This window comes from Rhamphochromis sp. 'chilingali' (genome assembly GCF_963969265.1).
Source record: "Rhamphochromis sp. 'chilingali' genome assembly, chromosome: 11".
NCBI classification, from domain to species: domain Eukaryota; kingdom Metazoa; phylum Chordata; class Actinopteri; order Cichliformes; family Cichlidae; genus Rhamphochromis; species Rhamphochromis sp. 'chilingali'.
Genome location: NC_137938.1, coordinates 15,715,474 through 15,859,652, shown reverse-complemented (window position 1 = coordinate 15,859,652; position 144,179 = coordinate 15,715,474). Strand labels below are relative to the sequence as shown.

The 144,179-nt window shown below is 40.8% G+C and overlaps 1 protein-coding gene and 1 long non-coding RNA gene across 4 annotated transcripts; one reads left to right on the top strand and one right to left on the bottom strand.

Moving 5' to 3' along the window:
- Positions 1-38,838: 38,838 nt before the first annotated feature.
- On the bottom strand, positions 38,839-54,577 carry sall3a (spalt-like transcription factor 3a). 2 transcript variants are annotated; one of them, XM_080896438.1, is made up of 5 exons: positions 53,631-54,577; positions 53,106-53,299; positions 41,467-44,622; positions 40,818-41,155; positions 38,839-40,488 (listed from the first exon to the last, which is right to left on the bottom strand). In XM_080896438.1, the coding sequence occupies exons 2-5, from the start codon at positions 53,185-53,187 to the stop codon at positions 40,057-40,059; spliced, it is 4,008 nt and encodes a 1,335-aa protein (XP_080752564.1). In that variant the 5' UTR covers positions 53,188-53,299; positions 53,631-54,577; the 3' UTR covers positions 38,839-40,056. The 2 variants fall into 2 exon arrangements, with proteins under 2 accessions (XP_080752564.1, XP_080752563.1); XM_080896437.1 differs by having other exon boundaries at positions 53,106-54,577.
- A 120-nt stretch (positions 54,578-54,697) lies between these two features.
- LOC308405723 lies at positions 54,698-119,163 on the top strand. Of its 2 annotated transcripts, none has more exons than XR_013973387.1 (5): positions 54,698-54,833; positions 56,769-56,843; positions 86,676-86,790; positions 102,830-102,875; positions 117,138-119,163. It is a non-coding gene; the product is annotated as an uncharacterized lncRNA (long non-coding RNA). The 2 variants fall into 2 exon arrangements; XR_013973388.1 differs by lacking the exon at positions 54,698-54,833 and adding an exon at positions 56,577-56,663.
- The last annotated feature ends 25,016 nt before the right edge of the window (positions 119,164-144,179 follow it).

Here is a 144,179-nt window from a genome sequence, read left to right as displayed (position 1 = left end):
TTGTTGATGTTTGAATTTGTCAGTGCATGTCAATGTTTTCATAATCTGGTTTTATTATAAGCAACACTGGCCAATGTTGAAAAATGAAGTCAAAAAGACAACAACGCGGCCACCGTGGCCATCCGCTCGGCAGATCGGACCGAAGTGGACCACACACAGTGCTTCAGTAAAGCTTTGCATAAAAGAGTTATTAGAATGCAAGAAAACTGCAAACAAGTCCCGTCCCACCACTCTGTGCACTCTCTGTGCACGTTTTGATTTTTCTAAACAACGGCGTCATTGCAATAGCATGATTGCAAATGCTTCTTCTGAATTTTTTTTTTTTTTTTTACTTTTTGGTATTGCATGTAGACAAAAACAAACTTTGGCTATTGGAACATCAGAAGATTCACATCCTGTATTTCAAAGTGTGTTTTGTGAGTGCTGTCTGTTTGCTGCGTCTATGTGTATGCATGAGACACAGAGGGAAAGAGACAGTGAAGCAGGGACATAAAGGGGTTCAAATTCATACGATAAATATTTACAGACAGCTATTTAAATTTGTTTGATACCTGGTAAATATTATATCAGTACAGTTAATTCACTCTGATATTTTACTTTTAAATACATGTGAAAATCTGGGATGTTTTTTTGTGTCCATATTTCGAGCAATGCCAAATCACCCCTGAGTCGGTGCGATACTGAAGAATCAACTCACCAGTGACATTTAAGATATCAGCCTGTTTTCTGTTCAAGCGACCAGACATACAGGGTTATTTCAAGTGGGCCCTTCTCTATTTTCACGAGAGAGCGTATGCAGATTATCGTCTCTATCAGCATCCTGATCTCAAATCAGCCCTTTCATTACCCGAGCTTAGCTAAGAAGAGACAGCATCAATATTAGATGTCAATGATGGGAAGAGGTGGCAGGCAACTCATAAGGTTATAGGCACGTTGTTCACGACAGGGCCAAGATCCCCGCAACATGAGAACGTATGAGTCATGGTGGATGACCTGTCATGGCAATACAGGGACCATAGATACTTCAATCACCAACAGTGTTTTATACTCCGGATGTGTGTTCATTTCCCTTAATAATACGTTCAACCATGTCTCCTAACAACATAATGAGGCAACATTTATATTGAAGGTATTTGATAATATTCACTGGCACACAAAACATTTATAATCAAGTTCTTGGCAAAATATCTCCAAGACAGTACACAGAACACAACAGTAACAGTTTGTTTGTATCTCATGTACCTATCATTCATTTAACTAAGTGTAAATCAAGTTATGTTCAGTTTACCTGTGTCTTTTAAAACTTTCTTCAGTAAGAAATCATCGAGGTTTTCCTCATATTTGCAATCATTTACCTTCTTTTATTTCCACTGAGCATCAGAGTGTTTTTTGTTCCTCCTATAGCCATCTACAGAATACATCATACAGGCATGTTTATGACTTTGACATCAATTTGTCCCCCTTCTTACTCTCATTTCATGAGAGTTGTTACGCTTCAGTCCGTGTGCTCGGAATGCAACTGCAAAGTGTTCCAGCTGGGCTCTCCAGAGGCAAAGCAAGGTCACGACAGGAGTTGCAGGGGCAGTGGGACAGGGCTATGTGTGTGTTTGTGTGTGCGCGAGTCGGGGCTGGGGGAGGTAGACGGTGAGAGGGATGCCTCAGGACCCTGACGGCTCCGGTTGCCTGAGCCATGACCGCCGGGGTGGGGGAGGCCAGCCGCAGATCGATTGTCGCGGAGCTGGATTCCTGCAATAGGGGGGCGATTGGATGCAGCGCGCTGGGACTGAATGACATAAACCCAGACGTCTAAGTGTCCCATTAGCAAGACAGCCGCCCATGTCATGGTCCCTCCCGCCCTCATGCTGCTGGCATCATATGGAAAACAGCTCAGGTGTTCCCCTCAATTGCTTGAGGACAACTGCAACACAGAGGACAGCGGTTGACACGGGTCTCTGCATGGGGCACTTCTGATCCTCCATATGTAACCATAGCAATTATATCTTTATGGCTTAAAACGAAAAAAAAAAAAAATCAGCAGAGGAAGCGGCAAACCACAGTGCATGTGTGTGTGTGTGTGTTTACATACATGTGTATCTTTGTATTTGTGTGTTTGCATATGTTCAAATCTAAATGGAGCAGGAGGAACCTGGGTCACAAGTGTACTTTCTCCACATTCAGCTCACAAGATAACACACTGTGGTCAGATTGTTGTGGACAATTCCTAAACACATAAGAAATGATGACAAAACAAGGAGGCCACACACAGAGATGCTGCTGCGACACACCGCCTGCCGGGCCCAAACACAGAGGCACAGCCAAGCTTAATGAGGCTCTGGTGAAGGAACAGCCCGCATGTTTTATTACTCTTTCACTCTCGACAAATGAGCATATTTAGATGTCCTCAAAATGAGCTTCAGCTCTGGGATCGCCTACCCACAGTGTCCATCAAACTCTTTGGCAGACACTGATTATAACATAGTCACCAATATTGCGTCAAGTAAGGGATTTGTAAGTAGTAATATTCTCTGTCATAAACATAAAAAGCTGTGTAGTTTCATGAAAATAGAAGGATTTTAGCTGAGGAGCCCATGAAAAAATAAGTTGCATGAAATGACCCTGGGCAGACCAAGTAGGTGCTAAAATATAATCCTTTCTTGTGTGTAAATTTTCACAGAATTGTTAGAAAATTATTTTGCTACTTTGATCACTTTTACAATTAATTTCATCTAGTTTTAAAACGCTTTACTTACAAGTACACATTATGAGTTCATCCCCCACACACAAACAGACACACACACACACCCTCAAATAGGAGACCACACATTCAAAGTGTGGTCTAAAGTTCAACTTGTGCTGAATATTGAAAAATACTTCCAAACACAGTGAGATTTATAAATGGGTGCTATCTGATTTCACTGTAAACTAAGATAAGCTAAATGACTCAAATCTACATTTTGACGCAGGGCTCTTTTACAAGACGGAGGCCCAGCGTGATTTAGGTGATACTGTTGTTATGGGTATGTGTCACTGCTGCTCTTTGTGTACTGGTTTACAGGTTCATGATGATGCAAAGGTCTGCCTTAAGTTTTTTTTTTTATCATATGAGGGTGAATGTGAGGTTTTATGTAGACCATTCACATGCTTCTGTTTCCTTTGACTACAATAATATTAACTTTGTTGGGAATAATTCCACAGACAAAAATGCTGACAAGCCAAACATTATGCTAGGGATACAGTGCATCTGGAAAGTATACACAGCGCGTCACTTGTTCCCCTTTTTGTCATGTTACTTCTTTGTTCTAAAATGGATTCAATTCATTTTCCACCACAATACCCCAAAAATGGCAAAGTTAAAAAAGGTTGTTTAAAATGTTTTGTAAATGCATGAAAAATTTAAATACAAGAACACAATATTGTATACTGCAGCTCATGTGGAGTTGAGTGTGGACCCAAATGCAAATGACACGGAAACACAGGAACGAGTTAACATAAAATGATTTAGGCTGAACATGAGAGTACAAAAAGAAATACCAAAATGCAACAGTTAACCTAAACTGGGAAACATGGAACTAGCGAGCCATAAGGACAGATGAGAAGAGACTCTGACAAAGGACAAGGAGAGACTGTGACAATATACACTAAGGGGTGATTAGGGAACTGGAAACGCATGGGAACACAGCAGGAACAGACATAATGAGACAAAAACTAAACACAATGCACACGAGACAAGGCCTAACAAAGTAAAACAGGAAGTAGCATGGACACAACATATAGAGGGAAAGAGACAAACGGGGGAACGTTAAGGAACAGAAGACTACAACTGTCATGGTCCTGGGCCATGTGGGCCCAGTATTCTTAGTTTTCATGTATTTTTGTATTTTGTTCTTTATTTAGGCCATGTTTTCTGAGTTGCCCTGTTGTGTTGTTCCCTAAGTGTTTTCCCTTCATGGCTTTTACCCCCTGTGTGCCCCTCTGTGTATCTGTGAGCCCTCGTCTCTCCTTATGTCTTATTCCATGTTTCCCCTGCCCATTATGTCTAAGTTCTCCCCGTGCTCTCTCTCCCCCCTGTGTGCCCTCTATGTATTTATGAGCCCTCGTCTCCCTTTGTGGTTGTTTCATGTTTCCCCAGCCCGTTATGTCTGTGTTTCCCCGTGCTCTCTCTCCTCCTGTCTGAACCTCTGTGCCTGTACATGTCATGTTCAGTTCACCCCGCCCTGTCTCGTTATGATTATCAGTGTCACCTGTGTTCCCCGTGTGTGCCCACTTTCCTCGTTTACCCTCTGTGTATTTCTGTCTGAGTCTCCCTCTGTTCGGCGTCGCGTTCTCCCTCATGCTGTGTGTGATTCCCCCGTGTTTCCTGGTGAGCTTTACGTTAGTTTTTCCCAGTTTAGTTTTGTATCTCCTATTATCTTTTGTCAGCAATAAAGCTGCTTTTTGAGTTCATCCCCGTGTGTGTGAGTTTTGCATTTTGGGTCCTCCTCCTGCCTGCCACACAGCCGAGCCATGACAGAAGAACGCGACCACGATATGGACCCAGCAGTTCACAACCCCTCCGCGGACCTCCAGGACGACGCGACCATGTCGGACTCAGCGGACATTTCAGAGGAGGTAGGGGAGGAGCTGAACCGGCTCTGCCGCATTATGGATCGCATCATCGGATGTGCGGATCCAAGTGTGGTTTCCACAGGATTGGCGGCCGTGGACGCCGTTTTGTTGCGGGAGCCACGGTTGCGACAGCTCCCCCACCTCGTCGAGGCGTTTGACTCCCTGGGCCCCCTTAAGGAGGAGCTTCGTGCCCGTGCGCTGGCCCAGAGGGTCCTGAATGCCGCCTCAGCACCCACACCTCCGTCCCGTGAACGGGTGTCATCGCCGCTGTCTCATGAGCCAGTAGCGGTCAGAGTTGGAACGGTGAGGCTCGCCACTGACACACCTTCCGCCCGCACCCCGCCGGCTTCCGCGTCTTCACCGCGGTCTGGCCGCACGGCGTGGCGCACGGAGACAACGGAAGCCATAGACTTTGGCGAGGAAGAGCGGCAGCAGGTGTTACGGGCTTATCGGGAGGACGAGCTCCGGTGGAAACCCTGGCTCATCCCGGAGGAGGACCTCTCACCTGCTGCACAGCCTACCAGCCGCTCGCCGTCTCCGATCCGCTTAGGCTATTTTTCGCCTGCCTCATTTCTGGCAAGGATGGGGGCGGACGACGGGGAACTCACCACTAAGCCACCCTCAGTTCAGTTAGCTCCCTCGCAGCCACCCTCAGTTCAGTTAGCTCCCTCGCAGCCACCCTCAGTTCAGTTAGCTCCCTCGCAGCCACCCTCAGTTCAGTTAGCTCCCTCGCAGCCACCCTCAGTTCAGTTAGCTCCCTCGCAGCCACCCTCAGTTCAGTTAGCTCCCTCGCAGCCACCCTCAGTTCAGTTAGCTCCCTCGCAGCCACCCTCAGTTCAGTCTCCAGTGTCACCCCCAGTTCAGGCCCTAGTAGCTCCAGTGCCGCCTGTAGCGCAGGCCCCAGTAGCTCCAGTGCCGCCTGTAGCGCAGGCCCCAGTAGCTCCAGTGCCGCCTGTAGCGCAGGCCCCAGTAGCTCCAGTGCCGCCTGTAGCGCAGGCTCCAGTAGCTCCTGTAGCCCAGTCCCCGATAGCAGTACGGTCCGCTGGTCAGCTTAACATTCAGCCAGGGGTCTCAAATCTCTCTGGCTCTGCATCAGCTCCTGCTGGGAGCTCGGATGAGCTCATCCAGGACTCCGCGGCTCCCACGCCGCCATCTACCTCGTCAGCTGGAGGGTCCGAGGGGCCCGTTCAGCCTCCTGTCTCCGCTGGAGGGTCCGAGGGGCCCGTTCAGCCTCCTGTCTCCGCTGGAGGGTCCAAGGGGCCCGTTCAGCAACCTTCCTCGTCAGCTGGGGGTTCAGGAGAACCGCACCAGCCTCATGCCACGTCAGCTGGAGGGTCCGAGGGGCCCGTTCAGCCTCCTGTCTCAGCTGGAGGGCCCGAGGAGCCCGTCCGGCCTCACGCCTCGTCTGCTGGAGGGCCCGAGGAGCCCGTCCGGCCTCACGCCTCGTCTGCTGGAGGGCCCGAGGAGCCCGTCCAGCACCATGCCACATCAGCTGGAGGGCCCGAGGAGCCCATCCAGCCACCTTCTGCTACGCCTGGTCCAGCCTGTGCTTCGTCAGCTGCAGCTCCAGCCTGTGCTTCGTCAGCTGCAGCTCCAGCCTGTGCTTCGTCAGCTGCAGCTCCAGCCTGTGCTTCGTCAGCTGCGGCCTCAGAGTCTTCGTCAGCTGCGGCCTCAGAGCCTTCGTCAGCTGCGGCCTCAGAGCCTTCGTCTGCTGCGGCCTCAGAGTCTTCGTCTGCTGCGGCCTCAGCCTGTGCTTCGCCTGGTCCCGCCTCGACTGGTCCTGTGCCCACCGGGCCTCGGCCAGTACGCCTGACACTGGAGAGCCGCTGCCTTGCGCGCTGCCGGCCCCCTGAACTGCTTCGCCGCCGCCGCTGCCTTGCGCGCTGCCGGCCCCCTGAACTGCTTCGCCGCCGCCGCCGCTGCCTTGCGCGCGGCCGGCCCCCTGAACTGCTTCGCCGCCGCCGCCGCTGCCTTGCGCACTGCCGGCCCCCTGAACTGCTTCGCCGCCGCCGCCGCTGCCTTGCGCGCTGCCGGCCCCCTGAACTGCTTCGCCGCCGCCGCCGCTGCCTTGCGCGCGGCCGGCCCCCTGAACTGCTTCGCCGCCGCCGCCGCTGCCTTGCGCGCGGCCGGCCCCCTGAACTGCTTCGCCGCCGCTGCCGCTGCCTTGCGCGCGGCCGGCCCCCTGAACTGCTTCGCCGCCGCCGCCGCCGCTGCCTTCCGCGCGGCCGGCCCCCTGAACTGCTTCGCCGCCGCCGCTGCCTTCCGCGCGGCCGGCCTCCTGAACTGCTTCGCCGCCGCCGCTGCCTTCCGCGCGGTCGGCCTCCGGATCTGTTCTGTCACCGTGGCCACCTTTCCCGTGGCCGGCCTCCGGAACGGTTGGACTGGACTTTTGTGTTGTCGCCTCTCGGGTTGGCCTTCGGGCCTCTTTGGACATTCGCCTTCCTGTTCTGGACTCTTTGGTGTATTTGTGGACTCAGTTTTGTTCCCGTGCTCCTTGTTTTTGGTTCGTTTTGTTCCCTCCGTCCTGGTCCCCCGCCTCCCGCCCTGGGTGGGGTGTTTTCTGTTTCGCTTGTGTTTTGTTTCTCGGGTTTGGGCTGTCGGGAGCCAGCCCTTTAGGGGGGGGTGGTGTCATGGTCCTGGGCCATGTGGGCCCAGTATTCTTAGTTTTCATGTATTTTTGTATTTTGTTCTTTATTTAGGCCATGTTTTCTGAGTTGCCCTGTTGTGTTGTTCCCTAAGTGTTTTCCCTTCATGGCTTTTACCCCCTGTGTGCCCCTCTGTGTATCTGTGAGCCCTCGTCTCTCCTTATGTCTTATTCCATGTTTCCCCTGCCCATTATGTCTAAGTTCTCCCCGTGCTCTCTCTCCCCCCTGTGTGCCCTCTATGTATTTATGAGCCCTCGTCTCCCTTTGTGGTTGTTTCATGTTTCCCCAGCCCGTTATGTCTGTGTTTCCCCGTGCTCTCTCTCCTCCTGTCTGAACCTCTGTGCCTGTACATGTCATGTTCAGTTCACCCCGCCCTGTCTCGTTATGATTATCAGTGTCACCTGTGTTCCCCGTGTGTGCCCACTTTCCTCGTTTACCCTCTGTGTATTTCTGTCTGAGTCTCCCTCTGTTCGGCGTCGCGTTCTCCCTCATGCTGTGTGTGATTCCCCCGTGTTTCCTGGTGAGCTTTACGTTAGTTTTTCCCAGTTTAGTTTTGTATCTCCTATTATCTTTTGTCAGCAATAAAGCTGCTTTTTGAGTTCATCCCCGTGTGTGTGAGTTTTGCATTTTGGGTCCTCCTCCTGCCTGCCACACAGCCGAGCCATGACTACAACTGGCGGAACATGACAACGAGACTGACTTAGTAAGAAAGATAATAAAACAAAGAAAGGACTGAGGGACAAGAGAAAAACAGAAGAGTAAACTAAACAACCTGAAGTAATCAGAATTACCCAAGAGGCAAATAATAAGAGAAAATTCACAAACACAAGGAAATTATTATCCCAACAGTGATAAGTAAACAAGGATTCAAAAGTCCAAAAACAAAACACTGGGTGAAAGACAAAGAATGATGACAAACATGTACAAACACACAGTCTTTGCTCAATAGTTTGTTGAAGCACCTCTAGCAGCAATTACAGCCTCAAGTCTGTGCTCTGGCACAAGGATATTCACAGAGTGGTCCTGAAGCCACTCTCTTGGCTGTGTGCTTAGGATTGTTGGCTTGTTGGATGACGAACCTCCAGTTTGAAATCCAGAGCACTCAGGAGCAAGTTATCATCCAGAATGTCTCTGGGCATTCATCTTCATTCATTCATTCATTCATTCATCTTTCCCTCTACTCTGACTAGTCTTCCAGTTACTGCGCCCAAAAAACATCCCCAAAGCATGATGATGCCACCACCATTCTTTACTGTAGAGATAGTATTGGCCAGGTGATGAGCGCTTCCTGATTTCTGACCATGGAGTTGAAACTTTGTTCCATCAGATTTTATTTCTCATGCTCTGAAAGATCTTCACGTGACTTTTGGTAAACTCCAGGTGCCCTTTACTGAGGAGTGGCTTTCCTCTGGCCACTCTACCATACATACCTGATTAGTGGAGTGCTGGAGAAATGGTTGTCTTTCTGGAAGATTGTCATCTCTCTACAGAGCAACGCTGGAGCTCTGTCACATTGACCATCCAGTTCTCAGTGAGGTCACCTCCTTGACTGATGCCCTTCTACGCCAATCGCTTAGTGACTAGGTGGCCAGCTCTAGGAAGAGTCCTGGTGGTTCCAAAGTCTTCCATGTATGGGAGCTCACTGAGCTCATTGGGACATTCAGTGCTCTAGAATTTTTTGCTATACCCTTTCCCAGATCTGTACTTTAATACAATCCTGTCTTTGAGGTCTTTGACTTTATGCCTTGCCTTGAAATCTGACATGTATCATCAAATATGGAACCTTATATATATATACAGCTGTCTGCCTTTCTAAATCACATCCAATCAAATTAATTTACCACAAGTGGACTTTAATCAAGTCGTAGAAACAACTGCTTTATGATCAGTGGAAACAGGATATACCTGAGCTCAGTTGTGAGTCTCATTGCAAAAGCTGTGAATACCAATGTACATGTTATATATTAGTTTGTTTTTTATTTAATCAATTTGCAAGAATTTCAGACTTTTTTCACTTTATCATTGTGGAATATTGTGAGTATTTTGATGAGAAAAATTTATCTAGGTAATCCATTTTGGAATACAGCTGTAAAACGTTGAACAAGTGAACCACTCTGTGAATACTTTCCAGATGCACTGTATTTCAAATTTCTATCGATTGCTTGTTTTGAACAATTTCAAGGCACAGCTACTGAACGATAAATAGAGGAATGCGGTGAACTCTTTAAACTTCACTCGACTCCACTTTAAAACCCCTGGGAAAACCAGTGCGTTACCATGGCTACACATTGGTGTTGACTTTAAGCTCTCTAGTGATCGAATTCTCTCCCCCACAGAGGCAGTGTCAGCCTTCAGGTGGAAACAAATTGTAACAGGTTGACAATACCGTCTAATATCAGGATACTTGGGGACAGGACCAGGTTTACTTTTCAGAAAGTGTTCCGTGCTGCTTGGTACTCGTGATTAATACAGTAACTGGTGTGACTACATTAATGTGGGAACATGAGAATGCCAGTAAAAAATAATGGAAGCATGCAGCCACAGGCGTATTTGATTTCTTTTGTTAACAGAGATGTGACTTACACAAATGATGGAGTGGAGAATGAATCAGTACAGGAAATGCTCTCTTGCTAAGCCCTGCGTGTGGCCAAGAGAGACGACCATAAACAAAGTTCCTCTTTGTTTCTCCCCTCCACTCGCTCACTCTCTACTGCTCTATCTCTCTGTCTCTTTCAAACACACGGACACTTACATGCACATCTGACATCTGTCCGGTCTTAGAAGTTCCCCCACGTATCCTAACCATTTTACATCACTAAAATTTATAATAAATTGCATTAAAATAACTTGGGCAAAAAGTCCCCAAAAAGCCACTTATATCAAGCAGTCACATTGAAGGGAACCACGTGCCTGCATAGATATGTGGGACATTTGAGAAAGCAACGTGAAAATAAATACTGTCTGTATCTGAATTATGTAAATAATAAATACACCAAGGAGCATGAACTCCAAAATCTCTGAGCAACTGCAAACACCAAAATAGTCTGAGAGAGCTCTGATCTTGGGAGCAGATGTTCAGGAAGTTACTCTTTTAGCCTTTTGGAAATTACCTATTACTATACAGACAAATCGTTTTTGCAAAGCTGCATACAGTAGGCCCGACTGTATGAAGGCAGATGAGCATCAAATGCATTTTAAAGTAAAATAAGATTCTGAAAGTAAAGCTGCAATAATTTGCTTGAAGAAAAATAATTTTAATAAAAGTGAATGTAATCGTAAGATCACAACGAATAGTACTAAGTATATACTGAGGTTATGCTGTCATCCCATTATGAAACTGGGTTATAGGTAAAGTCATGTTTGAGCATCAGTTTAATTTCAGTCTTGTAAAGGTGGCTGTCAGATAAATGCATCAGAATATATATTAGTTAGTGAGGTGGTTATGATATACAGCTCTACAGTATTTTTAGAAAACTTTAATAGACTGATATTTTGCATATATATTTACTTATTTGAAATTAGGACGTCTTGTTTGGCCCTACCATTTGCTTTCTTTCTAGTTTAATTTTGCATCTCAAGGAACTGCAGTGATCTTATCATTTTTTCTGCCCTTAATTGACTGATAAAAGGCTATGGAGCGTTGAGTCAGTGCAGGTATTCCTAAAAATCAAGGGCACAAGGAGAGAAAAAACAGTAAGTTGAGAGCCAAATAGATAATATTGACTTGATCCTCTTCCTCTAACACTGGCATAATGCATTCTCCCCCTCACTCACTGTAATTGCAATACAATGATGTCAGCATGACAGGTGAGACTGAACGCGAGACAGCGTTGAATAAGCTGCCACCACAGTATCAAGAGCACAAAACGTATCTGAGACACTCTATGGGGTGTCAATTTAATCATGCTTAAACCAGGTATCACCTTCCTCCATGAATCTGCCATTGACAAAGAATCCAGCATACTGCGTTGCACTGAGCAGAACTAGGGCCTCAAGCTTGATAAGGTATCTGTGACTGACACTCCCACGTACACACAACACTTCCCAGCAAGCAATTGACAGATTGTGACATGGTGGATGCAGCCAAGCTCTATGTCAGCAAAATCATCCCATGAAAATACCAGAATAATTCTTCCCAAAAAGTTGATTCTGTTACGTCCAGGTCAAGAGTATCAAGTTTTTGGATTTTCCTTACTTAGATGGTTGAGCATGCATAATTACAAGAATAATTCATGTTAAAACCGCTCTAAATTGTTAATCAGATGCAACTAAACAAATGAATTAATTAATAAAAACAACCAATACAGCTTTTAAATAATTCAGTGATGAGTGTAAAGTCACCAATGTGACTCATAAAAGTAATCTTAGCTATGCTTTGCGCTCCGCTGGCTCTATAATACCTGTAAAGTCACCTGAGTCATAGTCATAGCACCACCAAGTTACCTTCGACCCATCCCTAGCCCCCATAGACAGTAGTCCAGGCAAACAAGAAATAATTCATACAGCTTCCCACACAAGAGTGGGTGTCCTGTATCTGCCTGTTCGCTCCACTGCCTGTCTGTTATCACCTGCAATTGAAGTAATCCACAGGACTATTATACTCCAGCTTATTGTACAGGGGAATATAGCTGCTGCACTACCTCCAGTGTCACCACCTCCCAAGTCACAGCTGAATCATACCTGTGGAAAGCTGACACCTACATGACCAATACACTGTTGGCATGCATTGGCTCCAGGCTATTGCACATGTATTGTGTGCTTTATGCATATACAGATATATTTATAAGTATTAAAGTACCCATCGCATAGCAGTGTGATTATTATTATTATTTCAGAGTCAGTCCTCTATTATTTCACATGTGCAAATAGGCACATGAAAAAGCAATATACTATTAATAATTATAATTGTGATTAATTATGACATAAATATTATATGTATTATTATTATTTATTATATTTACAATTATTATCAAACCTGGAAGTATTTTGGTATAAGGTGTCAAAAAACAACAACATACAGAACTTTTGTCCTCGCAAAACTTTGGTGTTGTAGAGAGCCGTAAAAATGGTGAAAAATGACAAACTAAAGTCTTCCCATGAGTTATGCTTCGTGAACCACAGTTTTAACATTTGAGATTCAATACAGCACAAATTTACACCGTTTTTATTGCACTAGTACTTTTGCCCATCCTACAGTATTATTTTGTCTGTGATTTTAGTCCATCCTTAGGTGGTTGCTAGGCAACACGATGTTAGATTATATTATGCATGACAAAAGTTTGGTGGATATAATTTACATGTTATTGCTGGGACGTTAAAATATTTTTTTTATAACGTGTTACAGGTGAATAAACACAACAAATGGGTCATTTGCTAGGCAACATGATAACGTCACAATATCTGATATAGATAGGAAACTTCAGGTGATGTATCAGAGTAAAAACAAACAAACATTTATAAGATATTATATAGCCCATAAACTACAGACCTGACTGTAAAAAATATATTGTTTTCTTATGATCTCGATAAGTTTTGTAGCTTTATGTAAAGTGTTAAAAATCACAAGGTTTTCATTTGAAATATAACCAGTATAGACAACAAGGTCCTAGAATATGTAGCACAGCTACATGTGACTTTGATTGACTATTTAAAGTATGAAAATGTACAGATGTTTCAATTCTATGTGTAAACAGTAGTCTAGTTAGGATGCATTTCTCTGTTAGATGAACTAGAACTAGATAACTATTTTCCCAATAGTTTCCTATATCTTTAAAAATCCCTTTAGCCTGGACGCACAAAAAAATGACATGTTCTCACTCTCCAATAAAACAGCATTTAAGGGGTTTAATTATTCAACACACTAAGTTGCAAACTCACACATATCCATGCTCACACTGCCTCTCATGTTGCCACAGGGCCAGAAATGCATTGTACTGGGAATTGTCAACATTCCCATGATGAGCCTGTAGGCCCTGTGGTCCGGGGAGGTGTCGAGATGAGGTGGGGCCAGAATTGATTGTAAATGCTGAATTATTCAACCGAGCCCTTCGCCATTTGAGGGAGTTTCTTCGGTTACGTTCAGAAGAGCTTTCATAGCAAAACAGGAGAATATTATCTTCCCCAGGCCTCCGTGGAGGCCCTGAACGCCGCTCATTAATGAGACAAAGCATCTAGAGCCCAGACACTGACACAAATTTACAAACGCACACAGGGAGAAATTCTGACACACGCATGCTAACATGCATGCCGAAAGTGCTGCTGACACTGATATCTCACGGCTGTACTTCTATATTGGCCAACTTCCAAAGTATGCAAACCCACTGCATAGGATTATAAAGAAGAGGGGGAAATAAATGAGCGTGAAACTGCTAAATTATCCAATTTTTTGAGCTGTTTATGAGCATTACAAGTCTCTCTACACTAATCCCTTGAAATACATAAAAAGCTCATCAAAGTGTCGCTACTTTGATATGCTCCATTCATTCAAGTGTAACTGAGAAGCCTCTTGCTCACTTGAACAGCAGATAAATTTTCAAAGAACAAAAAAAAAAGAAGAAAAAAAAGGAAAAGCAGAGATGCCAGCTAATCCTTGGCCTTAAGCTGTTAAAATATCCTCAAAAGCATTGCTGTAATGTCTGTATTTACATATTTACAAGACTCCCGCCATCTCTTTTAATACAAAGACGTGAAACAGAGATATCACAAACCCAATCTGTCGGTTCAAGGACAGCTTTTGTGGTTTTTATTTGAATACCATTATAATCTGCACTCAGTGACAGGAGTGTTTTATTACAAGTAAAATGAAGAGGGGCTCAATAAAAGTAATTAAATGTAAATGTTTCTGCTTTACACTGTTGTAGGACCTGACTCCAGTTACAGAAAATCCCGATGACCTCATGGCCCATAATAAATCTATCTGATCACATTCAATAGTGAAACTTGCGAAGCATTCACGGGCGCTGTAATGTACTCGGCGAACAAAATGAGAGGGCTTTGGGTGCCAGAGATATGACTGCAGAACAGGAAACTCTAGCTTGGCTTTGCTTGCCTTTGGCCTGGGCTGTCATTAAACGACTCGCTGAAATTTTAATTCTCTGATCACATTAAGTGCTTGGGGAAGACAACAAACTCTGCGACACAGATCTTGGTGGTGTCATCTGTTCGCAAAGTGGAATATAAAGGTCCTTTGGTATAAGGGCAGTCATTCTGGGTTTTTTTCTTTTCTTTTTTTAGTGCTGGTGTACTATGAAGGTTTTGGTTACACCTTTGCATAAGATGACAGCTTATTTCACCACCCAGACATCCTCACTGTCCTTGCCATCTTTCAGCAGCATGAAATCAAACAGACGACAGGTTGCACACACACACACACACACACACACACACACACACACACACACACACACACACACACACACACACACACACACACACCCTTTTAGACACACGTTATATATAATAAATGTAAGTAATCTGTAGACTAATTCAAAGACATCTTCATGTTTGCATTGTAATTATAGGCTCTATTGTGCCACGTCATAAAACTTTGATGCTAACTCAGCTCTCAAGATGCAGCAATTTGTGATTGTAATAAACATATAAGCACAAAAAATATGAAGATCTTTCCCAAATGTAAGATTTATGAAGCACTTCAGTGATTTCTTTTTTGTTTGTTTGTTTGTTTTTGCTTAGTGTTTTAGTTTTACAACCCTCAACCGTCTCACCTTTCCCATCAAATCAGCTTGCAGCTGCTTCAGGTACCAACAAGTGCTTTTAAACCCACTTCAGTGAACTAGAAAAAACTGGATCCACACTCACCAGGTGGCTAGAAACCAGAAGCTGTTAGTGAGCGGCAGTGTTGTTGTAACTGGCTTTTATTTGCTTACATATTTGGCATACAACTTTAGGAAATTATGTTAAGAGGTGTTGTTTTTTTTAATAGCTTGTCCGAGTGTCCCCAAAAAGTCAAACACATTAGTTCACATTGTTGTTATTCTTTGCGATACACTGAATTACTGGTCAGGCCACACTTTCCTTTTGCCATCTGCACTGACCTCATCAGTAATTACAGGTCAAGCATTATTGAAACTGGCTTTGTGTGTTTTAAAAAAGGTCAATTTATCTGTCCATATTTTCTACGTTTTATCATTCAAGGTCTTTCAGTAGCTCTCCATCCTCATTCCAGCAAACTAGTTTAATAAATAGGGAAGATAACTTGTCATTGTCCCCATATTCTCCTCACAACAAATGATGCTTGGCAACTGCTGCCAATTCAAACATAAACAAAGCAGAGACCTCTGCACCCTCTGGCAACCTGATGAAAGCGAGACCCACTGAGGTCTCAAGGTTTTTGGATACATCGCTTGTAGGGGGAGTTTTTTTTTCTTGACCTAATTGATACTAGTTTTATCCTGTTTCAACCCACTGGGAAGCCAAAGGTGATGTTTCCATAAGAAGATCATGTAAATAAAGCCTACACAAGGAGAGGACCCCTACCAGCAGAGCATCATGGGAAGGGGCTACAAGCAGAGCCCACACAAGATGCTGATCGTGCCACTAAAAGGTTAAATATGGACATTGTGTTTCTGCTTGACTTCCCCCTGACCATCTTACTATTTGTTAATTATGGAAAGCATGGTGCTCTAATCTCTTCTGACAAGCAATCAAATGAGTTTGATATTACAGTATAAATGTTCTATATGCAATATTTTTGAATTTTCTTTGGTTACTCTTGTATAGTGAGATAAAGATGATTACGTATCTTCAAAGCAGATGGAGAAAGGCAGTCAGATGCAGGAATGGCATCGAGAATCCAATCAGTTTCCAATAAAAGACCTATTTCTGAAATAATCCAATTGTGATCTGAAGCTGTGTAATGGACAAAACAAAACTGCATCAGAGACACATGTGCAGTATTCCTGGGGTTACACACAACAGTGATTTAGGCTATAGGTTGTGTTCACCAAATTGAGTTTGCCAGTAGGTAACGTATTACAAATTAATAGATAAATAAATAAAAACAGGCTGATGGGAGTGTGAAATCGGTGAAATACAAATGATATCCATTCATCCTTTCCAGCTGTCGTGATTCCTTAGAGAAGTCAACATCACGAGCAAACTAACTGAGAAAAACAGCCTTTCTGTCCAATCATCAATGCTTGTATTTAGAAGAAGAGATAATAATAAGAAAAAGCATCTTCCAAGATTATAACACTCTATAAATATGTGACTATGCGCAATTTAAAACAAACGTTCTATTTTCAAAGTTGGAAAAGAAAATTTCAAAGTACACTTATGACTCTTGTGGTTGTTTTTTTGTAAAAGGTGACAGAAATCTGAAGCTAAAGCTTGCAGTGCTTTTGACCTCTCAGTGGTATTATCTGATTACATTGCTGGCAGCCGAACAATACTACACCACAGAGGAGCCAGGACAGAAGCTAGACATACTGTACACACATTCACTAAGTTCAGCTGGCGAATGCCTCTCAGCTCAGTGGAAAACAGTATGGGTGGTAGAATACAAACTGGAAAACCCTGTGTGCAGAAACTGGTATAGAAGTACTGTATGAAGAAACAATATGTGCTCTTAATTTATAATTACTTTCAAGGAGTGCAGTACATGACACTCTAAATACATTTGCATGTTTACTTTGCTAGTTATTTCATCAGTTCTTGGCAAGTCTGGCAGGTCTCATTGATTTGGAATGCAATGGCCCTCAGCACCTGGCTTCTGTTGTTTGAACTGTGACAAAATAGATTTGTTCATATATGAGGACATAATTAGCTTTTTTTTTTTTTACAATTAATTTATTTCCTTCCAGGTCAAGTTTACTTTCAAGTTTATTCATTTATGTAGCACTTTTAAAAACAACAGTTGTTGACCAAAGTACTTTACAATAACACAGTCAAAGCAGAGGACATACCAATTCAAATAGAATATAGATTAAGAGAAAATAGAATCATGGAAAGAACAATCGAAACAGACTCATCTCGATTTAAAAGCTGAGTCAGAGCTGAGTCATCTTCAAATGGGACTCGGTTAATGAGCAACATAGAAAACTGAGCTTTAAGGCTGTAGTCGTTTGACTTCTACCACATTATTGCCTCCTGATGTAGACCGTGTTGGTCTTTCAAAGTGAAAGCATTACAATTTGTGTCCATATAACTAAGCAAAAATATAAAGTTTTGTAACCGTTTCATGACCTGCTGTCAGATGCTTACTGCTTCTTTTGTATGGCTGTACTAACCAATAGTACAAAAATGAATGTCCATGAACTGAGACATGGACATTCAACTACATAAAAGCGGTGGCTTTGGTTAACTTGACAAATATATAAACTACTATCAGATGTTTTCTGAAATAACAAATTTCTGATGACTAAACGATGCACTCATAAATTTGATATGTGGGATTAGCTCAGCTTTTTTTCTAATTTATTTGCACACTGGACTGTACACACACGTAACTTTGTAGAAACAACTGAGTAATAGTTTTGAACTTTTTAACATGCAGTTACATTTGTGCAGTCACATGACTGATTCTCTTTTCAGTCATTAATAATTTAAATATACCTTATAGGACAAAAAAAAATGTATTTCCCTCCATGTATTTCACTTTTTTTCCCAAATCCCCCTTCATTCAAACATATAGTTTGGCTGGAATATTTGGTCACTTGAAAATAAGTAAATTTACATGCAAAACGCATATTCTTCTTCAGTCTTAACAACTCTGTATTACATTATTCTTAGAGATTTTAGCACAGTCCCTGAACTGTGCTTGTTCAGTATTACCAAAGCAACATATGATATTTAATGAACAATAAAAAACTGTTTTTGGAAATATAATTACTCATGTCTCCTAGATTATTTTTGATTTATAGTTGTTGTTGAGCGTCAACCTCAGTATGATATGTGCCTGCATCACCTGTCATAACTGTAATAATGACATGCCCCTGAAAAGAATACTGCTTTTGTCTCTCCTTTTCATCTTGCGAATAAGCTAATTATCTCTGTTGGCAGCAGAATAACATTGCTGAGTTCAATCGGACCACAGCGAGATGTTAGATTTGTCAGAACTCCGCTGGGTGGGGGATAGCCTTCTCTTGTGGCATTGGAGAACAAACATAAATCTTCTTCAACAATCTATTTTCCATCATACTTATTCACAGGGGACATCTCAAAGTGGTCTTTACCCTTTCTGTCAATTGCTGCCCTCATCCATCAATTTCATAGAGAATTATACCTCAGATCGATGTAGTTCATGACCGCTGAGCATTTGTCGAGGGGTAGTGGGGGCGGCTGGGGCGGGGGGTGGCCGTGTGCAGAGGGCCGGGCGTTTGCGCTGCAGCTTGCTCTCAGAGCTCTGATGGCTACTTCATGTCGGACGCACGCTCATGCCCAGATAATTCACACGGCGGAGTGCGAACAAAACAGTGTTTAAGCGCCTATTTTTCTCACAATTGAGAATTAGAAGTGATGCAAAGAGACTAAGCAAACGCAGAAACACTCTCAAATAAATGGAAATGACTGACTGAATGAATAGAGCCATTCTAGCAAAAATGTTTTAATTTTCGTCACAAGGAATTATGTGCAGGAGTTTATTTTTAATTAGATTAAAAACACTTTGGCTGCCATTATTCCATTATGTGCAAATTAAAACTCTATGTGAAATGGATGCATTCGCACTACAGCTCATACACCAGCAAACAGAAGCCACATCAAACAAGGCTTTTAGTTTGGCAAATGGCTTTTTTTTTCTTAATATGAAACAACAGATCAGAAAAAAATACAAATTCAAGCTTTAAAAAAAAAACACCCCAGCTTTGGAGTGGAGACTAACCCCTGAAACTTTAGTCGTGTCCATGTTATCTGCTATTGTCACAAGCTATTATTCAAAAAAGCAGTTAAATTTAGGGAGAAGGACACACTAATAATAGGTGTGAGGGACAAGGCCCCGTCTAGCCATTATGGAATATTTAGCAATACCATTACACACCCTCTGACAAAGATATTGAGGCTGGATAATGGAGCTATGAAGAGCTGTAGCACAATGCATAATTGCTCCTTCTGAAACATTGATGAATGAAATTAGAGGGTGGGTGGGATCAAATTCATAAATCAAATTACAGTACCTTTGCTTCTGCATGCTTAAACAGTTGAGGACTCTTCAGAACTCACTTTCAAATTTCAGGGGGGGGGGGGGGGGCTAAAGTAAATCAAGTAGATGTAATTATGTCCATCTTCTCACTCCGGCATTGTCTTCAATTAATTTTTTACAAAGGCAACCATTAGCTACAAACTAATACCAGTTAAGCCTGAACAAAGCTGAATTATTAAATCTGTCAGCCTATATCCTGTTACGGCCTACTTATGAATAGTTGATTTAATTGACAAGGCTTATCGTACAGTGAGGCCTTCTGTGGCAGCTTGGGTTTTGAGATGCAGCGATATGTATAGTCCTGCGGTACAAAAGACCTGCTCACATCAGGTTCATTTAATGCGGGTCGCTGATTTGCTTAAATGAGGGATCTTATGACTGTCATAACTGCTTTATGGAACAGTAGAATATCAGCCATCATGGGGGCATACTCTGCTGCTGACCACGATTGAATGCCCAAAAGAAGAAATTAATCAAAATTCTTATGTGGAAAATATAAAATCAAAGAGAACACAAATGTAGCAGAGCTGGAATATCAAAAACATTTAACTTCAGTTGTTTATGCAGTTTTGGCAGATACAAACTACAAGCTTAGCTAAACGCAATAAAGTAAATAAGTTCACACAAATATGTAGCTCTATTTTAATTCCTTACATTCCTTTCCATTATGCAAATTCCTCTCTCTCTTACACACACACGCACACACACACGCACACACACACTTAAGACATTAAGTCCTCAACCTGGACCAGGCTTGTGAAGGATATTGGCATGTACACGAGATTGATGAAAATTACTTCCAGAGCATTTATTTCTTCTAATACCACTGAAAGAAGAGTGTGCACTCAGGAGATATTTGATCTGAATTAGGGAAACTGATGAAGCAATTGATTAATTGGAATTTAAGCCATCAGTCACTGGAGCCATCAGCAGCATCATTTACATTCCAAACAATCAGCTGATGGCCCAATAGGACACTAAGTATTAATACACAGCAGTCAATGTGATACTGCCACGCTGCCACCGGCCCTTATTGACAAGCACAATGACACTTTTAATCCCCACTTGATCAAGTTGCATACATTTTGGGATTTTCGCTCCAATTCAATATATTGTATAAATTTTTAATCTGGTAGGAGGAGAAGGGGTTTTAGGCAATCTTATCCATTCTCTGTGGCCAAAACCACTGAGACAGGGGAAGAGAGGAAGCATCTGTCTTCCTTTTACTTGATGTCAGATATTTTGCATCATTAACTGTTTTGACTTGCTTATGAAATGCAGCCAGGCCACATGAAGCACAAGTACAGCTTCAGACATTCTGACTTGAACTGAGCTGAAATGCACTAAAGCGACAATATTTAGTCAGTTTGTACATGGCAGTTAAATTCTTTTTCACTACAATACATACAATATATCTGTAATGGCAGAAACTGGACATTTGAACCACATACTGTGTCTTTAGCTACGTGAAATCACTACCATTTTCCATCACCTCTCTAACGGTTCACCTAAACAATTTTACTGTTTTGTGTGTTTCTATTTCAAATATTATCTGTTACTTTTGGTCACAACTCCAACTGGTTAGTATGGCTGGCTATTTATGCTATTGCTAATCTCAAGAGTTTCACTTCCTGGTTAAATAAATGCTGTACCCCTGAGAGGTCAAACGCACTGCAAAACACCAGCAAATAGGAAAATACTCCAAAAGCAGGTGAAACAATAAGGTGACGGAGCAGCTGCAAAAGTGACAAGCTAACAGTAAACAGCTATAACAAGCATGTATCTACAGTATTATGTGGACCATGTGATTTAAAGCGCACACCTGCATCTTTCTCTGCCTTATAACACTGATGAATCCTCCGCTTCCTTTAAGCGTGCAATCCTTTGCATGTTTTTGTTTCTGTCACTTCCGCAGCTGTTCTGTCAGATTAGCATCTCATTAAAATGCTTCCGTTGTGTTTTGTGATATTTGTGTTTTATTCAGTTTCCCTTGTGTTTTGCATTCCTTTGCAGCATTTTCCTATTTGCTGGCGTTTTCTTAAGTTGCATTGCAATTGACCTCTCAGGGCGACCATAAAGAAAGGATTAAAAGAAATAAATAAATCAATAAACACCTACAATCTACCAACAGCTGAAGCAGTTTTGTTGTTTATTTCCAAAATATGAACTTTTACCACAGAAAGAGTAAGATTAACACTTCTATTGTTAGATCAGCACTGACCTATCATTATTTCCAGGCAAGCCTACAGGTAGTGGTTATTTTTAATAGCCACCAGGACAGGCTCATAATGTTCCCAATATAATATATTACATTACTGTAAATACACATGAAGTGCTTCCCAGGGTGGGCCTGCAACAACATATTTGACAGTAAAACAACAAAGTCATGTAACAGGAAATTCTTTGCATAAAAATAGAGAGTCTGAAAGGAAGCCAAAAAAAATGAAACATTAGTACCACAATACATGGAGATCTGCCGTGAGTCATGCTATGAGCCACGATGCTGCGGCTCATAAAAGGACGTGCATAACCTTTAGCTTAGTTTCCTCAGACTACAAATAGTTTTTGTTCTCATGCTTTGGCACAAATTCACAGACGCAAACATGAATTACATGCTGGGCTATATGATTCACAGAAGGCACTGATTGTTCTTTCAAAGTGCCCATTACAGAGGCCTATCATTGCAACATCAAGCCCTCCTTCCCATTGACAGTGCTGACGTTTTCCCACTTGGCCTGAGCCCCCTACTGACAGCAACACCAGCAATGCTCCCTCCCTCCCTCCCTCCCTCACTTCTTTCTCCTTCCCTCTCTCCTTCCCTCTCTCTGCTGCTTCCACATCGTTAGATTTTGCTGAAGAAGTTAGTCATTAGTTGAAACAGCAGAGTGTTGTAATGAAATCTGCCGGCCACATCAATAGTGTTTACTGTTGCCAGTTTGCTTTGCTCCATGCTTTTTTTTTAAATTAATGTATTTGTTTGCTGTGCAGCAGTACAGCATCACTGTAATGACATCTACCCCTGTGGACGTGTGGAGCTGAGCGCGCTGCAATATCTGGCTGCACGTGGATCACATGTAGGTAATATTTAATAAGGTACTTATCATCTACCCTTTTGGTTAATCATTTATCATCACTTCATCAGATCTCACTGATAGATTGTTTTCAATAAAAGCACCTCTCTGTGGTTGGTTAGCCACATGGCTGACTGACTAGCTGAAACACTCTTCTCTGACTGGATACTCTTTTTTTTTTCTCCCCCTAACCTAAAGCGCTAATTAAGTAGCCAGGGTGCTAAGTTACAGGGAAACAGCCAGCGGGAACCACAGTAGACAGACTGCACTGCTACAGCAGCGGCAGCAGCAGGCCCACTCACTGCAATCGTTTCCTCAGACGGGTGTCAAAACACCCCCAGTCTGCCTCCCGTCAAGTCCCCTGCGCAGAAATAGGAAGTGAGCTTCTGAAAGGAGAGATCAAAGTTTTCTGGAAGCACTGCTGGCAGCTGCACATGCCCTAAAGATAAACTTTATCCGACCACATGTGCAAAACTTTGCCGGAGCCATTTGTCATCTTCCAAAGTAATACATTTCCAAGTGGCTTGGATTTTAGACAAGAACATGAGACTGGCCACCGCAAAGTGGTCTGCTAGTGGTCCACTGTTTTGATGCGGAGGGGAGAAATCTAAATTCTACCACATGTTTTCAAGAAATGAAATTGCCCTTGTGCACCTTGTTATGCTTTTCTGATTTTTAAGCTTTCTATCCCATCATTTCATTTTTAAATCGTAAACACATCTTTTAATAAGAATCTTGTCAATAAGAGTGCTCCACGATGGATTTATGAAACACGTTTTCACTCAGTAAACACCACAGGCACATAAGTTGGTGTGTGTTATAGCAAGTAGCTATTTAATGTTTCTCAATGTAAAAAAAAAAAAGAGTAAAAAGACTTTAACTGCCATTTTGGTCAGTGTATGTAGTTGTATTAGTGAAACTGAAATAACTGCCTTAATAAATATTAAGGCAATGAAAATAATGACTGTAAGAGAGCATCAGTATTCAGCATGTCCATAACAACTTTAATGAAAATGTAAAAAAAATATACTGATGACATTTTTTTAATTTTTTTAAGTAAATAAAAAGTAAACTTTACATAACAATCTATCTAGAACTGATAGCTTGATTTGAGAACATAAATTGGGCCTGTTGTACCACTGCATAGCAGAGATCTATGGTTGTTCTCCGAAATGACAACTGCCATCTGAAAATGCTTAGGAGACAGAGAAATAAAAAACTCACAAAAGTTCACTAATTCACTAATGAAATGCAGACTTACAGTTTGAAGTTTGCAAAAGAAATAGCTTATTTTATTGAACTATAATAAAGTTTTATTTTCAAGTATTTTCTGTACACGAATGACAGATGCTGGTCCTGATTTTGGTTCCAGTAAATCTGCATTAGCAGAGAAATAAGCCTTGTTGATCCACCAGCTGTGGAAATCTGTCCAGTTTTAAAAGAGTGGCAGTGCCTACATTAGAGGCTGGATGGGTGACACTAGCATCACTCACAAGTTTTCAGCCAGGACATCGTGACAGTGTCCTCTTTAGAAGCTTTGTGTTTGTATATTCACTTGATTCTTTTTTTCATTTCAATTATTTTCCTTTTTCGCTCCCTTTTTATTTTTACTTGCCAGATGGGCTTGGGCACCAAAAACTACTTGGTTAAGAGAAAGAAAAATTGTGGCTTGGGATAAAATGTACTGCTGCAAACATTAAACCCGCATGTTAAAAAATGATGCCTACAGCACCCTACTGTGTTTACTTATACACCAAGAGGTCCTTAAGAAGTGCCCATATGTGTTGAGTTGGAGGTTTTACTAATTTCATAAACTGGTACTCTACAGCATTAATGCCAAAGGACAGTCTGTCAGATTTCTTGCGTCAAATACTGACAGCGTGGCAGCTTTTGACGCAAAAACAGGCCGGTTCAGACTGAAAACTAAATTCTAGCTCAGAAAAACTGATGTAGTCGCCAGAAACTAAGAATCTGTTTGTAGGTGTTGCTTAAAAAAAAATAATAAAATCTTCATCCGACCTACTCTTGTGAGGCCTTGTGTGTGTGGCTTTATATAAGTAAAATTTAAAGATATGTATCAAAATGAGCAAATGCAATGATTTGCTGTTTTCACCCACTAAACCTTCCCTGGCACACACACACAAATGAACGTACATATACACATCCTTCCAGTCTAAGCCCTTGTGCCAGCTAGCCATCTGGTCAGAACATGATCATCATATGCAATCTGCCCACCCAGGCTGGCACTGATTCACCAGACCAACACTCCAATTACCCTCATCATGCCAACAGTACAGCAGAAAACCAAACAGCACACACATGCCACAATGGGACCCACCTGTGCAGGGGTGGAGCGGTTGCCAGATAGACTTGTAAAGGAAGGTCAGTGTCAGAGAAATCGAAACGCTAAACTCTACAATTATATAGTGTAATATATTATATGGTACATGGCGCAATTAGCATTTGTATTGTGAAACTGAAAACTCAAATTATACTGTATGTCTTAAAGATGGATTCACCTTGCTTTAAATCATTTGTCTGTATCATCACAATGAATTAGGGCTGTAAGGTCATGACCTTTGAGCGATCAATAGCAAAACATAGCCTGTGCCCACCCATGATGCATATGTGGTTGCTGATGCAAACATAAATGAAGAGAAAGCTCATTCATGCATCCAAGCATAAGAAGCTGAGGAAGCTTTTAGTGCGAAATTGAGAGCAGAAGTTTCTAAACGATGGATTTTGCCTCATCGGTGAAGCCTGACCATTACCTCTGTGGCCGACATCAGCTGATAAGCCCAGTGGCTCAACAGTGATCCATCTCTCGGAGCGTCTCCCTTTTCTTAATTTTAATTTTCCCATTTCTAACCAATGCTAATTCACCCCCTCTGCTGTATGATCCATAGACCAGGGGCCTCAGCAGTGCAGAGTGCCAGGAAGGGTCACTGTCAATTATATCCATTTAATACCCACTTATGTCTCCAACGACGTCTTCTTCCCGAGGTCATGCAGACTTCGCCCTGCACTTTATCCAATAATCTCACAGAATATAGGCTTGGATATTCCAAAAGATCAATGTCATTAACAAGGAGCCACAGCACGCATTTGATTATGGATGTAATTAGTACAGGCTTGAGGGGGCTTGCTCCCATGCACAAAGAGGCAAAATCCATTTAGTATCAAAATTGCCTTAAAAATGGACACCACTCTGAGATCATTTTTGCAACTGATGACCACTATGATGCAATTAGTATCACTAATGACAGGGAATTAGGGCTCATATACATAATACTGAAATCTAACTTTGACAGATAGAAAAGAGTATTAAGAGTGGCTGGGCGCAAGTCGTGTTCCTAGTTGCAGTGAGAGGCTTCAGTTTACAATCACTAGTCTCTGCCGGTAATGCTGAATTGGGTGCTTGTTTATTCAGTGCCATTTTACATGTGGGGAAAAAAAGGGCAGTCCTGTTGTGCAAGTGTCTCAGACCTGTGAAAGGTGACACTGTGGATGCTGCATTAAGAGGATGAGCTTTTAATAATTCTGTCACAGGGCCGGGAAATATCAGACCTGGATCACTTTACAGCCCTGCTGAAGAGAACATGTAGCCTTTTCTCCATTGAGAGGCAGGCTTCATTAAAACTCTGTGCCCTGCTGACTTTATCTCTGCACATCAGATCACTCTCCACTCCTTTTCTTTTTTTCTTTCTTTTTTTTGGCTCCAGCACGATCTCAGTCAGCTTTTTGACATCACAGACACACCTAGAGGTGTTGCTGTCCATCGGTAATGCACTGGTGTCAAGCAACTAGGTCAGCTGCAAACAAACCATCACTTATTGGTACCATGTCATTTATAAAACATCCTTATTCTGTTTTTGAATTAACTGCAATACACGGGTTTCCCTTTAAAATACATGTCAAGTTTACTATTTGAGTTCCTTTCAGTAACAATAATGGCTGCAGCTTTCTGCTAATGTAGGTAAAGCAGCAACACATACCTCTTTACTGAGAGCAATCTTGGCCTTCGGTGGAAACCTGTTGCAAGGGATGTGAAAGGGAACAGACAAAATGACAGCACTGAGGAGAGTTACCGTGGCATGTATAGGATTGCATTGCCCTGAAACTCAAGCCTGTGTGGTAACAGGGTCAGCCACTTAAGATGGCAAGATAACCATGATGATGGACAGTTTAATTTTTTATATAATATCATCAACGGGTCATACTTCTCAGAGGCAGAGAGGGGAGCGAGAGGAGAGACAGAGTTTGCGCTCTTATGTGTCAAACAGTCTATAAAATGGAAAATAAATATACTCGCGGAACGATGTATTTTCTTTTTCTAGTTGAATTTAATGTCAGTCGCTAGGTAACTAACGATCTCTCCAGCACGCCGGGTATAAATGATGTAGTAACACACTGTAAAATGTTAATTATAGGCATTAACAACCGATAACATGTGTAAATGCCATGCACACGTGTGCTTTGTATGTTAACAAAACCTCCCATACTTCATCAAACATTTCATGATGCTCAATTATAGGTCTGTATATTTCTTTCTGGATTAGAGGACCTCTTCAAACAATGGTAAAAGCAGGAGGAAGACAGCTGTATAATGTCTAGCTGAATTTTCTTTATAGCCGACTACCGAACCACCGTAAACGCACACATGCTAAAACCCTTCTCTGTTTTCCATCAAGTTACTGTGTAGTGGTTATGTTAAATGTAGGTGGTAAGCTCATATATCTAATTATACAATAGCCAAACATTTTTTGTTAATGAAATGGAAGGAGTGTAATTGAAAACTTCAGCATAATTATTGCTTGGCAAGTGGCTGGCTTCGGAAAATTGCACGTGTAGGAAGAGGTCTCAGCAGGGGTACTTATGAATCAAGCCATTTCAAAAATCCTTACAGAGGGCCACATGCACACTCGCATGCACACAGCCTCACACTTTATTATCATTATTATAACTGTAAAAATTGCAGCCAAAAACAGCAACGTTACTTACAGAGTACAAGAAAGAAAGAGACTATACAAACATTCATGCTTTCTGTTCTTTATAATATGTTAGTTGCACCTTACTTCCTTAAAAAGACAAAGCAAATTCTCACAATTATATTTAAATGGTCCTTAAAACTGTAACTATTGCGGGTTAAAGAGTGTAAGGATGTGAGCAGCTCAGGACATCACCTCATAGGTCCAGAGGAGCCAAGACATATATAGCCAGGTCTGGATGGTTTGGCAGTCATGCTAACAATGTTTGTCACAACTGCCCTCTTTCCAGCTCAACCTCAAATGAGAGAAGTCAGAGAAATATGGGATTACCATGAGTTATTTATGATGCTGAAACCCAAGAGCCCTCTTTATGAAATCATCTCCGTTGATTGGGCTGCTCTGTCAGAGGGCAGCATCTGATATGATTTCAAATGGTTTAACATCAAAGTGGCTTGTGTAAAGTATGAGTAGTTTTGCACACGTTCAATCAAAATACAGATCTTTATCGGCATCACGCTGATTGACACGAGCGGACTGTTGTGAAACAGATACCGCGGCTGTCATAGTCATTATGGATTTTTCTGTCTAAAGATACAGTTAGTGGGGAAAAAAAGCATGCGGCCTCCAAACTAAAACGCTCGTCAGCCAGCCAACATGCGCTGGACTCAGAAACCTCAAACTTTTGTGAAGTCGTATCCTAGATCAAGGTCTAACTGCTGCAGTTTAATTTCAAGAAGGTATTTTAAATTTACATGTTATAGTAAAGTTAAAATTTGACATTATATATATATATATATATATATATATATATATATATATATATATATATATATATATATATATGTGTGTGTGTGTGTGTGTGTGTGTGTGTGTGTGTGTGTGTGTGTGTGTGTGTGTGTGTGTTAGAAGTAACCCATATGGAAAAGAAATAGTAAAAACTTATATGTGATTACTCATGAAAGTGGCCACTTTCTCATTACTTTCATACATTGTTTTAGTAAGTATCCAAAACATACAAGTTTCATTATATAATTTTTCAAGGGATCTTATATCTGTTTTCACTCTTATATGCTTTTCATACAAGTTTCACACAAGACAGATACAAACTTTATAAGATTTATATTTATCTTTTCCATATGGGAACAGGCTATAGATGAGGAGAGTGGAAGTCTGTCCTTAAGTTGTGCCTACTCAATGAAGGGGATAGAAAACCAAGAAGAGAAACACACAATGATACAATCAATGGCAGTCCATAGTTAATGAACTTTGTGACCTTTAGGAAAATGTACACTGCTCAACCAGATTCTGAGTATTTAATAATTCAGTTAGAGAGTAAGAGAGCCAAACAGAGGAGCATCTCTCACCCCATATAGTCAAGAATATCACTTTGTCCTGAGACAAAGCTTGACGTTTTATTGCTCTGACCAAGAAAACAAAAAGAAAAAAAAATCATTATGGAGACATTTGTGGTGGTTTTAATAAAAAGGCAGAATGAATGGACTAATGGGATAATCTATGCTAAAAACTAAACCCCCAAATGAGAGTCTATGACATTTGAAGCCATTAGTGTGGAGATTGTGGTCAGCGGCATGAATTTACATGTATGGGCATTAAAGAAAGTATGTGCTAGAAGTGGAGAGTGAGGAGGAGGAGATACAAGAGTAGCTTGATCTGCCATTGAGATCTTCTGAATGGGAGATCATAGGTGCATTATTGATGAGTCTCAGTTTGAGTTTCAGCTCCAGAGGAAATGATAAGATGTAATGCAATGGTCTACTGTGATCATGGACGCCATTGTCCTGCAGACTCCATTGCAGGCTGCTAAGTTTCCAACCTGCTGCCAAAGCATATCTCGTTTTACTCAACACAGCCTAGCTTTATTTATATAGCTTTTATCATGCACATGCGCTGCTCAAAGTGCTCCACGGGGGAAAAAAAGAAGATATTCATGCATGTAATTTTGCAAAACATACCTCTTTTAAATTACTTTTAAAGTACTTGCTTAGGCCGCTATATCTTTTACTACCTGGGTCTCGGCTGTGTGGATCTTTCACAAAAAGAGAAGAGTTGTCTCTTCACTTAATTTGAGATACAGTAAACTAAAGGGGAACGTAAAGGATTAAAATTGCTATTTAGTCTACTAATCCTCTTCTCCAGGAGTTAAAAGTTTCTAAATAACTCTGGTCAATGGTTTACATTCAACACATAGGCTAACTTTTAGAATTAAATTGTCAGAACTACATGATTTTTGGAGACAATGAACTCATGTTAATTTGACATCAAATTTTCATTTAGTTTTAGTCACAGTCTTTTGACTAAAAAGTCATTTAGTTATCATTTAGGCATCTAAATTCTTTTATTTTAAGTTGACTAACTATCAAAAGGTTTTACTAGACTAAATCTATAGGTTGACTAAAATATAAAGTGTATAAGTTTGATGTGATTTTATTGATGAGAGTTGCTCCACATGGTTTACTAAGAGTCTTATTTTTGTTGACATCAAATGTGAAATGTGTCCATATGTCTGCTCCACTCTTCCTCCCAAGCGTTGACATTTTGTTGTGTTTTCATGAGTAACACGGAGCTAGTTGTACCGTTTCCTGGTGCAGATCAAAAGTGTGTGTCTAATGTTACAGCACAAGGAGATTACTTCTAATTGGATAATCTGTTGGAAAATCAAGTTTCATCATACTTTTTGTCCGTGGGTGTTAGTTTTTATTTAGTTATTGTCATGTTTTTGTCAGAAAAAAATGTTGTTGACAAAAACTATGATAAAAAAATTATTGGTCAACTAATTTAACACTGCATTGAACACCATCTGTAAACATGACCACGGTAACATATAAGTACTTATTTAAAATAATCTTGGATGCAAGCAAAAAGCTATGAAAATATTATAGCCTGAACCTGATTTATTGAAAACATGAAGGGCATCTATGTAACACAGATTTTTTTTTTAATGATAACACATGGTTAGCACTGTCACCTCACACCAAGTATGTCCTGAGTTCGTATCCACTGGCCACCTGGGGTCTTTCTGTGTGGTGTTTGCAAGTTTTCCCATGCATGCATGGAAAAACATGCAACCTATGCATGCAAGGGCTTTCACCAAGTGTTTCGGCTTCCTCCCACAATCCAAAGACAGGTATGCTGGCCACTTGCAGATTGCTACAGTTTGCATAGTAAACACTGACTTGCCTGCAAACACCCTCCAACTACTCTGGTTTTTCACTTACAAGTTTTGCATCTTCCATTAAAGAGTACAACCTGCTAGCAACCAAAATAATCTCACCAATGTTACCGAGCCACTGTCAGCAATCTCCTGGAATACTACCAATAATAATACCAACTGGTTGCCGCACACATTTTTTCCTTCAACACCTGTGGCTGTGTGACGGAGAACTAAAATAGTGTGAATGTGAGGGTGAATAGGTATCTGTTTCTATTCTTTAGCCCTTTGATAGACCTACAACCTGTGAGAGCTGAGACTGTGTTCAACCTCCCATTGACCTTGAAATGGATAAGTGTGAGAAAAGTGTGAGAAAATAGATGGACGGATTGCTATAAAAATAGAAAATGAACTATGTTTTTGAGCAGAGCTTAGGTTTTTCTTATACTTCTTAGTGCACCATCGATTTCTTTTGCAACTGTCCTTACAATAACGCTAGATTACATTTTTTTCAAATTCCACTACAACTTACTGCTATGGTTTCATAAGGTTGGAAAGTTCTTCAAATTTAAAAGCATTCTGGATTCTAAAGTGGTACCAATTTGGTCAAGTGACTAACTAACTATGGAGTGTAAATGCAATGGAAATTTAAAACAAATACCAAAGACAAAAACAAGGGGAAGAAATCTGACCCCTCAGCTAACTTGATTATTATTGCAGTGCTTACAGTGTTTTCTGTGCCTGCACATATAATCAATACCACTAGGCAATTTTAAGCGTGATCAGTTTGGATGGATTATTGCTTGGCAGGAAGGCTTTAACATTGATCCTCTCATCATGTCAATCACCAACAGAGACAACTCTGAAATCTTCAAGTTCCATACATCAGCAAGAACTGTTCACGATCAGGACACATCAAAAACATTCTGAGTCATGACAGTTTTAAAGGATCTGCTGAGGCCGGGGTTTTTATTACCCATATTGTAAGGTTTTTTTAGGGACTTGTGCAGTTTCTATGCTCTGCATCTATTTGTTTTCAGTATAGATCCGCTATCACTCTTTTAGGAGACAATTTCCAGCAACGGTGTGAAAAGACAGACTATGCAGCAATGTACTACCAAGAGAAAATACAGTTAAATTGTAATAATAATAATAATAATAAATTTTATTTATGAGCGCCTTTCAAGTCACCCAAGGACACTTTACAATAGGATAAAACACTTAGTAAAACAATGGCAGAATAAGAACAATAAAATAAAGCACAAGATAAAATGAACAAACAGTGGATTCACAGTGAATATGCAGATTTGAACAGATGAGTTTTGAGTTGGGATTTAAACTGGGGGAGAGAACCAATATTTCTTATTTCAGGGGGCAGAAAGTTCCACAGCCTGGGAGCAGAGCAGCTGAAAGCTCTGCTTCCCATGGTGGTGAGGCGGAAGGAAGGTACAGTAAGCTGGACAGAAGAAGAAGAACGAAGTGAACGGGCAGAACAAGTGGTGGTTAACAGGTCAGAAAGGTAAGAAGGAGCGAGGTTATGAATGGCCTTGAAGGTGAGCAGAAGAAGTTTGAAAATTATCCGGAATTTCACATATGTAAATGGTCGAGAAACCTGTAAAGAGAATGTTCTGTAATTCTGTGAAGTCAGAATTTGTTTATTGTATTCTTAAAGGGTTAGCAGTGTCATGAGCTGTTAAACTAACATGCATGTCCCCCTTTTGGTAGTGAGAGTAATTACACAAAGGATGTTGACTGGTACTTAGTATAGCCTTGCAATGAAAACAAGTGCTATCATTTATTTATTTTTATCTCTATTCTCAATATGTCCCAGAAACATGTTTTGGCTACATTGTTGTTGCTGTTGCTTCCTTAGTCTGAGCAGATTTAGCTTTCGGTTGCTCTCTTTAGCTCTAGCCAACCAATTGAGCCTGGTTGACCTAGAACACATCACTACAGGTGGGCCGGCCTGGAAATGTTGGAACAGACATCAGATTTATAACAGAGATTTACCCAGCGCTGATAGTTGTAAGGGCTAGAATGTGATTGTTGTTTGATTTCAGTTGGAATCAAACAAGTGCCCTCTCTGCTATATTTGTCCAACTGCTGGAGCTAGTTCCTTCATTCATTCCTGCTGCTACGGGGGCTGAAATCCCATCTAATGAACAGCAGATAGCAGAGACTGGCTCAAATCAGTGTTGGGAAACTGGGACTGGCTGGTGAAACGCAGAGTGAGTTGTAATATCCTACTTTTCTCCCAGCTGGAGCAGGCTTGAAGCATGTAACTGATCGTGTCCGCATGCATATTTTACACTACAGCTCAGGTGTAGTGTTTCAGCACTTGCAAAGAACTGAACAGATTTGATAAATATAGACTACAAGACCCATAAGAAAATAAACATATATGTACCAAGCTTGCTACTGTTTTTGCTTCATCATTTAAGGAAACAGTATGATCGCATTACACTGTACTTGCTAGTTATTCTTTCAATGGATCATACTTTTACCATTCATAACCCTAATGCTACATGTCCTGCAGGTATCACAGGTCGCCCTATAAAAGCCCTTATTTCCACAAATTTACTTTTTCTTACTTTCTGTTTGATTCCCTTTTACATCTTTAGTGGGTTTTTTGCAGGTAAAACGCTGAAACACTCAGTACTACACTTTTGCAAGTGGGATTGTCAGCTGTGTATATACTGCATAACAGGCAATAAACATAAGATGTCAACTCTATATACACACTACATCAAAATCTTACCCAACATTTTCTGTCTTAAAAAGCAATAATTCATAAGTCAGAGTATGTGTATGCCTCATTTGGCTTCACAAAAGAATGAGAGATTAGGTCGGAGGAGTGGATCACGATGCACTTACTAACAACACTACTGTGGCGGGGTGTGGCTTGTGGCTCAGCTGCGGGGGAGGTGAGAAGCAGTGGGTTCAGGATGTGGTGTCAGGGGAGGCTGACCCACTCAGCTGTTCTCCATCACCTGGTCATGCCTTCCCTGTTTCAGCAGGATGAGCGGGAGAGCGGTGTTCTGTAAGGGGACAAGGCAACTGGAAAGCTGCACAAGAAAAGAAAATATTGTAAATGGAAGCATCCACATGCCTACAGCGCTGTGGGTCCTTCATACCACAACTACAATTACTGGCAACTCTACAGGCCCCATACACCAATAACACAGTTAAACCAGCCGATTAAAACCGAAATAAGTCAATATTTATCATTGCATAACTCAATTGCAAAACTCCATTTTCTCATAATGGCCTCTGATAATGAGGAAGCTCTTCTTTGTCATGTGACTGAAATGGAGCCGAATCATTGGATTGTTACAGTAAGTCATGACAGTTTATTGGCATGGAATTCCATAATGGCACAAATCAATAGGAACCCTGGAGGCTTTCCCCTCAGCCGGATTTGACACATTTGAATAAGTGCCGCTGAGGGGGCGCAGGCTTGTATTGAGAGGATTCAATCGCTCAGCAAACAGTGTCATGTTAACCAGAGTGATCTTCATCTTCCAAGGAATAATCCCCAGATGAGGCAAACTGCGGCAGAAGGTACAAAAACAAAAACCATCAAAACTTTCCTGCTGGAGGACAAAGCTGGTCATCAAAAGCCATGAAAATCGTTTGAACAAATAATGCTTATGCGTTCTGAGAATAAAAGATACAATCAGGCCCGTGCCCTTCTCACCCCTCCTCCTCCTTTGAGATCTCTGTGTTGGGAATAATATAAGGCTTGAGGGAGCGGGTTGTGAGATAAAAGGCCACATCACGATGATGATCTCTATCGATCGGCAACCTTGGGCACACAGAGGAGGTCCGGCATTTGTCACGTCGAAGCTGAACCCAATAGCTGATCCACACCGCTCTCTGATGAATTGGCCCTGTTCACCAAGTTTGTTTAATTGATGACGTGTTCACTTTCAGGTGCACCACCACTATGTTCCACGCACTCATTGATTTTCCAAAAAACACCCCCACCGTTCCTCGTACTTCTTTTCCTTGTTTTCTGTAGGCACCTTACTGCACACTATAATCGCACCTTGGCTAGCCCTCAGTAGCATTACAAGGGGGATATCCTTTAGCCTGCATTTCACCGCTCACGTAGTTTTTAAGAAATGGATATGTAAAAGTGAAGGCAAGTTTGCCCACTCTGGAGGCGTTTTGCAAAATTACACCCACACAAAAATCCACAAAACCGTTTTTTTTTTGTTTGTTTTTTTTTGTTTGTTTTTTTTTTGTTAACACACTTGACCGTGAATGTCGAGCCTATTAGTGCAATAATTCCCATTAAAAGTCATTTTTTAAAACTGAAATTAATTGTGATGTTTCTCACTTTTCTGAAACTTTCTGTTGCACTCTGTGGTAGGTGGTGCTAAATGGAGGGTATAATAACCACTGACTACAGTCAGTAGAGTGCATTAAAAATAATTCTGATGTTAATTTAGGACTACAAGCATCTATGTTGGTGAAATAGCCAATTCCTCATTGCAGCAAACTGTTAATGCCCACCAGGCTAAAGTGTACCATGCTTCATCAGCTCTTAACAATCCATACAGGAAAGAATTTGAGGTAACCACACAGTCCTATTCCAGGGGATCTGGGCTGCGTAACTTTGTCATCTTGAGAGCCTGCATGAAAACTAACACTTGCTGGAGCAGCCAAGCAACCAGTCAAGCGCTAGGTAGGCAGCTTTTGGCCATCACAGGGAAATTCCAGCCTAATGGGGGTTTCTGAGTTTCCAGTGTGTCCCTCTGCCATCCACAGAAAACACTGATTACCTGAGGTGTGCTATCACACACACACACACTCACACAGGCGCGCACACACACACACATACAGCTTTCACACTCTCTTAACTTTGGAGTTTTTACTTCAGGTGGATGCACATGCTTTAGACGAGCAAAAACAGGAGAAGTGTGGGCGTGAATTTGACACTGAAATGAGCACAAAGCTAAATTTGTGGCATCATTATAGGACTTGGAATTTAAGCAAATATAAAGGATAGGAGATGAAGCACCTCAGCAGGCCACCGACCGACTCTCGAGCTGAGATATGGAAGTTTTAAAAAAAACCCACAAAAGACACAGCATCAACACAGGCAGAGAAATTGTGCAAAAAGGCACACTTTTGGATTTAAAGCACCTATCTCAGATCCCAGAGCCTTGAGAATGGGATTGGATTACTGTCGGCTAGATTTACTCCTGTGGCTCTTCGCCACTACATCATCGTAGGGCCCCCTGCCTCTGGATCAATGGGGATATTTACTGCGCCTGTTTCAGGGAGACTTTCACAGTAGGCAGGGCATTAAACAAACAGCCGACAGCCCCGTCCCAATGATGGCCTGTCTGTTCACACTGTGCCATGCCCAAATGTCACACATTTTCACTTCAAACAGGTAGCACACAAACATGAGTCAAGTGTAGATGAAACAAAAGGGGGCAGGCAATTTGCTCTGTGTGCTGAACAAAGAGGGGAAAGTGCCACATTTCACAAAAAGAAAACAAACTAAAGAAACAGAAAGGCAAGTCATGTTTACTTAGATAATTAGCCTTGTAACCCGCTCTAAAATTATACTTGTTAAAAATCTCTTAAATGGACACACCTCAAATAATGCCTTGTCTGCATTCCCCTGGTTTCTCATAAATGTTCTCTTTTTAACAGTAAAATAAAATTGCACTTCACATGTTGAGCATTCCATTGTATTGTATTGCTTAATGGAAAAAAAAAAAGGACAGAACTGCAACAAAATATCTAATTCTCAGAGGGGGTGGGAAAGCAACCCTACAGTGTGGTAATTTATAACCTCATATAACCCTCTAACTGCCCTCCTTTACAGCGCATCACTGTGAGCAGCAGCAGCCTGTTGAGCTATACACTTGAGAAGAAGAATCCCCGTTCAGGGCCTGAAACAAGCGTCTTTACATGCATCTATTCTGGTTCTTTGCAAAACGCGAGCGCATGATTGCAGGCACGAGCGGAATGTCATTCGTTTTCCTTCAAATATGGGCGAAATGAGCGCGTTCACAGAGGGAAACAGTCAGTATGAAATTTCTTCATTACTCCACAATTCCACTGACTAAGCCTGTGCGATCAGCTGACAGTGAAATGTCAAACAATGGGCTCGCAAACGGCAGCACGCATTACTGAAACGGAGAGAGAGAGCCCCCGAGGTCAGCCTCGGCTCACGTCCGTCAACGTGAAAAGTAATATGCGTGTAAAAGTCAAGGAGGAAAAAATAACAGAAAAATAAACATCTATGGCTCAGCGGTGAAAGCTCACCAGATGAGTTGTCACTTAGATGCATTGGATAACGTGTTGGCTCCCTTACTGATTTCGCTAAAGAACCAAAATAATACATTTCTCCGCATATCTATTATTAAATATTAACTGTTTTGAGTTTCCAGGCATAATAATTATATCTATGAGATCTATGGTTGTAACTTAAATGTATTTGCTGCTCATTTGGTAGAAACTTTTCATGTAGCCTTTTAGTCTAAATGAATGTGTCCACACAGCAAATTGTAAAGTTACATCTTTAGATTTGCTGATTTTGAGTGACTTCATTTGTTTTTTGTTTTGTTTTTTTCCCTTAGAGAATGATTTATTGTCCAGCTCTCCAAACCGATATGAGAGTGCCTTTAAAGCTATGGTTATCTTACTTTATATAGGGAGGAATTCAAGATCAAGGTTATAGTCACATCTGCCAGCCAAGTTGCCAAAGATAAGCATTAAGAAAAAAGTCTTTTGTTCCAAGTGATTAAAGTTAGCCTTAACTTTCATCTTGCACCTGATGCGGCTTAATGTTGTTCACAGCAGGAATATTTTCTTTTCTCCCCCATCGCTAAGAATATTTGGTGTAATTCAGTCTTGTCTTTTTTATGTTGGAGAAAGTGAGAACACAGGTTTTTATGTGGGAGTGTGAAGCTGTGTGAAGCGTATGTGTGTGTGTGTTCGCACACATGTGGACCATGTGTCAAATGTCCTGCAGCAAGAAGGCTGCCATCGTTTTACGGCTCTCACACAAACACACACGCACGCACACACACACATAATAAGTTCGCTGATTCCCTCTCAGATGCAGCGCTGTCTCCTGGCAGACTGCAGCAGGAAGAGAAGAGGCTTTTAGGTATAAAGTGAACATTGTTTTACACATTAACACGTGATTCTTTCATTTAAATTACACAACAGTTATGGTTTGTTTATTTCTGTTATGTTATTATGTTATGGTTCATCATGGGTTTTGCATGTGCTTAGCTAAAGTCTTGACCCGCAGTCACAAATTATTTGTAGTGTTCTGATATAACAATTCAAACTGAGATGATCTAAAATATACAAATACAAGGACATTTGCTTAACTGTGTGTGCGTGTGTGTGCGTGTGTGTGTGTGTGTGTGTGTGTGTGCGTGTGTGTGTGTGTGTGTGTACGTGTGCATGTTTACCTTCAAATGACAAAGGAAAACAAGGATTGCAGCTTTAACAACCTTCTCTTTGCATTACAGACAATGAGATCATTTTAAAATTGTGTGCATTATTACAAATTGCTGCATCTTTTTTCCTTTTTTTATTTATAAATAATTATAAATGTGCCTTTTTCTGCACGTGCAGAATAGTGGATCTCCAGCAGCCGCATGCGTGTGTGTGGACAGAAGAGCACACACATACACACACATAAGTAAAATAAGTAAAAATATGCAGACAATTCAGTAATATTTTTTCTTGTAAATTGAAAAGCTCATTGCTAAGTAAAAACATAAACAAAATATTAATGAATGAATTTTTTTCTTGAAGAGCCTCTTTGAAGAAAACGCTTCCCAGACCATTATAAAGCATCTGGAAATGATTCCTTGTTTCCACCCATTTTTTATGACCCAAAAGAGGAAACATATCTTTGCTGAAAATCATTTTAGGCTCATCCAAAAAGCACCAGTTTGTTTTGGCAGATAAGATAATAAGCAATTTCTTACTAACATATCTGCTATATGTGTGGTGGAATTTCAAAAGCAAAGTTGTTGTTTTTGCAGATGTTTAAATAGCAATGGATTTAAAAGCTGTTTTCCACACTCACATGGTGGCTCACACTGCAAGACCAAATTTCAATGGTAATAATTAGGATGACTAAAAAACAAAAAAAAAAAAACAAAGAGAAGGAGAAAGCGTATTAAAGATAAGGAGACCACTGCAACACACACACCTGTTTTCGTTTTATTTTATTTAAGAAGGTTGATTGAGTGATGAGTTTGTACTCTGACGAGTAGCACAGATGCAATGACAGAGAACTGACTCTACCAATTGTAGGAGTGGTATGCTGAAAACAATGAAAACAGCACGTGATAGATAGCTCAGTCAAAAGGTTAACGGTAACTCACAGACAAAACGTCTTGTTTTTAAAAAGTGCATTCACAAACATGACAAATACTCTCAACTCATGATGTCTATTTTTTTAAGTGATACAAAATATGCATACCTGTTTCAGATTTGTCTTTATTTCTATACATAGATATTTATTCAAAAGGGTCACTTTTTTTTCTTTTTTACAAAGGTTAAAAGCAGGGTTGTGGTCATAGCAGCTTCGGATATCTCTAGCTTCTTCACTGTGTAATGAGATAATCATAGTCTCAACCGATATCCAAATAAAACCTACTGTTTTTCTCTGTTGTTCAACTCAAATGACATATTGTCTTCATTGAAAGAGATTTTCATGAGTGAAGCCTGCAGTTTAGAAAAAAAGATCAATAAAATGCTTGGGCCATTAAATATATTTTTGTATACCCGCTTTTTTTTGTCAATATCATAAATACTAAAGACACACGACAATAATATAAGACAATGCTGGGAGACTAAATGTAAAGATTAAAATAGTTCAAACATTATTTTTTTCAAGTTTTCTAGATCATGAAAAAAAAAATCAGGCGAACACAGAACGTTATACTTCAGTCTTTTCTTCAGTCTATCCATGGCCCTTTATATTTAAAATAGCAACCATAAACGAGGTTGGCAGACATTGTTCAGACTGACTTTGAGCTAAAACTCTGTCCTTTTTGTGTTTTAGTCCTGTCCAGATAAGATGCTTGCTAATCATAACTGAGGCAGGATCCTGGTTTTCAAAGGAATTCATAAAAGCAGTCAAACGTACTGATAAAAACCAATAAGTACCATGCAAATCTTGCAAGACGACATATTCTCAAACAAGAGACAAAGTATTCTTCGTATAGGCGAAATATCAAGTGAGCAGGGAATGGGTGAAAGGCAAAAACCTCTAATCAATACTAAATACTATGTTTCCAAAAACAAACAAAAAATATTTAATCTGTACATAATATAGTACGCATGAGTTCAGACTGGATCAGCAGTTTCTTTCCTCATAAACAGCCTTGTAGTCTTTGCCTACCTGGAATTATACAGAAAAGTCTCTTTAATTGATCCCAATTTCTTTGTTCTCCTCCATAAATCTGGAGAAGGGACGGTTAGCTGTGACATCCAGACCAGTCTTTTCCATACCCGTCATGGGAGGGCTGCTGCCTGTGTGAACGCGGTCCATCCCTCCAGGCATTGCTCCCAATGAAGTGATTCCTGCGCCACCAAGGCTGACGGGCAGCTGGGGGATGCCTCCATTCTGGATCACAGAGATTTCATTGTTCTTCATGGCCAGGCCATTGGTGATGGCGGCTGCGTACTGGTTCCAAAAGCCCGGGTCAACGTTCATGGCCCGAGCAGCAAGATCTTTCTGAAACATCTCGCTGAACTTCATGGCGTCCCCACCCAGCAGGGCCATGGGATTCTCCACAGACAGTCGTCGACCCCTTCGGGCTGGGGCATTGTTCCACATGTGCGTTCCCATGTGAACCTAAAATTATCGACAAAATGACAAACAAATGAAAAAAATAATGACTCTGTAATTGTAAATGGAAAATACTTGAAATAGAAATTGTGTGGGATGTGCTGGAAAGGAAAACTAAATGTAAAAACATATAAGGCCACATTTTTGGAAGGCTCTCTGTTTTGTGCTTCTTTTTTCTTTTTTTTAATTGATACATAATTTTAAGCAAATAAAATGTATTAATGTAGTACTTTTCAAGAGCAAAAAACTGTTTGTTGGCAAAATCTGTAAATATTACAGAGCTTTGAACCTATGTAAAACTCAACTGATGCAATGTACTTTAAGCTGGGTCATACCTTGAGATTGCCCTTTGTGGTGAAAGCCCTTCCACAAATAGAGCAGGCGAAAGGTTTCTCCCCAGTGTGTGTACGCTCATGGATTTGCAGAGCACTGGCTGAGGAAAAATTTTTCCCACACGACTGGCAGTTGTGCTGCTTAGGAGTGCGTCGTGGAGGCGGGGGAGCCAACATGGGGTTGATGCTAGGGCTCATGGTGGTTGGGGGCGCTGCAGCTGGAACCTGAATGCCCACGGGCAGGTGAGGGTTGTCGCTCAGAGACATTGACTTCCCATGGCCGTTCATTTCCATTTTAATCATGTTTGATGCAGTGCTGGCCAAATTGGGAGTGCTCAGCCCTGAACAAACAAAAGTAAAAAAACAGAACAATTCGATTTATATTCTATTAGTAAAACACCAAAAGCTTTTGAACAGTCAGAATTTGATTTGAAAATCTAAAAAGTCCCTGCTGAAATCTTATAGTTATTTGGTCAAGGTCCTTATTATTCATAAACAACTCTTTTCTATTTTTTCATTCTCTTACTGTCAACAATTTTTCATCTTTAAATTATTATGCTATTGAGATGTTGTTATTAATTCATTATTATGAACTCCCAAATGTGCCCAGATAATGAATTCACTTTAGATTTGTGTTTTTGCACATACACACCTCGATCTCTGTTTAGAAACAGCACGTTGAAGTGGCTCTCCTCTTTGATAAAGTGCCTGCCTGGCTGAGTGGCAGTCAGGTCAAGGGCCCCAGTGCCTTCAGTTGCAGGAAGCGGAGATGGCGTCTCGGATTTTTCCGACTTTACTGTTGCCAGGCCAGCTGTATTGTTGTCTTGGACCTCCTCTGCTGTCATGGCACTGCTGATGTTATTATTGTTGAGTGCAGCAGGGGATTTGGATCGCTGGCTCTCAGAATGACTGTGGGCTGGGGACAAATGCTGGATAGAGCCAGAGGACTCAGACAAAGCGGGGCTCCCCAAGCTTTGACCCTCAGCATCCCCAACTGCAGACAGAGAATCAGTGGTAAAGCAGTCAGTCTCCCCTCCAAAGCTACTGCCATTCTGCAAAGGCTTCAGACCAAATGTACGAGTCATGTTGACGGTAGAGTCAATCATCTTCATCTGGTTCTCCATTGCAGCAATGCTGGAGATTACAGAAGTTGGTGGAGAGCTCCCAGGTGAAAAAGGTTTGGATGAGTCCATATCTCCCTCTTTTAAATCAGCTTCATCATCTATGGCCTGCTCCATTTCATCCAGAAGGTCATCATCATAATTGCTCATGGCATCTAAGCTCTTCTCATCAAAGGAGGGGTCAGTATCCATTTCTTGCAGGCTTTCGGGGATGGGTGTGTTGGGAATTTGCCCGCCCATGTGCATACGGATGTGCTGCTGTAGTACAACTGCATTGGTGAATTTCTTTTGACATATAGGACAAGAGTGCTGAACCCGAAGTGGAGGTTTGGACCTGTGGACACCAAAGTGTGTTTTCAGATTTCCCTTGGTTGTAAATGCCCGCCCACATATCTTACATTTAAAAGGCCTTTCACCAGTGTGGATGCGATAGTGCATCTTCAGAGCACTCTGGCAACTCAGAACACGGTGACAGATAACACACTGGTTGGGGTCAGTCATCTTCTTGTCAATATTCTCAACAAGCTGCTGCAACTTGGATGTCTCTGATGTTTGCATAGAGTCTAAGAGGCCTCCAAAGGGAAACTTGGCCTTAAAATGGTCTGAGAGCATGGGAAGGACAGGATGGGAGACAGAATTAGAGGCCGAGTTGGGGCTACTGATGGGTTCAGAGACCTGTCCACTGCTGGACGATGATGTGGAGGTGACAGTAGTGGAAAGAAGCACTTGAGTTATGGTCGTTGTGCTAGTCGTGTTCTCTCCCGGTCTAGTAGAGCAGCTTGCGGGCAAAAGAATGCCTTCGGGTTTCAGTAAAGGAGGTGCCTCACACCCTAGGCTTGGTTTTGGGGATGGTGAAGTAGTGGTCATGCATGAGTCAGTGATGATATTTGGGGACAAAGATGCACAGTCACTTGAGGGTGGGGATGGCCTCTGAGGAGACCTGTTGAGCGGAGTGAGGCTTGGAGACTCACCAAATCCTCCCATCATACTCGGTAATGTTGGAGGCAGCTGGAGTCCGACAGAGGTGGGAACTGTGGGAAGAACTGGCTTACTGTCTAGCCATGTGGTAACAGGTTTTTCTGGGGGCAATGACATGCCATATGGGATGCCTGAGCTTGTGGGAACATTGTCCAGGTACTCTGGCACAGGGTAGGGGTTCATCTGTATATGTGGGTATTTCTCTTTGTGCCTCTGGAAGTGGACTTTCAGATTCCCCTTGGTGGAGAAGCGGTTGCCACATATGTTGCATTTGTAGGGCCTTTCTCCAGTGTGGGAACGCAGGTGGATCTGTAGGGCACTGTCACTGCCAAACACCTTGGCACAGAACCGACACTTATGCTTGAAGAAGGGGTCCTCAGAGCTGGGCTTAGTGTCAAATACAGACACATTTGGGGGCTTCCCCTTGCGGTGCTTCATTAGAGCAGAGAGAGGATCGAGTGCATTGGCTGTGGCTGCTATACTGGCCAGTGGATTAGGGAAGATAACACTGCTCGAAGAGCTGTGAGGTATCAGCGGTAGACTGGAAGAAGAGCTCAGGAGGGTGCTGTGAGTGAGGGAAGGAGGGGTGCTAGAGTTCCTGGAAAGAGTTGAGCTGCTGCTAATGCCACTGCCTCCTGTTATACTACTACTAGTGCTAATGCTGTTGTTTGTGACAGAGGATGAGCAGGGGGGAAGTAGAGATGACAATCCAGTACCACTTGGTGGAGGAAAAGCTGAGTTAGTTGAGGATGTGATCGGAGCTGAAGAGTTAGATTGCTGACTGCTGCTTTGTGGTGTTTGAGAGAGAGGCCCTTCTATTGTTGAGGTCAGAGGTGAAGGTCCTTGACCATTGAGAGTGGCCGGCAGTCTAACAGGCAGCTGATGGACTGGGGGAGTGATAAAATTATGTAGCTGAAGCTGACTTGCAACAGGAGGGACACAGGAGGAGACGGGCCCCTGGCTTCCAGTAGCGTTGCTGTGATGGTGGTTAAGAGCAGGCTGTGGGGCAGACTGTCTGTTCATGAGAGCCACTTGACTGCGAATTTGTTCTATTAGCTGCAGCTGATGAATTTGCTGCTGTTGGAGGGCCATCAGCTGGTCCAAGATCATGGGAATAGCCATGGTGGAAACCCCACTGCCCGCTGCTGCCCTTACACTCTGTGAAAACTGGGCAACTGCAACACGGGTGCCATGAAGAGTCTCTAAGGTAACATTGGTGCTTGGCATGGCGTAACTGGTAACAGCAGAGGGAACGACATCATTGAGCTGAGGTAGGGAGCCATCTGGCTCAGGGGATGTCACATCTCTTTCTTCAGGATCCACATTTTTTTCGGGAGAAAGCTCCAGCTCCATCTGCTCGTCCTCCTTTTCCAGGACACTGACCCCATTTAAGGTTGCTGTCTCTGGGATGTCATCCCCCTCACCAGCAGGGCTGTGGCTCCCCTCCCTGGGGTCCTCACTGTCAGCCTGCTCACTAGGGCAGCTGGGTACAGGGGAGGGCTCTGTAGGGTACTCCTGTGAGGGGTTAGGTGTGTCCTCATTGTCATTCACTATAAGCACCAGGGGGTTCTTAGTGCAGCTCTTTAAATGTTCACAGAAGTCTGACCATTTGAAGAACTCAGCACAACACTTCTCACATACATGGGTCTCCTCACTGCCACTGCGGCTCTCATTCCCGCTGTCGGCATCATCCAGCACATCACCTCGGGCTACAAAAAGCAATGGGAGGGGGGTCAGAGGAGTGAAAAGGGACAAAAAGAAACCAAAGGGAGGAGGGAGGGAAGAAAGAAGAATTAATGAATAAATAATCAATAAAGAATCCACACATATTTTCCAGTGCAGTGCTGCAAAGATTTAACCTTTGATTTTTTTTTCTCTCTTTTAACATAACCAAAATCAATATTCTTTTTTTTCACTCTGAACAAATTGCCCTAGTTCACCAATTCTCAAGACCCAGATTTGTGCATTCACACACTCTCCATAGGGCCAGGTAATAATTTTCTTTGTGCAATCCATCAAATTATGAGGGCCTATCAGTTGTGGATACTGCCACTTAATGAAATTCCATAGAACATATTGATTTCCAATATTTCATACAATTCACAGCTGCCTCATCTGTTGGGTACAAATCAGGACCTTTGATGGCCCTATTAGGATTCCCCTCTGCTATCAAGCTCAGTCATTTCCACTTGAATTTCAAATGCCTGGCTTTCCATTTAGCATCGCAAAGGTAATGCTAGAGCCCTGAATCTAAGCAAATAACTATACTGAACTTTTGCCACATTGTCACAAAAATGCATTATCATATGTAAGTAATGATATCTGTTGACTTTCAACTTTTTTTTGTACACTATCTACAAATAGAAAAAACCCATAAATCTTGACCTTTTAAAATGTGCGCTTTAAATCACTATAATTTAAAAGTTTTCACAATTTCATTCTTTTTCAAAATGTTCCCAATAGAAAACATTCCCTTTAAGTTAGGCAACACTCAGTGTGTTACTCCTCTCTCTCCACTGGCCATGCTCTCTGACATAAGACTCAACAAATTACATGCTAGTGCCATGGCAGCAAAGTCACTGATTAGTTACACATGTTTAATCACAGTTGTAGGAAGCCACTTCCTCTTTGACATGCAACCATCAAGAGTCAAACAGACCCGTGCGAGCTCCGAGCGTGGACCAAATTCACACCTGATATAAACCATGTAAAAATGGCCTCCTCTTATTAACCCCCCCCCCCCCCCCCCCCCCCCCCCCCTTAGTTATAGCGTGCGGGTCTCTCTGTCGGGGATGTCTGCATAAATAAAAATGTCTGAGTAGGAAGCACACTCAGTCACCACAAGACATCTAGCACGTACTTTATTTCGTAGTCGTCTCCTGTTCAGTTTACATTTGACGACCAGCGAATACCTGGTAAACTATTTATCCACAAATTAAACCACTGTGTATACACATTTAAAATGTTAAGACAATTTCATGGGCAATTGCTGGAAATAGAAAAAGATTTACTTCATGCAAAGGCTGCTATAAAACAAGGTTATGTTCTTCAGTGATCCTATATTGTTTAAAAGTAGTTAATAACTAAGAAAAAAGTTAAATTCGGGTTAATTATTACTGTATGTGTATGACAAAAAAATCCCAAAGCATAAAAGTTGCATGTCTGAATTTAGCTGCTTTCACTTGTGTATATTTTCCTTTTTCCTCTAAGCAGCTCACCCAGTGGGCTAAACCAGCTTGTTCACTAAATTTTAAAAAAAGAAATCAGAATCAGAAAATTCCTTGGAACATATAGTGCACATTTCCTTATCATTAAAAGACCCGTTATGCTTTTCAAGTGAGCAATCGAGATTCATACATTGCTTGTGCTAACTTCAAAGGTTAAAGTGGAGTAAACCATAGCAAAGCAGAAATGAAGCATTTTTGCCAATTACAGTGACTCATTAGGAAAGAAATTCATCACTCCTCCTGTAATTTGTGGCCAAAGGGGCCATGCGCCATCGTGGTCTGGTGTCTGTGACTTAATTAATTATCAGCAGAACAGTTTTGGACAGACTCCGTGCTCTCATCCTCATTGGGGTTAGAGCTGACAAAGTAAGATATTATTTTACTAAATCGTGGGTGCTGCCAGTTAAAAAGAAAATCAATTAAGGAATTAAAGGAAAAGAAAATGTAAAATTCTTATGGTTTTATCCCAAGACATACATTGTACGTTGAGACCTCGGTATTAAAAAAAAATCCATTGAAAAACAAATTAGTCATTTAAGCTCAAATACAAAACAGAAATTGACAAGTGAAAAGGAGCAAGTGACTGGAAACGTCAGCGACACGTGACGGCAGGCTAAAAAGCTCCTTAGCCCAGCAGCGGACAGCAGAACTCATTTCCATAATTGAGGGTTGAAAGGTCAACACAAATGAGTAGGCATTGTGTTGAGCTGATTAGTTATTAGAATGGTATTACTGTCAATCTCTTTTATTCATTCATACAATTACAAGTGGGGGTCTTTGTATGCCTCTGACCTCTCGCTCTCGCGCACACACACAAACACACACACACACACACACACACACACACTGACACGTTTCCTAAGACGGACAAAGAGAATTCACAGATTATGTGCATATGTACGAGGACAAACACCTAAAAAATTACGACACGTAGACCTGCAAAAGCATGCTTTTTTGCCGTTAGTAGAGTGTACCAGTCACCTCTACACATACACAGGCCTCTGCTCCTAAATTGACTTATTTTCAAAAAAACAAAAACAAAAAAGGAAAGAAAAGACTCTTATAAATTACATTTTGTCCATTTAAAAAAATCCTTCCTGTCTGATAACTTTAGTAACTTTAGAGCGCTAATTATTATTATAAAATAAAAAAAATCTTATGTCCGATGCTTTTTTTAAAATTCAAATCTGAACGCTGTGTAGTTGTATAAAATACACTGCCTCTTTAAAAATGTGCACGCCGCTAAAAAACAAGGAAAACACACGAAATTGCCGTTTTCAGGTTTACTTTGACTAATGCTACAGTTAGTCAGCATTAATCATAGAAACACAAATTACAGCTGCGTGCATTGCAGATTATTGTCATACTTCCCGAGGAAAAAACAAACAAACAAACAAACAAACGAGCATTAGGAAAGCTCATAATCTTAAAACAACTGTGTTGCTTTAACCTGTACAGTGCTTTTGTGCTGTGGAGCTAAGAGGCGACATTTTGTGGTTGCTTTGGGTTTGCAATGCAACACAGTGGAAAGGGATGCATGCATACGTGTGTGTGTTTCTATATGATTTTATATGTGTTTGTGTTGGGGAAGGGGCTAATATTGATTTTCCTATAGTATGAAAAAGAAGGGGACGGAAAAAAAATCCCATCCATTTTTCATTGCTTTAAGAGTCTTCATTTACGAATATTAAGTTGAAGGTAGTCAATAGGGGGATTGTAGACATTGAATCTGTGTGTCCGCTATCTTGCTCAGCAATCTCTGGCATGCCAACTGAAACTGCTAATCTGACATATTATATCAGATGAGGTATTCATGCTTACCACAGATTCTGTGAAAGTCACAGAGCCGGGCATTGAGAGAAGCACCGAAGCCTTGGCCAATTACAAATTTTCCCATTCTTAACAATTTCCAGATTCACATAATGAAAACAAACAGCAATGACAGTGGGAGCATTTACCCTACGTCGAGGTATTTCAATCTCAGTAAGTGCAGGGTATTGTAATTTAAATGCGCAATTAAAAAGTCTTCATCATACCCCGAGAACTTACATGTCATTTACACCAACAGCAGTCTGTGAGAGCAGTATATCGTGACCAGCCTCTGTGATTGCGCTCTTCCTAAAAAAAGGCCCCTCCTTCTGCCCCCTTAAAATGCATTCTTCTCAAGAATGTGAGGATAGCTTAGGACCCTTAAAGAGAGATGCATCCCTGTTGGTCCTGCTCAAGCTGGAAGTTGAGGGGGGAAAAAAAGAAAAAAAAGAGGCCTGCTGCGTCCAACAATGTTGGAATTTGTGGCCTGATTAAATTTTTCCATTACACTTTTTGACACACTTCCGCAACTCTAATCGTGAGTACAAAAAAATAAATAAATAAATAAAAAATAAAGACGTTTCAAGTTATTTTAAGTTGTTTGATGAGACATTTTAACTGAGACACAGCGTGCACTCTGCTTCGTTCTAACTGGGACATAATCTGCACCGGAAGAAGACAAATGTCACTTAAATTCTGAACATTTGTAGTTAGTTCATTTTTGTTTAAAAGAATGACTCTTTAGCATACTGGTTAAGCGTCCTAGCAAAGTTAAGATTAACTGCATGTTTGCATGATTTAAAAAATAATAATAATCAAGATTCAATAAAAAAAGGAAATCTAAATAATTATGCTGTCCTGCTGTACCCATGAAGCATATCCACGAATGACCCAGTGCATCCTCGGACTTGCAGAGGCTCAGTCGTCCTCAGCACAGCGCTGTGAGTGTGTGTCATCGGCCTGGTCAGCCCTACTGCAGAGTGGTACAGTCATATCTGCCCCAACAGAGAGGCCTTTGTCATGGCCTGCAGATGTGGAGCAGCCAAAACATTAACGATTTGTTTGTGTAAGCATTTGCAATACAGTATTCAATGACGACACTCTGTCCAGATGACACTCGCCAAGATGCCTCTCTGCCTCCGGATTTACAAAAAGAGTCCGAGACGAGGCGCTCTCGTTCTCTAACGTCAAAGGAGATTTTTTATTAATCTTTGCTTGGGGTTTGTTTAAATCAAATTGAACTCAAAGCTATATGTTTCCTGTTTTACACAGAAGGCAGAGCTGCACATCTTCGCTCACACGTTGCTCCTCCGCGTCCCCACTTTCTGGACAAACTGGTGTTTAAAATCATCTGAATAAGCCAAAACCAAACCATCGAAACCAAACCATTTAAAGGAGAAATTTACCCCTTCTGCTGACTACATGTTAGCTTTTTACCTAAATCCTCCAAATCTGCTGTCTTGTCTAACATTAAATAGTTCTTCCCTTCCCTGTCTAGTCCTTCCTCTCAATCAGGATCTCACTTGTTCGTGTGCTGAGTGGTAATTAAGACACAGCCATATTTGAGTGCCTTCTTGAAGACATCTTTGGCACAACTATGTGGGTGGTCCACAGGCCTGCACCCAATGGTGAGAGTGGATTAAAACAAAAGGCAAACAAAGCCCCGCTGCAGGGGAAGTGGTAACAACCATGTTGTCACTACCAGCAGGGATTTTCTCACTTTATTACATTTTTTTGGATTCATAACCATACACGCCCGTGCCTCTGCTGCTATGACGAAAAGAAAGGAAAAGGGCTCAGCCCAGAATGAACTCTGAGAAGATTTTGACTTCAAACAATTGCGACTGTGACCTGAGCCTTGTTGTTACCTGTTCCTCAAGTGTCTCATGTTTTTCCAGAGTAATAATTTTAGAAAAAGAAATCTGCCTTTCTTGCTTGAACGATGCTGTGCATGTCCACTGACAACTGAGGAAATTTACCTTTGAAAATTCTTCTAAATCTTCGTGTGACAGCGCAGAGTTTGGCCACCATTGCTCCCCTGCACATTCACACCTTGAACGACACTGGATGCCGAGAAAGCGGTGGCGTGGTGAAAAGCCTGCTGCTGCTAACGCTTTCTAGGACACGAGGAAACTGCGCTGCCAAGGTCAACGGCACACATGTTCTAATTGTACAAGGAGCTTGACATCTAGCGGCAGGATCTGGCTGCCCGGGGCTACACAAAGGTTAAGACAGCAAGCTTTATAAAAGCACTTCCAAGCAGACCACCCCCTCCTCTTCCCTTTCCCCATCCTAGCACACACACACACACAAACACACACACACTCACGCACACACACAAAAACCCTCCCATGCCCCCAGGAGGAAAGTGTCCGGAAAGCCTGAGGGGACATGATATGCCAGACAAGGGCTTGTTGGCACTTGATTTTAGTTTTTCATGTTTTCATGGATGCGGCACATTAAAGAGTACTCAGTAAGCTGCAGAGGGACAGCAGTCATAAATGCCACATACAAAGGAGACAAAATAATATTGGGAATATTTAGGGAAAATGAAGGTGTAAGCTGAAGCTTTGCAGGCACAGGGTTCGATTTGGCTGATTCTTTCCTTGTTTTCTTATTTGTAAGAAATGGTGAAGATCCCTGAGCACAATTTGAACACCACATTCTTCTTGACGTTCTCTTCAGCACTAAACTGAGCAAAAATGGATTTTAAGTCTCAGTCGAGCAGCGGCTGACGACTGGAACTTTTGAATCCCATCGACGTTAATACGCGGTGGTTATGTCAAGGCCAACAATCGATAGTGTTCGTCGCAAGCTGCACCACACAGCAACAGAGAGCGGAGAATCCGATCATGCTGCAACGACACACTGACAGGGTGACATTCGTAGCTCATCATGTAAGGTAGTGTTGGTTGAAGCATGGTATTATTAGGTTTATTTAAGTATGTATGGGCTCACTGTGCTCTGCCAAAGGCTTGAGATTGTTTCACTGCTACGTCTTTCCTGAAAACAAGCGAGCCAGTATAGTTGCTTCAGCAAGGAAAGAACATTCCACGGACACTTCCAGTCTCGAGCACAATGGCACTGACAGCATACAGTATGTTACCGATAACGCTGTCTGAGTCTGTGTGTATTTTAATTATGCCAGGAGGTGTGTGTTAATCTGTGGAATAAAATTCAGAATAAGTGTGTAGAGATTTTTTTCTTTTTAAATTCCTCTCTTCTTTTTTCCCTCTCTCTGTGGATCTGACTGTTTTCTGTTTTATAAATTGCAATCAACATTTCAAATCAAATATTTGTAACCTAAACTCGAAATCATCCAAACGTGAGATTGGACAGGAGCAAAAACAAGTTTGATTTTCAATCCACAATCCTACAGGAGTGCAACCTGATGGATGATTATCTCTGTACAGAATCTGAGCAGGGTCATCTGAAACACCGAATCAGGAAAAGTGTCTGTGTTTGTCAATTAGTCAGAAATTATATTTAAAAAAAAGGAGAGATCCAAAGAGTAAACTGAACAAAAGAGTCGGGAATCATCAGTGTGATCCCCCACCCACCCACCCCTCACACCAGCATTTCCCCATGCAAAGAGAGCTTCTCCCCAGAGATTACATCACACATTTCTATTCTAAAGAAACCCTGGAAAATGTGTGTGTGCGTGTTCGCGTGTAAGTGTGTGTGTGCATGTGTGGGTGTCTGCGTCTGGGTGTGAGTGTTGACCAACATGGGCCAAGATAGAAAGGTATAAATAATAGCAGTGATTTGTTGAGAGCTCTGAGCTTCACTGATACCCAAAACACACACAAACATAAACACGCACACACACAGCTTTCTAAGTTTAAATAAGAGAAATGAAATTGACAAATTGTGATTTTTTTTTTAAGTTTTCAAGTAAATTACAGTATTGTTGTTAAGATATGCTGCAGTAAATTGACATATTTTGTCTTATCCTCATATTTCCAATACATAAAATGATTTTTTTAAATGTTAGATTTGCCACAATTTCAATAATAATCTGCCAAATAATGTGGGACTTGTGCTCTGTACGTTTTTTTGTTTTATAGAAATCCAGTCATATTATTCCTGCAGCACTTCATCTGCCTTCGGACCTGACTTTAGCCCTATAATGATAGTGTTGCTGCGCAAAAGCGCAGTATAAAGGACAAATAATCCTTTTTTCCCCCCACATGGCGAAGACGAGCTTTGTCAACCGATCTTGTCGATACTGTGCGCAAAAAGGAACAAATCAAGTGTGCTAAATTTATGTGGGGTGGGGAGGTGGGGGTAAACAAAAAGCATTTCCATAACAAAACAAGTCTTCGACCTGCAACAGATTCCGCAGGCGCTCAGGGACAAGAGACACACATGCAAAAAAAAAAAAAAAAACTAAACAAAAAAAAAAAAAAAACAAGATAAAAAATAAAAAATAGAAACGTATAAATTAAACGGCTTTTTAAATGAAGTGTTTTTAAAAAAAAAAAAAACTATTACGACCCATTGCTTTCACATCTGCGGAATAAATAATTCTAAACCTCTGGGAGAAAAAAAAGCCAAATAATTTTCCAACTTCTTTCGTGTGTTTGTTACAGTTGTGCTTGCATTTCGGCGCGTGCGCGTGCACGTCCGAAACCAACTGCAAAAGTGTTGAAATACACTATTTTGCAGTGTACAGAGCTCCGAGATTTTTGTTTTTTAGACAGGCCTTTAAAATGGGCCTCCGGCACCTAATGTAGACGCTGTAACCAAAATGTAAACTCTTAACTATTATTAAAATTAACCTGCCTGACAAAAGACGATCATATGATGCAGGTTTAACAGTTTTTTGGGGGAGGGAGGGAGGGGGGACAAAACAGACACAAAACTTCTAAATCGTCAGACTTCTTCTTCGACTAAGGTGACACTTTTGACTTAATATTCGCATCGTTTTTTGATTTATTGCAAATGATTCCGCCTATGCCTATGAAATAAATCCAGTATCCCCACTACAAAAAAACAAAATAATAATAATAATGATGATAATAATCCAAATGAATGTGTTAAAACGTTTGTCAAACAAAGTAAAGAAACAAACGTAAATTGAAGAGCAGAGCTGCGAGGGGAAGCTCTGAAAGCAGATCAGGCTAAAGGAACTTCAGCTGATCAAATCCACTCACCGTGCTCGGAAATCACCCCGGCTAGTGCGGGATCCTCGTCCGACTTGAGGTGCTGCGGTTTGGCTTGCTTGCGTCGGGACATGCTGCTGGCTTTAGTGGTGGCGATGCTGCTGCGTTTGCGCTCCGAGATGTGTCTGCGTTTTGCAGATACATCAGCGAAGAGCGAATCAACACACAAAAAGTTCGCAAACAGTCTGGTGGCGGAGAGAGAGAGGAGGAGAGAAAAAATATAAATCTGAAATTAGCCGGTGTTGCTGCTGCCGCTGCTGTTGCTGTGCGTTGGATTGCGCATGTCGGTATAATAATTATGATAGTGAATAATGCCTCGCGATTAATGGCAGTGTGTGAAGGTGGGGAGGATTGGCTGGAGGCCAATGGACGCGCATTGGATATGGTAATGAGGGACGGACTAAGCAATTAGCCGCTTCACTCTCAGACTTTATCCGTCTCTTTTGTCTTTACTATCCAACCTCCACCTCCCCAACAACACAAAACAACACAACACACCAAAATCTCTTGTTATACCCAGTTCACATGGGGTCTCCAACGAGGGGAACGCCGGGCTCCTTTGCCCCCTACTCCTTTGAGTAAGCGCACTGACTCACAAGTGCTAAGGATTCACCAGCGCTTTCTTCTTTTTTCTTTCTTTTTTTTGACGAAGTGTCTCTCCCTGGCCTCAACGATCCATCGTTTACCGCAAAACTTCAGAAAACGTTTTCTCGTTAAGTCTGTCCCGAGATACTGGCTCAGTTCTCGCAGCGCCTCTCTCTCTAACTTCTTTTATTTATTTATTTTTCTTGTTCTGTGCGTGTGGCGAGGTGAACACGCAACTCCTTGAATCGGACTCAAAGGAAGCGACGTCTAAAGTCGAGATGTGTCAGATTTCTGTCGGTGGACATCTTCCCAGTGAAGCAGCCGCTGTTTGAGTTGCTACACGGGCACCGGCAGCAAGGAGAAGTGGACGGGACGAGTTAAGTTCTTTGCAATAGAGCGATAAACTGCCACCAGCTTTTGCTTTTCTAAAGGCGCAGCTCCGCTCTCCAAACTTTGACGCGCGTCTTCCGAGAGAGCGGCGCCAAGATTAGCAACAGTGCTCCTCTCAGTAACAACAAGAACGTCTGTGTGATCAAACACTCGTGTGTCCGACAAAGAGAAGTCGCTTCGGTGCGTGTCTGACCGCGACGAAGTTCCTCCCGTGTACCTCCTCTCGCCGTGTATGCGCCCTCGGCTCGGTGCGCTCTCCAAAAGCGTCTTTTCTGGATATTTGCTGATCAAAAAAGCCCTAAGCACCACTTGATTTCCGAAAAAATCCAAACCAAAACAAACAAACAAAAAGAAAAAAAACTAAAGCTTTACTCGATGTCTTTCCTTCGCTCGGCTCTCGGGCTCATATCGAAACCAACTTTGAAGTTATCTTCTGGCAGCCCTCTAGCAGCGTCGGTCGGTCTGTCGCTGTTGGGCATGGCTCTGTGTGTGGGGGACTGCGCTGTGTGTGAGAGTCAACCCCCAAGCAGGGGTTCAGCCCATTGCTTTCAGCCACCACTAGGATGTACCACCACGTTACTGTTCAATGGATCGTCCTCAGACTTCTGTGTGAACACCCAGATTTGACCTCCCATCATATAATATCTCACCCGTCACCGCCCGTATCCGCCAGAAGGCTGGGTCATCATATTAATGCGGCAGAGTATTTTTATTTCGTGACATCGGCGATTTTCTGATTACACGGTAGGCTTTCAATCACAACACCCCGGCTTTATTCTAACTTTGATTCTGGAATGTGGACATTTTACGCACGGTGGCGGTTTTTGAACATGTGGGCTGCTTTTTGATTTATGTACCGACACTAATATTGGGGAATTATTGCAAAACAACACAATAATAATAATAATAATATGAATAAGTAAAGTGTGTCAGAGTACACATCATACAGCATATAATTAAAACCTCTTTCCCTCAACACACAGTTAAAATAAATACAGAAATTAATTATAATTTTGCACTAAAATGTACGCATGCACGGTGGGGAGAAAGGAACCAAATAAGCTCGTGCTTGAGTGCCATGCGAACACTGCGTTTTATTTATTTAACAGAAGTAACGGTTTCATGTTTATTTCCGTATTGCTAACTTAAGGAAAATGCATTTTCATATTGCATCGTTAAAAGTGGATGTGGAAAATGGGCACATCATAATCGCGCTTGTTTCCGACTTCAGGCGCACAAATGCTGCCAATTCCTGACTAAATTAGAAACCTTTTTACTGTAATGATAGATCTTCAGCTTTTTTCAGTTCATGGGTGAGCTCAGTTAGAGCTTCCCCGCTCTCCCCCCTCCCTCGCCCTCCCTCTTGTCTGTTTGACTTGTCTATTCCCCCGCGTCCACCTCATATGAGAGACAAATCTGTTGACAACAAGGTCGTCCTGTGAGCAAACTTTCGGTGCCCCCCCCCCCCCCCCTTTTCTTCTTCCTCTCCATCTCTTTCCATCATCCCCTTTGAAGTTATGTCCAAAAGGCTGTTATTATCTGGTATTAATAGATGCAGCCCCAGGAAGACAAAATCAGCTATTGATAATTGCAAGGAGTATACGGCAGCTACTGTATCGATCGGCGTGTCCTCCACTCCCCTGGTACTGAGAGATAAGGAGACACACTCTTTAGAGCAATATAATTTCTTTTGACCTATCTGCTTGCTACAGACTTATGATGAATAGCCAGAGTGGCTGAAGTCCTTTATCACCAAAGTTACCCCCTTGATATAATATTGATTCTTTATAACTAGCTCGCCACACAAAAATCAAACTGTCCACTTGGCCATCATCATCATCAATATCATCACAAAGGCGGAGGAATGAAGATCCCCCGCGCGTCTAAAGGGGAGCCGTTACAATCTCCTCTGTAGGCCTAATCTTTATTTTGCTGATGATGAAAGGAGAGGGGAAACGAGGCAAGGTGCCATTTAAGACGCGGTGCCATTTAATCCGGTATAGACTACACATACACACACCGCACACACTTATAGAGAGAGAGGGAAAGAGAGGGGGTGTCCAGACCGGGCTGCCGAACAGCTTTGGAATTCACGTCGCTTGAAAAGTTTGATTTCCACTAAGCTTTACGTAACCCTAAGAGCCCCTGTGATTTTATATAGTTTGATCTGACTTCAAAAATAAATAAATTACCAAGTCAAATATTACTGTTCTCCAATTTACTGCGTTGGACGAGCAAATAAATACATAAATACGTTTGTTTTTTTTTAAAAAAGCACTTTTTTGTTTCATGGCACTGCGGATGCCGGATGCGCCTCAGAGGTATCCTTTAACCTTAGAGGCTGCTTCGCTGCAGAGCTGGAGCCCCACCGAGGCTATTACAACGGGGGCCACTCTCTCTATTCTCCGAGAGAGGAGTGAGAGTGCTGCTGGTGCTGCTGGTGGAAGAGGAGGAGGGGGAGGAGGAGGGGGGCATGGTGGCGGAGGAGGGTGGGAGAGGAGGGAGAGCAGAAACGTGTAATCACCCAAACAACCGTTTTTACCCGTTTCACCCCCTCTGGATCTGTGTCGCAAGGTGAGAAAAGGGCTGCTTGGGCTTCCACGCTGGCCCTCGCTGCATCACAAAGTGCACAGGCAGACTTCGGTAACAACTCCTCTCCTCTATTCTTACACCCCGCAGTCCGCTGTGAGCCTGTCTGCCTTTCACTACGGATATCGTGGAGGGAGGCCGGAGCGTGAAGAAGACACCAGAGAGGTAAAAAAAAAAAAAAAAAAAAAAAGACTCCCAGAGTTTGAATTTACTGCTTCGCTTTGGCCGCTGTGCATCACTGTATAATAATAGCTTTACAGTTATCCGTTACATATCTTTAAATAGAAGGATCTAAGAAATTGAATTTTTATATGTGTGGCTCAGGTTGTAAAGCATGTGATTAGACCGCTAAAGTGGCGCAGTATGAAAAAAAAAATATGCGTGCGTTGCGTCGGTGTCCAATCAGACGTCTTTGCGCCGCCGCAACTGGTGCCAAGACGCATTTACACACACCGCAGGCTACTGTAGCAGCCTATAGCAGCCTATGGCATAATCCCAGGGCTTCATCTGCACCAATCAGAGATGAGATGGAACTTTTTCTGCCACTGAATGAGCCCAATTACAGCGTCTCTGAAGGCAAACCCAAACAATATTTATGTTGTTTCATTGTCTGCGTACGCTTTTGAAGCAATCTATACTTACATTCTGTCTGTTGCTAAACTTGTACTTTATTCCTTGTAATTAGTCCACGAATAATTTACAATTTAGCAATGATTTTTTTCCCAGTCTTAGAGCTAATAAATACAATTATTACGTTTTGGCAAATGCATTATTAATAGTAGAATTTAGCGTATTTGAAGTATAATAATACTACACATATACAGAATCATTATGATGATTGTAATTATTGGAGCATGGTCACTATAGAGGTTTTAATAATCTTGTGTCCTAGAGCTAATTTCTGCATATATACTTGTAAATGTATAAAGTAAACACATTGTTATCCCCCACCAGCCTTTATCCTTATACTACTGTATGTCTTAATACTTCGAAATTTGCATTTAAAATTTAATTATTTTAAAATGAAAAAAATAGGAGCACAAGTTGTGTTCTAAAGTTTATTGCGGCATGCAGAACTGTTTGTATGTTCTTTTTTAATTAAGTTTTGTTGAGGGGGGGTTCAGAGAAAGTCACTTCATGTGCAGCTTTAGCAGACACTGCATAGTTTTTGCTATGTGCTACACATCTTTTAGTTGGATATCTAAACGCACACATACTTGCACACGATTTGATACATAATTGTGGACATCATGCATAAGTAATGGCTGTTGTAGCTGGGACTCTAACTAAGTGGTAACTGTCTGTGATCCTGCTCTGAAAATTGAGTGTTGTGCTCTCACACTGATCGCACAATCAGAGATCAGGCGGCACATGAGTCTGCTTGATAGAACCCAACCATATATTTCCAGTTATCATCAGGACCTGCTCATCGTGCTTCATTTGAGCCAAGCTGAGATAAAATGTGACAGGCAGCTTGTACCTGAGATGAGTAAAATTTGATTTGACTGGTCCCATCAGGTTTAATTGAAATGAATTGAATCAGCCCATTTCTTCTGCTACTGTAATTAAATTAGTAGCTGGGCCGCAATTGGACGTCGAGTTGGCACTTGAGAGGAGATGACAAAATGCTCATTGCTGCCGCCAAAGGACTATGTGTCAAATTTGATGTGAAAATGCTGTTTGACACACTGGCATAAGCTGTCGCTTTGCTCGAAGTGTGTACAAACAAACACGCTGGGATTATCTCCTGGACTGAGCCACTTCCTCATGTGAATGAAAAAGTGTGGAGATATGCATGCAAGTCATCAGAACAAATTAAGTGTGAAAGCACATTTGCTGCATATAGAGTGCAGCAACATTTCTGTTATTGCTTTATAGCCCCCAAAACACCTAAATGAATGCCAAAAACACTGACGCTGGCTTGCCACTGCAGCTCTTACAAGGTCTGAAATAAAAAGGAGTCACAGACTCAGAGTCTGTAACCTATGGATCTTTTGAAAATTCAAAATTAAGAATTAACATGAGAAAAAGTTGAATAAAATTCTGCAGCATGCAGAAATAATAACACTGTCGACGTGTGATAAAACTGCAGTGCTCGTAGATTGGTTTATATTGGTGTAAGCTTCCTCGATAAAGATACACGTGAGAACATTATTGCACTTTGATGTTTGAATTGGAGGCCTTGTGTCAAATATCTCCTGTATCAACCAGGCCCACCACTCAGGAAGGGAAGAGGTTTTACTGCTCCAAGGCCTTGGTCATCTGTGGCTCTAATGCCATTTCCAAGAACGATGAGCAGAAAAGGGCTAAAGCCGCACTGATGACACTTAATCTCATTGGAATTCCTTGTCAGGTTTGACCTTGGAAAGATATTAGCCACTCGACAAGTGACTGTGGGCGAGGGGAGGGGCTGTGTGTCTGTCTGCAGTTACTGTGCAATTGTAAGTTTCTATTTAAGTATACAAATATGCTTCCCTGTGCTTTATCGCATATCATAGTGGCAAAATGATTTTCACTGAACTTGAAAGCCATTTCAGGTTTACAAGTGCAGCGTGAGCTTTTCTACCGAGCGTGTCTGCGCAGCGGTGTAGCAGTCGTGATGCGACTGTGGGGTTGTTTAGAAAGAGATTATCCATATGCATGTGAGCAGCCAGAAACCAGACCATTGGGCTGCAGGGATCTGTGGTCCAGTGATGTGTGTGCCACATTGTCTGTTCAATACAGGCATCTAAATTTTTAAACAGCATCAGTTACTTCATACTGCCATTGTTTTGGCACCATTTGCCTTGCTTAATCCTGTCACATATCTGTGCTATCTTACAGTGCAGAGGTATGTGTCTGTGAGTGTGTGTGTGTCGGTGTGGGACGCTGAGAGATTTTGTGTCATTATGAGTAGTTTGCGATTAGAAGTTTGTGTGTGTGTGTGTCAATATCTTTACAAATTTGTGGAGAGAGATAAAACTTAAACGCACTCATTTTTACACTGTGCCTCTGATTTTCGACATTCTCACAAGTGTGTTTCTGTATTTTACTCCCAAAGTGACTGCCTTCATTCAGTCCACAGTGTTGCATCAGTTTGTTTCAGCTGTTCCCACTACAAAAATGCATACAAGGTGACATTGCTTGCAAACAGCCTGCAAGCATTAAAAGCAGCATTTAGAATCAAAACGATATCCATCCAAGTAAAGCTGAAGAGATCCCGTGTTGCCACTTTTTGCAAAAAAACCCAACAATTCCTGACTTTTTCCTTTTAAGTACTGGTATCTAAATAGATGCGCATTTGTGCACGAATGTGTTTCACAGACTGTTTTCAACTTAAGAAGTAGAATAAATTGGAAGTAAATATGACGCAGCGTTTGTCTCAGTGATATCAGACTTCAACACCCGCACGTCCCAGAGACATAAAAAAAAAGCAAAGTGCTGTTAGAACATTACTGCTGTAAAGGAGTTGCATCTTGTGGGGAAGATTCCTCAGTTTACCATTCTGGATGCACCGTTATGTCAACAAACCCTCAGTCTTTCTCTTTCTGTCTCCAGGGAGAAATATTTGCACAGGGAACCCTTCTCTGTATAGTTTCTATAGTATTCACTTATTTGTCCCCAACGCTGACTTATTTATGGCAACCCGCTAATGAGCTATACGGTCTTTTGTAGTGACAGACAGCATGTGTAAACATTTAGATTTTTTTTCTCCCTCTTCAAGTACAAGGCGAGATCCACCAAATTAAAAGGCACAAAGTGAAATGAAATCGCGCAGCAACCTAACACCTGATCAAATACAAGGTTACCCATGCAGTGTTTTGTGTTTTGCCGTGTTAATGCCCTATGTTGCTATCAGTCTGGCGTGTGTTTTGGAGGACTGCCAGCCAGAGGAGGAAGAGCACCTATTTTGTGGAGAGGTAATTGCTACACAGTAGCCTCTGATTGCCAGGAACTTTCACTGGGAACGGCCCCGGCTCCCTTTTCACTTGCACCGACAGCCTGATTACAAATCATCTTATTGATTTGATGAGTGCAAGATGTTTGCTAATAACTGTTCTCATACCATCTGTTAATCTTTGTTGTGATTAAAGAGGTAATTCCAATACCCATTATTCCCAATGACAAGAGCGGGGGGATCGTTCTCTTACACAAGCTTTAGTCTCTCGCAGGCCAGGCTGGGCTGAAAGGGAAGCTCGGGAGAGGGGGATGGGGGTGCAGTACCTAGGATATCAGCGATCTCCGAATGCAACTGAGAAGTCTGCGCCACCTTCCACATAACAAACGCGATACGAAAATAAAAGGGGGGGAGAATTACATCCTTGCTAAAAATCCATTACCTCGTGTAATCACGCAAAATGATTTTTCTTAAATATGATAATAAATCACAGGCTGGATCAATAGCCTGCGGACCAACTGCTATGCCCTGATAACGTATCAATCAATATTTAGTATTTAGTATTTAGATTTTAATTAATACCTTGGCGGGGCTCGGAGCCCGTTAGCACACGAAAGAAATATAATCTGTGATAAAAATAGACCAGAATAAATACATTTTTAAAAGCAAATGAGCTCCTGTTAGCATTTGCACAGTAGCCCCTCGTATCTGTCATTGATCAGTCAGTTTCTCGGTTGTGATTAAGGACCCTTCAAAATCAAGCTTTGTGTGTGTGGAGGTGTGCGTGTGTGCATGCATTGCATAGAGGAGGGATGGACGTGTGCGTCGGTTCACGTGGAAACATTTTCATCGATCATTCTCGGTAAGGCTGAGCTTCTGAAGCACCTGATCCAAACTGTTCATACACAGAAGATCAAGTGTGAAGGATGTGTTGTATTTCAAGTGAAAACATAAGCAAAAATATGAATATGAATATGCTACCAGAAGATTTCTGGTTTATCAGTAGTCTGAGATATATTATATATTGACAAATCATGTTTCTGTATGCTATGTTTACATTGTTTGGATTTGCTAACATGCATATCTCAAAGAGTTTGGTATTGCTTGATGATTCAAAAATATATATATTTGTTTGCTTTCTCCTCTTTTAAAAAAAAATCACAAAAAATGACTAGCAGACAGAGAAGTAGGTATACAGCTAATTGGTTAAGGCCAAATACTTGCGTTAAAAAAAAAGTTATCGTTGTTGGAAAAGACTCTAAAGATAATTGCAATTTCATTGGGAGCCTGAGCTGTTAAAACGTGTCTGTGTGGGAACGAAGTCTGCAAAGTTCCTCAAAAACTTCTGCTAGAAAAACAGCGGTTAGTATGTGTAACTCACAATCTATTAGTATGTGTGAAGTTCCCGTTAGAGTTCACGAGTGTTGTTGTGGGGTGCAGTGATGAACAAACTTTCGTTTGTGATGGCTATGGGTTTGCTTTCCCATACCCTGGCTCTGTCCATTCCCAAACTGTGATCTTTTCCTGAACTCTACAAAGGAATTTTGTTGCATAAAGCTAACACAACAGCCAATGATTAGGAAAGAAGTTAACAATAAGAAAGAAACACTGATTTAAAACAAAGCAGCGCTAAGAGAGACAGAAAAAAACTCACATTTCCCACAGAACATGAGACACAAACTAATTTATTCTACTTCCACTCATCCGGCCTCCTTGTGTGGCCTTTGGCACTCTTTAGGGAGATCTTTGTTTCTCTTTTAGCAGAGTTTGCACTGGATGTTTAGTGTCGCCATGCTAGTGAATCACAGCACCTAAAGACACTTTGGTGTGTACAGCACTGACACACCAGCAGCTTCAGCAGAATGGCAGAATTTAAATAGGAATAAGAACAGGTGGAAATACCATGCAGACTATTTGTTTTCCCAGCACTAAAACTAGTAATCCTAATCTTAATACTCCTGCATGCTTACAGATATCCTGCATGCAGTAGCTTTAAACAATTTAAGTGATGCTTCCTTGAATTACTCTGGAGCATACAGTAAGGAAGTGCAATTAATCAAACGATGTCCTGTTCTTACAGAAACACTTAAGCAAATAGTTTCAAACTGATGCATTTAAGTCATTGCTTCTTGAATTTACACGCAGGGGCCCTTTTATAATCTTTCCTTAAGGTTTTAAGTGTTGAACACAGGACTGCCAACCGCTTTTCAATTGGATTGAGTCCTGTGGCATTTGTAATTGGAATCCTTTTGCTTTATAAAGAGATTAAAATAGTTAAATATAGAAGCAGAAGGGCAGAGTTTGACCATCAGGATGTGCATGGCTAACACAAGATTAATAAGACATAGTTAAACAGGATTCAGCGCTAATCCTCCTTCGAACTAGTGCATCTGACTTGACTGGTTTGACTTGTAATCTGATGACACGTGTCTTTCCTTACTATGTATTTTCTTAGTTAAAAATGCACGAATTATGATTCATGTATCAGGTATGTATTTACAACTAACTAACTATATGATGTCAAGTTGAGTTTATCAACACGACATTTTGTCTTATTCTGTTTGAAGATCAGCATTTAGTTGTACCTTACAGAGCATATGAAGAGGAGACTGAAGGGCTCTACAGATTTTTGGCTGGAGGCTGTGGTAGTTCTAAGGTTCCTGGAAAGTCAGTCGGTGAGCTAACAGGACATGTGCATGTTGCTCTGGGCTACGGCTGGATTTAAGTGTCTCACGGCTGTCTGATGTCTAACCCAGGTTAACAGGATATTAGGCCACAGCAAGTGGCTGGTCTCTCATTTAAGCTGATCCCTGACACACACGTCCAGTGTCACTTTGGCACATACTGTAGGACACGCGCATAAGTCAAGGTCACACCTTTGCCTGAATCTTTTTCATGTTTTAATATCTATTCAATGATCATTTCTTATCAAAGTGATGAACCCTCAGACACAGACAAGTTCCTCTGACGTGATAAGTCTGATTCAATATTTTCCCACATCCACAGCCATCAAACTGCAGTTATCACTGTTGAGCTTGAATATCAGATTAGCTCCGTGTTAAAGCTCACACACCATGAGACTGGACTGCATGGGCCAATCCCCATTAATCCCGTCTTACTGTTAGGTGGACAAGGTGCCAAGGAGGCCCTGTGTGGGCTGGCAGTGGGTGTATGTTAGCAGAGTGAGTCAGCTGCTGCCGGAATTACTGTAATTGAATTAGTGTATGTGTGGTAGTACACAGCAGTTAAAGTGATATCATGTAAAAACAATGTAAAATTCACAAGTTACACACTGTGTATCATCAAACTATATATTTAACACTTTCTCAGCATCACCAGCATGAGGATTTACACGGACCAATCATTAGTAATACTGTGAGAGTTTGTTGACTCATTATGACGACTGTAAGGATATAGTTTCCCTTCTTTACATGCAGCCTGATTAAAGATGAGGTTATTAATGTTTACTTAAAAATAAATGAAGAAGTATTAGTATAAATATTTTTACCCTTATACATAAAAAATCGTAGGTTTACCATAAACTCTGCATAGTGATATTATTTTTTTTTTCTTTTTGAATTTTAAGCTGGCTGTGACTTTACAGTTTACTGAAGGGTCACTGCTATCATCAGCCCCATTTTCAACCATTTAAACAAATAAATATATGCTTAATCACCCAGTAAAGTAAGTTAGAGTCTAGTCCTAAAAAATAAGATTTAGCTGTTCACGAACTTCATATCCGTGTTGTTGCAGACCAAAGAAAAATATACTGAATTTATACAAAGTGGAAAATAAAATGTGTCGTAACTTTTTGTTTGTGTGGAAACCTGTATATCATTAGGATGTATTTGTGCGAATGTAAATACACAGATTCACTGCTACACAAATGAAAGTTTAGAGTCCTGGTCTGCAGGATTTGTCTTGATCAGGTGCCTCTGGCATCACATTTCGGCACTGGATATGCTTATGGGTTTGCTTTTTCAGCATGCAGGATTAATGTTGGGAAAAAAAAATATTTCAACTCAAACCCAAAAGGAAAAGCGACTCCCAGAGTAGCTTTGTTTAAGTCTTGTGTATGGGAATCTAGGATAGCATTAGCACACGTTAGCAGATGCCTTCAGCTGATGGGAAAAAAAATTGTTTAAGGAGAGTTTTGCTTGAGCTTAGTACTTTTGCAAAGACATCATGGCAATAGAAAATATATACAGAAAATTGCGAGAACAGTATTTTGCTTCTGATTGTTGAGTCGGTGTTTTGTTCGAGAATAGCTCACAAGCCTAAGCAGAAAGGTCCTAGTTTAATTCAAACTCATTTCTCTCTTCCCCATTTGCTTTTTTTTTTTTTTTTTACATATTTATTAGAAAACAAGAATAAAAAATTATGTTTCATTGATTCACATGTGGAATTTCTGAAAAAAAAAAAGGTCTACAGCTGAAAACTAAATTAAGAGAAAAGAAAAGCAGAGCAAACCAGAGAAACTGAAAAATTGAAATAATGCTGAAGCAGAGGATGAAGATGGTGGAGGGGGATGACGGACAGTTGTGGAGACAGGGTTGTTAGTTTATGTAGGCTGCGGGCTGACTCGACTGGAAAATTTTGATCACTTTAATTTACTATATCCAGGGTTGCCTCTCTCCCTGTCCAGCACTTTTATCAAGCCCTGTGAGCCCGTATTGATTTTTTTATTTTCTGCCCAGGATAAGAAGACAGAGAGTTAGGGAGCTCTGGTGAATGGAGAACTTTCCTCAGATTGCTGCTATTCTCCAGCTTATTGCATCCTGTCGTTTGTAGTTTCAGATGATGTCCAGTACGCCACGGCTGCTCCAGCCAATAAACAAGGTGACTAACAATGGAAGAGGGCCAGGAATGAAGAGAGGGAGACAAGCTAACCACCACACCACACACAGCTAGAATGCAAGGGCGGAAGAGGACATTTTATAGCTAGAATTTGCCTTTTTTTTCTTTGTTTTTACGGCTATGTTGAGAGGCTGTTTTTAAAACGTATCATTATGACTATACTGCAGTATAGAAAGCTCATGTCATGTGTTTTATTTTTATTTCAGTCTTTTTAAAATCATTTTTTTTGGCATAAAATTTTGTCATCATATTAAGTGAAGCTCTGTGAGGCAGGGGCATGATTTCTTAGGGATTTCTTAGCTAGGACTACAGCTGTAAAACATTCAGCTTAAATGTAGTTTCTCTAAATCATGGTCATTTAGGATCTAAAATAGCAAACCTTTTTTTCCTTGGACAGCAGAGTATTATAATCCTCCCCGACCCCTGAAGACAAGATACAATTTAACATTTTTTAATATATTTGTATATATCTGTATTCTTGTTACTGTGTTTCTCCCAGAGCCAAATTAATTATCACCTTTGCCCCAAAGAAAAGGCAATTAAACAGGAGAGCTAATGGTTTTTCCTCTAAAAATGAAACGGGACAAAGGTTTTGTTCCCATTTTATTTTTTTAATAACGTGTGTATCAGACAAATTGTTGCATAAAATCTTCTGATTTTCTTTTACATTTTTTTGCTTCTTTCTTTCTAGTGGCTCTATTTTTGCATTTTCATATGTTAGCCTGTGTGTGTGTGTGTGTGTGTGTGTGTGTGTGTGTGTGTGTGTGTGTGTGTGTGTGTGTGTGTGTGTGTGTGTGTGTGTGTGTGTCTGAGAGAAGAGAAAGTGGGTGGGAGAGAGAGTAAGAGAGAGAGAGAGATTAGTGACAGTCTGATAAAAGATGTCTCCAAAACCCTAATTAAAATTGAATACCCCTGCGAATGCAAAGCAACATGCAATCTGCAGGTATTTCATTTAGAGCAACTATCTCAGCGTAAAGCTGCTTTTTTATGTCTTTCTTCATTGCACACAAATAGCTATACCCAGTTCATTTTATTTTTCACACTTCCACATCTGCCGCCGTCTTTGTCAGACCACACAAGCTTGCCCTTCTGTCCCTCTCTTGATGTAAGACAACACTGATAAAACAAAATCAAGCTGAGGAACCTGCAGTTTGTCCCCCCCCCCCCCCCCCCGAAAAGGCTTTCAAGGTTCAGCTCATTAAGATACTTAAAAAACAGAGAGCTCTCTAATGAAACTGTGAGCAGTGATATTTTGATAACGCAGGCAGCCCTTATAAAAAGGATCTTCCTTGCCTTTATTTCTTAACAAATAGCTACGCTGATAATACTTTGATAGCTATGGCGCATCTATTTGTCAGCAGCAGTTTTTAGAAACGGATTGGAAAGAAAGTCAAAGCAGTAACTCATTAAACTTTGATCCGACTCGTTTTGGAAATAAAAAATATGTAGACAGTTACAGTGAGTTTGATTGGTTGGTGGAGATGTGCACTTATGGTAACCGTGTGAAATAACGAGCGAGACTGATTTAATTTACAGATCATATCTGGTCATTTCTCCTGTTCTGTCTTCAATAAAAAGTGCGTGTTCACAGTTCCTAAATCTTCACATTGCCTGCTTGTTGCATCATTTAAACTGAGCCTCTTCCTCTGTCTTTTTTGTGTAAGTTTTGTGTGTAAAACGAGAAGACCTATTGCACTGTACAACTGAAAACCGTCTTTGAGATATGACCTGTGTTGTGGCTGCAGTAGCACTTTCACTTCCTACTGTCTGGACTCAGACTGCCGGCCATGTGATCTCAGTTTAGAGGAATCCACACACACTTGCCAGTGTCATCAGCAACTGGTGGCATATGGTTTACCCAGCGGTCAGACTCTTCAACTAGTTATTAGCTAGTTATTCATATTATTATTATTATTATCCGTTAGCTATTTCATTTGTTTGTTTTGGTTTTTTGACAGGACATTTTTTATTTTGGGGTTTATTTGTATGTTTTCTCCAGGTTCTTGGGAAACCACCTTCACATATGAAATAATTCTAATGTTATAGTAGCAAAAAAGAAAGAACTAATCAAAAAGAGAGTTCAGTCTCAATAACTAGAAGCAACGCAAATATAGGTTATAAAAAAGTAAATATTTGCCTGAAAATAGGGGAAAACGTTGAATGGGAAATGAAAAATGATCTTTAAAGAGTAAAGGAGAGGCTGACTGAATATTAACCAGGCCACATTTTGTATGTTTTGTCGTGAAAAAGCATGAGCTGCACAAACAAACTAGGCTGCAACAGCCTTAGTGCAAAAATATACCAGTATCCAGGACCTCTGGTTTTGAAAAACCAGGAGTGCTTAAACATTGCTCAAAGCTCGCACCTATAATCATTTTTACTTGGCCGTCTGCCCATAATGCAGAGGAAATTGCTCTGGCTTGAGCCGCCGTTTAGTCACAAGGATATGGTCAATTTGGTACTCTGCCAAAGCCATACCCCTGAGTCATTTTACTGTATGTATTTTTTGTTATCCATTCCCAGAACAGCAGTTGAATCATACAGCACATAAATAATCCCCAGCACAGAGCTGAAAGTGGTGAACAATAAATGTGTCTTCAACAAGTGCTTGTTTTCCCCTAACCCCACAGAGCAGGCTTTTTTAACCTCCTCATTTTCCATGTAGACAGTTATTAACTTCTCAGATGATATCTTGTCATTGTTAACTATCGATTCCCGTCATCATTAGAGCGTCTAATAACGAGGCTCTTGCCTTGACAATTTTTGTATATCTGCCAGGAGTGACAGTCCCGCGTGTTAAAGACATGTTTACTTCACTCCGGGATCAATAAATGCTGTGAGCCAGCATGAGACAGTATAGGCCCTTACCAGTGTTATCGATGCACAGTGTATCACATTATGAAATATACGTAGGTGGAAGCTGCCCACAAGATTAAGGAGTCCTCATAGATCAATGAAGAGTATGAGCATTAATATGTGCTGCTACTTCCATCCCCTGGACACCATAGGTTATTTTTGCTCTCAGGCTGAACACCGATGCACGTGCTTTTGCGTGAACTGGGAGAATTAGATTTGCTTACCGGTGTTACAATCCAATATCTATCATTGAAAGGATTCTTTTCACACACGGCCAAAGGTCTCTCATTTTAGGCCCGGGCAGCGGCGCTGCAACTGAGTTCTTATGTAAGATTTTAAACTTATTAAGATGGGAGAAAATCTACTTTTGCAATGTGTTTGCATGACCGTGTGTGCGTGTCTGTGTGCGTGTGAGACAGCAGTGCTGAACTTGAGAATGAGGGTGGGAAAGCTTCACGATGTCAGGAAATGCTCTTTCTTCAAGCGATTTCACGGTTTAATTCCATGCTGAAATTTCGTCACCTTATATTAACCCTTTCATGATCTCGCTTTATTTTTTTCCCTTTAATCTGTGAAAGAAACCTCTTTGTTATTTGCATGTACCCTGAAAATGACTATATTACCCAGCACCATAAATATGACGTTTTCCCCTAGTAATCATCTTGACCACAACCAGTTGTCCTCATATAGAAAATGAACTCATAAAACTCACTTCCTATGATGCACGTCAGCCCTAAGAGCTTCTCATCTGAATATATCTCCACTGTGGAGGACAACAGAGGCGTGTTGTCATCCAGCTGACCCTTGAAGTGGCTAGATGAAGGGCATTGAGGAGGAGGGGTGAAGGGTGGAAGGGAAACTTGGGCCAAGGTCAAGAAAGCTAATTTGTTTCCTGTGTCCCCCTGCCGTCCCTGAGAGGCAGACCACACACTGCCCATTCAAAGGGGGGGGCTTTAATGTGGTCAAGGGTGCATAACATGGGGTTGAGCTCATCAGCTGCTGGGTCCTGTATCATGTAAGAAAGAAATCATTTGTATTTTTTTTCTTATTAAGAAAACTATTGTATAAAAGATATAATATTAGTGCTGTACAAGACTATATTTTGGGGCATTGGATAGAATGACAACTTGTGCACAAAAAAGTACACAGACACGGTTAACATGGTTATTCTATGTTGGGGTTGAATGAGATTTCACTAAATGTGGCCAAATATTTTACTAATTATCTTCAAATGACACTAATTAGTGATTATATCACCTTTCTCTAACTGTGTCAGCTGGTCAGGGGAGCATAAGGAATGTGAAATAACAGAAACTACAATTGACAATCACTACAGTCATCAGCTGTGTCACCACGAAAATATATTTCACACACACACACACACACACACACACACACACACACACACACACACACACACACACACACACACACACACACATGATTATCATTAATTTATCATTATCTGCTTCTCAAGTAAAGTTTTGTGTTAGTTATTACTCTTTGTTAAAGAAAAAAAGTATCAAACAAAGAATTTACAAGTACTTTAGGAACTAGTGACTCCTCTGGCATCATTAATATGTTATTAACAGTAGAATCCTGAGTTGCCTTATAAGTAGCTGCTATTTGCACCACCTTAAAAACTGTGATATCCATCAGTAAGCACTGTAAACTGCAGTGGAACTACAGGTTAACAGCACTGCTCGTTATAGGAATTTGAAAACAAACTTTTCTTTTTAACTGATAAAGCTGCGGTGGGATTTGGTGAGTGTAGTCATGTATGAAGCTTCTCCTTTATAAACTGAAAGGTAGCTGTGGTGTGTGTAGACTCACAGAGAGCTTTGATGTAAAGCTGTAAATATTAATTATAATTTTTACGTTTGCTCTTGCTATTTTAGTTATAATAAAGCTGGCACCCTCCGAGTGGTCCGTTGAACACAAACGGGTTGTCTAAGCGGAGCAGCCCAGCGTTGTGTTATTTTAACAGACAAAGTCAAAGAGGAAGCGAATACATTTGCCACCTCGGGGGCACACATGGTACCTCTGTCGATCCTGTAAAGCAGTATTTAATCAGTGCCTGCATAAGGATGCAGCCTTCAGTAGGGGGAAAGCCGTCAGCCATACAGAGAAAAGGCTTCAATTACTCAGCTACCGCATTTGACAAAGGCCAGACCCTGTAATTCACGGCGCATAGGTGTGTATATGTTTGAGGAACAAACACTGATTCATTTACTGTACAAATACTGGGATATAATAACAGTGAACATCTAATCGCAGATAAGTTGGCTAAGTTTTTAATGGATGAACATATAGATTGATGGACTCAAAGTTACCAAAGAGATCAGTATTTTTTTTCTTTTTAATTAGCACGTGTGAGCTGTTTCCCATTAACACTGTGCACATTAAAAATCCCTCTGCTTTTTCTAATTAAGTAAAGTGGAAACAGATTAGATGGCTTCTTTGAACAAAGGTCAGTGATTGCACTTTGTCTCGCCCCACTGTTTGTTTGTTTGGCCGGCACCAAGAGAGAGTCTGCCACTTCTTCGCAGAATGTCACTTCACAATCACTGTTTGTTTTAGGGAACAGCCTTTTCTTACCCTTTCTGTTCATCTCCTCGCAGTGTTTTTTTGTGTCTTCTTCAAAATGTGATCAATAGATAAAGACGTGCCTCTCGCTCCTTTTTTTTTTTCCCTTGGTTCCATAGAGGCGAACGTATATTCTGCTCTACAGGTGGGAAAGAACGGCTGATGCGATATAGATTTTTTTGCTGATATGATTATGAAGCACGTGGAATGTCAGATTAAAGCCAAACTGATGAAAGATAGGCATCAATCGGGGACATCTCCGGAGAGGCTGCGAGGCATGACGTGCTTGTCAAGAAGGAGGAATATAGTGACTCATCCCTCCCTAATCTCCCCTTTCCTGGACAATTGATCTGCCTTTCATATCCATTAGCGTGGCTTTCATAGGCGCTGTAATGAATGGCCAGACAACAGACATACTTCAAGATCAAACTCGTCTCTTAGACGGAGAGGAAAAAAATAGCTGAAAAAACCCACAGATAGCAGCTGTGATTCACACAGGTATCTCAAACTTCTCCAAGTAGGACCTTCATCTTAGTGTTACTAAGAATAATGGTGTAACTTACAACCGTGGTGTTATTCAGTTGTTAGTACTTAGAGCTGTGTTTCCCATTCATAATGTACTTTTTCTGGTAAAAGATGGAAAGAAGAAACAAAGTATTAGTGTTGTACTGGTATAAAGTTATTCCATCTGTTATTTTAGGGATTTTTCTAATAAACTAGTGGTTAATGTCACATCAATAACTAGTACTTTTTAGGCTGGCAGCTGACAGCGGATGTCACTTTAATTTGCAAATGTTTAAAATGCACTGCAGTCAATGTCTGAATTCACTGCGATTATGATGACGCAATAAAAATGATTTAGGCTTTAAGCAATCTCTTGTAAACTATGAGCAGCTACTCACAACCACCCAGTGAGCACAGCCCCAATCAGACCACTGAAAAAGTGATTAGGTGGACATTTTCTCTCGCAATAAGCGGTCAGCACGCATTCCAGACGTTTTGATTCATCTCGGTGTGATTTTTTTAGGTGGTGCTATGATTACCACCATCACATTCTTTCAGTCTGAATGTCCTCAACAACACTTCTGCGAAAAGTAAAAAAAATAAATAAATAAAAGGAAAAAAAAAATCCGAGTTACGCATGAGAGGAAGCTGACAATGGGAGTCAGACAGGAAGGAGAGAATGACAGAATTTAATAAAGTTCAACAAGGCAGAAAGGATTGCAGAAGCTTTCTTTTTTTCCCCCACCTCCTTCTTTACAACTTCTGGCTACTTAAACACTTTTACACCCTGTCCTTTTATCTGTGTCTGCATTCGCTGACAGAGGAATAGCCGGACACAGAGGGAGACGCTCATTCCATTTTTATTTGAATGTTGACCGAGGATGGCCACCATCTGTGCAAACTGTCTGACTCTATGACTCTCCTGCATTTCCAGCCATAAATATCAGACGGGGCTTCGCTCCTCAGATAATCCGCACATGGCAATTTGTCCTCCCCGCTCTGATTTGCCACTATTTAGGCTTCGATCACTATTCTCTTAAGTTGACACAAACAGAAGCACTATATCATTTTCAGCAAACAGCAATTTCTGTCTAACATCATCTCACACCCTTTTGTCAAATTTACTATGGCATCTGGTGCCTTTGTTTTTCTTATTCCTCATCATAAAGAAACCTCTTCAGTCTTCCCAGAAACCCAGCCTACACTTATGTCTTGCTGGGTGCGTTTTTTTTTTCTTTTCCCCCCAGTCACCGAGAAGCCTTCCACTAAGCTCAAACACACAAGGGGGAGTGGTGAAAATGGGGTAGATGACATTGTTTTCAGTGATATGGATGCACGGCTTAAAGACAAAAGTGTTGGTTGAATGTTGTCATGTCAATAAGCCATCAGTCGCGCCGCTAACAATAAGTTAATGATTCCCCAGCAGTAATACATTTATGAATAGAGAAGTGTCTTCTTCAGCCCAGCGGGTGTGCCCATTAAAACAGAGCATGAACAAAATAATTGTGATTTGCAGATAAAATCCACTTTAGAATGGGATTCCGACTGAGGAATTGTTGAAAGAGCTGTAATTTTCCACTAAAACGTGACACACACTCACAGGAGCCCTGCTAATCAACTGTGTGTGTTTGTGTGTGTACATGTATGTGTGTGCCTGTTTTGAAGTTTGCATCTTTGCACTATATTCAAATTAAATGACAAATGCATTTAGTGGGAAAAGGTTTCCTTATTTTTTCCCAATCTAAATGTTTTTTTGCACGTCCTTCGCTGTAACTCGTTTGATTTAGCTCATAGGTAGTAAAATATGTTTCCCTGCTGTAAGTACTGGTGGAAAAAAAGAAAAAGAATCTATTCTCAAAGTGTGAAATCCATGTAAATGGAAACACATTAGACTAAGAGTACTCTTAAATAACAAAGGAATAGAAAGTTATAAAGTAATGATACTTTTTGAATAACGAATTAAAATAATCTTGATCTATACAATTTCCTTTCACTTCAAAAGCAATTTGGAGATGGACTTTTTGAATTAATTGTGGTTTGCAAAATGAATCTAAGATCACAATTTAAGCACTGGGAAAAATGCAATTTATAAACCTGCTGTATGGAAATATGTTGAGGTTTTATCCCTTTTGCTCTCTGAAAACAAACATCTCTCTTTCTCTTTTTAGGGTTTAAAATTGCCGTTCTTTAACTGAATTGATTGCGAGTCATGTAAAATGTGTGGCAATTATTTTTACATTAATGAAAATTAGAAAAGAAGAAAAACAAAAGATTCATGCACATTTATTTTGCGTTTAAGAAATCTGAAAATGTTTCAAAAAGTGTTCCAATTCTTTTGGCTCTGGTGGAAAAAGTGAAATGTAAAATTTGACATTTAATAAAATAAAACAATAGATAGTAAATATTCCCGGGCGTGCTCAAGATTACGATTCACTCACAAGATTAAAGCTTGCAGCTGATGAAAATATCATAGGTGTGTGTGTGTTTATGGAGACTGTATGTTTCTGTTAAATATTCTGTTTCTGCCCCGTGCCCTCTTCTTCAGCAGCGCTTTAACGCCACCTGACTGGAGAATTACTTCCTCTATTTCCCATTTATTTCACGTTTTAATACTCGGATAAAAGTGGTAAAAACATGAGAAATAAACACCAGTTTGTTTGTTAATTAACAACAAATTCACAACTAAGGAACAGTTTTTGTCATAAAACTTAAAAAATGCTAATAAATACTGTGTAGTGTATCTATAATCATTATTTTGAAGGTGAATACAACGTTGCAACTGATTTTTAAAGCACACAATAAGCAGGTTGGGTTGTGTGACAGTTGTGTGACTAACAGGAGTGTGAACTTGGAGCACGCAGGTTGTCTTGTGTTTAACAGTCACTGCTTAGTTTTGTCTTCATTTTTTTCAAAATATTTGGTTATGATTGGCCAGCAAACCTGCTTATTTAGATTTAAGCAAATGAGGTTTGGATTTAGATGCAGTGAGTTCGGAGTGAGATTGCTCTTATGATCGCAGCGCTTCAATGGGAGTCACATGGCTACAGCCAAAGGGCTTGTGGGGTACCTCTGAGACCCCAGCAGCTTTTACTAAACAGCGGTGCTTAAAGCCCTCAGTTTTAGGATGAATAATAATACTTAGCAAGTATATATGTGTGTGTGTGTGTGTGTGTGTGTGTGTGTGTGTGTGTGTGTGTGTGTGTGTGTGTGTGTGTGTGTGTGTGTGTGTGTGTGTGTGTGTGTAATTGAAATGTGCTGCAGCATTTTCCAAAATTTTGGCTAAACCCTGACCTGTGTCACTCTGATGTAAGCGACTGACTGTTTTTGACTGATTTAATATTTGCTTAGTGTAGTGTTAAATATTTTGGTGGCAGCCCCCTTTTTTCCGCCCTGCTTTTCTCTTTGATTTTTTGAGTTTGTGTAATGACACACTCAAAAAAGTGAGAAAGGTTGACTGAGAAATGTGACTGCTGTTGGTGTTGTTGGCTTTGTAGCAGACTCAAAGAATTGCCCTCAGCTTTAGCTCAGACAAGTTCACTGTGCAAAGTCACAAACTGAGCGATCGGAAGGTAAGTCCACAGGCCGGCTTGTTAGCTAATAATTAATGTACAGTAGCATTAATTATAGCATGCTGTTAACAAATACCTGTGATTATCAATAAACTAATAAACTGAACTTCACATCTTGAAGTGTCACTGAAAATGATGTGTTTACGTGAACTTTTTTGCTCATAAACATGCTTAGTTGAGTCTTGAAAATGAGAAGCTAGCTGTCCTTTGGTGCCCTGGTCAAGTAATAAAACGTCTAGACACCAACTAACATGAATTTCCCTTAAGAATTAGTGTCATCGGTGTGAGAGACCTGCCCTGCACTCTGGGGTGCAGTTTGAAATACTGTCTTTAAATCAATGCTCACCTCTCCACTCTCCCTTTAATTGAACTTTGTTGCCTCTTGTTAAGGTCTTTAGTCTAAGAAAACAGTCCTTAACTGTAATGAAAGCAAATCAAACTTTCTTCAAACAAGTGTTTGGCTACATGTTGCTATGTTACTACAAGAAAAACAAAGAAAGAAATACGGCTCGTCTATAGCTTCTCCACCAAAATTCACTAAGCAAGGAAACTTAGAAGATTAAACAGTTAAGTAGGTAAAGCGGAAACTAAACAGCGTTTACATCCACTGGTGACTAGGGGACATTAAAGAAGGGAAAAAAAAGGCAGTAGCTACAAAGAGCAAAGGCGTGTGCGAGGTGGTTTAGATAATGGCACTTTTCCTTTTTATTTTATACTGTCAACAATTGGCACTTTGGAGGGAAGTCCACGCAAACCGTCTCCATGTATCATGCTGCTCATGTTTCCAGAGCAGTGTTATTGACACAGTAAATTAGAGGAGGCACACATCAGGTAGCTGACAGATCCGAGGCATCAACAGCAAACTTATAATCGCAGCTCTATCACAGTGGGTGAGTTTCTCTCCCTTTCTCCTCTTCTTTAATGTTCACACTTCGCATTTGCCCGTGCCTCTATAAGTCCATTCAGCATTTTATTTTATGGACATCTAAAAAAGAATGCTCTGCTTTATTGCGAGCATATAAAAGCTCCTCTTACCTGAAAGCATGTTTTTTCTCCTATTTATTATTTTGTGCAGTTTGTACACAAGACAACAATGTAACTCTTCTTAATCTTTTTAAAATTAAATGTGTTTATTTATGCTTTTTATAGCGTGAAAATCAATTATAAGGTATTTTACACAATTGTTGTTCCTTTATAGTTACCAGAAAAATGACTGATCATGTTCGGGAATTTCCTTCAGCTGTTTTTTTAACACAAGCTTGTATGTATTTATTATTGAGTCCTGTGGTTGGAAAACAAACAAACAAAAAAAACAAAAACTGTCCTTCTTTATGACTAGTTGACTTTCCCAGGTCTTACAATAGCATTTTCCTACAGTGAAAAGCCTCTTTAGTCTTTCCACTTCTATAAATTCCCCTGAAAACCTCAGCTTGGGAACGCCACGTGAAGACATCTGTTTCGGTCGTGTCTGTTTCCGTACGTGATTATTAAGTGAAATTACTGCTGTTTAATCCAATATCCCTGTACTTCTCTTATGATTTACGTGTCGTGACTGTAGCATGACACGAGGGCCTTTCATCTCACATATTCTATATAACATTTTCAAAAGCATCTGAGGGAAGAGAGACAAGTAAAGTGGAATCACTGTAAGCATGTTTGCTGTTTATTGTGTTAGCATGTTATGTAACAACATTTAGCAGAAGCAGAATATTCTGTGAGGTTTTTTTTTCCAGTTTCAAAAATCTAGTATGTAAAGTGTTTGGCGATGAGGAGATACCAGTGAGAGACTTGGGGGAAAAAACACAACTTTTACTCTCTAAACGGCGTGGCATACTGCCCTGGTTACCATGGCTATGAGAAGGGTTTGAGAGCACATTAATCATGAGGATGTAGGTTTGGTTCTCTTATTCATAATAGAAGCACAGAAACTCCAGCCGTTCTTTCTGAAGCTAATTTATGATGTTTAGGACATTGGTTTGTAGATCATGTGGGATAACTCTGAGAAGTAGGAGAAGAAGGAGAGATTCCAGCAATTAGTCTATAGCAACAGACTTTTTTGTAAGGAAAAAGTGTTAAGATAAAGACACTTCTAAATGTTTTCCTATCAAGTTAACTTCTGACCAATTTTTTTTCATATTTAAAAGTTGTGTTGAGTTATTAGCGGATGTCAATGTGTTCCTGTGCTGGAGGTTTTATAGCTTAATGAAGATTAAACGTCTTGAAAAAGTTTGGCATGAGAAGACGTGTTCATTTGCCACAAAGGCACATTTGGCACTCAACCAGCCAGTTCTTAATTGCTCAATCTGGAAATAGTAGATGATGCCTCATGTCATTGCACCTATACATGTCTTGATTAAATGGAGCTCTTTGTGCCCACGCATTTTACCTAGGACGGAGAGGGAGCTGATAAAAATTAGATAATGCATAAAGAAGTATCGCTCACGCTGTTGTGCCACTTTTCTGAGCTGCTATTTTTTCCCGCTTTGTCTTTGGTCAGAGACAGCAGATTGATGACGGCGTGACAGAGTGACATTGCATTCTGGGAACTCAGGACTATGGCCATAAATCCATGGCGATTCAGCTTTACAATGGCCCACTGTCTAGCCATCAGAGGGGTAGGAGGTTGTTACTGCAACACCCTAGTGAGCTGCTAGGGGACGACTATTGTGCTTCCTCGAGGAGGAAAAAAGGGGTAAAATGAAGACACCAGGGGGAAATAGGCAGGATGGTAATGAATTATGAAAAACTAATAGAATTGAAAAAAGAGGAAGGGGAGACAGAAAAACCTCTATGGTGAGTGGAAATTTCCCACACTCTTTAGACACTGTGATTCTTTTCAAGTAGATCTTTCAAATCTGAACCTCTGCTGTATTAGAAAGCAAATAAAACACATGGACAAATAAACACTCCGAGTTCTTTATTGACCTTGGACAACCAGCTGTGTTGTGAGTGCAGCTCAACTTGGCTCTCTACACCCTCCCTCAATTGTGTGTGTGCGAGCAGAACACAACTCTTGAGTATGAGTGCGTGTTTTGTTCAAACTGCATAAATGTGGTACCGTGTTCATTGAACAGCTGCCATTTTACAGTTTGTTTGGTTTTTAAAAAGTTGGAATCCTACTAATTATACCTATTAAAAAATATTTCATGCATGCTATAGTTGCAGTAACACATTCTATTAATTGGCCTTGTAATATTGAGGACTTCACACAATTATATTTACACACAGTGGAGAGGATATGATTTAAATACTAAAGTTTACCTGTGGCAATCCTACGTAACAGTATTTTAAGGCTACAACCCATAAACAGCGTCCCAGCAAGAGTGACAAAAGACTGAAGCAGATCCAATAAAAGCTGGAAGGGAGTGTGTTGCATTATCCAAAGTAGGTGGGACACATCTGTGACTACAGCCAGAAAACATCTGAACTGCGTCTGTATCTGTCTGCTGCTGTGATCCGGGTTAACCCCCTCCCTCAAATAACACAACTGAAACTAACGCACTGTAAAGCAGTGAATTCCAAGCAAGCTGATAGCTAACCAACATCTTTTTTTCTCTTCCTGAATAAATGGGCACAATCACTGAGTGGAAAATATTTCACTCCTCTATTTGATCACCACAAAGACTCTTGGTGATTTTGGCTCAGTAATGGGAGCCATACCTCAGCTACTAGCATTCCTGGAGCGCTTTCCTTCTTCTTCAGCGGCTTTACTGTATGTCCTTCCTCCTTCTGCGTGATCGGGCCTGCACCACTTGTCATCTCCCTGGTGGCAGCTTAGATTCTCCAATTTTTAGGTTAATTAATCAAAAATGATTTCTTTTCTCATTAGCCATGCAGTTGGTTTGCAATCTGCAAAATCGATGTTTTACAGATGTTTCCCTGGGTTTTGTTTTTCGAGACGGTGCTGATTTTTATTGGGTATAGATTTAAGAGGGTGCTGAGGGATTGTGAGTTAACTGAGCTGCACACAATCACACACACACACGCAGCCACAGACTCACTAAATGCATATTATAAACAGTCACAAGCCCAAACAAACACCTGCATGAATACAGGACAAAAAAAACAATCGCATTCAAACTCAGCTCGGCTCGCGCTTACTTCCTTTTAGTTGCCCCAAATCTTAAGAAAATACAGTGTTGAATGTAATCTGCTCATCTAACTGATAGAAAAACAGCAGCTCTCTCTTTCTCCATTTTGGTTCGCCTGTATTGAGTCGATTGTTGCCAAACCCAGGGGGTTGAGCCACACACACTCTCTCGCTGGGAAGCACTCTTTAATCACGTAACAGCTTCTGGTTCTAGTTCCTGTTGGTTGTAAACAAATGTAATGTTGCATTTCCTGCAGTCTAGACATAACAACAAACCTGGCAAAACCAGAGAGAGGACTGATGGCGGTTGCTAAGGAGTGGCTGGCACAAGTCGCCAATCCAGGGTCTGTGGTCTGATGGAAGGAACACAGGGGTGAAGACAGCTGAGGTGTTGGGCATCGTCTTTGGTGTTATTTTGAGCTGTGCATCTCTGAGGAATGTCACAAGTCTTGGGTGAAAGCTTGTTCAGCGTGCTATTTTAAAGACGTGTACAGTACTGTACTTTGTAAACATTTACCCTTTTTTTTTTTTACCATGTTTCCACTTATATATTTCTGCGTATAGTAGTTATAGAAACTTTCTGAGTCTTCTGTGTGCCCATTGTGCCATCTGCTATGCAGTTGTTCTGCCGTGCCTGTGTGTTTGTGCCTACATTTGTACTTGTGTACACCAGTCCCCACCCACCGTTCCACTCAACTACACAGGAAAAAGAAGATGAAGCAGAGGAGCAAAGGAGCCCAAAGAGAAATTATTATTGATTTAATCACATAATCAGCCGCAAACACTTCAGGCCAAGATAGCAAATCCATAATAGCCTCCCCACATAACCACCTTTACAAATTTACCATCAAAGCCCTCCACGCACACACCGCAAACACAGGAACCAGGGGTCACCTTCAGTCGCTGGCAAAATATTGACTTTCCTAATGCTTCTATATGTTTTTGAGTTAAGCGTTATCAATCACCGATAAGGGCTTGATGTCTCTGAAACATAACTCCTGGTTGAGGGATTACAGCATCGCTTCTCTCATCATAATCTAAGCATATCTTTTCAGACAAAAGGCGAGGACGGTAAAATCAATTTCGTCAGAAGCAGACATTTCCCACTGTGCCTGGTCGGGCCTGTCTTTAGATAAAGTACACCAACTCTGCGGTAACCTTTGAGACATCATGAGTTGTTTTTGTAAAAGCTTTGCTGTTAGCGCCTCAAGGAAAAAGAGTTTTAATTAACACTGGGGGAAAAAAACACGTATTTTCTTTTATTTCTAATCTGATTTCCCGGTTTTACTGAAATTATCTTAAAACTCTAATGATGCATATCCTTTAAAGTACTGTAATAAATTATAAATTAGTTTTGTTGAATGAATGAATTTCACTCCTAAAGTCAAAAACAAAAGCACAAATACAAAAGCTGTTGTGTCTTTTTTGTTTCTATTAATTGTGCATAAGGCAAAAAAAAAGTTCTTCTAAAAAAAGTTTTGTTTGAGTGAATAAAGACCCAACAAATGATAATTTGACGTCAATAGGCTGAGCTCTGTCTTCATGAAATAAACATAAAAACACTTCCAAATTCTCTCCCTGTTTTCAGTTTGTTGCCAAAAAGTAATTTAAAGCACCCAATGAGAGTGGGTTTTGTTACCTTGAGAGCAGCTGCAAGGCTGCTGTGAGGAGCTCGGGAAATCTCTCGCAGTCTTTCGACAGTCTGTGCTTATGGCGATATTTGTTTTCCAGAGTATGTTTTTCAGAGCATGTACAATAGATGGACAGCCTTGCATTGATATGGTCCAGGTCCAGGGCTGTTTATGAAACTACCTCTGAAGGTTTTGGTGCTTAATATTTCAATGAAATCTCACTGTCATTTGAAATCATGCTGCCTGCTTTAGGACACAATCGAGGTACAGGAGTCAAAAAGTAGATGTAAGATACAGTAGACAAGTATTTGCTCGGATTATCGACAGTTCTACATTTATAATAACTGCGGTCTGCCTTTTTATTATTAGTATTAGTATTATTATAGTAACCAAATAGCTGGATTTGAACTAAAAGCAGGAAGAAAAAGTTTAACTCCAACTGCTAATACTTTACTTCTGTATGACTTAGAAAGCTATTACAGTCTATACAATAGTTTAGACTGTTTGAAATCTATTGTTAATTTCACCCATAGCAGCTGCTCACTGTTCAGCAATCTAACTGTTTAATAATAAGACCCAAACGCTAAATTTTCCACAATTACACATATGAAGGGAGGGGAGAAAAATAATCTAAACCGCAATCTTAACGTGTATTATGTATATATGTGTTACTTCAGATGGAAATTAACATTTAAAACCCTGAAATATCTGCCCCACTCTGTTGTTCGGTACACTAAGGCACACAATTTGTCTGATTTTGTGTGGAAAGCTAACAATGAATCTGATTCAGATTTCAACACTCCATCAACATCCATCTCTCCAGTGATCTATCCATTCAGTCGCCTATCCCTGTCCATCTAGCCCAGGGCTATGGAAGCCTAATTGTTTACCAAAGGGTTGCGGCTCATTTGCTCCTGGAGATTGGGCCTAATTAACACTAACTTATCTGAACACCGAGGAGCGCTGTCCACTCCACTTTAATCTAATCTGTACTCTTTCAAAAAATAATGAGATCATTTACACCTCATTAACGAGCAATGTAATGTCTGGGCATTAATCATAATGATTGCTTATCATTTCACTTTGCAATATTATCTCCTCTAATGAAACTGTTCACACAACTGCCAAGAGGGCCTTAATTGGTCGTGTGAAATCACAGAGCACCCAGCAGCTTGCCGCACCGTGTGTGAAGTTCTAATTTGCATGGGTGGGTGGGGTGTGGGGATTTGAGGGGTGGGCACGAGGGGATGGCATCACTTAAGAACACACAGAGAAATGCACACACAGGCACGGACGTGATGGAGTAAATGGAAACGTGGTGGGATCGTTTAATAAAGTGTTATTATTGCGTGGTGCTGTATGCAGACAACAATGCAAGGAAATTTGCAAACAGTCCGATGAGGTCAAATAAAAACCTTAAACTTGATATTGTTTAGACTTTTTCCTATTTTTTAATGTTAGGTCTCAAAACTAAATATATGCTTCTGATGTTTGCTGTTCCTCTCTCTGGCATAAGATCCATGCCAGTGGTGGGTGTGATTATCCAGGCGACATGGCATCGTGACTGATCCCAGCTTTGTGCCACCACCATGAAGCCCAAACAAGAAAAACACCCATCCAATATCCCCGTTTTTGCATTGTAGCCTCTTACTGTATATCCACCCAGCTGGCCATCCCCGGCAGCCCGGCCTCCTGGAGGATATTTTAATACCAGTTAGAATATATCATCCCCTCCAGTGTGTGTGCGGACCACCTAAAGAGGCCACGCTTGACTGGAAGGAGGAGAGCACTGAGGCTCCTTGGTGCCCCGGCTCCCTAGGCTTAGGAGGGCTTAGGTGCGGATGTCATTAACTCTTTCTCCCTGGTCAGAATGGCTAGCTGCTAATTGTGGCCCCTGGTCTGTGAGCTGAGCTTGTGTAGCTAAGGAGAAAAGGCTTGCCGTAAATTGAAATCTGAGCAGCGTGTCTGAGAATTGGGGTGACTTCCATCCCGTGCAGTTTTAAGACACAGTCATAATTCCTTCTGGGCTAATTTTATCATCCATAGAAACATTATTTTTTCTGTTCACTGCACCAAAATCTGTCACCCTTTTCATATTTTATTACACCGGATCACAATTCCAAGTAGCCAGTGACCACAGTCATTGAGTTCAAGTCTGCCAGTCTTACTAAAAAGCCTAGACTTGAGTCAGGTTGGACATTTCTTATGTTAGATTTGGTAACTAAAACTTTTTTCTTACTTTAAAAAGCAGCTTTACTTTTTTTTAAAAAACCAGTAGGCATTTTTATTTTAACTTTGTTAGAACTGGTACTTGTTGATACATGCAGCATTCATGGTTTGCACTATCATGACAGGCTGACTCTCCTCAGTAAATCCAGCCACAATTTCTGATTGTTAGGATAGAACTGTGCACGCTGTGTGTCTGCTGTTCACTGAGCTTTACAGAAACTAGCTTAAATGACAACTTTACCACGAGCAAATTAACACAACAAAACACCTTTAAGCACAATTCACTGGGCTACACACTGAACTTAGAAGATAGTATCAAAGTATCGATCCTATTGTGATAGTATTTTGATAGTATTAGCATTTGTATCGGTACTATCAATATCTGGATCAATCCACCCACCTCTACTGGGCAGGTGAGAGTACTCTTTTTCAGATGCCAAGTGATGAATCCAGATGAAGCTTCAGTAGTTTGTTTAGTCATTTGCTCGTCTTTGATAAAAACACTAATGCTAATTCTGTCTTTTTAAATATATATAAATGGTACCTTTTGTTTCATTTCACTTATATTTTTTGTAATGAAATAAGGCCTCTGGTATCTTAGTCCCACCCAACATGTAATTGGTAATCATGCAGAACTTTAAGGTTCATTGTAAGATTAATTGTAATGCTGAGGACATAATGGACCCAGTTAACATGCAGCTGGCATGCAGATTCAAAAGTGTCCAGGATGAAGTCAGGTCCAAACACTCAGGAGGCCAGCACAAGTGTAAGGTGTCAGAAAAGTGGTCCAGAGATTAGTTTCATGTACCACAGTTCTGCCTCTCAGTGTACTTCCCTCCTACTATCAATCCTCCCTATCGTTGCCCCTCGTCTCCTCCGCTGTTCATCAGTCTGAAGCTAACTGTCAGCTCTTCTCCAGCTTATTAAAGGCTCTGGTTAACATCCGCTGTATGGCGGAGTCAAACGCCTGGGCTGGTATAACCACGTGCTGATATGATTTATTCTCTCCCCGAGGAGCCTTCTAATGAACAGAGATGTATGCTCAGCAGCCCCGTACATGTAACCTCCGTGTGCTCAGAGGACGGCTGCGCTGTAATATGATAAGTACCATGTCGATAGCCTGTATGATATGCTAATCATACTAAAACACGGTGCCTCGGGCTCTCCCCGTGTTTATTTATGAAGGCTTGACCTGAGGGAGAGCAATAATCGGCTTTTCTCTGAACTCTCTAACCCTGGGAGCCAAGGGAACCGCCAATCACACACATCTGAGTCCTATAATTCCCTCACCTCTCTCTCGCGCGCTCTCTCGCTTTCTCTCACTCTCTCCTGTCCTTCTGTTTCCCCCTCAGCTCGAGCTGAAACGGTAGATTTATGCAAACGGCACAGAGTGTGCATTTTCCTGCCCACATTTGTCGAGGGCCACATGTCAAGGGCTCAAATCATTAAACTAATTATTAATTGGGACTGACGTAAACATGCTGTCAGCAGCCTCACCGACTTGACCGTGTTCTCAGCTCAAATATAACCCATTGATTTGATGTGGCAAACATTTAGTCAAGACATCGCCACTCCTCTGATGCAGAATACATTGCAAGTATTGCACAAATATACAATTTCTTTTTGTAAACAACATTTGGTGAAAGTAGAAGAAATACAGCCAAACTGATATTTTACGATGACATGTGATATAAGTGTTTGCACGGCCTTATTACATTTGCTTTAGTAAAACCCAAACATGAATATTCACATCGAATCAGTGTCAAACTTTTCAACACTTCGGTACCCCTTCGCTTCAGCTTTCCGTGCCTTTGACTTTGACTGCCTGCGTCTCGCTATGGATTGTCTTCTCATGAGTACAGCTCTCCCGTCACTGCAAACATGAGGCTGTGCAAATATTTTGAGGGAGAAGACAGGCTGGTTTGAATGGCTAGTGGATACACAGCGTGGAGTGGATATTGCTAACAGTGTGATTTCCTCATGCATTACCATTTTATTTATTTATTTATTTATTTTTTGAGGGGTGACCACAAATGACGTTGAGTGTTCAATAAGCCTATTTTTCATAAAGTCTTAGTCACAACGTATTAAAAATAAGTAGAAATGTGTCTTGGGGTAGGGTGTAAATCAGAGCTCGGGCCTTGCATCTGTGAGCTAGGAAACAAAGGTTTGTTTGTGTGCCTCAATCACTCTTGCTCATGAAAGCAGACACTTACTTGAAAAAAAAAAATCCTTCTCCTTTTCTTTTTTTCAGGGAAACACTCTAAACCAACATCCTGGGTATAAATTTGCAAAACGCAATACAGGCCTGATTGTGTGTTGAGTGGATGTGGGGTGCATACGAATAGACCCTGTACCCCTGCCTCTCTCCTCCTCCAAACAGTCCCCCCACCACCACCACCACCTTCCCCCTCACCTCTTTCTGTTCTCATGCAGCCAAGTAATGTACAACAAAAAAAGCACAGCTGAAAGTTTTTTTTAAATTTCCCCTTTGTTTTCTCGTAACAGTTTTGAATTCAGAGTTCTTGTTTGTGTTTTAACCAATCGGCATAAACCAGAAGCAGCAGGTGTTTGCAAAAGTAAAATAATAATGATGATTTTCAAAGGTTCATAAGCAAAAATGTAGTTAATATATAGTTGTACGACAGATCGCGGCACTGAAAACACTACTTCAGAAATAAAAGAAATTCTCAGCTGCTGCGTGGCAATATTGGATAATTCCACTTTAAGAGTTTCCAACTTTTTGAGCTCACACTGTTCACGCCTCCAACTTCAAATGTAGCAGCCGTCATCGCGCCATGTCTTTGGCATTTATAAGACAGGAGAATAACTTTAAATGTGCACTCTACAGTATCATAGCGATGACCGAGTCTGGGAGAATCTGAATGCAAACTCTGGGAACAAGTGAAGCTTTGGCACTGTCACCAGGTCAGCTCAAAACCCCCTCCAAGCCCAGCCCCTCAGCACCAGGTGTTCCCTTGCATTCAAATGATACTCTTATTCATAGACTGTCCCAACTGGAGTATTAAAAACTAAAAATTTGCAACTGAATGCTGATATAATCCTGGAAATATATGTCTCCATTAAAAAGTAGCCCATTTGAAGGAACAAGGCGGTCTTTGTGTGGGGCTTTATGTATATTTATCAAGGCGCTAAAAGGGAACCAGAGGTGGGGGTTAAGGAGAAGGGGATAAGGAGTAGCAGGGCAGACTTTCCAACTGTTTACATGTTAATTTCAAACTTAACAGCCCTTGTCCTGGAACTATTTATACACTGAATGCAAATTAATTTCGTCTCCCTCTGTTATCGTCCTTTTTCCCCCTTTTTTTTTTTTAGCAAACACTTGACTGTTGATGGAAAAATGCTAATTAATGGGTGCTTGGAAAGTTGGACTAACTGTGCCCCTGGATTTGAACGACAGGTTGCATTTTGTTAATATGAATGCGACTCAGTTCCATTTTCGGGTTTAGCTACATCAGGTGTCAATAATGACCTTCGTCCTGAAGGATTTTTGCATAGTGTTACGCTTTTATTGGTGGCACTTTTTTTGATTCAGGATGTTGACTCACCAAAATATGCAAATGTTGAGAAAGAAAGCTGCCTGCCTGGATGTTGTGTTAAAGCAAAGTTTAATAGAAAAGTGCTACCTACAAGATATTTTTTCAAACCACTTGTTTCATTTTCAGTATTATTTTTCACTGTAATGTAACATAAAGCTGTCTTTATTATTATTTTCTTATTATTAAATTGTGAATATTATGCTCCAAAATAAAGTTTCCATTTTGCTTTACCCCACAGGTGTGTGGCATGTGGAAAAGTGTGCAGACACGATCAACATGTGATTTATCCTATAAACGCTCTTGAACAATTGCCTTGCTAATCACATTATGGATACAGTAAGCTCAACAAATTGGTAAGTACACTTGCCTACATCTTTGGGGTGCTCTCAAGCAGATGAAGCTACAGCAGATTTGAAACTGCTGAATCAGTGTAGCACCATTGTCATAGCAGTTTACTGGTTCTGCTGTTCATTTTTGGTTGATTCTTTGAAAGTAGCTGCCGAATAACCGAGAGTGTCATCTCTCTGCCGATGACGCTTAACTATAGGTAACTAAAGGTTTTCACCTACCTGTAAGCAGAATGTCATAATATATCATTTTGGCTGTTTGCTGAATACTGGAGATATAAATATTCCCACAGATCTGCGAATCTTATTTGCATTTAAGCAGAACCACAAATATTTCAGGCGTTCATCTTGAATCAAAATGGCTTAGTCCCTAGAGTAGAAACCGACAAGCAACCTCCTGGCAAGCTCAGTTCACTGACTGGTTGGCAAATGGTGTCTGGACTTTGCTAGCCTTTACTGGACTTTGCTAGCTCTTACAAGGTGAAATTGGTCACAAAGAGCGTAGCTACCCCAAAAAACCTCCAAAAATCTATGATTTATTTGGTTGCAGATTGGCATGATCATTCGCAATTTGCATGTAAGACAGTGAATTTCCTCTAAACCTTAACCATCTAATCTCCAAGCTGTACAGAAATTTGAAGAAGGGTAATGCCAAGTGGAAGTGGAGAACATTCACTTTCAAAGTAAAAGTTGTGCCTTATTGATGCAATATTTTATCGCAACGGTAAGGTGCAACATTTATTTTTAAAGCAAATATTCTCCATTTCCTCTCTGCCTAGCACTTTTCACTACCCCTTGGCAAATCGTTTATTAGTGTTTGCAGACAAGTTGGCCTCCTCCATGCAAACTGGTGGCAACCACAGCAACCTGCTAGTGACCAAAACAATCCCAAGGAGGTTTTAATGCTGCACCATTTATCTCTTTGCAACCAATTTCAATTCACACTGGCAACTGCCAGCCACCTCCAGCAACCACTCATCAACTAGTTGTAAAACTCTTTTCCTTCAAGACCAGTAACCCATCTGGTAACTACAGGTCACCTGAATGGGGCTTTAGCAATTGATTTCATAGCGACTGCCAACAACCTCCAGCAGCCACCCACACCTGGTTGGGGAAGACATATTTTCCCCCCACAAACAGTGTTTGCCACATTTGCTGACTGGACTCTAGGCCTGTGTGACTGGCCCTTAACGACTTAACGAGTCAAACCTTATTGGCATTTTAATATTTATTGAATTGAAGTTTTTCTAGATGCTAGTTACAACCCGTTATGCCTCAAAAACAAAGTTTTAAAAGCTTTTTCGATTTCATGGAAGTTATATTTCTACCATTATCTTTGCTGTTGCAATGGAGTCTTGAGTGCCAAATCTATCTCTTATAATGTCTTGAATATACTGTTGTATTGAAGAGAGCAGTGTCATTAAAATCACTTGGTTTAAAACCGAAATAAAACAAAGAACAAAGGAAGAAAGACTTAGAGACCGAGAGAAAGAGAAGTTGATATGAAATGTGGTCAGCTGAACTGCCATGGCAACTGGTCAAGAGTCCACAGAGAAGGAATGTGTCTAATGAAATGTAACAATACCATCCCCCCCGCTCCCCCTCCTCGCTGCCCTCCCTCTCTCACTTTGAGTGAATGACTGAGTATGTTTTATGGTTGGAGTGCACAGGCTCGACTGCCGCTTTGTTTAGACGGGTTTCAGATGTTTGGCTCATTGTGTTTAGGTTGTGCTGATTGTTTTTTAGGCACATTTGAGTGAATAAACAAATGTCATCACTTCAGCGCCATCCTTCAAGAGCTTTTTATGTCAGTGTCAGTAAGTGATAAAATATCTTTTCACGAGCGCATATTTTCGTCCTTCGTCCTCACTTGATATATTTTTTTTGTTTGCTTGATACGAGGGAAATGGTCTCTTAGAGTGAATAGGATATCAATTAATTATACAGTCGTCAGAGTCACAAACCAAAGTGCAATACTTTAAGGGTATAGAAATTTGGATGAAGTGAAAAAGTTGTAAGAGCAGTTTGAGTGCTTCTTGTAATTACAATATAAACAGTAAAAAAAAGGCCTATTACTGAAAGCACCCAAGTTTGAAAATAAACCAATGAAAAGAGATCAGTTACTAAAGTACTATATGTTGAAATCACTCAGTTATAACATGAATGTCTAAACCTAAACATGTTGGAAAATTCATAGCAGATGCTGACTGGTTTAGCTGGTCTCTCCTCATAAACCATGCATAAATCAACCATCACTGCCGCCTCTTTCTTTCTGTCTGATTATGATGCTAATATCACCACTCTAAACAAAGAAACAAGCCCAGTGACAGAAATGAGAGACATAACGCTTTTGTTTACAAAAGAGGGAAAGTATAGAGGTATTATGCGGACTACAAGACTGTGGGGCAGAGGGTGATGTCTACAGAGAGGTTGGATCGGCCTGCTAACGTGATCACCTGAATTATGCACAAACCATTGTGTCCAAATATCATAAACCGAAGCACGAACATCCCACCCCTCCCTCAAACATGGGTCGAAATTATTATTTATGTGGCTTCAGAGCTGCAGAGAGACAATTAGTCATATTCGTATGCTGAAATTAATTGAGAGAGATGCGGGAGATAAAGACAGAGAACAAAGACAGCTTTTTGTCACTTCTTTCTATCTGACAGGGATAATTAGATATATGAAATTGAAATTCCTCACTGGGGGGTCCTATTGACAACACTGTTTTCTGTTTCGCTCTTATCCCCTGTTTCTTTTGTGCTCCTGTTTATGCTAATTTGGACCCAGTGTTTTTCCCTGACCGCTAAAAGCTGCATCCTCCCCAGCCTTCAGATTCAATTCATGTAGAGCAGAGAGTAGCCTGTCAGCTATTCACAGCCCTTTACCTGTAACACAAGGACTCGGGGAATCAGTTTCTAATCAGCAGAATTTAAATAGCTGATATATACATGTGTATGTGTCACACTGTGTGGAGCTGCAACAGTATTAATTAAATGAATTAAATATAAAAAAAAAAGATTTTATTTTATTGGATATGTGTTATTATAATATTTCAATTCATCTTTTTTAAATTCAACTTTAATTTTATGTCTCATTTTATTTTATATTATTGTTTCCTTGGTTTGGAGATGTCACCACCCGATAAATTACAAGTCGCAGGCTTTGTGACACCAGAGATATTTAACTCCAAGTTCTATAACTTCCAGTTTTCTAGGGGGCGCCCATGAGATATAAGTGAATGGAGCTTGTTTTGTTGTAATTAGGGGTGGGGGTCTCAAAACTATATTACAAAGTTTCAATAAAATTTGCAATAATATTATTTCTGGTGAAACAGGAAAAAAAAAATACTGAATAAGGTTTTATTGATGCGTGTGGGCAGCAGCATTTATAAGGGTGAGTAAATGCAGGGCATTTCCATCCTTCTTTTCCAATGAGCTGCTGTCAGTGATGACACACAACCTAATTCAAAGTGTGATTCTATTGCAACAAGGTGCCAACAGCAGAAGCAGCAGCATTATAATGCAATTGTAGTGACACAGCAATATATCCAGTGACACCGCTTAAGTCAGATGTAAGCACAAACGTAGCCTAGGTAATCTTTTTGGGGGGGTTTTTAAATAAAAGTAGATGATAACACTTTAAATTTGTAGTTTCACGGTATAAAGTAGCTTAACCTTGTGAGGAGCCTGCACAGCATGTTTTGTCTGGGATGTTGCATCTTGGGTCAAGCCCCTGCTTGTCTCTACCTTGTCTGATAACCAGCTGCTTCTTTTACACTGATGTAAGCTACTGCCCTGTTATAACAAGGCTTCTCATATTTTTTGTAGTTATCTTTTGATAATGGATGCCATTGAGGGAGGCTGTCCTTTCGTGTATACGTAAATGGATATTCAGTATAAAAGTGCTAGCACAATGTTAGCATTTATGAGACTAAATAGATTAAATCAGTTTTACTGTAAGATAACAGATAACACAATGATTTAAAAATGACACTAACACACTTACATTCACTCCTTTTGTAAAAAAATAGTGTAATATAAAATATTTTTGTTTAGAGGGAGCTAAACAAGTTACCTTTGACTGCTAGCTGTGTCAGTAGCTAGCCATTGTTAGCAGGCACCAGTGTGTGCTTTTGAACTTCAGCATTATCTTTTATTCTGTTAAACCATTTGCAAAAAAACCCCAGATAAATCTAATATAACAAATTAACTGCTGCCTTTACACAGTAAGTTAATAATTCACACTCACAAACTGTATTAGTTACACTGGCCAACCACTTAAAGATTGAGAAGTAGAGCGAACAAGCTTCTTGAATAACTTGCTTAAAATTTTATAATTTCATCTATATTATACTTTACCTGCTACGTTGCCTATTTTCTAATGCCCCACATAATGACTTGAACATAAGTACCTTTGTGCATTTTCTGAAGTTCAGTCCTTTGGTTAGCATCATGTGAACCACCCTCACAGTATCAGAGAGGAACATCTGATAAAAGAACATTGTGGTTTTAGTGGAATTATGGGTTATGTCACCTTTCACCGCAAAACTAGAAGGGGCCTCTCAATAGTTTTCCTCTCACATGAGAAACAACCACTGTCATGTTTCTCACAAGTGAAGGAAACTGCTAAATGCCACAAAAAAGACCCACATAAAAATGGATTAAGCTGACAGCGTGAATTAAAAGTGTTCTTGAAATGAAAGAAATTGTATGATGTACTGTATGTATGTATCTACCCTTTTTTAAAATTTGTTGTCTGGTTTTGTGCTTATTTACTTATTTATTCTTTTATTGAGAATGTTTTTTTTTGAGAAGGTTGGTACTTCAGCTACACTTCTGCTTTTATTATTGCACATGTCTGCCCTGGTTTCATTTTTAAGCATAAAGATCTCATTCCCAGAAAGGACCTAAGAAGCGCACAGACACTTAAGATTTTTCATGATAGATTCTCCATGTAATTCAAATATTTTGTAGTGTTTAAGCAATTAAAACTCAAAATTCAAGTGACGTTAGACTATTGCTTTTAATTTCCCCACTGCCCCACATGTCCCTTTCTTTTCAAAATGATTGTCTTAGAGATTTATATAAAAATTATATACTTACCTGACACTGATCACTTGCTGACCTCTTGCTGATCTTTTTTTCCTGCTCTAACATACATTAAAATACTGGCCTGCCATTATGGATTGTGTAAGACCGGAAAAAGAAAAAAAAAAAAAAGAGGATGGTGCATGGTTGTTAGAAGGGAAAGGAAGGCAGGATGGAGATATGAATTGAACCGGAAAGAGCCTTGTGTCTAATGCTTGCCACATTCGCTCTCGAATGAAGGTCTAATTACCCATCGGTATTTGGTGCCAGCGTTCCCAGGTCCCAGCAGCCCCTGGCCCTATGCAGGCACTGAGTGTCCAAAGCCAGCTGCCTTCCAAACACTTGCAGGTAAACAGGCCGGGCTAATAGTCCTACCACAAGGGAGCCAGATGAAAGAGCAGGAAACTGCTGCCAGAAGCCCTGAAAGGATTTATGTAAAGACGTAAAGACAGGAGATGCAGGGATGTAGTAGCAGCTAACCCTATCTAAACTTACCCATCTGTTTGCTTAGATGATTCTTTATGACTCAAATCGCAGGCCTAGCGTAGAGGTAAAATTATTATAAAGATAACATAAACATTATAAAGGCGTGTTCAGACAAACATATGTAAATGCTTTGTGTATACAGTGTATCTATCATGCTGGCAGTTATTGCTTTGTGAAGGTCACAGTGTAGACTTGCTGTAGTGTGGAAAGAGAGTGCAATTTTGATGAGCTTTACTGAAAGAGGATTTTTGAAGGGGTGAAGGTAAAGAATTACTTGAGGATGTGGAATTATAGATCTGTAGAAGAAAGTAAAAGGCAAAAGCAGCAGAGACTTTTGCTGACTCTAAGTCTTGCTGGTTCACTTGCATGCAAAGCTACGACAGTCTGATGTGTCACATATGTTCACTCTGAATAACCGCATGTGCAGATGTGAATGTGTTTGTCAGGGATCATATCCATTTTCTTTTGTAGTGTAAACTCAGTAGCAATATCTCCTGCTGCCAGTTTAAAAGTGTAATATCTGTGAGCTGAGGAAAAGTGAGCAGTCTTCTGTGTTGGATACGGTTTTCATGAAAGGGCCAGCCAGGGTGGGACGGGAACATCGCCAATCATGACTACTCCAGATCCATCCTGAGGAACAGGAATTCCCACAAGCTGGATAAACATGCACTTTGGTCGAGAGAGCTGGGTGCTTGATAGTCGCTCTCTCATCTTTGAACACGGACATTCTCTAGATATTGATTTATTTTCAGAGCCAAAATAAAATACGGTGAGTTTTTCTGGGTTTTTTTTTTGTTTTTTTTTCAAGTGAGAGAGGAAAAGAGATGATTAATGGAGTCCAAAATTTTACAGCCTTTAGCATTACTTGAGGTTTTGTTTCCTAGATGGCATGTGCCACTATCTGATGGCTTGGGAAGGACAGAAGTAATATGGCTGCCACATGTGAGAGGACAACATGCTACTGCGGTTGTCCAGAGAATGTAAACTGTGTTTATCCTAATGGATTCCGACAGAAGCAATAATGGACACCGGGGCTAACTCGACTGACCACACATTTGAATTTTGTTTCCCTTCTGGGAATTTGTGTGTTTTTGTTCGACTTGAGGGTGTAATTTTTTGTGTCTGGCACAAATGGCGCTGACTATATTTCTCTCAGTATTTGAATATATAGTGTGTGTACTTTTGCGGTTGTCGCTTACATACACACACGGGCATTTGTGTTTTCATAAGTGATTACTGTGAATCAACTCTTTGTGCGTGGCTCAAGTCATAAAACAAGAGAGAAAGAACATCGTTATGGTAGTGGGGCACCTCACTAAAACGCTCCAGTGACAGAAAATGAAAAGCTGTAATTCCTCCTGTGAAGTGAAGTCTGACTTGTCAGAGTAAAGCACTTCCTATCCTTTTGTTCAGATCTCAAAGGGAATTATAGAGGAGAGCGTTAGATATGGCTGTTAATAAGACCAGCGAGCCCTGACCAGATGAATGTCTGAGTGATTTAGACCATGACAGTTGTATTAAACTAATGAAACTAGATTAGTTTAACCTGGAGACTCATATGTTCACAGAAAACATGAGAGAAAATAACATATATTGAACCTTTTATGGACAAGTCAATCAATTAAGCACTTACAGAGAGTAAGTACAATCACCAAAAAAAAAACCTCACACAAATCTACATATTTGTTTCCGTCATCATCATGATGAAGGAAGCACTTTTTTTTTCCCAGAAGTGATGCAATCAGCTCTCATATTGATAAGTAAAGAAGAAGCAGAGGGTTGGGGCTGGGTTAGGTGGGGAGGAGGTGCTTGGAGATCAATGGGCTAATAAAACAAATCGATGGAATGAAACCACAGAAAAAAGTGAAGTCATTAATTTGCAGAGACAGGATGATCCCACCAACCACATGCATTGATTAGAAATGAGGTCTGTGGAGAACCTTCAGGGGGTATCATATTAGGGAAGGGAAACAATGGCCCAGGTGGAGTGGTGGTGGTGGAGGTGGTGGCAAGGGGGGGGGATGCTTTCCTCCTAGGTTTTGCTGCTGAACTACTGCAGGAGAATAGGTTAACTGGCAGATCAATGGCGTCTTCAGGGTAACTCCAAGAAAACAGTGGTTCTGTATATGCTCTCCAATGTACTGTCAACACATTATCGTGACACCTCCTTTTTTAAAAGCAAAGTGTACTCAAGCATGATTTTGAAATTCAATACATCATATAGTACAAAGAGGTCCGCAAATAAGGTCAGAGGTGAGAGCTAATGTACCATTTTTATCAATATTGTTATTGTTAATCATGATTTGTCATCAATAATATTGGACTGAGTTATATACACTGCAGCCTCTTCCACGGCACTGTGAGAGCAGTGGAGCTTGCATGATCTGCAGTGTAGAAAAGGACTGCTTCAATACTGGGAGTGGTACTCTCTCCATATTGTGACTGTGTGAGTGCGTAGGTTGCAACAAATGTTACAGTCAGCCCAGTCTCTTTGCGAACTATTAAGTTTGTCCAAATTTTGGCCTCACCACCAGTCCTTTTTTGGGTTGTTTTTTTTGTTGTTGTTTTTTTTGAAATTCAAAGAAACCCTTGACGCTTTCCGTTGGTCAGGGTTCATGCAGACACAGCATAGCTTTTCTGAAGCCGTTTGGCTGAACGAGAGAAAAGAAAAGCAGGTGATGTGAGATTGACGACTTAAATACTTAATCAATCAATGCTGCAGCCAATGTGTTGTTTGGTGATTGGTGGAGAATTCAGGCAATCCATCTTTCCTACCAGCAACTGACATTCAAGATTCTCCTCAGGTTCTCCATGTATTGCCTTTATTTCTTTATTTCCAGGGTTAACCTAGGCTGCAGAATATGTGTGTTTGTGCGTGTTGAGGTGGAGGGGGTCCACGCTCTCCTTTCATCTGTTATTAGAGTCTGTTAGACATGTATGCTGCAGCAAAATCTGGCACCCACACACACGCAGGAGTACAACACTCAAGTCAGCTCATGAGCAGCCCTCCCATGCTAACGAGATCGTTTCACAGAAATTTGAAGGCATTAGTGTAATTACTGTAATTATATTTAAATGAGATTATACGCAAGACGACGGGCAACATCATCTTTGAAAATGTGTTTTAAATCGCGTGTCGTCTGGTCGATTTTTTCTTGCAGGAAATTAGCTGAATCGCTTCATATTTGAGTTTTGAACAGTTCACAAAATTCAGAGCGCAAATGCTAATCTGGCGCAAAAAACGGCACCGGAATGTTCACGTGTGGAAAAGAAAGAGAAGATATACTGTCTCACAAAAATTGCAGGTTTATATTTTTTTATAAACCATTTTCTAAAACGAGTGTTTTAGACTCAAAACGTGTCAAATCAAAGCTGATAATGTAAGAATTCCTCCTGCCACCCACCCCCTGGATTTCTGCACCTTTAAACCTTGCAGTTTATTTCCTGACACATTATTCTTTCTTTTTTTCATCTCACTGTCTTCCCCCAGTGTGGCCAGAGTAATACTGAAGCCCCTGGGTTTTGCTTAATTAAAATACATCCTTTTTCTTTTCCCCTCGGAGTCCAGGGATAGAATAACTATGCAACAGGGTTAGCTGTATTTAGCTCCTTGAGGAGTTACCCAGTGTTGTGTCAGGCAGCCACTCACAGCTAAATCAACAACAGAGAGCAAGGGAAAGAGAGAGAGAGGGTATAGTATAGGAGGAAAAAACAGGGGGGTACTGGAGGGCTCCCACATCGTGTAAACGCCTAGCTTTTCACACTGAGCGGAATTTTCATGCTAAGCTCCCAGCTTGAACTGAAATCCTCTCACTTATCCTCAAATCCGAGATGAAATACTGTCAGATGTACTGTGATCCAGGGAATTTAGTAGGAGACTGACAGGCCGGGTGGAGAGACATATGAGTGACTGATACCGAGAGGCACAAGTGCGCTTGTCCGTGTGGAGGAGGAGCAGGGAGAGAGGGGCGACGACTGTGAGGGGAGGAGATTTTTATCCGATGATTTGTCAGAGGCACAAAGAGTGACTCGTCTCAGTTAGGTGATGAGTAACAAAAAAAGTAGCACATTGTCACATGATCCAATCATTTTGTGCTGCATACTTTGTTAATGTATAATGTATTATTTTATACTGAAATTTAAATGATTTCTTTTCTTTTTTTTCTCCCAAAAAATGTCTGTATTTGATTTGTGAAAGTGTGCTGTACACGGAAACACTTTCCTCACGCTAGTATTGCTCTCATTCGTCAGTCGGATGCTTTATGTGGGGTACTGGGGCTGATATTTGGAGGGTGTGTACATCCCTCATCTCTGAATAGCTCTAAGGCACAAGCAGGAAATGGAGTCCTGGCATTTTGTTTTGCATCAGTGCTCCTCTTTATTAGAGAGGAACAGAATCGACATAGAATTATAATTGGAAAATTGTAAGCTTGCTTTCATTACAATTAGCCAGATCACAGGATGCAATAAACCAATTATTTTACTTAAAAGCAAGTTTCCTCATCACTCTGCAGTGCGTCGCAGGATGTGTAACCTCATCCCACATGGACGTGCCAGTGAAACAGCAAACTCTCTGTCTCCTACTCTGTCGCTCCCCGCTTACATGTAAACACCAGCATGCTTGAGTGTGTTCAGACAGCTGAACATACACTGACATATGAACGCCATTTAGCGGCACCACACGGGCGCGCAAACACACACACACACCTCAACAACATACAAATAATTGAGTAAGATTTGCTGGTACATTAAGTTTAATGTGTTTGACATTTGGCGGGAGGAAATGGTGGGCCCAAAGTGGAGTAGCCGGGTCTTTCTTCAATCAGGGCACTGCAGGGCTTCATTTTACAACCCCGACGCAAACCCAGACCCGTCAAAGCTAATTAGCGCCGTTGCAAATGGATACAGGTCATGGCTCTCAGCGGATTGGTCCACAGAAGGGTCGCCAAAGGTCAAACCTCCAGTATGGAATGATATAAACAATCATCTATAGACCACAAACCAATCAATTCCTTTTAACACTATCCACTTCCTGGTCGGCTGCTCTCAGATGTCAGAGGTCAGTGTACAAAAAGACAACTGAGCCAGTGGGTTTGGGAGTGGGAAGCATATCCAACTTATTATCTATTTATTTGTATTTTACCAGCAAAATATCAAATGCATTTAAATCTGTTCTCTGATAGCTTCTGTTATGTTTGTATATGTACATGCCCATTCATTTATTATTTTCCAGAGGTGTGGACTCGAGTCACATGACTTGGACTCGAGTCATTAATTTTATGACTTTAGACTTGACTTGAAAAAATGTTCTAAGACTTGTGACTTGACTTGGACTTTTACACCAATGACTTGGGACTTGAATTGGACTTGAACCGGTTTACTTGAAAAGACTTGATATTTCACCCCAAATATAAAATTTAACATGCATATTATATAGAGATTGAAAATGTGACGTCATTCACGGGTAGAACCGCAAAGGATTCTGGGAACTTGTGGCAAGCGGTACTAGCGCACGCAGGCTTTCAATTAAAATCAGTTACACAGCGATAAAAAGAAACACAAAAATGGCAAGAAGCCGTTGTATCATTAACTGCAATAGCCGGTCGCATGACAGCCACGGGAAGCCGACGGGTAAAGAGATCGGTTGTTATTGGATTACGTCGTTGAAGAGAAATTGTTCAGCCATGTTTCCGAAGTAACAAAGAGGCGACGGATGGCCTGGATTGCAGCCATTCAAAGACCAAATATAACGTCCCAGAACACTCCAGCTCACAGGTTAGTCTGCTCCAAGCATTTACACGAAGGTCAGTGTTTTTTGGTATTTAATACGTCATTTTCATAACATAATTAGTGATATAGGTTACAAGCAAGTCTGGCGCTGAACAGAAATTGTCGCGCTATGCTCCTTTATTTATTGTGCATAAATAGTGAATTGTCCTGACACAATATTGCGTTTCGCTTCTGTTATTATGGTACATTGACAAAAACATATACTTTTATTCACAGGATAAAACAGGTTTTCTGTATCACTAATTGCCCAGTACGATTACAGCATACAATATTATTGTCACTGCTACATTTCTGTGATTGGACTTTTACACCAATGACTTTTACACCAGAAATTATTTCCACTGCTAATTAATTACCGTTGAGCTCAAAGGTCCTATTAATAAACGGTTAATGAATGTGTATTTATGACGACAATTTGTGAGACTGGTAAACTTATGATACGTACGATGGTCTTTCGTTCTACACGGTGCATTTCAAGGTCCTGTACCCATCCGTCGATAAACTGTACCTGGGCTTGTTGCAGTGACCTGAAGTTACTAAACTTCATGAGTGTGTGCACTCACTCCAAGAACCGTATGCTTATAAATATGCATATAAATATGCTACAATGAGATAGCTGACTTCATCTAACTAGCAAATGTTGTCCAGGCTACGTTGGTGATGCAGTTTTTTTTAAATGTGTATGATATTTTTGTCATGCGATTTTAAAGCCGGTCCTACAACCGCATCCAAGAATAACATGCAGCTTATCTCAGAACTGTCGGTGAAAATTATTCTTGGAGCTAGGTTTAATTGAGCTGCATTTTAAAGAGGTGCAATTTCACAATTTGTGTATATTTTCTAAGTTCACTATTTTGTCATGTGTTGAGAAAAACACAGATTTAAAATTACATGGTCTAACATTTACATTTAGCATATAACTGCAACATTATTTTTTCGTTGTTTTTTTTTTAAAGACTCGAAAGGACTTGAAATTCAAAGTTTCAGACTTGTGACTTGACTCGGACTTTTACACCAGTGACTTGAGACTCGACTCTGACTTGCCTGACATTACTTGAGACTTGACTTGAGACTTGAGGATAAAGACTTGAGACTTACTTGAGACTTGCAAAACAATGACTTGGTCCCACCTCTGTTATTTTCCACTGTTTGCATGACAAAGCTTTAGATCTTGGAGAGGCAAATCCTGTATATTTAGTTAGTCTTTCATGAACTCTATACTACATAAAAATCAATAAGAGTGGAGTGAATAAAAAAATGATCTAAAACCATCTTCTTTCTTTGCAGCTAAAGCACACTGTGTGCGTGTTTTCATGCACACTGAATAAAGCCACTTCAACATCAACATGAAGTTCCGCAATTAGCCGGGCAGAGAAAAAAAGGACAGAAAGACAGCGAGAAAGGAAGAGAGGAGGGGTGGGGGAGGAAAAAGGATGGAAACCAACGCTTGAGGAATTGAATTACCAGAGCCTTTTCTCATTATCATTTAGCCGTCTTTTATGGCCCACCAGTAAGAGATGATGTTCCCATGACCCCGCACAATACACAGACATATTATTCAATCCTGCCTCGATGAAATTCCTGCAAATAAAACCTTTGTGCCGGGCAACAGCTAATTATTTGACAGATTGGCCCCCTTCTGGCTCAGGTTACAGTGTGGAGTGGCCATGTTTTAGCCCCCCACTCCCCACCTCCCACCCAAGCAAGAACACCACCAGCACTCCCTCCCCGCTCTCTTCCAATCCTGGTGCAGAGAGGGGCCACTTTGACAAAATCCCAGAGGGCCTCATTCTTTTCAGGAGATTATATATTTCTGCCCCCCCCCCCCCCTCCCTTCCCAACCATCTATCCATCCAAAATCAGGGGAGCGTGATGTGTGTGTGTGTGTACAGATGGGGGTTCTGTGTGTCAGTGACAGCAGTCATTTCATAGTTTAAAGGGTTTTCTCAAGCAGAAATATTTAATCTTCCCATGAAAACAAAGTTTGGTGGTGAACGACCATGATGGAAAGACAGAAAGAGAGATGTAAAAAAAAACGAAGAAAAAAACACCAAACCATGTCAAATATGTGTTTTGTTACACTCTATTTATACTTACTTTGAAGAAATGCTGTACCTATGAATTGAGCATAATTTTTTGTAATACCAAATTAGAGAGTGGGGAACATTAAGGGATTAAAGTTTTGGGTGGGCATGCCTTTGGCTTTGATTCAGTCCACTAATAACAAGAGTTTGTCATTAGTGTTCGGACATGGACCACCAAGATAAATGCCAACACATGTTTAAATTATCTGGAGAGTAATGGCATTTTCCTTCAGCCCTTTCCCTTCCCATAAAGGTCCCTTGTTGACTCAACTATGCCGACATTTTGAGTTATCAGCTCAGGTTTAATCTGTTGCTTACTTTGCACCCATGCAGATGGAATAATTCAAGAGGTTGTACGTGTTAAAGAGGTTAAAACGAAGCAATGCGTAGAAATGATGTAAGGGAAGGCCACTGGGGAACAATGACATTTAATTACTGTGGATTTTAAGCATACATGAAATGTATAAACATGTTATATATAGAAGGATGACAAACTGTGATAAACACTTTTTCAGTTACACATATAATAATAAATAAATATATATATTGTTCTGACATTTGTTATTAAAATCAATTGAACTAGATACAGTCATTTAAAAACTGCCATTTAATTGTAATAGTGAAAATGCCGCGACTGAAAGAAAAAGTCACAGATTATTTTTAGAATCTTGACGCAGTGCTTGTAAAACCACAACACTTTTGCCTGTCACCCAAGAGAACTAAAACAGGGAACTACTGCTACTGTGTGAGGCATTTCTGCCACAGCGTTTCTGGAAATTGCCAGAGCTGAATATTTCTAAACGGGGAATTGATATCAAATAATGAAACAACCTGAAAAATGGAAGTTGGAGTTGGACTTAGAGGAAATCAAAAGGATTGTTGAAATGCCAAATTCTGAGGCCATGCCAAGCAAATGCTGCACTATGACCAGTTTGTCTGCAGTTTCCGTGCTAAGATTGGTGTTGTGACATATCAGGACAGGATGTCCTCTGAATTTGGTAAAGTCTTAACAATCCAACCCTTTATATATGAACTAACTATATACAAACATCTTTAAAAAGACAAAACAATTTAGCCTTTTTTTAATGTACATCACCCCGTAAACACCACTTTGAGCTTCTGCTCCTAACAGTTCCCAACAGTTACACCCTTTTGTTTTTCCACCTCTTGTACGGTGAAATTCTTGCTGGGATCCAGTTGCATGTCTGGGATGCTCGACTACTGTGTTCACCTGGCATGAACCCAAGTGAGCAGAGCCTAGAGTATTCATTGCTCAACCTGGATGAAGGTCATACAGTCCAGCTCTTCCCCACTTCGCTCCCCAGTGAGCAAACATATGGCCATGGAGCACCTTGAACATGTTTGGGTGACCAGAGCTACTTGGCCTGGGTTGCCACGGCAAAGAGAAAAAGTGGCACTAAGGGAGGTTTAGGCCTAACTTGCTAAAGCAGATCAAGGATAAGGAGGGAATCGGAGGCTGCCAACAACTGAGATCATCAATAACTAGTTGCTTGCAAACACCATGTAAAGTCACCCAGCCGTGCATGCACATGGAAATCTACAGAGTTTCTCGCCTGTCTTGTTTCTCCTCCCCTGTTTCTGTTGATATAAATGCTTGTAATCATAAGGTACAATATCATCACCCCATTGTTCAAACAGCCAAGCCTCATCTAATCGCTTCCACGTTTCCTCAGTGTTAAGCTCATTAGTGGGTGACCTAAAGGCATGTAGGGAAAAAAAAGAAAAGACAAGCAAGAGAGACAAAAAAAAATCTTTGGATAATGGATGCTTGCTGTTTTGAGACAGTAAAAATAAACAGGTCTGCAGCCTTGATAATGAATATGCTGCAAATGCTGGCCTACAGTGTGAGTTTATCACAAAAGTCCAACTAATAAGCCTGACTAGTGCGTATGTGCATGCATTTTTTAATATATAGTTGGAGCAGTGTGTATGACCATGCCAAAATTGAGTCCTTCATTCTATGTGTTGCTGCATGTGCGTGTATTTACCTTCCGGCTGGCTGAGGGTTGGGGGTAGGGGTGGAGAGGGTGTCGGAGATGACGATTCACCGCTAGACTTTGTGAATGGGGATGTGAAACTGTCTCTAGTGTCTGAACGTCCGGCCCAGGTGGCGACTGGAAGGCTGACTTCATTAGCCTTAAAGAGGAAACAAAGGAAGATGCATCGTAAAAAAGTGCCATCCCTCATCTGCAAGGCCACCGCCTGACACATTAGGAATCTGTATGCTCAATTAACCACTGGCAGGCTCATTTTTCCTCTCTCTCTCTCGCTCTCTATACCACTTTCTCTCTTCCCCCTGCTCTTGATCAAACAGCGAGCGGGAGCAATCACACTAGATAGAAGCGAAACTCAGTACGTAGCGTGTTTGTGAAGTTTGATGTATTTTACTTGCACGCTAACTGCAGTAGGTTAAAGGGAAAAAAATACTTTTTTGTCAAAGTTTTAAAAAAAGAGTCAATTTTTTGTAAGCTTAATGATTGCAGTTGAACACATTCAAAACCCCTCCCTATGAATTCTACAGCTGTGTAATTTTATTCTTATTATCATTTATTTATGTATTTTTTGTTACAGGAGAAGAAATGTGATCCCTCGGAATAGAAGAAATCAGCTTTAAGTGGTATGTAGTTTATTTGGGACTTTTTTTTACTTGAAAAGTGCACAAAAATATGATCCCCACTTATATATTCTTATATGTTCTATCAGAACTCATAAGCATAATTATACGCACAGGTGACAAATGAAAGGGAAAGACGACATCAAGTGTCGAACATGCTGTTGAACAATGGGTTGTAATGAAGTTGTAATGAAGGGTTTTCTAAATCGATATATTAACGTCACACAAGAATGTAAAAGAGCTATGTCCATCAATATTGAAATAATGTTTTTATTAAGCCTTTTCAACTTCTTAACTTTTTTGTTCAAACCCATGTTACTTGGTGTTCTTCATGTGTTCTGCATATCATATAACCTTGAGCCGCCAGCCTTAAGAGATGAGAAATGGGCCACAGAGTTTTCAGTTTGTTCTAACTATGCACCTCCTAGATTTTCTGATCCATGCACACTTGCAGCCCCAACCAGTGCTCACACAAGTGAGGAAATTTATCAGACTTTGTACAGCTCCCTCTGGAGGGAGTAGTATATGTAGTAATAAACAGAGTTTAATGTGTCCAATCATATAAGATAAACACAGGGGCGGCAAAGGTTCCTCCTCATGTTTTGTTGATGGAAACGCATACATGATCACGCAAACACACACACACACACACACACACACACACACACACACACACACACACACATAAATCAGACTTAAATCATATCAACAGTTCTCTTGAGCTGGGTGTCAACCTGAGGATCTTTATCTCACTGAGTTTGAAAAATGACACCTGGCTAAGGTGGGGCTTTGCTGTGTGTGTGTGTGGAGGAGGTCACCCTGATACGCATCAACCTTTGATTAACGCTCTTTAAAAAGCACAGGCATCATAGCTCAGGAGGCCTCCATCAAACCCTTCGCTGCACTTCACAAGCCCAACTTCTTTTTATGATCTGACCCGCCCATTTTCTTTCTCCCGCTCTCATGCCACCTCACTCCCACCCACGTCCCCTTCGCTATCACCTTTCTTTTGAGGCCTATCCAGAGAGATGAATAATAGCAAGCAGCTGGCCGAGCACTTCCTTCCCCGTGTCAGGGTCAACAGTTCAGCATGCTGATAGAGACCCTTACACCTTTTTTTTTTTAATAAGAGCTCCCCTACACTCACACAGGTCACTTTGCTGCATCGCTGGACAGCCGTACTCCTGCCATCGTCTGCGCTCCCTTTCATTATATTTCTTTTTTCATCGCTTTGTGAGTCGCTGATTGATTGATAGCTGCTGCTTTTAGGTTAGTAAAACACCCCAAATGTACTTCGATTGATACAAAATAAATATTTACATATTAATAATTAATGCAAGCTATCTATTGACTGGGGTTTGGGTATAAAGAACAGCCTCAGCCTGTCAGAATTTGGCTTCTCTGTGTGAGTAATATTTACATTGATATATGAGGCTAAGCTAATAAACTTTTTGATGCTTGCTGCAGTTCCAATGTAGCTCCGTGTAGATTGACAGCAGAGGCCACCCTGGTCAGATTTTGAGTGGGCTCAGAAAGAAGTGCTAATCATAATGCTGAGCTAGCCTTGTTGAGCAGCTAATTACCTCCATTATGAAGATGCAGAGGCCTGATCAGAGGCGCCTCTGTGTGTACATGTGTGTGTTTTATATATGTGTATGTGCGTACTTTCCTGTGCCGATTAAAAAGGAGGATTAGCCGTCCGTCCAAGACAGAGGAAGCCGGGGTGGGGGGGGGGGGTGGGGGGGGCTGGTGGTGATGGTGGTGGGAGGAGGGTGTCCCCCCCTCCTGGAGACGAGCCCTGACCTTCTCATTTCATCCTCATTAGTATCTCATGTCAACAGAGCAGCCACTCCTTAATCATCTGCTATCATCCCAGGCCTACACACACACACACACACACACACACACACACACAAATAAAGACACAGAAAAACACAAATGGGCAAACAGGGCTACTGTTACAGACAGGGACCAGCACATCCTGAATACCCATTTATACTGAATATGAATGTATAAAGATCATTTTACAAGAAGAGTATGTATTGCATGTATGTATGTATGTAATGCATAATTTGTTACTTCAGTTTTCTGTGAAAAGTATTCAAACTTCTGGGAACTCTGATTACAGTAACACTGCATTCTCAGGGTAGAGTGTTAAATATTATTTGTGATCATGTAAAATGCCCTCTCAGCCACAATTAGGGAAGTAGCACCAAATGTCAAACTGTTTTTACTTTTTTCCCCTTATTCATCTGCTTCTATTTTCTTTTTTTCAACAAATCCAAATTGTATTTGTTGGATTCGGTGTATGGGATGTGTTGTTGGACAGCAGCATAGCTGTGTGGTACAGGGTGGGCTCGTCTGTCTGTGTCGGCCTCGGTGCCACGGAGGCCCCAGCAGGGTCGAGGGGAGCTGGGGCTCAGGGTGCCAGCACAAATGAGCTCCATTCATTTCCCCACTTCGGCATATGGTGGCCCATTGTCCTCGGCCACAGAGGCAGAAGTGATGCAATTTGTTGGCATGTCCTGTCATTTTCACAAACTGTCCATCCCACTGAGGCCCCGACCAGCAGAAGACAAGCAAGGGCAGCTTGTTGTTTTACCAGATAACATGTGTAGTTGTATTTAATCCAGAGCTGATGGCGACACTCCAAAACAGAATAGAGACATATGTTGTCATCTGAGCAAATATTTTGATGAAGCACAAGGCAGAAACAACAGGATCAATCAGAGGAAATTACTCAGATTAAATCTCCCTGAAGATTATGATATGCAGTATGTATGTCAATCCCTGTATTGTTGTTTTCCAATACTGTTGTCTTACAATACTTTATCCTTATTTAGAGAATAAGATCTAATCTGATCTGGGCTTTAAGACATGAAGCTTCCTTATTTGCTTAATGGTAGATTTAAAAAAAAAAACCCAGCAGCATTAAAAGGAAATCAAAACCAACGTAAAAAGAATACACACTGAAACCTCAGATTCATGAGTGAGAGTGAACTGAGCAGCTCACCCTTGCCTGTTCCTGGTTTCACTATGCCAACCATGAAGTTGCTGTCTGCGAGGAGAGGGGAAGGAGTCTTGTTTAACTTCCTGAAAAAGCAAACTTTTGACATGAGGTGCACAATATTAGCAATGCAGCAGCAGAAAGAAAGAAGTGTCTAGACATAACTACATTTAGGTCAGACAGAGGAAAACATATGATCGCACAGTCATGCACAAAACGATGGGAGTACATGGTGTTGACAGGCAATTGAATGACCAGGGTCAAATGTCACTGAACCCATTCCATGCTAACATTTGTGAGTGTGCATGTGTGTGCACCACATCCCTGCTTCATGCTGTGGTGTCACTCGCCCTTGGCTGCGATTTGGTCAGAGGTTTTCTTGGGTGCAACCGCACCCGACTCTCCCACGCATGCACACTCTCACATGTAATGGGAACGTGGGCTTTCCACTGAGCTCACGTGAAGAAATCAGCGGGAGCACCTTCAGACAGAAGTTGACTTCACTTTAGCCTCTTTGAAGATTGATGACATTGGTGCTTGTTTCACTGGATGTAAGGAACAAGTGGCCCCTCAGAGACTCATTACACCTCAGCAAGATTTGGAGAATAGAGTGACACTGCTCCCGATTACCAGATTCATCATTTGTATTGGACTGAGTTCCTGCTTCACAAATGCTGGATGGCGAACTAAACCAAAACTACTGACGTGGTTTTATGCCCTTTGCTGCAAAAGAGCTAAAGAAAGAAAAAATAGTGGCAAATGTGATGTGAGCTGCGTTTGTTTATTTTCCCTCACATGAGACATGCATAAACAGTCAGATAATCCATCTTTGTCCCCCCACGCAAACATTTAACCAGGCTCATCTTATACCCCAATCATACATCCCTGACCTCAATCCTGGCCACACTTCTCTCCATTTGCTCCCCCCTTCAACCCCGCCCTCGTTCTTCCAGCCACCATGCTTTGGTAGCACGGATCCTTCTCCGGCCCTATCCTTAACCCCATTTTCACCCTCCACCCCCACCTATCCTCCAAACCTGTCAGGGACTGGCTTCACATGTCCATCAGCGAGTGATGGATGAGGTGGAAGGTCGTCACCCCACTCTCCAGAGTTCACTGATCCTATCAGCCATGCAGACACCTCCAAATCAAAGCGGGAGAGACGTTACTGAAATCATGCAATTAGGGTAACAAACTTGGCTTTGCAGAATTTGCTTTTAGACGGATGTGCAATTGGCCATGAGTCATAACTCGTATATTCAGTGTCATTTTTGATGCTTTGTGAAAAGAAAACTGCAACAAGGAAAATTAAAAGTATCAGTTCAACCGTGTTTTATGTGTTTACTTTTAAAGCGCGCTCAATCTGTTGCATTGCATCTTGCTTCCACGGGGGAAGATTGAGTGGAAGAAGAGAGTATATATAGTGTTATTTCAACAGGCTACACAAGAAAAAGATTGCTTGTTGTGTTAGGCAAAGTGCGAAGATTTATTGGATTTTCTTACAATAACAAGACTGCTTCTCATTAAATAGATATCCAACATTCCCTTGAAAAATAGGAATTATTTGCCCAAAGTGATTTCCCATAAAATGCAACGAAATTTGATTGCACCCTGGTATAAACTAGAGAAGAGTATCACCCCTGACTGACCTTAAATTGCCTCTTGATGCCTATGGCGCTGTAGGAAAAACAGTAGCCCTATTGGTTCATTTCACATATGTCGTGGTAAACAAAGCTACAGGATATGATTGGTGATTCAATTGCTGAGGAAATCAAAGAAGGCAACCTCAGAACCTGGATAAGTCTGCCCCCAGTTTTCCAGCAGCAGAGAACAAGGCGGCCAAAGGATGCAGGATATTCTCTCACTGATATCATTCTGTCGGAGGGAGATTGATAAACTATAAACACACGGGAAGAATAGACAATGCACAATGGTGTCAAGCGTCTTTGCTGACAGGAGCGTAAATCAATGTTATTTCCCGCTTTTGCAAAAATACCTAATTCCCCTTATTTAATCAAGCGTCTCCTTTCTCTGGCCCTCCTGGCTGATTTATTACACCCACTGCCTTTATGAGTACCTGTTTCATTTTCTTGTCTCTGCTCTGACATCTAAAGTGATAGGAATTTTATGCTTTTGATAACAATATGAGTTTCACTTTGCCCCAGAATTCATAGGCTTGTCAGCAGCCAATAAATAACAACTGCGTGGCACAAAAAAAAATCGCTTCCACGACAAAACATCCACCTAATGGGATTTACCTTGGGATGAAGAGGATGAAGCTTTGAATAGAAGAAACAGAGAGAAACAGAGGGCTGCACAGGGGGGATGTTGATGGGAAAAACGCACGATCTCGGTAAAAAGGTCATGTCAGCAAGAGCGCGAGTGCAAGATGTTTTCCGGTGTCTTCTCGTCGGGATTCATAATTGGTGGGCTGTCATATGAGCATTTTGATAATGTCACATGAACATAAATGCCACGTTGTGACACACTGTTCTTCAGTTTGTACAGCAGGGGAGCTCGAACAGTGTCACGACATGGATCTTCAATAAAAGACATTAGAGGTCACAGACATCTGTCTGACTTTATCCCAAAGCCCAAGAAGTGTGAAGATGTTGACAGTTATGCTTCTTATGTCACAACTTGTTTCAAGATATAATCTTCACCATTATTGTCAAAAGTGTGTATGTGTATAACATAAAATTAATGCACTCTGTTACTTAAAGACTCCCTAGAGAATTAAATTTGTCGCACTACCGCTATTCATTACAGTACTTTTGTGTTACTGTGTCACATGGCCTGAGAGCCACTCTTATATATAAACTTTAGGCTACAGTTTCACACACTGACACAAATCCTAACCCTTATGAGGACACAGGATCTTTCTTTTAGTGTTTAAGTATAAACACAAAGCTGACAGCAACATTGAAAACCAGCCAAGCACTACAGACCAATCGCCGCAGAAAGAAACGGGTACAGGTAGAACTGGAGGTTGTACTGACTTCTCTTCTCAGTTTTTGTTACCTGTTGAAGATCAGATTCTATCTTCTTGGCTGGTGTCAGGAAGCAACCGGCTTTAACATGGCTCTGGGTTCTTTGCTGCTAGTTTAGTGTTTGCACGGTGCCCTTATTGTCCTTTTGTTTGTCCTTGCATGCAATGAAAATAAAATTTAATTCCAAATATCCACATCTCAAAAGGTCTATACCACTCCATCATTTTCTCCTCCCCGCACATGAATTGAAGGCAGCTGATGGTACTCGAGGGGCACAAGACAAAAAAAAAGAAAAAGAAAAATAAAGACATGTTAGTTGAGCTATTGTAGAGATAACTGAGGGTGCCGTATAACACAATGTCAGTATTGAATTTAATAGTAACACTATGAGTAACAGTACTGCGTAACAGAGAAATGCAATTTGATTACAGTAACACGCAATGCTAAAAATGAGACAAGCATGACTCAAATCCTTCATCAACAGTAATATATTTGACAAGAGCAGTGTCAGCACTGTTTAGCGGGAACAAAGTCTGCAAAGGGAGGAGGTTGGGGTGCATGGATAGGTCAACAAAACACGAACTATATATATATATATATATATATATATATATATATATATATATATATATATATATATATATATATATATATATATGAACCTGAAACATACGTAATATTGCTGAATTAGCTCTAAATAATGACTAGCAGTCAATCATAGCTGCATTAAGTTACTGCCTGTCTGATTTTCTTTGACTGTGTTAGTACATTTCACCACAGTCCACATTAAAAGTTCACTAAAGTTCAGTTGATGTTTAACAGTGAAAGTCAGAATTATTTTCTGAAAGGTCTAATCAGCACCCTACACTCTACTGTAAATATGTATGCTGTGAATGAAGAACTGCGGTCGCCATTAAAAAAGCTCTCTGCCCTCACTTCTTTATTCTTCTCCCCCTCTGTTGGACCAATCACTTCCATCTGCGGTCAGCTGTAAAAAAAAAAAGAAAGAAGTGTGTAATACAAAAAATATTCTCATATGCATATGAAAAATCATGTCCTGGATGTAGCCCTGAGAGATTAAATAGATTTATATTGACACTTCCTCACATTCCACTGACAAATTGGCCGTTTCTGCGTCGTTGCCAAAAACCTGCTGGTTACCTAGGCAATGACATTAAACGGCTCTTTACGTGTGATAAAGTCAAACAAAGATGACGCACTGTATCCAGCAACTATAGCTAAGGAATAGGAAGTAAAATGTCAAGCATTTCAAAAGGAAGCTGCTGTAAACTGTGGTTATGGAGACTATAACAAATCATTGCCCAGACCTAAAAGTCTCTTTGTTCCAGCCAGTCCTGCTCCTCGCTAAGTGAATATTATGGCTCTGAGTGAAGGAGGGAGGAGAGTTCGATGTTTTTTGTATATCCCTACTTGAGCCTTGTGTGTGCTTGGCACAGGGGCCTCGAAAGAGCGCAAAGAATAGAAGAGGCAGGGTCACAACAAGTATTCGGCGCTATAAGGGCTTGAACTGGCACAGGCTCTTGGCATGTGCACAATGCATGTTGGGATGGCAGTGTCCAAGAGCCTCCTGACAGAGACACAAGCAGCTTGGGGTGGAACCAGCATCTCAGTGGGGACACAGAAAACGAAGGGAGGGAGACAAGATCAGAAGCAGAGGGGAAAATTGAGACAGATTTTCTTGCAGGTGTTGAGATAATAGACGAACAAATGATCTAATTGTTGGAGCACGAATCAAGGATTGGAGTCCCTCAGATGGTTCGGGGGGGGGGGGGGGGGGGGGGGTTCAGAGATCACAGAGAAAGCAGGATTTGAATTACAAAGACAGTCTAGATGACATATGCTAACCTAAAAACCATGACTCAGATGTTCTTTCATATTCACAACTGTGAAATAGTTTAAAGCCCACATATTTCACATCAACAGGCCAAAGTTTTCATTTATCCAGCTTTTTTCTGCATTTATGGTTTATGGACAACCGGTCCCACTCACTTCATCAGGTTGACATTTATTCTCTGAATAAATTACTGTAATGTCAGCAAAGAAATGTATGCACTTATCAATTAATTTCCTTAGTAGGATACAGTTAGTAGTACTGTAACTTGCCATCATTTGTCCAAAATTTGTTATTTTCCCAGCTTTTTGATTTTTTGTGAGCATGTTAGCCCAGTGACGTCAAAGCATCATTGCGCTCTTTTTATGTGGTCAGGCTGGGAATATTAGGGGAACTATCTGAGGGACTTTTATGGTTAGATGACTGAGCGCCACAGCTGGCCTTCTTGAGTGTTCAGTGCTTATTACCTACCCAAACTGGTCCAGGGAAGGAGAACCAATAAAGCAGGATCCAAGAGGCTCAATGATGCACATGCAAAACCAAGTCTGCGCAATGTGGTGTTACACCACAGAAGAGCTACTGTAGCACAATGCTTGATATAGGAAAGGTATCAGGATACATTTCATTGTTGCTTGGTGTGCACAGGGCAGTGCTGACCTGTGTCCACAATGCAACAATCAAAAAGGGTCCACTACCTCGTTTAGTCATGATCTTTTTTAAATTCACATGCACACTTGAACTTTTGATGATGCCAAGGTTTGCAGTCCTGTTTTTCTACTGTAATTCTTTCTTTATTGTGTTTTATTAATTTCTCATCCTGTCAGATGGTTTCTCTGTCCCCTCCTGGAGGTTGAGCCGTACCACTACATCACTGACTATTTACAAAATGCTTGTTCGGTGCAGCATATTAGCACGTACGGTTTTACATTAAAGTTACAGTCCCAAAACATAGAAACACATTTATGCACAATCTAATCAACAAGCTCCTGCTTTAAATTATTCAGAAACACCCCTCACCTCTATCCATATTCTCCGGTGAGAGAAGCAACGATATATTTGGAACATCACACTTTTAAGAGCGTGAGCTTCAACTCCCCTGGGTCATTTTCTGCTCTGGTCTTAATTGAGAGTGTTCTGGAAAAATCATTACTATATTAATGATTTAACACAAAGTAACTACCTGCTTTTTTCCAGGAGGAAAGGGAGATTTGCTTCGAATCAATACCCATGCACGCTCATTATAAGGGGGGTAAAGTTATAGTAATTAGGCAGACACCAATAACTTTTTAATGATCTTTGTTTTTAATTGCATATTATCGGGTTGCACAGTCTGTGTGTTTATACCCAAATATAAGATAATGGTGAAAGGAGAAGTAGATTAAAGAGAGGAGGCACCTGCAATTTTTTTTCTTTTTTTTTCTTTTTACTTCAGCAGCAAGAACAGATAGTCTGCAGAAAAAAAAGGAGGATAAATGTGACCATCCCTTTGTGTCTTTTCTTTTGTGCATCAGTTAACAAGTAATGTGCCCATACTGGCAGTCTGGGGTTTTGAAATATTTGTGAAATAACACTTCCCTTTCTGCTGTCTATTAGGCTGAGGAAGTGAAAGGACTGTAGACAAAAAAAAAGGGGCACAAGGACCTTTAAGAGAAATCATTAATATTGCACTTATATCATAGAGTGTTTCAATTAAACACTTACTGGTTAAGTAAAAAAATATTAATACAGTAACTGTTTATTCAGTCTGTTTTCAGCTGACTGCAGGCAGTCGTGTGTCCCGCCGTTGATTAAAGGTATCATTTCGCCACTACAAAATAAAAGGCAATGAAAATATAAATTAAAATGAGGATAAAATGCAACTGCAATGGGCAGCCATCTGTTAGCTCTTAAAGGGGAAGTGGTATACTCGAAGCAGCGGAGGGCTGTGTGTCTCAGGAAGAATAAGAGAGGGAGTGGGATAAATGTGGTGATAGAAAGAGCCCAGGAATGCCAGGCCGGCAATCCAGGACTGCTCTGAATAAGCGAGCAAGCCAAGAGACGTTTTTCTTCTTCTTCTTTTTCCGCCTTTTGCCCCACTCTGCCTCCCTTCTCCCTCCCTTCCTTGGCCTGTTCGCTCTGGCCGGTTCCCCCGAAACACCGCAGCAGATTGTCGATCCAACGACTCCCTTGTCAAGTGATTATCTAGGAGCTTTAATGTAATCTTCCGCTCTCACGTACCATATTTCAATTACGAGTGCCATTGCGAAACAAGCTGCATATTCACTTCACCAATCGCCCCGCTGCTGCCTCAACAATGTCAACTGTAAAAGAACGCCAGCTGAAGGCAATTACGCATGTTTTCAGAGCCAATTATGATCGCTCTCACGGCGGCGGTTATGCCACAAGCAAGGGAGTGTTAGGAAATTTTTAATTTAATGACAATATGCTCATGGTAGGATTCAGCATGCGGCCCCCACTCCCAGGCCTGCCATTTCAGAATCCACAGAGGGAACCATTAGGCAGATAGGAAAAGATTATGGCCTCTCTCAAGGGCCACACTGGGAGCACAGGGATGGCCTCAGTAGTGCCGGGTAGATGGCATCCACTCATCCTCTCTGCAAGATCACAGCTGGCAGGGCCGAGTCCAAAGCGGAGAGGCAGGCTGGTTAGCTCGTCATCCAGTTTGGACTATGCCTGCAGAGGGAGCATAAACTCACACATTCTCACAGCAGATCGGAGGCTGAGAGATGCTGCGGAGAGAGATCAAAGTCTGCTCTGCGGGGCTTCCTTCTTCGACATTGCTGAGACACGGGCTTGACACCATTGAGTCTGAAAGCTTCTGGTAAATGGTCTTGAATTTGACATGCGAGGTTTTGGGGTTGTTTTTTTTTCCAAAATTGTGGAAACAAGTTTTCAGCTTTGTTCCAGAAAAAGAGCTTGGAGGAGGAAAAAGTTGTAAAATGACACATGTCACAGTAAAATATATATTTTTTAAAATGAATCTGTCAGTTACTGGTTATGAAGTAAATGACAATGTCATAATACATGTTTTAAAAGATCTATATTTTACGAAAGCTGTTTTACGTGCATGATCGCATGACCACTACAAGCAAGAGGTTACAGAACAGTCAGGTTTGTATTCACCGTCACAGCAGCAAAATAGGTTTTACAGAAAGAAAGCATATTGTTCGTAAATTTGGGTTTTAACGGTTTTAAAGGCTCAATTGTTCAAAAAACAAAATGCAGGTTAGAGCTGAGCCTCCCCTCCCTCTCCCAGTGGGATGTTTGTATAAAACCCAGTCAGTTCTCGGGGGTAGGGGTTGACAGGAGAAGACATCGCCCCAGTCCCTGGGAGATTGGTGAACACAACACATATATTAATGCATTAAATGTGTTGACTGTGTTCAGCCCAGAGATGCAGGAGTGAGAGAGAGCGAGAGAAAGGTTTGGGGGAAGAGGAGAAAAAAAAGCTGTTGTTATGTATGGTGTTGTCTTGTATACCGCACCTGGCAGTGTGTGTAAGTGTGTGTGTGTGAGGTGGGGGTGTTGGAGAAGTGTTGGCCAGATTATAAGGCCTGTGTTGAGAGATGAGGGATGGCCAACTTGTAAACAAGTGACAAGCGTCCTGGATGACAATTCCTAATCCATCATAGTGCTGTCAGCGGTGACCGGCGAGGTGACGGACAGCACCCAGGAGAGGGGGCAGCTGGTGCACATCAGTCCACATCATAATTCGATTTTGCACATGAGCCGAAACAGAAGAAGAGTCAGAAAGAAGAAAGAACTTTCTGTCAGTTGCCTTCTTCTCAGTCAGTCGTCTCCATTTTCTCACCTCTGTCTCATTCTTCATCGTTTTAAGGCTCTGAAATGATGTAATGTTCAATTATGGGGAGGAAAAAAGGGATGCCATCAATTTTGTAAAAGTTCCTTGTGAGTTCAGTTGAAAATGTAATCTTCTTACATATTTGTCAGCATTTACTAAGTGGCAAAAAACATTACTAAACTGACAATAAAGAATACATAAGTTTATATAAGAATATAATATGCGTGAGGTTTTTTTTTAAGTCAATAGAGACTGAAATGTTATCCTACTTAGTGACATTATCTTGCAATGCAACTCCAGTGAACTGTTTTGTTTGTTTGTTTTTCAGTGATAACAGGAATCTGTATAAAGAGGTTGGCTTTACTCCCAACTCATGACATGATAACACAGAGCCAGCCTAGAAAGTGGACTAGGCATCTGCCCCTACCCTCCGCACGCACGCACGCACGCACGCACGCACGCACGCACGCACGCACGCACGCACGCACGCACACACGCACACACACACACACACACACACACACACACACACACACACCAGCAGGGGGACCCAAGAGTGTTCAAACATCTCAAAATAAAGACTGATTAAAAAAAAATCTGCAGTAATCACACATAACAAAATCAAAACATCTTGATGAATCTGTTCAGCTTGCATCAGAGCTGGTGTCATGTAACTACTTACAAGTAGATTACAACAAATATGTCCCCATAAAGTGTTTATTCATCTGAGGTTGCAAAGTGAAAGATATGATGAAGCTATGTTTCCACAACTAATTACAGCATTACATTAAGTGTCAAATGAGCCCTGAGTTCAGTCAAGGTTTGGTGAACTAATGTCAGCTGGCAGGTAGTTAGCGTTAATTTAATGTTAGCTAGCATTAATATGAAAATAGCTACATTTCGCCCCTTTAAGATAGACAACTCTATTAGTTTTACAGAGCTACACAGATTTAAGTTTTTAACAATATACAAACTTTCCTGCATGTTAGCTAGATTATGTTGTATGTAAACCATAGCAACCAAGTATAATGGCAAAGTATAGCAGCAAAATTTTATTTATGTCATTTTCTCTTGTCAACTACTTTATTGGTAAATATGGTAAATGGCCTGTATTTATATAGCGCTTTACTAGTCCCTAAGGACCCCAAAGCGCTTTACATATCCAGTCATCCACCCATTCACACACTGGTGATGGCAAGCTACATTGTAGCCACAGCCACCCTGGGGCGCACTGACAGAGGCGAGGCTGCCGGACACTGGCGCCACCGGGCCCCTTATTCAGAACAAAAACAATATTAGGAATCTATGTGTAATAAAATTACCAACCAACTTATAAAAAGAGGCACATGGTAAGATCTTAAATAGACTGTAAGTGTTAAAAAATAAATCTGCACATCATACTCATTTTAAAATAATCCATAAATGAATTTATAGCTGAACATAGGACAGTATGTTCCCCAATTTTTTTTTTTGGAATTCTCATGTCTTTTAAGAGAAAATTAGAGTTTTATTTTTTACATTTTGAAAACTTGTAAAGATCAGGTGTAAACCAAACCTAGACTAAATATGAGAGATATTTGGGCACAGGTGTAAAGAGGCCTATGAGTATTAATCTTTCTTTTTGGCTGCTGGTGCGTTGATTTAGTTGCCCATGTTATGTCAAGGCCGTCATTCTTTTCTTAAAGACCTTGCTTCCCTGCCAAACCAGGATTTCCGATTGAGGGGTCTCAATAACAACTTTGATGTGGACGGCGTTCTGGAGGGTGAAGTGAAAGGCGCTAGGGAGGGGGGCCACACAATGGCCTGACCTTCCTACTGCATCTGCACAGATCGCACTCTAAATGGTCACATTGATGCTGCTTCTTAGGCCTTTTCTGGGAGCCCTGATGGAGCCAACACTGGTGGACTGGGACACAGCAAAGCCTGGGCACCTGCCAAAAGACAGGGACAAATTGATTGAGACCAAGCTAGCTCCTCCTGCATTTAACCCCTGCTCCAGCACCAGTTGGTCCTTCTAAATCACCACATAAGAAAACAGAAAAAAATAAAGCCTAAATGGAGCTGTTGCTGCTAAAACATATCTCTCTATTTACTTTTCATTATTTTCCATTTCATTTTTTCTTTGTTATTATTGTTGCCTGCTGATTGTATTCACTTCTGTTTTTACTCTATTTGTTAATTTCTATTTGGTTACATTTTCACTCAATTACTGAAAAAGTTGGCCTTCAGTCTTTTTGGCTCAGTTTGCAGGGGCACTTGTGAATAAATACAAAGTTGGAAGAGACTGCTTGCATTGTGCCAGAGGCATTGTCACTCGTAATGATGAAGGTGAAATTAAAAATCCCTATAAACCATGCTGTCTTTTACTTGAAAAACCAATTAAAACAACTGAGTTGATTTGCCATCCACTAAAACTACAAAAGCCTCCATCCTGTTAGTGTAGTGGGGTAATGCAACAAAGTCTGCTGCATGCTTTACCGCTATTTTCAGTAATGCTACACTGGAGAACAAAAGGGGGCGGTTATGTGTTTAAATTCTTAAATGCAAGCAAAGTTCTAGTTATATCCTTTTGTTTTATATCAGTATCAATAAATGCACTGCTTTCTTTCCACAGAGGGACACAGTTTTCCACCCTCAGATGTCTTGCGAGTACACATAAGGTCACCACAGAACAAGAGTGGGAAGAATCTGGGAGCAAAAGGCAAAATGGTTTGTGTCGATTTAAGCAAGAGGGTAATAGGAGGAGTGGGAAAAAAATCAATAACAACATAAAATTGATTTAGTGCGTGTCATAAAACATAAGTAAGTGCTCTGAGATGGAGAAAACTGGAGTCTCAATTTAATCTGTGCAAAAGCTGCACTGTACAGATGAAGCGATGTCAAGAGGGAGAAAGATAGGAAGCGGCTAAAGGAGAGTGGGTGGGAAGAAAGAAGAAAAGCAGGAGGGAGGACAGAGTAGCTCACAAGATAGAGAGAGGAAGATACAATAAAATCTAAAAGACAGACACTTAATTGTCATATTAAAGACTCTTTCCAGTGCTCGGCAGAGTGGAAGGTTAGCTCCCATTCATCATCTCGCTAACAGCCGCCTGAATGAAATCACAATTAAAATCTGCTCAGTATTGTCCCTGGGACGTTTCGCGAGCATTAATTTTTTCCCATTGATTCTCTACCCCCCATAAATCAGAAATGTTGCAGCGCATGCAATGGTTTATGGAGAAGGGATTATGGTGTTATGAAGCTAATGTAGCAGAACCGTCTCATTTACACACAGCCTCCCTGGCCAGCTTACAGGGGACGGAGTTATTACACTATTACACAGCCTATCACAAACACAACACACTGACACTGTTTAAACGATACGTTTAATTGGACAGTACTGTAGATTTATGATCATAACAGCATTGTGTTTTGACGATTCTGTTCATTTGCAGCACAAAAGTGCAGTAGGAGAAGATTACAGCATTTGTCGCAGAAACCAGTGATTCTCTAAACATCTCAGAAGGATTATCCAAAGCCCTGATCAGTTCCTATATATAATTTTCCAGTATATGGTTCTAAGGTGTAGACTTTTACATCCTTAAAAGACAAATCCAAGCACTGAAGTTTAGTTTAGTCTGAAAAAGTTTTGCTCTGCCATTCCTAAGTTGCTATTAAAAAAATAATAAAGTAAAGGAGAATATTAAATGCCGTAATATAAAATAAAAGGTAGAAGAGGACACAATAAAATAAACAGATAGTTTTAAAGTAAGTAAATAATAATAATTAAGAGCCAGTGAGGCTGCTAGCTAGCTAGCTGCCCGCTAGGCGTTATCTCAGCTTCTTTTAAACATTCAGCATGACCTCGCTACCTTGTTTGCAGTGGGTTTTTGTTTTAAACTTCAATAATGTGATTTGTAATTAAACTGTCTCCATTCTTGGTTAGTGGTACTCTGGTATTGTTTTTATGAACATGTTAGACAGTGCTTTTGCACTCCCTGCTAACCATGCTTGCTGGTTAGCTAATAACATAGCACACCGCCTTCTGTGTAAATGCAATCAATTCAGCCTAAATGCTAAAATAAAGGCTTCAACACAAGGTGACAAGATGACTGGTGAAAGCACAGTGGCTACATCCATCTTTTAGATATAGTTTAAGACAGAGCGCAGTCGTTAGTGGGAATAATGCACAGCATTATTATTATTTGCAAGCATCTGGTCTTTGTCTGAAATCATTTTCTTGTCCAGTCATTTGCTGCCTTACCTATTTTGCATAATAATTTAATCTGCTGTGAGCAGCAAACTGTCATTATGAAGGTGTATGTGATTTTTTTGTCATTACTGACAGGTGTCATGTCATGCAAAGCTAATTTGGTTCTACAAATTACACAGCATTGTATCGTAGAACTTTTAGTTTGTGTTAATTGCATGCATAAATTTCCCACTCATTTTGGACACTCAATAAATACTATACCATCTTTATTGTTTACAGCTGTGTCTTCCTAAGTAATATGAGCCTTGTAAAAGAACATGGGTAAATGCAACAGATTTGTCACTGTGTTCTCATAGCACATTGTTATATTGTTGTTTTTTTAATGGCTTGAGCCCATCAGCAATCCAAAATCCATAACTATCATAGTTCATTCTGAGGGAGTTAGATCAGAATGAACTACCCAAACATCACATCATCGTCACATAAACTGGTCCTGACACCAGCTAAAAAGGGAGATGGATCATGTGCTGTAGCTTTTTGATGCTGGAAAAGTTTTTATTTTGATGAAGCCCTTAACTCATAGCTAGAACACCATCACCACCAGACATCTCTATACAATGAACACACATATACACACACACACGCACACATAGAAACACACGCACTGCTTTTCCAACAGTGATAATTGTATCTTCAGCGTCAACGGCTTAACAGGACCAAATCATAGAAAGTACCTCTTGGCTAAAGCAAACCACTTCTACTAGATGAAGTGCATATGTCTGCCTTTGTGCAAAGATGGCCTAACTGCAGTTTAACTTTATCCTATAACAATAGAAATGATATATACAAGCAGAAGTACAATGACCTTTGGAATTTCAATATGAAGATGAAAAGCAGCAAGTCTCTTTGACAGGTTGCCTCACAGCCAGTGTCTACATGTAAAAATGATGTATGTAAAGAGAAATATCCATAAGTGCCATGGCCTGCAGTCTTTCCCATACATGGCTTTTACTGAGCCTGGCGACATGATGAAGGCACTGTATGCAACAACATGAATGACAGCTTTACAGTGTGCATAAAACTTCTCTGTAGACAGAGGCACACGGTTATACTGCCTGGTGTCTCCAGCTCTTAAGAAAACAGCATCAGGAAGCTTCTGGTATTAATGTGCAGACTGGAGTTGGACACTTAAACAGGGAATCAGTGCCATCTCTGCACAGCTCACGCATTCGTTCATTTACAAATTAGTGCTTTTACCGAGGTTTTTAATGACTGAAATGATGTTTATTTTACTTGTTTTTTCACTTATTAATGTAAACAGCCCTTAGTATAACACGATTTCCTCAGTATTTATGTAATCACAAGAACGATAGATCTTCATCCGGAATTTAGCACTCTTAAACTTGTGCAGAGTTAGTTGAACCGGCCAGAAAGTCCAGCAGGTGGGGAACTAGTTCCTGCACCAACATGGTAAGTTCTGCAAGGCTGTAGAGAAGAACGGGGACTACTGTTGCATTTAGGCTACAGTTCTTGGACTCACTGGAGAAGCAACTGTAAGACGAGGTCTGCCACAGGATATGATAACACAAATTCAACAAAAGAATAGAGCACAAAATTCCAAACCATACAAAAATTATTTATAAGATGGCACAAAACACAATATGTGTAGTCGTAGTGCTTCTTTCATCACTGCAATTAAGTTAAAGGACTTTTTCTACACAGAATGAATGTTGTTTAGATTGAAACATCAGCTCTAACAATATCTAATGTAATGATGTAAATGATTAAAAAAATCTTGCTTGGTAAATGTAAAAGGGCAATGGTAAGTGGAATATAATTAAAGCCCTCAAATTAACTCAATCACATATGGTGACTTTTAAGTCTGTCGGATTTATAAAAAGATGATTGAATTGCCTTCTAAAGAGGGGAAATAAAGATGTCACACTTTGAAAGACACTACGTGCGTAATTACTAATCAAAGCTGTCGATCAAAGGAACAGAGAATTCGATTGCCTCGAACTTTAACGGAATCAAACTGGTTCAAAATCATAAGCCTATAATTCTTCACATCTAACAAGGTATTCATTTCATAAATGGCACTGAAAAGTAACATGTTGTGCCCGAATAGACCCGTCAAACATCCACATTTTCACTTTGTACTGACTGATCCCAGGACTACAGAATAATGAGGAGCCTAGAGAAATCTCAGGAGTAATGTAGAACTTGTACAGCAGATAAACAAATCATTTGCTCTAATGCGTACGTTATCTAAGTAATGATACAGCCGTGAATAATGTTATTTGACAACAATAAATGGCTACTTGATAAGAGGAAGGGGGATTTACAGTGTCTGTGGGGACAAACATGATAGCAGTGAAATAAATGCATTCTAAAGCGCAACGCTGTAATTCAATCTTTAGTGAAGATCTTTACGGTGCAGCCGGGGCTTCCACCGTCAGCTGCAGTCTGCCATAGAGCATCACATCTCCTAGATAAATTCTCAAGACAGTCTGTGAAATGCTCCCATAACCAGTGACACGAGATGATTTCCCGCCTCTGACAAGCCCCAGTATTGAGTATGATAACACTTACTTTGTCTTCATCCTTGGCTGGAGTATAATATCAATCCGTTTGATGATCCAGCAAACCGAGTCGAGCACTTGTGTATCAATCTTCATACATCGCTGCCTAGTGTCTAACAAAGAGGCCAGAATGGGATCATTCAATCACTCCTGGGTTGCGCTCTGTTTGGTACACTTGGCCTTCTTTACAGCTCAAGTTTTTCACTCTCTGTGAGCATCTGTCCTATTTTTCTATTTCAGTTTCCCTCAATTTCCCTTTCCTTGTCGGGGATAAAGACACTTATATGTCTGCACACTTGTCATAACTAAGCACACTGTTCTTCCTATCGTCCAGTTGTTGCCATGCCTTCCAATAAACTGTTTGTCTTACCTTTGATTTCAACAACCGTAAAGCATCACTCCATAATCTTAACCACTTACCCCTACAGCAGGTTGAATCCATCCTCATTACCCTTCTCTTTCGATATCAAAAGGAATCCGTGTACGATGTTTTTTTTAGATTTTGACTTTACTTTTGTATTTGACTTTTTATTTTTAGTTGCTCTTTATGCACCAACACGACTTGGTTAGGTTTAACATACACCCGTCCAGGTTTTCCACATTAAGAGAAACATTGATGAGTCCTGCAATAGTCTAAAACCCATTTTTCCTGTCTTACTGAGTCTCTTTTAGACATTGTTGGAGTTTGACAGAAGTCTGTCAAACCATTCATCCACTGATCCATCCATACATCTATATATTCGCTTGACCAAAACAAAACTGGGTTCAATTCAGGATTGCAGAGACGCTGAAGCCTATCGAAGCTGTCAAAGGGCGAAAGACGGGGTACATCGTGTCTCAACACGTGCAGGGGCCTTTGAGGGACAGCAATTTTGGGTCCAAAGACAAATTTTCATGGAATCTTAAAGGTTTACTTCTGACAATTGTGGATGCCATACGATGCCAACAATTCTCTGTATCCCCCCAAAAAAGAAATAAAAAATGTTATAGCTGCAAATAATATTTAACAGCTACAGCATACTGACTATTTCCTATTCTCTGGTCAATAAAGGGGGTTTTGCAGCCAATGTTTGGTAGCAGGATTTGGTTCATTGTGAAGACAACCACGAGGCTTCCACTGAAATATAGCTCAATCAATAGACACGCAGCAATCAACTTTTACTTGTCAGTTTTGATATATCCAGTCATAGCTTAGGGTTGTTTTGCGATGTCTAATGTTCTGTGAAGATGGGCTTTTCATATTCTTTATCGTTTCTCACTCCTTTTTTCACCCCATCAACAAAAAAATGTGTTCACACTTTTGTGAAATAAAACCTCTAAGGGAGAGAAGGAGGGGAGAAATGAGGAGAAGAGAGGGGGGGGGGGGAGACAATGAAATTTAACCCGTTTAAAACTGTATCATTTTCCGACCGTACCTCAGGGCTCTGGGTGTTTATCGGTGGGACTGGAGAAGCAGAGATCACCGGACTGGTAATTGTTTCCTCTAAATCTGCTGAGCTCTGAGGAACACCAAGTGCAGTTTTTCATCAGACAGAGAATGAGAGGGTAAAAGGACAATACTAGGAAAAGCAAAAATGCTTTAGTCCATCATGTTGGTTTTTATCACTTCATCTAGCAAGTTAGGAAGGCCACTAGCCTTCCACACAAAATAATTATGAACACAGCTTTTGCCACTGACGGGGAGTTGGCGTTGCTTTCTGCAGTCAGTAGAGCACATACAGTGTTTTCTTAGAATAAAGTTATTAAAAAGAAATAAATTACTTCTGTTTTAATTGATAAAAAAAAGAGAATATTTTCAAATATTACTTAATGCTAACTCAATTTGACATTTTGCTACAGAGTCAAAGCTCAGCAATAGGCCTGATATCTCATTTAGCTGTAAAGTGATGTGCTCTGCACGCAGCCACAAAAAGACATCAGAAAAGCAAAGTACTGCCACACTCCACTCGGACCAATTTGTCTCCATCACTCCATTTATATAAACACTGAATGATTTAGCTAAAATTGTGCCGAGAATCTTATGGGGATTTTTTTTTTTCCCTTCTGCTTTATTTTCATTATACTTTGAGTATGTTAGAGGTTTCGATTCTGCGTGTGCATTTGGCTTTGAAAGTCTCAGATTTAGAGCGGTGGTATTGGCTCATTTTTCATATCCATTGTTGGCTTGTCAGGGTGTCATAGCTGTTCCACAGAGCTGTTAGATCAGTCCAAATGTATAAATCATCCAGGATCTGACACACTCATTTAATTTGGGGGGCCCTGGTGCAACAGCGGGACTATTAATGAAAAATCCCTGCCCTGTTTGCTGAGTGGGAACATTCAGTCTATTTTATTTTATTTTTTACATGGATATTCCGCATTATTTCGCCGAGTAGGCTGTTGGCGACCAACCTGGCACTTTGTCATTTATCATCATATGCTGTGTTTGTCAATCTGCTGAATTCTTTTGGTCGGCAGTCCCATGCAAAGATCACTCTGCATATTAAGAAAACGGGGACACCTCCGAGGGCGCTAGGTGAGCCAAACCTCTCACATTCCACAGTGGTTCCAACCCTAGAGCCTGTGTTATTGTTTTCCATCTGTGAAATAAAGTAACAGGTACTTAATGTACCAAAAACAATTTGTACAGCAGTTCTTTTTCCCCATTGAAGGCGTGCATGGCTCGCTGAGGGCTCCCCTTATCTCAGCGAGGCTAATCCATTTTCACACTGCGCTCCGGCGCTCTCATTTTACAGCTGAGGAGCTCTCCGGCTCCACGCTGGGCCTGAAATGGGACCCCAGTCACTGTGGCCCCTTGGAGTTTGCGTAGGTAAGTGTGCAGAACAAATGCTGAAAAGTCTTTAGAAAGTTAAAGGGACTAGTTTGGCTTTTCTCTCTCCCTCGCTCTCTCCCTCCCTGGGCTCCAGCACCTGCATTTTTTTGTGCATTTCACAGTGTGAGCTGCCGTGCTTGAGCGCTGTCGAAGGAGAGTTTTTAATTGGAGAAGCATTAAAAAAAGTGAGAAATGGTGTATTCTGCGCTGGCGTGTACCTGTTCAAACTGTTTTATTTTGTTTTATTTTGTTTATGCTATTCTATCTGATGAAAATGCTTTTGACAGGTGAGTATGAGCCATCAAACATTTATGTCACAGCATAAAACTAATGGAGCAGGTCATTGTCAAGGTGCCTCACTGGTGTAGACTCACACAAAGGCCCTGTTTACAAAGCATGTATTGATACCACATGTGCAAGCTGCAGTACGAGCTGAATAGTAGCAAGTGGGACTGATTGTGGTTTAAAATGATTACCGCAAAACTTGATGGATCACTGTTACACATCAAAAAAGCCATGATTAGGATGTTAGGGATCAGGAAAATAAATTACTCCTAAAATTGCTTAAGCTGGTTGGTTTAGTGTGTGTGTTTTTTCTTTTTCATCTTTTATACACTGCAACCATATTTAATGTTAGTGGGATATTTCACTGTTTTTGAACTTATAGAAATGAAAAACACGTTTATCTTTTCCTCAAAGTGGAAGTATGTGCATTAAAGCAGGCTGTGGCACAGGAAAAAGCTGGCAGCTCTGTTACTTGATAATGATATTTGGGTCCCACAGCTTCCACATGAATTACTATCTAATGGCGGCCCTTCTGTCGGTCTCGTGTCACGAGTGTTTTAAGTGCAGGTTGGAAGGAAAGGGTTGTCTTTGTTTGGGACAGTCAGCCAAGATTAACTGGGATCATCCTGGTTCACAGATACAAGGTAAGAAAGTCCCCCAGAATAAAATAACAACAATCCAAATGCTTAAATTAAAGGAGGAAACAAAGCAAAGTTACAAATGTAACAAAAGTCAATACGTGTGACTTTGACAAATTGTCTGTGTTTATATGATTGTTTCTTTTTTTCTATTGTTTTTCTAGATCCTGACAACGTTCAGACTTTCGCTCACATATCACTGAAAAACTGTTTTGTTTCACTTGCAAGTCGTGCTCCTAACCCTTCGCCATCCCATCATGCCAAGTCATTTAAGGCATCTGTGGCCTCTCTGGCCCAGCCTCTGCAGCCCCATCAACCCCCTGCCGCGGCTCATAACAGCGCATGCCCACTTGGCTGGGCCAGCCGGGAGGGCAGCCGGGCCAGGACTCCCAGGACTCCCAAGCATCCAGAGCAGCTGGAAGCCCCATCTTCCCATCCTGCTTCTCAGCAAAACAATCAAAACAGAAAATCTATAATAAATCAGTCTCAGGCTCTATATGGGAAAAGGAAAAAAAAGAGGAGGAATTCAGTCAAGGAAATCGCTGTTTGAAAACTGAAAGCAATGAATTTTCTTCAGCTATCTAAAAAAAAAAAGTTGCCAGGTCCAACCTGGAGTGTGTGAATGTAATAGAGTGCCGCGACTCCATTAGCAGGAGCTGTCATGTTTCCCTTTTCGACCAATAAGATATAATGATGACAATTATTTAAAAGAAGAAGAAAAAAACACACAAAAACAAAAGGTGTAAGGAATCTTCTAATGTGACTAACTCTGGGTTGTGCGTTAGCAGTTACACTATATACATATAAGTGTATGTACAAGCCTGATGATTTCAAACTAACTTAGACTCATTGAGTTAATACCTCTAACCTAAACAACTGTAATGGAGAGCATGAAAAATCTTCCCTCCCCCTTACTTCTCACACCCTCCAAGAGGACACAAATACACACACACAGAGTCTGACCACCCCAAAGCTAATGCAGTTGACTCAGAGGGTCATCTGTAGTTCACCACAGGGCGATTAAAAAAAACAAATCAAACATATCCCCTTTTAGGTTGTATCTTCATGGGATGATATGAGGGAAAATAAAAGTAGGAGAGGAAAAATAAGGTGTTGTCATTTTACACACACACATATATATATATATATGTATATATATATATATGTGTGTGTGTGTGTGTGTGTGTGTGTGTGTGTGTGTGTGTGTGTGTGTGTGTGTGTGTATGTATACAATTAATATTTAAAAAAAATTGATGCTTTAATTTATGTTGTATGGGCATCTACAGGTAAAATCAGATGACAAGATTTTTCCAATGAAAAAAGAAACAGTGGCTTCTATCTTGGTGGGCTCGCCACTCGGCCCGATTGTTTACATTAAGATGAGCTGGATTCTTTTCTCTCTCCCTCGAGTGGAGTGATTTGAAGTTTGCTCTCTCATCCATGTAACTAATGCTGAGCGAGGCTAAGCTAGAATGCATCTGAATGGGCCTCCGAGCTGCAGGAGGAAGAGATTCATAATCACAGGCGAGATGACAGGTGGATCAAATTTCTAAACTTTTTTTGTGCGCGCGGTGACAGGCTATCAGTCAGCAGGCAAAGACGATGTTTTCTTAACCTTAGAGTTGCATTAAGTTGACATCCTGCTGTAGCGGAACTAGGTGACATATTGATGTGGAGGAAATATAACAGGCGGGAAGCTTTAAGGCTTTAGGACAGAGAGGAGGGAAAAATTACAAGCAAGAGAGGTTTGGGGAGGGGGTTTATGGGTAACAGTCAAACAAAGTGACCATCTTTATGACCTGTCTGTGAATATGCCTGCTTCAGCTCTGCAGAAGCAATGATTTAAAAAAAAAAAAAAAGAGGTTTAATACACTAGAGTAAAAGAGCAACACAATAACAGAAGGATTAGTTAAAAAAAAAAAAGATCAGCAACAGCCGTTTAGTTATACGGGTTTTAAAATAAATACATAACTAAATAAACATCACTTTTATTGATTAATACACAGCAAACAGCAAAATGGACACCCTACAGCAATTTTTCAATTTAGGACTCGAATGGCGATGCCCCCTTCGCCATTACCCGAGAGAGCGTATTGGTGAGGCGGACTAAAGCCCGTCCATCAAATCAAAAGTGCAGAGTGTTACCATAAGCATGAAGACAAACTGCTCTCACGTTTCTAAGTACAGAAGTCTATGTTCAGTTACTTTGTCACAAATCACTGCAAGGCTTCCCTCCCAATCCGTCATTTCGGGATTACCGGGAGTTCGCGTAGGCGCTGCCATCGTCACACAAGCCTGTCACCTGCTCAGTGGGGGTAATAATTGGTATGAAATAGCGTTATGGACAGCTGAAAAGTAAGTGCTCTGATTGACTGGGAAGCCACTCTGAGGATTCCTGTTTTACACTTTGTTAAGGTTCTCAGTTCTCCTTAACTCTTTGCTCTTTTTATTCCTTCTCTTTCCCTCTCCTTTCATTTTAGCCTCATGGATTTGTTATCACAGAGGTTTAACAATTTTGCTGGCACCTCTGTCAGAAAATAATTTTTTTTAATTTAATGACATTTTTTTCAACCAGATCTTGACTGACTCCATTTGTGGGGGTGTAACTCTATCAGAAAGCGCCTACCTGCTCTTTCGGTCATCCTTTTTCTGACTAGTCGAGCGGAGAAACAGAGGGACTAGACAGAGATGGGAAAGGCGAGATGGGAAAAACGACAAGGCTCACAGGTGGATGTGGTTTTAGCCTCCATATTCATTTTTATAACTTTCTGACAAGTACCCTTTTTGTAATTTATGCCAAGAATTATCTGCGGTGACAAGTGGACAGTCATGTCAGAGGCAGAGATTGAGCAGCGGTGCAGCGCAGAGACTTGCTGCACGCCTGTACAGAACAAACAGCCGTGGAAATCTGTACAAGGTAGTTGGGGGGGGGGGTGTATAGCAAATCACACATTACACGACATACACTTGACAGTGAACAAGAAGAATTTGTTTCGCTCTAACACTTGAGACAAGGTGGGAAAGAAATGGGAGGAGATCAAAAGACTGTCACTTACAACAAATAAAACACATCTAAAAGAAAAATGACTCTGCCTTTACTGTGAGATGTCTATGCAGGTTGACTTGGAAATGAGTAAAGTAATAAAAGAATTAATGCTCTTTTAGAAACCTTCTAGTGAGAATGTATGGGCAGAGCTCCAAAAGCCACCATTTGAATTTGTCAAACTGTGAGAGGCAAAAACGACGGAAAAAAAACCATCACAACCCTTCTTCAGATCACCCAGTTGTTATTTGTGCCTTAATTCAGCTGCTGGTATTAGTCTCTGAAAAGGCAGAAGCGGCTGCTGTGATGCTCCAAGCCTCACATATTCTTTTCTATGGCTTATCAGTCGGAAAGCCAGAGGAGCTGTCCGGTCTCATTCTCTCATTGGAGAGCACATGTCAGGACCTATTTGCCACTGGTTACTTTGAGAGTGACATCAGTGATGACCCCTTGACCCGCGCTGACGGAGAAATGCTTCTGCAATAGTTTTCCATTACAGAGGCGAAAGAGCGCGGACACCAGACAGATATGTTGAAATGGGAAAATAGGAAAACTGGAAAAGGCATTTAGACCTGTATTTGACCTATCATGTTTCAGTTTTCTGCAGGAGCCTTTTATGAAATGACTATTTGACCCGTGAACAAAGCCCTTGTCATCACCCGCTTGTTTTCTATGCACTAACTGGCCACCAAAGAATATTACAGCTGAGGAAACGGGGTCTTTACACCAACACACGAGCTTCTTTTCTTTTCCTTTCAGTTTTTCCTCATTCTTTTCGTGTTGCTCTGTGTCTCCTTGTCAGTCTCATTATGTGTGAATCAACCTGGAATGTATCTGTAGATTTCTGAAATAGAGTACAAATTGCTATCACGGAGCTTTTGACATGCTTCTCAACAGGTTGGAAGCCAGTGTTTCATAAAGATTTGAGCCGTGCTTTGTTCACCCGAAAGCACTCTGGTTGAGACTGCGCTTGGATTTCTTCCAACACGATAAAAAAGAAGAACAATTAAAAACAATTGCTTTAATGTTGGTTATTATAATGCACAAGTTAAATTTCATTGAAAGGAAATTTGAATTGACATTTTAACTAAGAAAGCGTAAAAAAAACCTAATATTAATATGTAATACATATGTTTTTTTTATATTTAGTTACATCAGATGTCAAATGAACAGTGTTGTTTTTCTTCAAATGTGACGAGACATGTTGAGTTTCACCTGCTAAATTTAGTGTGAAATTTTGGAATATGCATATATTTGTTCTCTTTACAAAACTTTGATGTGAAGATTTAAATGCTCTAGCTACACTGAGCACCTACTGGCAGACTTTTCCTTCAACTGTGAAAGGATCAACAGCTGGCTTGGCTCAGTCCACGGAAGAAGAAAAAAGTACAAAGAGTAGAACCTCTAAAGCACACTACTTTAATTACTTCATTGTAGTACATGTTGCCATTTACTGCAATTGCCAGGCAGCCAGCTGAGACTTCAGAAAGTTACTGAGCTTAATTGAGATAACCATAGAAGCAAAGCAAAACAACGGAAAGTATTCATTAGTGTATTTGAGTACAGTAATGGACTTATGTATGTTTTCTAGGCATCTAATATTAAGTGGTTATTTCTATTTTATTCCATTTGACTTTTTCCACATCAATAAATTTCAAAGGCAAATGTCAAGATTTGTCTGAAAAATTTGGTTAAATTAAATTTAAGGAAATATACTTCTGACAAGTTTGTTAAATACTTGGAAAAGTTTGAGTGAGCCTTTCACATTTATTTTGTTGACTTAAAAAAAACAAAAAATCAATGAGGAGTTTAAACTAGGGATGCGTACGACTAAATGATACTTGGTGCTTATATAATGTTTTTCTACTCATAAACAAGTATACCATAAGCCTCATTTACTCACATAGCACTTTTTTGTTATTTACAGACCAATAGATGCTTGAAACTTAAGAGCAACTACCTTGTCCAAAGGCATTTTGATATGTTGACTGGAGGAGCCAAGGACTGATTCACTGACTTTCTGATTGGTAGACAACCTGCTCTTCCACCTGTGCCACAGCCACCCCAGTCAACTAGCTTTGTAAAAGTTGCTGGTCTTGCTAGTCGACCCCAGAAATACTAGCTGGTTAAACTTATATTAATTTTTTTAAAGTACCAGTTTAAAGATGACAAAGAGCTGCATTTCCCAGGGGGGTGAACAGACGACAGTCATGCTAATAGGTGTGTTTCTGTATCATCCCGATGTAAAATATATATAAATAAATAATGGCTGGCTGTTTGCTGGCTCTTTTACAACAAACTTGAATATGATCACGTAAATGAAACCAGGGTGAGCACCTTCTGCAGCAGAAGTTAACACTAGCATGACAGAAAACAATGGTCGTGTCCAAATTCATGGGCTGCATCCTCCTGAGGTCGCATTTGTCACAGCGACGCGCCGAAGGCTGTCCAAATTCGTAGACTCCTCCGAATGCAGCCGACAAATGCGTCCTCCTTTTCCCCGAATTTGAAGGATGGGTCGGGTGTGTCCTTCGTGGCCCACCATATCCCAGAATTCATATGGCCCAGCCAAACTCCAGTTTCTAATAATGGCGGCCGCTACTAAGTTTTAAAATTACTCTTACTAATCTTTCTGGGTCACAAAATAAACTTTTAACATATTTTCAGGCGAGAAAGTAGCTGTGTAAACATCAAATATCTGCTCGGTTTATCAAGATATTGCATATTTGCAAAAGTGCTTCGACGTTTTCGGAGCATCTGCTACCCACCAGCTCGATAGCAAGCCGGGAGCTCGAGGGTCACTGAAACCGCCGAGAACGGCACAACTCCCGGCACATCATTTTCAGATCACCGCGGAGTTTCGCTACTCAGGTTAAACGTAATATATAAGTCACTTAGACAACCTAAAAATGTTATATGTTCGTGAGTAAATCAGTTTGGCTGAGATTAAAGTTATTAGATTAGATTAGATAAAATAAAACTTTATTAATCCCCCAAGTGGGTTCCTCCGGGATTTTCACACAGCTGAATAAACGTCAAACAGAAAACTGATTAAACAGAAGTATGAGACGGTCGAGAATTTACGCCAGTGTCCTGTTATATTTTAGATAGCAAGGAGCAGACGGCCGAGTTTATTAAACTCCACCGAGACAGCGGTGACGCTAATCAGAAGGCTAGACCGTCCAATTTCCCCAACTGTTTACTTCCGGCCTACCCGACCTTCTGAGGACCCGGCCCACATAGACCGCAAAGGCCGGGTCCTCAGGAGGATGCAGCCCATGAATTTGGACACGACCAATGTTACTGAAGCTAGCGCTGTTAAGGCTAGCTAAACCAGCAAGCTAATCTGACACATTTGTTTGCAAGGTCAACGATTTTAAAACATGACTTGATTAAAAAGAAATGCAACTTATGGTTTCATATATCTTCTAAAATATGCAGAAACTCTGGCTAACTTTTAACTACATCCATTCGATTATGCTATATATATATTCGATTAGATTACAATTACGTTTTAAATGGTTTTAGTGTTTAGTGTTCTGTTATCTATACTCTACTGGTCTAATTTTTTTTCAGTAGTTCAGTATTTAAGAGTTCAGTATTTAAAATACTGCTTAAATAACAACAATGACAATATCAAAATATCACAAATCCATATTAGCAGAACAAATACTTTTGGTGGTGTTTCATATGACCAGATCCTTTAACAAAATCTGTTGCTCATTCAAACACTTTAACCTCAGTTACATTTTATATAACAAACCAACTCATCCATCAGAGTCCCATTTGTGACACTACAATATGGTCTTTGACTCTTGTAAATCTGTTATGTGAATATCATTAACAGAGATGGGCAGTAACGCTTTACTTGTAATGCGTTACTGTAATCTGATTACTTTTTCAAGTAAGGGATTACTATTGCAAAAACGGTAATTAGATTACCGTTACTTTCCCGTAGGAACGCTGCGTTACTGCGTTACTAAAACCGTGATTTTTTTGCGAATGTCTCACGACAGTGACGTAAGCGAGTGCACCGTTAGTGACAACAGCTGTGTGCAGATCAACAATGGATCACATATCTATTGTGGGAGAGAGTATGAGCGTGCAGCATTTAAAGCGTGGAAGTACTGACCTTACTTTGAGTTTGATTCCATAAAAAGTGACAAAAACATTAGCGTCCATCGTGCGTGGGAAGAAAACTTCTTTTTACAGCGAAAAAAACCCCTAAACTTCCGAGCAAGCACCGAGTGTGCAACGACGTAATGGGAAACTCACAGAGAAACTCGCGGATTCTTCAACTGACCGCGCCACACCTGCACCAGGGTAAACCTCCGCCTACCTCACTCCTGCTTTACAGGTGAAAATAGAGCAACAGGACCGCTGAGTCTTTGACTTTATTTATTTTCTGCTGCGTTTTACTTGCATCTATTTGAAAGAGTGAGTGTAAACACAAAAAGTATTTTATTTTATGTGCTGGAATGTGTAGAAAATAGGTTTAAATGTTAAACTAATTTATTCAAGTCAGAGAATGTTGCATATAATTAAAATTTTGCTTGATGCATAAAGTTAAAAGATTAAAACTGATAAAACAAGTTAAAAAAAAGAGACTTTTCCATTTGATTACATTTTGTATGATGGATTATGTAGAAAAAGTAGAATTGGGCTGAAAGATCTATCGCTTTATCACCTCTTCAGGTTGTAAATCGTGTTTTTAAAAAGTAACTAAGTAATTAATTACTTTTGAAAATAAGTAATCAGTAAAGTAACGGGATTACTTTTTGGGGGAAGTAATCAGTAATTAGTTACTGATTACTTTTTTCAAGTAACTTGACCAACACTGATCATTAATAGCAACTGTGATCTTCCATCAAAGTATGATTGACAAATTACCCACAGTAAACCATGAGGAGGAAGGCAAACTGTATAGGAAGATGTCCACTTAGAGCACTGATTTATGTAATATGACAGGGATGCTTTTCTACTTTATCACCCATTACCCTTCCCTACAGCTCATAAAGACATATGTCACCACATGAAAGCTTGGCAGGTCATTCTGTAGAGACAGCGAGTGCGCTAGCTAGTCAGCTATCACTGCTGGCCTTCGCCTTCCTGATGAATTACATTTATGAAAGCTGCAATTACCTGATTGCCTCGTCGCTTTGGCTCCCACTCACGAGCAGGATTCATCACAGCCCTATAATTTCTTTCAAATTAGCCATGAACCTTAGTCCACAGTGTCAACAGTAAATGCCATGGTGACCCTACTGAGTGTAAGTAATGTCCTCTTTGGTCAGCACAATAGTAAATGAAATAAGCGGCTCCTAGAAATGAACATCAGAAGATATGAAGTAGCAAGAAGGTGACATCACAATCACTACAGACCCAGTGGAAGATATGAAAGGTGCTGGTTAGATGCTAGTCTATCCTGAGATCGGCATGCAGTAGCTGACAACATGGCATAGCCCCCGGGATCATCACCATAAGCCCCACAGGAAGCTAGTAGCAGATTGTTATTTTCTATACCTCCCTTTCCCCAAGCAAACTGACCTTCTCAGACCTCCCAACACAGAAGCTTCTCTATCCTCAGACCAGCTACACCCTGAGGATTCACAAAACAAACTAACTGCTGGGCTGGTATGGGCCCTCCCACAGACCACCATCTCTCTCTCGGCATGGAGGCAACACTTCTGATTCTGTTTTTCACACACAGAATCAAACAGAGCTATGAAATTTATATAGCGCTAAACTCTCACTCGCACAATGAAGGTGATCAAGTTTGAGTGCAGGAGCAAAGTTTTTTGTTTTTTTTTTATCTCCAGGAGGTGCCACGCAACGTGAAAGTTGGAACAAGCATTTCCTCACACATTCATAAATTCATTAGTCTAAACTTTTCAGTGTATCAGTTACATTAAGCCTCATTAACTTCTTTTTTCCTGCTTTATATCAGCTAATTAGCTCAGGGGTGGCCACAAATTAATTACCATCTTCTACACCCTCATGCAATTGCATTGTGTTTATTTAGTCTCTCCTATTAACTTTTAATCTTTTCCTTCTCGTAAAAACAGGCAATTAACATTTTTTGATAAACAAAAATGATGCTAGCTCAGGGATAATCAGCAGCTCTGCATGTCGCCCTTGCAAAATTATCCTGTCAGCTAATTTGACCCTCAAACCACCCTTAGTCCAGGGCTCTTTGGTCTGTTAGACTGGCTCGGTGTGTAGCAGAAGAAAAGTGTGTGACAGCAGCGTGACCCTTGTTGCTTTTTCATTTGTTGTCGGGGTTTTTTTTGCCTGCACCTAAGGCAGTAAGTTTGTGTGACTCTACAACTGACTATGTTTTTTTTAATATCCTTTTTCTTTTCTTTGCTGTAGCCGAGTTTGGCAATCAGGCAATATGACAGCAAAGCTTTGAGCATTAAGCAAAGAGATGCTGGAGAAGTCTTCAATTTTCCAGTGTATTTCAATAAGCCAACACAATGGCTGCTTCATTAGCTCATTGATTCATTAATGTAGCCATCATTCTTCCTCATATTCACCGAGCACAAACACCGATGATACAAAACGTAACAGTAATGATAACTCCGGCTCCGGTCGAATTCCTGTTAAGGCACCAGGCAGCAATCCGCTTTGATAAAGAGGCCCATTTATTCGCTGTCTCCCAGCACAGGGTCATCCTTCTCCATATTCTGTGTATTGACCCAGGTTGTTCCTTTTATTACAAGCAGGTTTTTTATTGAAGGATGATTACATTGAATGATGTCAAGTGAGGGGCGAAAGAATCGACCAGAATAATGACGTTCCGGTGAGGGAGAAAGTGATGGGAAGAGGGTTGGAGGGGGTCGATGGCTGCACTTGCCCTGTCTTTCTGCGCAGCCTCACAAATTGAGACGCATCCGTGCTCATCCATTATTTAAGGCCGATCGGAATCTCTTGGCAACTATGGATTTGATCATCATTGCCGTGTCCATATTAAATATGTGACATAAATATCACAGTAGGGGCTTGCCAATAAGAGAGCAGCTTGGGACATGAAAGAGAAAAAAATATATGGATACGAGGCAGAGCCACGATTAGAAACTCGTGCAGACGTCTCGCTGCTTCTCTGACTAGGAGCTGTTAAAGATATTAGAATGGACCTTGAATAAACAAGGAGTGGACTGCACCGTTCCTTAAGTTTTCACATGGATATATTGCTACAGCACGTCAGCAGCTTCGCTTGTGACATGTCTTAGGTTTATAACCAAGCACACAGATCGATTTTTACAGTGAGTTGACCGTTTTAAAAACAGGACATTTTCTAGCAGACCTTTTTCTATAATTTTACACATTTATCTCATAGTTTCACTGGTCCTACCCACAAGATCAAAGTGGGCTGTATGTGTGCCCACGATGTAAAATGACTTTAGCATCCCTGATCTAAAAGAATGCCAGTATCCAAGGCTCCCCAGCGGATCATGTCACCTGTCAGTGGTTTTAATGTTGTTACTGATTGGTGTAACTGTGTGTTTACTTCAAATTAAGCTAGACCTGGATAGCAATGGCAGACTTTATCCATTTAAATCATCAGCATGTAAACATTTACAGTGTGAGCATGTTAGTGTGCTGATGTTAACATTTCACTCAGTGTGAGTGTTACTGAAGCTGTATGCTTTCCTTTCGTTTTCTATAAAAATTGCTTGTTATCTTCCCTCGCTGAAAGTGCGGCTAAGCCCCTTAGCTTAACTCTTCCAAAATACCTGTTTAAATTTTCTCAAATAACCTTAACAGAGGCGGGATTGTATCTTGTCTTTATTTTTAGCAACAAGCCCACATGCTTTCTCATTTTGCAACAGGTCTTTAGTACTACCGTTGCTTATTATAGGGATTTTGCTCCTCTATTTAAGGATGACCAAAATTGCCTGAAAGTCTCAGTCCAAGGTTGTTTATGTTAAAGCGCCAGAATGTGTTATATCTTTGGTAAACGAAACCAGCAACAAAAAACAGGCATTCATTCCTATGAAAATGTGTCTGTGTGGGCAAAGTAGCAGTGCGCAAAAGGAAAAAAGAGGGTGTCGAGTTGTAAGTCACCACATAAATAAGGTGGAAAGAGAGTTGATAACAAGAACCAGCATCTGCCAGGCAGGCAGGCAGGCAGTATGTCTCCTCTCTCCACGGTGGACTCTTCGTCTCCTGTGATTTTCTCCAGCTGCTGGCCATGAATACTGGCCTATGCACTCTAGATTAAAGCAGAACACATGTTTCTCTGCAGGCTAGACTATATATCATCCCCTGATAGCCAACGACACACGCTTCTACAAATTGTCTCAGAGAAAAGACAGAGCATGGAAAAATACGGATATGAGATATGTGTTACTCAGCGGTTTGACTGTTGTTCCATGTATGTTTGTATTAATCTAAATGTGATTTTTCACCAAATATTGAAATCATTAGCAGCAGCATAACTCTATTCAGTTTTCCCTGAGCTTCTGCTCTTCAATGGAAATATCCATATCATCGTTCACCCAGCAATGGTAAACAAGCTTTTATAGACTCTGAAGTCTGCTTACAACGACTCTTGCTCTTGGTGTCTTGGTTGAGCCACGTAAACAGTGGTTTATGTCTCTGGGCACTGAACATGTTGCTTTGCCCATGCACAACCCGACTGCGTTTGCTGATCGAGTTGTGCTTTTAACTGTGAGCACCACAGGTGGGTTTCAAAAGCATCCACTAGATATAATCTCAGTAAAGCTGAGCAATTGAATTGGACCTCTTAATTAGCTTGTGATGTTGGTGCCTTTTGGATTACCACATTTTTTTCTTCAAATAATTCATGTGGTGACTAGTAATTGTAGCCCATACCAGTATTTTTACAGTGATGTTTATATGTTTTTTCTAGTTAGCGGGTATCTCTGACTGTGTGATGTATCTATACAGACTATAGATGTGCATTGCTACCTAAGGCAGCTAGTCACACAGGCCTAGAGAACAAATGGCAACCATCTGGCAGCCACTTATTACTAAGTAAAGACTGGTATGTTTTGACTGGCTAACGAGTGATTGCTGGAGGTTTCTAGTCATTCTGAAACTAATAGCTAAAGCCTCATTCAATCAGGCCTAAAGTCCAGTCAGTGTCCCCCTGGCAACCACCAACCAATGGGAAAAAGCATTTTGCAACCAGCTGGTGAGCGTTGCAGGATGTTTCTAGTGCAAAATTGTAAGCAAAGAGTTATAGAGTGCTGCACTGATTTGCAGATTATCGCTTTCTTGATCGCTTGATTGCATGTAGTGTTTGTGGAAAATGCTGAATTATCTGTAAATATTTGCAAGCTAGTCATAGAGCAGCAGTGCAACTGTAAAAAGTGTGATGCAAACTGGAAATGCATCCAACATATTTCAACATGTTCTCTGTTTCCGGTTTGTGTTGCTTTTTTCCCATTTTTACTGCAGCTCAGTGAATAAATGGCGACTTGTTACAGACAAGTCAGTGTCGTCCATGCAAACCACAGGCACGAAACAGCAATCTGCTAGTGACCAAGGAAATGGGGTCCATCCTTTTTATACAGTTAATGCATATTACTGAGCTGTGCCAACTTTACCATTACTGGGGGAGGTGGAGGGTTATTTCACAGCTATATTTTAAAGATATTATGATTATAATAAATTAATTAAAAATCATACTATCAAAAATATTACAATGATATTCACACACACATAAGTTTCAAAATCCTGCAATTTTCACTGATTGGTTACAGGAATTTTCGCATGTGAGATAAAAGTGTATTCAGATGAAATTTTCTTTTCTCGCAAAACAAAACAGTTGTTCCACTTAAACAGTCAATGCATGTGATGCCTTGTGTTTTATCTGTTTTTCATTAAATCATAACAGCAGACGTTTATTTCTCTTTGATTAAGATTTATGCCATGTCTCTTTTGTAGACAGAACTGAAAGAAAGTATGCCCCTAAACCTTAAAGCAATTATGCTATAATACATGTCTTAGCGTCTAATTTGAAGATTATGTATTTGATTGGAGTAAATTGTTTTGATTTTCACTCGTTCATTATATCCCGCTTGGTTATCCTGCTTGTTAATTTACAAGCACTTAAAATAAAAATAGATGTTGTGTTATTCATACAATGACTAATTTGACTGTTTCACTTTGAAGAATTTCCATGAACAATATTAAGATTTTTCATTGTGTAAATGACGTGATAATTTATAAAGAATTTGACCCTAGCCACAACAGAAAACGACATTTAACAGACACTGATAGCAGAAAAAATATTCCTTCCTTCCTGACAAGCTTCTTTCCTTGCTTTAATAAAAGTACCCACTGTCACTATTGCATCAGCGTAGAGGTAAGTATCAGTGGAGCAGGGAAAACAAATTCAGTAATAATTAACTTGGGTCATCTACTCATCTGCTATGGCTCATAAACCTTAGAGAAAATTTCTCCCAGAACTTTTCCAAAGCTTTTAAGTCTCCCACATGAGAGATGTTTTACACAAACCAAATCCGCTCTTGCTTCAGTTCATCACCCACGTTGGCAAAGCCAGATCTCTGTCCCTTTCCCTGATACGTGACTTCTTATGTGCTGTAGTGAAGATCCTGGAAAAAACATTACAAATCATCTGCTGTCAGTACTTTTTTATGAGCTATTACACTTTCTGTTCTCTCATTTTATAACAGATAAAACCAACCGTTCTATGACGGTTAAAAAGGAAGCAAAAGGTGACATGAAGCCATGAAGTCTATATTTACATGGACAATAAGAGTGTGAAAAGAGACATCAAGAGATAGAAATTTAACAATTATGCCTGTTATGGAGTTTTGACCTGGTCTCAAACTGCTGTGCATTATTTTGAATAGACATTCAGTGTTTTCCCTCGTTTTCAAATATGAAAGTTGGAAGAAACTTAGAAGCACATTTCAGTATAATCAAGTCCAATATAAAAACATCTCTTTTCTAGACTTAACTCATTAAAGCGCTCAGATTACTGTTGAGGTTTTGTTTTTTTTAATAGGTAAAATGAGTGTCGGTTTTGCAATATAATTAATCTTTATTCTTTTCAGTGTAGGTTTTTTTTGTTGCTACAAACTTAAAATAAAAAAGTAAATTAAAGAGTATTTTCTGCTGTTTCTGTTTCACTCCAGCAGAGCTACCTTCTATGTAAAAGTAGTCCATAGTTTTGTGCATTGTTAAGCTTAACTGGAGAGCTAGTAGACAGGACAGCCTTTAAGTCTTCAAGATTTTTAGTGTTATTTTGTCCCAGGTTGATACGTGTCAGTTTCAAAAAGTTTTCATTCAAATTCTGAAAAGGCACCTGCGAATTTGCATTACAATGCACCAACTACGTGCAGTTCCAAGCAACAGACTTCAGTATAAGTATAACAGGAATGACTGCTCGGCTCTCAGGTCTTCATCCGTTTTTGTCAGAAACTGAATATTATTTTGGGGTCTAATAGCCACAGCTTTCTAAAAGCTAGTATAATCAAGAGTAATAAACAAGTATATATAAAGTTTCACCACCTGGGAAGCTTGCATAGTTGGTGCATGGTAATGTAAATTATTTGTGGATAAGTCACAGAAAACAGCCGGACATGAGAATGTCAGCAGAGACCTTCATGCTAACCGTCTAATGACACAATTGACATCACCGGGCCCCTTGCAGATTCCCAGAAAGCATCATCTCTGCTTAACATGCTTGCTGCTGGCGATGTGGTGGAGAAGAAGCTGCCCTATATAACCAAGATGTGAAAGCTAATTCCAACATAATCTAGAAATCTCATAATGTAAGACGTTACTTTTGAAAGTAGCAATAGCCATCACAGCACAGCACATTTTTTGTGAGTTATACTGATGTATGTGGATTGTGTCTACACATTACGGCTGTTTGGAGTGAAGACAGTGAATAGCTTGCTAAATGTTTTTCTCTGGTCGGTCTTTCTCTCCTAAAACCCCTTTCTCCTGTTTTACATTTCTTCTGCTATCTTTTACACTCGCCCAGACAAAGTGTGGCCCTCGAGTGCGCCAGCTTTGTTGTTATGTGTCGTATAAGCTGCCCTCTATGCTGGCTGTCAGCTGGCTGTGGAGCTAATATCAGGGCTACTTCTCTGGCTGGCAGACCCAATCAGACTCTGGAAGCTGGGCTGATTGGGCTGACATACTCCATCAAACCCAGCATCAAACCTCCTCTGACCATACACTGGGGTCTGACTGCTTCGGACATCAAAGAGTAGGCCAGTGCAGGCCTTTTTAAACAATCCTAATATAGACCACCTTCTTCTTTCCTTCTCACTGCTTCTCTGAGTAGAAGTTTGGGATGTTTCGATGCATTTGCTCTTGTCATACTTGCAGTTTCAGAGGAAACATCGTGAAGGTGTGAATGATTTAATTTAACAAGTATTTTAGATGCATTTTTATGTGTCTTTGCCTCTGTCTCTAATGTGCCTGCTGTTCGTGCTTTTTATGTAATATTTCTATTTCTTGTGTGTAGTAAATGAGCTTCAAAGGATCCAGTCAAATGTTCCAGACTTCTGTACTGTGTTGTATTTAATATCAAAACATGTGGCATCAAGACTCGCACGCTTTGAACTGCTTTTAATCCGAGCATCTCAACTAACCATACCGCACTTCCCAAATAAAACTGTTACTAGTTTGACATAATTAAGTATTTCATATAATTGCGTTGACTTTAATCATCTTTAATCACCCAAATATATTCTAAAATTGAAATGTTTATGAGAACATGGGATTTTGCGGGAATGATCACAACCCCGAAAGCCTTTGGACAAACATGTCGAACCTTCTAATTATCTAGTATAGTTAAGGAAGTACACTCGGCATATGTGCATGTGTGTTTTATTCATTTCCGCCTGGAGGGGAAAATAAAATGTTGTGAAAATTTGTCAGCCTCCGTTTGAGGAGCTTTACAATGTCAACAACATTGTGAGCGTCCTTAGAAAAGAAACTTAAAAGGAACTATTAGAGGCCTTGCTGCTTGTTTGTAAATTCCTAATAAGAATTGATTGCTTTTTAGACAGAGAAGGGGGAAAAATACAATTTTCATGCTCATTGCTGGTTATTACAGAAACCTTAATGGAGCATTTGTAAATTATTTAATTGACTGCTTCCACTAAAGGATCTCTAGAGCCACTCACACACCATTCTCTCCAAGGCTGAAGAGGTGTGCCAATCACAGCGCCCACAGCGCCATTGTTTCCAAAATGACAGCAATATAGATTGAGTGCCGCCTCGAAAACATTTAGCCCTCCGCTCGGCATCAGTTCTGTAGGAATTTAAAACGCAGGGTCTGACTGGGAAACTCTAGCGAGAAATGATGGCCCGTCTTTGCAAAACTGGAACCAAAGAAGCATCGGGCTGTCTTCTGCCACCACAGGGGGGGATGTCTGCATCAACAGGCCCCCACAACGCGATGTCTAAGTAGTTTTTATGGACTCAAATTGTCTAGCGGAGCAGAGGCAGATGGGAGAAAGTCAAACACAATTTTTAATACAATAATAATAATGAAAGTGGTACAAGATGCATTTCCAGTGTACTTTAAGCAAAGCAAATACACAAAGAGTAAGTTCTAAGGCTCGAAGGGGTAATTACACAAATGCTAAGTGAATGCAAGTGACATACAGTGTCCCTGACCGCACAGAAACAACCATCTCTTGTTTGACATTCTTCTAACAACCTGCTGTATCGCCTTTTGTCATTCCCAGCGAAACCAAAAAAGGGTAGAGGACACAATCATTGCTTTCATTCCTCCTCGTGGCGATGCGCAATGAATCCAGGAAAGGCAGGCTTGTGATACATTTATTCATTATCATTTTAATATAGCCACAATGCATAATCAGCTGCAATACAGCGAGCCTGAGCTGAGAAAACAAATTAGTGGAAAGCCTAAGGAATTTTTTTTATTTTTTTTTCCGTTAGCCTCCGTTCTGCATGCTCGTGGCATATGGCTACCTATTTGCAACAAGAGTTCATTTGCAGATATATAAAGAAATCAGTGCAGGGACAAATAAAATTATGTAATAAAACTCAACCAAGAAGAAATATTGCTTGCGAAACATATGGCACTGTCAAAAATTATCACTTGAGACGCTAAACACAAATACTGGCAAGTACAATTGCAACACGTTCCAGCCTAAATGAATTAATTCACTTCATTATAGAGTAGAAAGGTAGGAGTTATAATCGCCTCAATTAGAGTGAAGCTATAAAGCGAAAGATAATGTATATGTAATTTCTTTTAATTTAGCTACCATCTGTTTGTTGCAATTGAACGCACTGTAATATTTAGCTTTTCATTAGTTTGTTTTTCTCTCGGCGAGACAGATTATCGTGTATGAGCGTGGGACTTTTTTGAGTTCAATAAACCCAGGATGATTGATTTCATTTTAATAGCTTCTTTTTTTTTGTATATCGCTCTGTACAAAACCTTGAGTGATATAAAAAAGAAGAAGAAGAAAGAAGATCTGAGCCCGATAACGGTAAAGAGAGGTAAAAGACACAGTTACTGTATGCGGCTACAGACCTCCTTTCATCTGGTTCGACTACTAAAACTCTCTCAATAGTTCTCCAGAAGCCTCTCAAGCATATGTCTCCTCATCTGCTTATCTTAGCAAACACTTGGCTCGGTAGATGAGGAGCGAATGGAGGAAAGTAAGAGTTGAGTCGACTCCTTTCCCTGATGGCCTCGCAGGCCCCGCTGCCTGGCTCAGCTGCTTCACACAGAGTGAGCTCTCTCCCCAACCTGCCATATGGGAGCCATAGCGCTTTTCTTTATCATCTATTCTTTTATGCCTACTGGTTGTGTGGCTGCCTTTGTTGTTCAGGAATAATCAAATGTTGATAGCATAGTTCAAATGGACCATTAAGTATGTGAGAATGCTCTATGGAGATGGAGCAGATAAGAGAGCAGGAGCCAGGCAGTCTGCCACGTTCAATAGCCAGCCTAGTGGTGGTGCTAATTTGATTATAATATAGTCATCTCCGAAGATTAGAGCTATTCAATTAAATATTCTAATTAACCTGAAGTATTAGGCAAATGATGCTAATTACAAATATCCTCAAGAGAGCCGGCTGGATGAAAGGCTCGGCTCGCGACTGATACTTCAGACCACTGTCTCGTAACAAGATGTCCTATATCATAGACTCGGTGAATATTAAATTCCTGGCTAATTTGCCTCAATCCCATTTGTTTAATGGCATTTGCATTTTGTTTGAAATTGTAATAAACATGTGTACCCAGCTCTTAACTTCACAGAGAAAGTGCACTCTTGGGGTAGCTTAGTATTTGTGTTTACACAGCTCCCCAGAACAATCTCTCTCTCTCTCTGTCTGTCTCTCTCTCGCTTTCTCTCACTCACATACAGACACACACACACTACACACACACACTCAAAGCCTGGCCCATTAAACTCAATGTGCTTGTACTGACTGCAATATAGCAGAATTATTTTCAGGCCCCTGTGCACATCGCGAGATCAATTTTATGAAAGTGAGTGTTAATCCTAATAATTAGGAATATATTTATTTATTTATTAGGGATTGCTTTGGATAATCTTTACACATTTTTGTTAATTCTACACAGATGAAACCATAAACCGAGCAAGTGCGAAAAAGCATGGAGGGAGAAAGGCTGAAACATGCAGAGGGCTCGGGTCCAAACGCTTTGTCTAAAATCATGAAATCATCATATTTGACAAAGGTGTGAGGAAAAGCAAAGCTATCATGCTTGAGAAACATGTAGGTGCCCTCAGTGATTACTTTATATTCATAGTTTTTCCACTCCGAGGTCTTGAATATGTCATGTGCATAATGCCGGCCCTCAGTGTGGCATTCTAGTCACTCCAAGCAACGTGTTTCAATAAGGCAATTTTCTCTCTGCCTAAGAACATCAGCGGGGCGCCATTCTCAACAAAGACAGAGTATGACATGTTATCCAAGCATACATCTGCAAGACAGAACTATACTTTATTAAAGGAAAATAGGATTTCACATATGTTTTGACAAGCCAGGGAGGGGTGGTGGGGTTTTTTTGCAGGGGTTGGGGCTGGTGGTGTGTTAAAGGGAGGCTTGATTCATGGTTTGTGAGTAAGGTTTGTATAAAAA

Bases quoted from the DNA above. Each gene is read 5' to 3' on its own strand.
- sall3a (XM_080896437.1), bottom strand. From the start codon at position 53,187: ATGTCCCGACGCAAGCAAGCCAAACCGCAGCACCTCAAGTCGGACGAG. The intron at 44,623-53,105 runs GTGAGTGGATTT...TGCTTTTTGTAG, and splicing joins CGGGGTGATTTCCGAGCACG to CCCGAGGTGATGTGCTGGAT. The intron at 41,156-41,466 runs GTGTGTATGTGC...TTGTTTGTTCAG, and splicing joins GTTTCTAAACAGAGATCGAG to GGCTGAGCACTCCCAATTTG.